The following is a 111,710-nucleotide window of genomic DNA, read 5'->3' on the forward strand; positions in this document are numbered from 1 at the left end:
TGTAATCCCAGCTACTCGGGAGGCTGAGGCATGAGAATCACTTAAGCTTGGGAGGCAGAGGTTGCAGTGAGCCAAGATCACACCACTGCACTTCAGCCTGGGCAACAGAGCGAGACTCTGTCTCAAAAACAAACAAACAAACAAACAAAAAAAACAGCACTAGACACTTGACTGCTAGATTGCACATGAGCAAATGGATCTGAGGCTAGAGATTGTGAAAGAAGCCTAAGCCACCTTCCAAGATATGAAGAATTGGGCTGCACGCAGGGAAAGTCCAGAGAGGCAGGGCAAAATGTCAGAACAAGTGACTTCGACTCCTCTTTTTGTTGAAGCCTCTCTGTGACACACAGTTATCCAGCTTGGAACATCTCTGGGTACAGTTTGACTCCTTATCTGTGGCCTCTTCGAAAAGTGTCAATCATGAGGGTTGAAACACTCGCCTGCATACACACACACTTAGTGAATGAATTGACACAAGCCTCCAAATTCTTTTTTGAGAGTAGAATAGCACTCACTGTCCAAAAGAAATATGATGCAGGTCCCAAAGCTGAGCCATATATGCAATTTAAAGTTTTTAGCAGCTGCTTTTATTTATTTTTATTTTTTTATTTATTATTTATTTATTTATTTATTTTGAGATGGAGTTTTGCTCTGTCGCCCAAGCTGGCGTGCAGTGGCATGACCTCAGCCGATCTCAGCTCACTGCAACCTCTGCCTCTCGTGCCCAAGCGAGTCTCCTGCCTGAACCTCCCAAGTAGCTGGAACAACAAGTGCGCACCGCCACACCCCACTAATTTTTGTATTTTTAGTAGAGACAGGGTGTTGCCAGTTTGGCCAGGCTGGTCTCGAACTCCTGAGCTCAGGTGATCACCCCGCCTTGGCTCCCAAAGTGCTGGGATTACAGGCATGAGCCACTGCATCCGGCCATTAGCAGCCTCATTTAAAAAGGTAAAAAGAGATATGACAATGATTGTAATAATGTAATCAATATTAAAAACGATTGTTGGGGGCCAGGCGCGGTGGCTCACGCATGGAATCCCAGCACTTTGGGAGGCTGAGGCGGACAGATACTGAGGTCGGGAGTTCGAGACCAGCCCAACCAACATGGAGAAACCCCCATCTCTACTGAAAATGCAAAATTAGCCGGGGCCATGGTGGTGCATGCCTGTAATCCCAGCTACTCTGGAGGCTGAGGCAGGAGAATCGCTTGAACCTGGGAGACGGAGGTTGCGGTGAGCCGAGATTGTACCATTGCACTCCAGCCTGGGCAACAAGAGCGGAAGTCCATTTCAAAAAAAAAAAAAGATTGTTTAAGTATTTTACATTCTTTTGCTCCTACTAAGTCTTCAAAACCCAGTGTGCCTTTTACACTAAGGGTGCGTCTCCGTTCCAACTAGCCACAGCTGAAGTGGTCAGCAGCCACATGGGACTGACGGCCTGCAGGCTGGACAGCACCAGTCCAGGTGTATCCAGCGAGTTGCTGAGGATGGCAGGATGGAAAGGAGGAGTATGAAATCGTGCGGGAATGTCCAAGCGGATTTAATCTTATTGATTAAAGATGTCCACTAGGTGGCGATATATGCAAGGAATGAAAATTTTCTATGTGGCTGGCATTGTTAATATATGCAATTATTTGTAGATAAAATTCAGTATTTCCATCATCCCTGCAAGATGAGTAAGAGGATGTTCATTTTGCAGATGATGAAAATGAACCTGAAGCAACCTAGGCGTCTGGTGAAAGGGTTTCCAGCCGGCAACCAGAGGAGGAGGTGGGAATCAAGCCCAGGTGTGTCTGGTGCCGGAGCCCAGAGGCTTCCCATATCCGCACACTTCATGCTCACCCATCTGCCAGCCACACAGAGGTCCTGGATGTCTGGTGGGCAATGAGCAAGTGACAGAGAGTCCGTGTGATGAGGTTGCTCAGGCTGATGTGACAGCAGTGAGAAGAGGCATCTCATCTCATCCCTAACCAGATGGGGTTAGGGACGGTGTCCTGGAGCAGCCAACCAGAGAGAGTGACATCACTGATAAGGAGGCAGATTCACACGCCCTCATCTTTATCAGTGCACGAAATGGCACCCTACGGCCTGCTGGTGACCCGACTGCAGAAAGCTCTGGGTGTGCGGCCTCAGTCCTGTGCCAACGGGCCAAGATGGCGACGAGCTACTTTGAGGCCAATGAGTACATCCACTATGACCTGCTAGAGAAGAACATTAACATTGTTCGCAAATGACTGAACCGGCCTCTGATCCTCTTGGAGAAGATCGTGTATGGACACCTGGATGACCCGGCCAGCCAGGAAACCGAGCAGGGCAAGACATACCTGTGGCTACGCTGGACCGCGTGGCCATGCTGCAGTTCATCAGCAGTGGGCTGCCCAAGGTGGCCGTGCCGTCCACCATCCAGTGACCATCTGATAGACACCCAGCTTGGGGACGAGAAAGACCTGCGCCGGGCCAAGGACATCACCAGGAAGTTTATAATTTCCTGGCAACTGCCTGTGTCAAATATGGTGTGGACTTCTAGAGCCTTGGATCTGGAATCATTCACTAGATTATTCTGGAAAACTATGCATATCTTAGGGTTCTTCTGATTGGCACTGACTCTCACATCCCCAGTGGTGGCAGCCTAGGGGGCATCTGCATTGGAGTTGGGGGTGCCGACGCTGTGGAGATCATGGCTGGGATCCCCTGGGAGCTGAAGTGCCCCAAGGTGATTGGCATGAAGCTGAAGGGCTCCCTCTCCAGTTGGACCTCACCCAAAGATGTGATCCTGAAGGTGGCAGGCATCCTCATGGTGAAAGGTGGCACAGGTGCAATCATGGAATACCACAGGCCTGGCGTAGACTCCGTCTCCTGTGCTGGCATGGTGACAATCTGCAACATAGGTGCAGAAATTGGGGCCACCACTTCCGTGTTCCCTTACAACCACAGGATGAAGAAGTACCTAAGCAAGACCAGCCGGGCAGACATTGCCAATCTAGCTGATGACTCCAAGGATCACTGGGCGCCTGACCCTGGCTGCCATTATGACCAACTAATTGAAATTAACCTCAGTGAGCTGAAGCCGCACATCCATGGGCCTTTCACCCCTGACCAGGCTCGCCCTGTGGCTGAAGTGGGCAAGGTGGCAGAGAAGGAAGAATGGCCTCTGGACCTCCAAGTGGGTCTGATTGGTAGCTGCAACAATTCAAGCTATGAAGATCTGGAGCGCTCAGCAGCTGTGGCCAAGCAGGCACTGGCGCATGACCTCAAGTGCAAGTCCCAGTTCACTGTCGTCCCGGCCAATGCTTGTGGCCCCTGCATTGGCCACTCGGACAGGAAGGACGTCCAGAAGGGGAAGAAGAACACAATCGTCACCTCCTACAACAGGAACTTCACGGGCCACAGTGACGCGAACCCCGAGACCCATGCCTTCGTCACGTCCCCAGAGATTGTCACAGTCCTGGCCATTGCGGGAACCCTCAAGTTCAACCCAGAGACTGACTACCTGCTGGGCAAGGATGGGAAGAAGTTCAAGCTGGAGGCTCCGGATGCAGATGAGCTTCCCCAAGCGGAGTTTGACCCCGGGCAGGACACCTACCAGCACCCCCACAAGGACAGCAGTGGATAGCACGTGGATGTGAGCCCCACCAGCCAGCGCCTGCAGCTTCTGGAGCCTTTTGACAGGTGGGATGGCAAGGACCTGGAGGACCTGCAGATCCTCATCAAGGTCAAAGGGAAGTGTACTACTGACCACATGTCGCCTGCTGGCCCCTGGCTCAAGTTTTGTGGGCACTTGGACAACATCTCCAACAACCTGTTCATTGGTGCCGTCAACACTGAAAACAGCCAGGCCAACTCCATGTGCAGTGCCGTCACCCAGGAGTTTGGTCCCATCCCTGACACTGCCCGCTACTGCAAGAAACATGGCATCGGGTGAGTGGTGATCAGGGACAAGAACTATGGCGAGGGCTCGAACCGGGAGCATGCATGCAGCGCTAGAGCTTCACCACCTCTGGGGCCGGGCCATCATCACCAAGAGCTTTGCCAGGATCCACGAGAACAACCTGAAGAAGCAGGGACAGCTGCCCCCGACCTTCGCTGACCCAGCCGACTAAACAAGGTTCACCCTGTGGACAAGCTGACCATTCAGGGCCTGAAGGACTTCGCCCCTGGCAAGCCCCTGAAGTGCGTTATCAAGCACCCTGATTGGACCCAGGAGACCATCCACCTGAACCACACCTTCGACGAGATGCAGATCAAGTGGTTCCACGCCCGCAGTGCCCTCAACAGAATGAAGGAGCTGCAGCAGTGAGGGCGGTGCCTCCCACCACACCCCAGCCCCACCCCCCAGCGCTGGCGTCATGTTCAAGTTCAGCTCCACACACGCCATCAGCCGATCCAATCCATCCAGCCATGGGCTCTGATTCCAAGGCGGTGTGACCAGACATGCTTCCTGCTCCCCTGCTCAGCCTGCAGAGTGACTGTGGTTGGGGGGTTCTTAAAATAACTTTTTAGCCCCTGTCTTTCTATTTTTAGTGTTTGGTTCAGATCTTAAGCAGCTCCATGCAACTGTTTATTTTTATTGACAAGACTCCCATCTAAAGTTTTTCTCCTGCCTGATCATTTCATTGGTGGCTGAAGGATTCGAGAGAACCTTTTGTTCTTGCAAGGAAAACAAGAATCCAAAAAAAAAAAAAAAAAGGCAGATTCAGCAAGCTGCTGTGGGGAGGTGTCGAGGGCAGCTCTTTGGGGGATCACACATAACACCCTGTGGCTAGAATAGGGTCCAGGGTATGCTGTGAGGTGAACATGTGGGGTGAGAGCAGTAGAGATGTCAGCAGTGGGCACGGCACCGTGGGTATTCTACCTCCAGAGCAGCGGGATTTAAGCAGGCAATTGATATGAAGGGTTTTACTACCTAGAGGGCTCCACACCCCAGATGCAGAGCGTTGAGCAAATGAGGCAGCCGGTCCAGGGATCATCCCACCTGCACACTGCCTTTGCAAATTTGAATGACAAGTTTAACCACACGCAGTTATCCTGCAGCGTAGGACCTGGCCTAGCCAACAGAACAGAGCAAGAGTTCTGGAAGGTGCTTGATGTTTGCACCATATGCTGTGGTGTCCCACACATCTAAACTCGAGCTCTGGCTTTGCCATTCACTGGTATCATAACTTCTGGCGACCCTTAATTTCTGTATCATACAGTAGGAATAATGCTGGGGTCAGTGGGTTAAGTTATGAGGATTAAATGAAGCATTGCTTGCAAAGTCGTGTTACCAAAGCAGTCCCATAGTGGAGTGTTCAGGACCACGAGTGGATGGAGGCACCAGACTCTGAAATTCTCATCCGGTCCCCTCCTGTGTCGCCCGCATGTTAGCACGTGGCCGGGCGGGGATACCTGCCCCAAGAGCCACGTGTTCATTCAGGAACTATTCCGACCTTACACACCAGGCCCTGGGGAGGGTAAGATGCTGCCTTCATGGAGCTGATAGCCTGGTCGGGGAGATAGATGGTAGTTAAATGACACATGAATATATAAATACAACCATGACAAGCATTTCGGAGGGGAACCCCAGGTTCTAATTGGGGAGGTGGAGAAAGCCTTGCTTTGTGTGTTAGTTCCCCAGCACTGTCATGACAAAGTACCACAAACTGAGGGGCTTGAAACAACAGGATTTTATTCTCACAGTTCTGGAGGCTAGAAGATCGAGATTGAGGTTAGGCAGGGCCGTGCACCCTCTGGAGGCTCTGGGGGAGGCTCTTCCTGGCCCTCTCCCAGCATCTGACATTGCTGGCAGACCTTGGGATTCCTTGGTGGTAGATGCATCACTCCAGTCTCTGCCTTTGCTGTCACATGAACTTCTCCCCTCTGTCTCTGTGTCCAGACATCTCTTTCCTTTATAAGAACTCCAGTCATTGGATGTAGGGTTCCTACTCCAACATGACCTCATCTTAACTAGATTATATCTGCAGAGACCCCATTTCCAAATAAGGTCAGTTTCACAGCTATGGTGGGGGCGGGGGTTGGGACTTCAGTATATTTTTGGGGGAACACAAAAGATATATTGATATATATATTCCTCCACATCGTTTGGGGAAGTGATATTTGAGCCAAGATCTGTAACTTGAGAAAGACATATCCAGTCAAAGAGGTCAGGAAGTAGGTTCTGGGTAGGACGTGGCCTGTGCAAAGGCCCTGGGGCAGGAGGGAGCACAGCACCTACAAGGGACTGAAGGAGGGCAGAGAAAGGATGGGCTTTGGGCACTGATTATCTGTGGGAGTGAAAGAGGTGCTAGGTGTCATTATTGTTGTTTCTATAGAAACGATCACACAGGACAGGTCTTGATGCCCCGTCCTGATAGAATTGTGCCATCCAAGCTGCGCAATCTGCTTTCCTGCTGTATGCCTTACAGCCAGTTCTTTCCACATCACGTGTCATTCAGAGCAACGTGAAACCACAGATGTTTCTAAACGGGACAACTTCAGCGGATGGCGTGGCATGCCTTCAGCTCAGTGCACAGACTCTGCCCCAGACAACCCACCTGTGTGTCCACATTCCCCACTGAGCTGAGCACCTCCTGAGGGTGGGGGGCGTATCGCGTTAATATTTGTACATCCACCATTTCATGAAACGTTAGGCACATCAGAGGAATTTGATAAGGGTTTGCTAAATGTCACTGACTTAGATAATTTCAGGGTGCGGCCAATTCCATCCGAAGGGCGTTACTTCTCTCGTCGCTAACCGTATCCTAGAGAAGTTATTAAGCATCCGTCTAATTCAAAGGAAAATGGGTAGGTGGGGGGAGGGTTAGAGAGTGGACGCCATGTTGGAAGGCAGGGGTAGGGGAAAACCAGCTTGCTAATCAGAATGTCAGTGAAGGCTGGGAGCTGGGGCTCACACCTGTCATCCCAGCACTTTGGGAGGCTGAGGCAGGAGGATCACTTGAAGCCAGGACTAGCCTGGGGGAACACAAGGAGACCATGTCTCTAGACACACACACACACACACACACACACACACACACACACACAATTTAAATATATTAACCAGGTGCGGTGGTGTGTGGGGAAAAGAAAGAGAGATCAGCCTGTTACTGTGTCTATATAGAAAGAAGTAGACATAAGAGACTCCATTTTGTTCTGTATTTGAGATGCTGTTAATCTGTGACCCTACTCCCAACCTTGTCCTTGCAAGAGACATGTGCTGCGGTGACTCAAGGTTTAATAGATTTTGGGCTGTGCAGAATGTGTCTTTGTTAAACAAGTGCCTGAAGGCAGCTTGCTGGTTAAAAGTCATCACCATTCTCTTAATTTCAACTACCCAGGGACACGTACACGGGCCAAAGGTCGCAGGGACCTCTGCCTAGGAAAGCTAGGTATTATCCAAGGTTTCTCCCCATGTGATAGGCTGAAATAATGCTAAAAGGTTTATGGAGATGTTTGCATATGCATCTCAAGGCACAGCATTTTCCTTTAAACTTATTCATGTCACAGAGGTTTTTGTTCATATGTCTTACTGCCGATTTCCTCCCTGCAATGATCCTATTGTCCTGCCACTCCCTTATCTTTAAGATGGTAAAGATAATTATCAATAAATACTAAAGGAACTCAGAGACCGGTGCCGGCGTGGGTCCTCTGTAAGCTGAGCGCCGGTCCCCTGGGCCCACTTTCTCTTTCTCTATACTTTGTCTCTGTGTCTCATTTCTTTTCTCAAGTCTCTCGTTCCACCTAACGAGAAACACCCACAGGTGTGGAGGGGCAGGCCACCCCTTCAGTGGTGCACGCCTGTAATTCCAGCACTTTGGGAAGCTAAGGTGGGCAGATTGCTTGAGCCCAGGAGTTCGAGACCAATCTGGACAATATGGTAAAACCTCATCTCTACAAAAAATACAAAAATTAGCCAGGTATGATGGTGCACGCCTGCAGCCCAAGTTACTCAGGAAGGTGAGGTGGGAAGATCACCTGAGCCCAGGGAGGTCGAGGCTACAGTGAGCCGTGATGGTGCCAGTGCACTCCATTCTGGGTGTCAAAGTAAGGTCATGTTCTATAGAATTGTATTGATTAAAGAAAATGTTCAGAATAGATTTATAAGTAAAAAATTAACAAGGTATATATACATAGGCCGGGCGTGGTGGCTCACGCCTGTAATCCCGGCACTTTGGGAGGCCAAGGCGGGTGGATCACCTGAGATCGGGAGTTTAAGACCAGTTTAACCAACATATTGAAACCCCGTCTCTACTGAAAATACAAAAATTAGCCGGGCATGGTGGCGGGTACCTGTAATCCCAGCTACTCAGGAGGCTGAGGCAGGAGAATCACTTGAACCTGGGAGACGGAGGTTGTGGTGAGCCGAGATCACGCCATTGCACTCCAGCCTGGGTAACAAGAGCGAAACTCCCTCTCAGGGAAAAAAAAAAAAAAAGGCATATATATGTGCGTTGATTTGTGTATAGAATAAGACATACTTTTTTTTTTTTTTTTTTTTTTTTTTTAAACAGACCCAAATGCTAACAGTTATCTGGGTAGTGGGATTGCAAGTGGGTTTTTTCTTTCTTTTTCTTTCTTTCTTTCTTTTTTTTTTTTTTTTTTTTGGAGACAGAGTTTCACTCTTGTTGCCCAGGCTAGAGTGCAATGGCGTGATCTTGGTTCACCACAACCACCGCCTCTTGGGTTCAAGTGATTCTCCTGCCTCGGCCTCCCAAGTAGCTAGGATTACAGGCATGTGCCACAACGCCCGGTTAATTTTTGTATTTTTAGTAGAGATGGGTTTCGCCATGTTGGCCCGGCCAACAATGATAATTTTTAATTTTATTCCATGGTTTTCTACATTTTCCAAATTCTCCTCAATAAAATAAAAATGATTTCATATTGTATTAATTACTACAATGCAAAATCGTAAGGTCAGAGGGACACTAATGGTGGTCTACCTCGTGATCCTCCAGGACGCCGTATTTCACTGAGGGTTTTCGCATACAGTTTCTCATTTGCTACTCAGAGGACCCTGTGCCTAGGTGAGGATGGCGGTGCTGCTTCTGAGAAGTCGCTGCCTCCCCTTCTCCCTTTAGCCTCCCCCTCAAAAGAAGACACTTGATTGCTGGGCCACAGTCAGTTCTGACTCCCATATCTTACAACACTTGTCAGGGACCAGCCTGGACTTGTTACCTGAGTGGGGTGTGGCCTCCTTTCCTCTGAGCTTTCTCGACACCTCAAACTCCTATCATTCAGCCCCTTATCTCTCCAAGCTTTCAGCACAAGCCTCTCCTCCTCAGCCTTCTAAATAAATCAACAACACCTACACAGAACACTGCCATTTTCTGTAAGCTTTTCTCCCCCTTTAAAAATTGCAGCAAAATATACATAGGACAAAATGTATCACTTAAATCTTTTTAAGTATACAATTCAGTGCTGTGATATATGTAAGACAAAATGTATCATTTAAATCCTTTTAAGTATACAATTCAGTGCCTGTGATATACATAAGACAAAATGTATCATTTAAATCATTTTAAGTATACAATTCAGTGCCTTTAAGTCCATTCATGATGTTGCAGTTGTCACCACCATCCAGCTCCGGAACTTCTTAATCATCCATGCTTTTGAATCCACAGTCTCATAACACTTTATTGCCATCCTCATTGTCAGGTGAGGAAGCTGAGGCTTTCTTCCTAACCTTGCTTTTGTGTTTTCTCTTTAACACTTGCAGTCTGGCTTTTGCCCGTGGCTGTCCCGGAACTGACCCCCTTCAGGCTGTCAGAGACCTCCCGGGGGCTGAATTTCATGGGCTGCTTCCTGGTCTGGTCTTGTTTCTGGTCTCCAGCATTTGACAATCTTGCTTTCCAATCTCTCTCAGAAATTATCTCCTCCCCAGGTTTCCATAACACTCTCTCTCGAGTTTCCTACTACTAATTCTTGGGTGTTTTCTTGTTCTTTTCTTTTCATGTTTTTCTGTTTATTTGATTGTTTTGTTTCTTTCTGTTTTTTTGAGCTGGAGTCTCGCTCCGTTTCCTAGGCTGGAGTGCGATGGTGCGATCTCGGCTCACTGCAACCTCCACCTCCCTGGTTCAAGTGATTCTCCCGCTTCAGTCTCCCGAGTAGCTGGGATTACAAGTGCCCACCAACCTGCCAGGTTAACTTTTTTGTATTTTTAGTAAGAGATGGGTTTTCGTCATGTTGGCCAGGCTGGCCTCGAACTCCTGACCTCAGGTGATCTGCGGGCCTCGGCCTCCCAAAGTGTTGGGATTACAGGTGTAAGCCACTGTCCCTGGCCTCTTCATGTTTTTAAATTAGTCTTCCCTTTTTATTTTATTTTATTAATAGAGACAGGGTCTCACTATGTTGCCCAGGCTGGTCTCAAACCCCTGGACTCAAGCAGGATCTTTTCTTCTGGCTTCTTCTTCTCCTGGCTCAGGAACTCATCCTCATTCCCTGTAACGTTTCAATAACCACTCGCCTGGTTTCCCTGCCTCTGGCCTTGCTGATGAGACAACTAAGATCTTTCTGCCAGGGAAAGAAATGTGATGCTGCCCTCAAGTCTACAAGGGCAGCCTGAGCTGACAGGATAACATCTAACCTCCTTAGTTAGATATAGGATGTCCCTTGTCATCCGGCCCCCGGTGACCTCTAACATTATCCCCACCCCACCCCACCCCACCCCTTTACAGTCTGCAGTAGAATCGTCTGCAGTCCTAGTGCTGGAAGCCCAGGCTGCCTCCTGCCTCCCTGTCTCTGCATATGTGGTCGCTTTATCCTAGAACTTAGGATGTAGTTGCCTGTGTGCCCGTCTGTCTCCACAACAGGGCAAGGTCCTGGGAGCGGGGGTGAGGGGCGTGGGGGAGGTCTTGCTTGTCCTCTTTACGTCTCAGTGCTTAGTGTACCTTATATTTGGACAATGAATAAATGTGTGCTGCTCTGGAAAAGAGATCAATGTCTCAATGGAGTGGAAATCACTAAGGGACAGAGCAAGGACTGGAAGTCAGGTCTTGGAAAGTTCTGACCCTTCCCACTATGTAAACATCCTTTCTACTGAGGGACCTCCCGGGGTGACAAAGCCTTGGAGGAAATGCATGCAGTCTCTGCATGGTCCTAAGAAAATAAAGGAAATAAAGTAAGTGTTGTAATCCTGGGCTGGAGTAGAGAGACTTCTTACCGGGAGGCATTTTAAGGAGGGTGGAGAGGGGGATGCTCTCCCTGCCTCCCGGTCACAGTCTACAGGAGCTTGCTGCTTCAGATGCACTCACACGGGACCGAGAGGCAGGCAGGCGGAGTGGTGCGGCTGAAAGACATCTCTGCATCAGAAAACTTGAGTCCCGGTTTTTTCTAGATCTGCCACTGACTGGCCAATCTCAGACGGCCCAGCAGCCTTCATGTGTAAAACAAACGGGGTCGTTTCCATCTCTTTCAACCTGAAAATCCAGAAAGTGGGGACATCTGTGTTTAAAGATTGTTCAACATTTTTCAGATTAAACTGATCCACATTTTCCAAGGTATCAAAGTGGTGGCTGCGTCCTCTCATGGTGCTGGGAATCACAGACTTCTCCCCTCACCCTTGACCGTGACCTGATTGTAGAGGATTGTTGCTGATAGAAATGTCCAAGATAGGCCGGGCGCGATGGCTCACGCCTGTAATCCCAGCACTTTGGGAGGCCGAGGTGGGCGGATCACGAGGTCAGGAGATCGAGACCATCCTGGCTAACACGGTGAAACCCCGTCTCTACTAAAAATACCAAAAATTAGCCAGGCATGGTGGCAGGCACCTGTAGTCCCAGCTACTCGGAAGGCTGAGGCAGGAGAATGGCATGAACTCGGGAGGCGGAGCTTGCAGTGAGCCGAGATCGCGCCACTGCACTCCAGCCTGGGCGACAGAGTGACTCAAAAAAAAAAAAAAAAAAAAAGAAATGTCCAAGATATTCAAGGGGCTTCTCTAGAGGAAACAACTTCAGTTTCACTCTTGATTCTCTAGGGGAAATATAACTTCCGTTTCACTCTTGATTTTAACTATTTTCACGTTATGAGTTGAGATAAACGGCCTTAGAGTTGATTCATCAAGGAGAGAGCGATGCTGCCTAGCGTTCTGTGAAAGCTGGCTGTACTGAGCGAAATGCTAGGTCACTGCAGGGAAGGAAAGGGAAGAGAAGTGGGGAGGGAGAGGGGCAGGGAGAGGGACAGGGAGATTGGTTTCCTTTTACAAACCCAGCTGGTTTCCTCAGTAGTTGTGTGTGGTTTCCACCAAACCCACCTATCACTTAGTTAGGACTGCTAATTAGCGGGCAGAGATGAGGACTGCTGTCTGTAGCCCTAAGGATGGTTATTAACCAGGAGGCTGAGCTGGTGGTTGCAGCTGACACTGGAAATTCACCCGGCTCCGCCCCCCAGGAGATGTCCACCCCCATATCCTAGGCGGCTGTGGGCCATAGGCATTTCGTTCTCCAAAATCCTACATTCATCTGACTTCATTTAATATTTGCAGCCACATAAGAAGTAGAAACATAACTTAATTTCCAGATTCGAAGACTGAAGTTTGGACAGAAAAAATAACTTGCCCCGTGTCACCCAGCTGGCACACGGAGGAGCTGGGATTCAACATCAATGACTCCAGGACCACGGTCTGTCTCCATAAGACAAGTATGCCCACCTCGATTCTCCGCCTGTCAGGCCTTCTCCATTTTCCCACCTGCTAAATAAATCACACCTGGTTCCATCTCTCCTTCTTTCCTCCCCTAACTCATGATTCTTTGTTGTTGTTGTTGTTGTTGTTGTTGTTGTTTTGGAAACAGAGTTTTGCTGTTGTCGCCCAGGCTGGAGTACAGTGGCGCCATCTCGGCTCACTGCTACCTCTGCCTCCCAGGTTCAAGCGATTCTCCTGCCTCAGCCTCCCAAGTAGCTGGGATTACAGGCACGTGCCACCAAGCCCGGCTAATTTTTGTATTATTAGTAGAGATGGGGTTTCACCATGTTGGCCAGGGTGGTCTTCAACTCCTGACCTCAGGTGATCCACCCGCCTCGGTCTCCCAAAATGCTGGGATGACAGGTGTGAGCCACCGCGCCCAGCCATATCCCGTGACTCCGTAAAGCACTCTGTGGTTGTTTCTGGGTTATTTTCACTTCTTCAACTAGGAGGTAAGTTTTTTGGGGTCAAACAGCATGTTTTCTACTTTGTTTTCATCCTATCCCAAATTGCCTGGTACCAATCTGGGCACATAAGACATGTTTGGTAGTTGATGAGCCAACAGGGAACCCACAAATGGCATTGTATTAGAAAACCACAGGCTTTGGGCCCGAGGAATGACCCTTCTCTTATACAGTCCTATCCACGCCTCAACAGCCCTCTCGTAGCTCGATGGATCCCAGCTGAACCGTCGCTGAGCCAGAGCTTTCCCCGACCACCCAAGCCCAAGTGCTGTCCCTGGCTGTTCCTCCTCGGAGCATCTCTTTTTCCTCCTTCATCGGACTTACTACAACATGTACTCATAGACTCATTTGAGTATCTTCCTTATTTTCTCCACTAAAATGTGAACCCAGCTACTGGGGAAGCTGAGGCACGAGAATCGCTTGAACCCAGGAGGCGGAGGTTGCAGTGAGCCAAGATAGTGCCACTGCACTCCAGCCTAGGCAACAGAGCAAGACTCCATCTCAGAAAATAAAATAAAATAAAACTCTGGAATGCTATAAAAGAAACCAATAGTAATGGTTAAGGGTGGGACCTGGGCAGGTGGGGACAGAGGAGCAAGGGAACATTGCAAACTTTCCAACTGTCTTGCTCCATGCCTAACACCAAGTAAATCTTTAGTAAATTCAGTAAATTAAGTACATCTGTTGATGAATTTGATTAACCAATGATCTTGAAACCAACACATTGGACAAGCAACAGGTTGCAAATGTGCATTGAAGACGGATGAAAGCACACACTGAACAGGGCCTGCTCCAGTGAACCGTCATCTGCCTGTATCTTTCCTGTTCCAGTTCAAGACCAGTCCGGATACTTGGGCCTTGTTTGGTTTTGCTCCTCTTGGGAAATGTCAGTTCATTGGTCATTACAAGGATAATAGGAGTTACTTCCCGACTGCATGAAAAGTACGTAGAAAAAGCCTGGCACAGAGAGAGAAGCCAATGAGCAGCAGGAATGATAATCACAGGCAATCTTCCCTTCCGCCACCACTCACCTCAGACGACCTGGTGAGCCTTGTATCACAGGCTGGGTATTTCCCCCGGAATTCATATGTTGAAGCTCTAACCCGCAGTACACAGAACGTGACTGTATTTGGAGAGTGGGCCTTCTCTCCAAATAGAAGGAGGTAATTAAGGTAAAAGGAGGCCATCAGTGTGGGTTCTAATGCGATATGACTGGTCCTGATGAGAAGTGGAGATTAGGATACTGAAACACACAGAAGGAAGCCCGTGTGAGGACACAGAGGAGGGAGGCTGTCTGCAGCCAAGGAGAGTGGCATCAGGAGAAACCAGCCCTGCCAACACCTTGGCCTCCAACTTTCAGCTTCCAGAACTGGAGATCTGCGTTGTTCAAGCCTGCCAGTCAGTGGCACTTTGTCATGGCAGCCCAAGTCGACTAGCACACCTTGCCTAGCCCTGCATTTCTCAAATATATGCAACTACAGAAGTTGTCTTGATTGTTTAGAGCAAAGCCCTGTGCTGCTACAAGGGCATAGGCTGAACCAACCACCTGTCAAGGAGTTTCCATGCAGAAGCAGATGAAGGAGACTTCACCCTAGGGCGAGACCCTTGACCCTGTCCCCAGGAATTCTCCAGCTACGCCTGGGGATGGAAGCTGCCTCCCTGACTACTCTTTTGTTGTTGTGAAGTGCTGGGGTCTCACTCTGTCACTCAGGTTGGAGTGCAGTGGTACCATTACAGCTCACTGCAGCCTCGAATTCCTGAGCTCAAGTGATCCTCCTGCCTAAGCCTCCTGATTAACTAGGACTGGAAGTGCACACTACCACACGGGCTAATTTCTTTGCTCTTTTGCAGAGATGAAGGTCTTGTTATGTTACCCAGGCTGGTATCAGATTCCTGACCTCAAGCGATCCTCCCACCTCAGCCTCCCAAAGTGCCGGGATTACAGGTGTGAGCCACAGACCCGCTCCCCTGGCAGAGCTTTGAAAACGCATGCAGAGCTGTAGCAGCCGCGGCCCTGCCAGAGAGAGAAGCCCCCATTTTGGGGTTGTTGGGGAGCAGGCATCTGCCAGAGATTCCACCTGGTTCTGGCACGTCTCAGGCCAGCCTGGGCTTCGATTCCTTGGCTAACCCTGCTTCCTTTCTTGCTGAAGTAAATGAGATGTGGTTTATGACGTTTGCAGCTCAGACGGTCTTGACTAATATAGTCTCTATGGAGTCAGATCCTGATGTTCAGCTACTCTTGGTCAGTGGTTGCTGCCGGGGCTCTGGCCTGCCTCTCACTCCTGTAGTAGTGCAGGGCACTGCAGGGTCACTCTGGGCCTCTGGGACAAGCCTCTAAGCAGAGTGGGTGGCTCTGCTGAGCAGCGTCTGCTGACACCAACCAGACCACTTCTTCCGATGGTGGTGACAGCTGCTCAGTTCTCACCAAGAGCCTGGGGCTCCCTCCCATGGGCTTTCCTGGCACCGTTTGCCGATGGTTATTTAAGCACATATCACAAGGGTGGGTGTGTATCTGTCTTAGGTTATGATCTGAGAGGCCAAAATAGACATCCCTGGCCTGGTGCGATGGCTCACGCCTGTAATCCCAGCATTTTGGGAAGCCAAGGTGAGAGGATACCTTGAGCCTAGGAATTCAAGACCAGCCTGGGCAACATAGGGAGACCACACACACACATACACACACACACACACACACACACATACCCACATACATACACACACATACACACACACACAAGCCAGGTGTGATGGTGCACGCCTGTAGTCCCAGCTACTTGGGAGGCTGATGTAGGAGGATCACTTGAACCCAGGAGGTCAAGGCTGCAGTGAGCCATGATCACACCACTACAGTCCAGCATGGGTGACAGAGCAAGACCCTATCTCGAAAACAAAACAAAACAAAACACCAAAATAGACACTCCTTTATCAACTAAGACAGACCCTAAGGTTAAGGAGCCAAAACTTACCGACAGGGGGACTCAAAGTTTGGCAGCCATGGCAACTTCTTAAATTCCTACAGGAAAAACCACACTGTTGCTAAACTCCCTAACAATAGGAGCTAACCAGCAAATTATCCTAACTCAGATTTCCAACCCAGACCACCAAAACTTCGACTGGACAGAGGACCATCTTACACATGCTCTTTCCTGACAAGCAACTGCACACCTCCAGCCAGTTGCAGTCAGATCTAGAGACTGCACACAAACTGTCTGTGTCTTCTAGGTTACCTTTGACATAAAGAGCCCAATTCCACCTCATTTTAATCTAGGCCTCCCACAAAGTGAACATGGGATGTATGTTACATATGTGTTTACCTATTGCACACACACTGAGCTCCCCTCATAAATATGTATCGATTTTGCCCCAGACTTGCTGAATATGCATGACTCTATTGTGTAACACAGACCCTGTGAAGCGTAACACCCATCCTGCCCTTTCCCTCTTTGAAGAGAGAGCACCTTCAGTCCCAGCTGGAGACCATCGCTTCCTGGTTTGCAAATTAATGTCAACCAACAAAGCTCTCCCCCTTTTTTTTTTTTTTTTTTTGAGATGGAGTCTTGCTCTTGTCGCCCAGGCTGGAGTGTAGTGGTTCGGTATTGGCTTGCTGAAACCTCCACCTCCTAAGTTCAAGCAATTCTCCTGCCTCAGCCTCCCAAGTAGCTGGGAATACAGGCGCCTGCCACCATGCCTGGCTAATTTTTGTATTTTTAGGAGAGACGGGGTTTCGTCATGTTGGCTAGGCTAGTCTCGAATTCCTGACCTCAGGTGATCTGCGGGCCTTGGCCGCCCAAAGGGCTGGGATTACAGGTGTGAGCCACTGTGCCTGGCCAGCATTGACTCTTCTACAGCTTGCTATTGCAGAGTCAAAAAGGATCCAGACCAAGATCCAACCTCCACAGCAGCTCAGAGTTAAAATGCTATTACTCGAGCAGCACTTACTGGAGCGGAACAGAACTGGCTGCTCACTGGCCCTTGGCCTCGCTGCCCTTGCTGGGGGGGACCAGAGTCCAGAGCCTGGCTGCATATTGAAGGACGCCAGCCAGACAGGGCAGCAGGGGAATTGCAGTTCATAAGGTCATCAGCTCCAGGGGCCACTATGATAGCCATGGAATTGGCTGTGATCTCATCCCAGGTTGGCGGAAGCGGTGGGTCCTCACTGGGCTTTTTGGGCCACGTTGCCCGGTGGCTCAGAGCTAGACACGAGGCTTTCTGGGCCAGCTCTGACCTCAGTTAGCTGTGTGCCTTTAGGGAAGGTCCCTAACCCTGAGCTTCGCTTAATCGTCTGTTAGGGAGAACAATAATTATACATTAATAAAGACATGTTCAGGGATGAACAAAATTCTGTGTGTTAAAATGTTTAATTCTAACACCTTAAAAATGGTTGTTTTTGGTTCATTTGCTCATTTGGTTGGCTTAACTCCAATCTGTGGTCCTCCTCCCCTTCTACCTCTTATGGTCTGACCTCCTTAGGTTTTTCCAAAACCTGCTCGCTCTCATTCCTCGCAGCTCACACAGGCTATGCTATCTGAACCCCTACTTTTCTGTGTTCATTCTTTTTCTTTTACATTCCTAGTTCCTCCTGGTCCCTTGAGGCCTCCCTAATTGTATACTTCCTTCTTTCCATCTTAATCGTGTGATTCTCAGTCCCAGAGCTGGGAAATTGTGCACCTGGTAAGTGACTGCTCATTTCAGGGCCATGCATGGCTGAGTCACTTGTGTTTTTGTTTGTTTGTTTGTTTGTGTTTTTGATACAGAGTCTCACTCTGCTGCCCAGGCTGCAGTGCAGTGGCATGATCTCGGCTCACTGCAACCTCTGCCTCCCGGGTTCAAGGGATTTTCCTGCCTCAGCCTCCTAAGTAGATGGGATTACAGGCACACACCACCATGCCTGGCTAATTTTTGTATTTTTAGTAGAGACGGGGTTCCACCATGTTGGCCAGGACGGTCTCGAACTACTGACCTCAAGTGATCAACCACCTCGGCCTCCCAAAGCGCTGGGATTACAGGCATGAGCCACTACGCCCGGCCTAATTTTTGTATTTTTAGTAGAGATAGGGTTCGCTATGTTGGCCAGGCTGGTCTCGAACCCCTGACCTCAGGTGATCTGCCCACTTGGCCTCCCAAAGTGCTGGCATTACAGGCCTGAGCCACCGCGCCCAGCCCCAAGTCAGTTGTTGGTCGCCCAGCCCCAAGTCAAAGGGGAGAGACATAAAGAGCGAGACAGACCAGCATCTACCTGTCACCGTTAATGTAAGAACAGCTCAAGGTCTTCCATCACCACCGTTAAACTGTCAGGATCAGCACCATTCATGGCTCCCAATTGGTGGGCTCTCATGTTCCAGAGGTAGGGCTAGGCACTTACATGCATTATTTTAATATTTCATTTTCACAGTAGCTCTGTGAGGTTGATGGCCTAGTCTGGACAGGAAGAGCTGTGGGTATCGACAAGGCTGTGCTTACAGTACCTCAGTGAAGCGCAGCACTTGTGCATCCCAGCAAAACTCAGAGCGACCCATTTCTCACCTCAGTAGCTGGCATCTGTGTGCCAGCGGCCTGCCTCCTTCTCTGGGGCCCCAGTTTGCTCCCGAAACTCACCCAGCTTGCTGACAGGGGACTGTGCAGGCTGCTGCTGTAATCTGGTGCTGGGCTCTCATCAGACTGCCATAGATGATCGCCCTGAGGCTTGGATGTGAAGGTTGTCCAAGCAGAAGGCTGGCAATATTCCCACAGCCCAGACGTGCTGAGGCAGCATACATGAGTCAGGCCGTGGCTGCTGCAGCCACGTTGTGGCTTTGTGCTGTGGTCGTGTGCGGAGCAGAGCAGCCACTCACCCATCCACTGACTCTCCAAATTGCTTCTTAGCACCTATAATTCCAGTTCTCCTGGGAAAAGCCCTGCAAGACCCAGGCTTTCCCCTACCCTGTTCTGCTGATTCCTTTTGGTCGATTTCCCAGTATGAGATCCAGTATTATTCCTTTTGAAATTGCATTCCCTGCTGTTTTCCCACATTGAGAGGGCAACTAAGAGGCACTTTGTTAAGAATCTGCTTCTAGGTGCTCTTGGACCAAGTTTAAGTTCTCTGTCCACTCTAGCAGGGCCCGTCTACTCCCAGGGCATCTGTCTGAAGCGGGGCCTCCTGGCCAAATCCTACCAGCCAAGACCTGGATCTCCCAGAGCTCAGAAAGCTCCCACTTGCAGGACCCCTTGGCTTGCCTTCCTGCCTCCTTTCTCTCCCTTTGTCCCCTAGTCTCCAGATGAGAAGACACAGGATGACTCTTGTCCCAAGAAGGCCTTTACTTGCGCTGTGGGCACAGAGGTCTTTCTTCCCTCTCTAAACACAAAGCAGTCACTGTGCTCTGCCTTGCAGAGGAAAAATGCAAATGGTGCTCTGGGTGTGGCCAAGTTCCTTGGGCCTCAAGTGCTGGCCTGCATTCTTTATGGGGTAGCCTTTGTTTTCCCTTCCTGCAGGCTGGGCCTGAACTCTGAAGATTACTTAAAACTCATACTATGCCAGGACATGGACATCACAATAAACTAGGTAAAGAGTGTCAACTCAAAGACTATTTAAGATTAATTGCTACACAAGAAAACTTGAAATGCTCTGAAAGCTTTTGAACCATAAATGAAAGAAAAGTTCATCACCATGTCCTGAAGCTTGAAAACAACCCTAAGAATCTACAAGACTAACAACGAGTTGCAAAGCTGAAACAAACTCTCCTGATCTTTAATAACAAAAACAAGGCGTGATCAATTGTGCGAGAGGAAAGAATTATCTCTCTATTCCCTCTACAGAAATATATTATTGCAGAATTATTCTTTTTGTTGTCATTTGTTTCATTTTTCATTTTTATTTTTAGAGACAGGGTCTCATTTGTTTGTCCAGGCTGGAGTGCCGTGGCATGATTATTGCTCACTACAGCCTCGAACTCAGGGGCTGGAGTGATCCTCCAACCTCAGCCTCCCAAGTAGCTAGGACTATAGGTGTGCAGAATCATTCTTATATGAAGAGGGGTATACAGCCAAAAAATGCAGAGGTACTTCGGGCAATTACTAAGCAAAAACATTGCATTATTCTTCTGAGTTTTGTGATATTTGTAGTATTGGTCTTCTAAAACTTTGTAATTTGTTCCAAATAAATTTCTTGTTCTAAATAAATATTCACTTTAGTATTAAATTTTGTATATGTAACTTTATTTTTTCTTTCTTTTTTTTTAAAAAAAAATTCTTTTTTATTATTATACTTTAAGTTCTAGGGTACATGTGCACAACGTGCAGGTTTGTTACATATGTATACATGTGCCATGTTGGTGTGCTGCACCCATTAACTCGTCATTTACATTAGGTATATCTCCTAATGCTATCCCTCCCCACTCCCCCACCTCATGACAGGCCCTGGTGTATGATGTTCCCTTTCCTGGGTCCAAGTGATCTCATTGTGCAATTCCCACCTGTGAGTGAGAACATGCAGTATTTGGTTTTCTGTTCTTGCGATAGTTTGCTGAGAATGATGGTTTCCAGCTGCATCCATGGCCCTACAAAGGACACGAACTTATCCTTTTTTATGGCTGCATAGTATTCCATGGTGCATATGTACCACACTTTCTTAATCCAGTCTATCATTGATGGACATTTGGGTTGGTTCCAAGTCTTTGCTTTCTGAATAGTTCCGTGATAAACATATGTGTGCATGTGTCTTTATAGCAGCATGATTTACAATCCTTTGGGTATATACCCAGTGATGGGATGGCTGGGTCAAATGGTATTTCTAGTTCTAGATCCTTGAGGAATCGCCACCCTGTCTTCCACAATGGTTGAACTAGTTTACAGTCCCACCAACAGTGTAAAAGAGTTCCTATTTCTCCACATCCTCTCCAGCACCTGTTGTTTCCTGACTTTTTAATGATCGCCATTCTAACTGGCGTGAGATGGTATCTCATTGCGGTTTTGATTTGCATTTCTCTGATGGCGAGTGATGATGAACATTTTTCATGTGTCTGTTGGCTGCATAAATGTCTTCTTTTGAGAAGTGTCTGTTCATATCCTTTTTAATGGGGTTGTTTGTTTTTTTCTTGTAAATTTGTTTGAGTTCTTTGTAGGTTCTGGATATTAGCCCTTTGTCAGATGTGTAGGTAGATTGCAAAAATTTTCTCCCATTCTGTAGGTTGCTTGTTCACTCTGATGGTAGTTTCTTTTGCTGTGCAGAAGCTCTTTAGTTTAATTAGATCCCATTTGTCAATTTTGACTTTTGTTGCCATTGTTTTTGGTGTTTTAGACATGAAGATCTTGCGCATGCCTATGTCCTGAATGGTATTGCCTAGGTTTTCTTCTAGGGTTTTTATGGTTTTAGGTCTAACATTTAAGTCTCTAATCCATCTTGAATTAATTTTTGTGTAAGGTGTAAGAAAGGGATCCAGTTTCAGCTTTCTACATATGGTTAGCCAGTTTTCCCAGCACCATTTATTAAATAGGGAATCCTTTCCCCATTTCTTGTTTTTGTCAGGATTGTCAAAGATCAGACAGTTGTAGATGTGTGGTATTATTTCTGAGGGCTCTGTTCTGTTCCATTGGTCTATATCTCTGTTTTAGTACCAGTACCATGCTGTTTTGGTTACTGTAGCCTTGTAGTATAGTTTGAAGTCAGGTAGCATGATGCCTCCAGCTTTGTTCTTTTGGCTTAGAATTGTCTTGGCAATGAGGGCTCTTTTTTGGTTCCATATGAAGTTTAAAGTAGTTTTTTCCAACTCTGTGAAAAAAAGTCATTGGTAGCTTGATGGGGATGGCATCGAATCTATAAATTACCTTAGGCAGCATGGCCATTTTCACGATATTGATTCTTCCTATCCATGAGCATGGAATGTTCTGCCATTTGTTTCTTTCCTTAAAGAGGATCTCCAGTATTGAATAAGGTTGCAGGTCCCACAGAAACTGGATCTGGCCCGGTCTCTGGAACTGCTTTCTCAGCACTACTTTCAACGTATCCCTCACCTTCATTCCTTTTACCCTGCCCTGGGGCCATAGGTAAAGCCTTTCTTGCATAGTTCACCAAAGCCTGGAGATTTCAACCACTATCAATGGCTATACATGTTGTGTGCCCAGGGACACCCATGGTGCAATCATAATAGCTAATTTTCCCTGCAGTGCATGAATCTTATACTACTGAAAGCAAGATCTGGTCAGTTCTCAGTCCCTTCGATGTGATGAAATTGTGTGGGTGCAACTAGCCACGTCTTCTTGCATGAGCTCCTTGAAACACTGCCTTTTCTGGAGATGAAAATAGGAACCTATTAGGAAGAACATTGAACATTATCAGACAGCTTAAATGCCTTTGCAAGAACTCCTGGAAAGAACTGGATCTAATTTTCCCCTCTGAAACTTGAGAAAACCACTCACTGTGACTTCCTGGAGAAGGGAATGATGTTGTTTTTTTGGGGTGAGGGGAACAGAGTCTTGCTATATCACCCAGGCTGGAGTGCAATGGCTTGATCTCAGCTCACTGCAATATCTGCCTCCCGAGTTCAAGTGATTCTTCTGCCTCAGTCTCCTGAGTAGGTGGGATTACAGGTGCACACCACCACACCTAGCTCATTTTTTTACTTTTAGTAGAGAGGGTGTTCCACCATTTTGGCCAGGTTGGTCTCAAACTCATGACCTCGTGATCTACCCACCTCGGCCTCCCAAAGTGCTGGGATTACAGGTGTGAGCCACCACGCCCAGCTGAGGGTATGATGTTAACATGCTTCTTAAGATTCATTTATAGCAACAATTTCATTCTGTTTCCAGGCGAATAGGAAATAGTCTATGTTCTTGACCTTGTAGACTAAATTTCCTTTTTTACCGCAGATCCACTTAATACCAAAGTTTTAATGAAATTATTGAATCATTAAGAGAACATTTCTGAGCAGCTCTAGGAAGGTTATACTACCTGCCTGTTTGCTTAGGTACTAGTTAGGGATTGTCCTAGATTTGGAGTTTATTATGAAGAATCCCACTGGAACTACTTGCTTGAATTAAAATTTGATTTTTATCTTATGACTGGAGGGATGTAAACAGTCTAAGACAGATTTATGGTGATAGTTGCACAACTTGATGAAGTTACTGAAAATCACTGACTTATACACTTTGAAATGAGTGAACTTTTATTCGATAATGTTTTTTAAAAATCTGATATGCTTAATGCTCTTTCAATTTAGGAATTACAAACATGAGAGCAAAAAATAGGCATAAAATTCATGTATATCTTACAAAAAGTACAATTTGTTAGTTAAAATAGGAACTTTTAAAACACTCCTGGCTTTTACACAAGAATAATCTTAGCTTGTAAAACCCTACTTATCACTTATGCTATCTTACCTACTCCTTGAATCTCAGCACTCCTAAAACCTTTGAAACTCTTAGCATTCAAATTTTTAAGATTGTGACTTAAACCAAAAAGCTCACAAAAAATGTAGACTTTGTCCTGAGTGGCTAAGAACAAACACTCCAGCCAGTGAATCAGTCGTTCATTCAATAATGAATCCAACACCTAATACGTGCTGATCTTGAAAGTGAAGAGGTAACTGTGTGTTTCTAACACTTTAGGTTTGGTGGAGCAGGACTTGTCATTGCCTAGAGCAAACAAAAAGTCTTTTATGGGCAGAATTCAGAGACTGAGAGCCACATGACACTAAGTTTTCAAAGCTTGAATTTTTAGAATTCTACTGTAACTGCTGAGGTGGTTTCCTCTAACAATGTACAACTATGAATGTAAATAAGTCCAGCCTGGTGATGGGATTCTCTGCTGTTAGGTCAAGGTTTCCGTTTTTTAAGGGGCCTGCCCTCCTTAGTTGACTGACATTCCTTCTGGCTAGTGTGTTTTTTCTGGGGGCCTCTATTAATATTCTAGATTGAGCAGGCTATGGCTGGTTATATGGTTCCTAATGATAATTTATTTCTATAGCTGGAATCAGCAGAACCAAACAGTACAAAGTGTTCCTTCCCAGGGAAATACTAGCATGGATTTGGTTGTTGAAACGAGCTACTTGCCACCTTGGAAATTTGAGTCCTCTGAAGCGGAACACAGACAGACAGGTTTTATTGGGCAGGAAGTATGGGAGGGGTCTGTTCGCTCATTTCAAGTACACAAGTCATTGATTTTTAGTAAATTCACCAAGTCCTGCAACTATCACCATAAATCTGTGTTAAATCGTTTTCATCCTTCCAGTCATACATTACAAATCAGATCTTAATTCAAGCAGGTAGCCCCAGTGGGATTTTCTCTAATAAACTCTGGGAGGGGTATCCCGCATGCTGCTGTCAGTGGAACTGGAGGAGCTTCACACTGGGGGTTCCTGGAGTCCTGAGCAGTATAGAGGCAGGGTAGGAGGTTTGGAACTGCAAGAGATGCCTGTTGGTAGCCTGATCTCAGAGACCAGCCAAGTTGCAAAACAGGAATTCCATCTTTAGCTTGCCTTCTTTTCACTCCCTAAATATTTAAAAGGAAGTAGGAAAGAATTCCTGAGGACAGATAATAAAAAAGATAATCACATGCAAATGTGATATACATTTTCCAAAACGTGAATTTTCCATTTATTTTTATTTATTTATTTTTTGAGATAGAATCTCGCTCAGTCACCCAGGCTGAAGTGCAGTGGTGCGATCTCGGCTCATTGCAACCTCCACCACCAGGGTTCTAGCAATTCTCCTGCCTCAGCCTCCCAAGTAGCTAGGATGACAGGCACCCGCCATCATGCCCAGCTAATTTTTGTATTTTTGTAAAGACAAGGTTTCACCATTTTGGCCAGACTGGTCTCGAACTCCGGACCTCTGGTGATTCACCCGCCTTGGCCTCCCAAAGTGCTGGGATTACAGGTGTAAGCCACCATGCCAGAACAATTTTCAACTTTTAACAACACGCATAACATAATCTAGGAAGATCTGTAACAGTAGGGAAAGGTATTTGTCCCCATCTGGACTTCCAGCCTGGGCACTCCCTTTCTCCACCTGGGAAATTCCCTACTTGAAGGGAATGAAGTGGAAGCTTCCATAGAAGCGGCAGATGCCAGGGAGTCATGCTCCCAGCCACTCTTGCTGCTAAGATGAGAGCATGTGGTCTAGGCTCTGCTAATCAAATGCCCCTGCTCCAGACTTTGAATTGGAAGCCTGTGACTTAAGGGAGCATGGACTGCATAGTCTATGCTACAGAGGGATTCACTTATCCAAAACCCTTTGTAACCTCTTCCCTTTGACTGTCCCTACTATAGAGGCTGGACGTGCCAACTGAGTGCTTCCCTTAGAGCTCTAGATGGCTTATGGCACACTTCTGGCCAGAAAGATATAGGTGGAGGCCTGACTTGGGTTTCTTTGGTAAAACCTTGTCCTCTTGATATAGGAGTCACTCCTGTCTTCTTCCAATTTCTGCCTTGAATGCAAATGTAATGGCTGAAACTAGAGCAGCCATCTTGCAACCATGAGAGCACAACTCTGAAGATTAAAGCCAATATGCTAAGGGATGATAGAGAAGAAAGATAGATAGAGCCAGGATCCCTGACAGATTTTTAAATGGTTGAATCAATGCTTGCAACAACTGACATCTAGATATGTAAGAAAGACAAACATTTACTATTAATCTATTATTAGCCAGATTTTCTGATACTTGCAAACTTTCTTCTTGCCGGAGACAAGCAATTTCCAGTGTCCAGCATTTGTATTTTCTGTGGGGCAAACTACTAGTATCAGAGCCAGTGGTAGGGGTAGTGATGTTATTCTAGAACCAGTCCTGCAGCCTTGCTTTGGGTATCATTCCTTCTTCTTAATCTCCAAGCTCCTCCAGCAATCTTGAAGATTTTGTGAACTATATAATGTGCCTTTCAATGAATTCTTTTACTGCTTAAATTAACCAAATCTTACTTCTGTTGCTTGCAACCAATAACTCTGGGAAACATAAAAATAGACACCAGGAGTATTGGCAGCCACATACTCTCAGAGAATGGTGAGAATTTGAGCTTGGTTATTATGTCTGGTTGAGCTGGAGGAAAATGAAAATTCAGATAGTGTTAAGACGGTTCATGGTGTAAATTGTCATTTGTTGTCAGCAGCGGTAAAGGTAACCCAGTGCAATGAGATCCCATTGACATTAAAGTTTTCAGAAACAGAGTGATGCTGCCAGACAACAGTATGAGGGACACGAAGAATTTAAGAGCTGTGGGCAAAAGTGGTAGATTCTAATGGCTGGATAGCTTGAGAAGCGAATAGCAAGGGCTGAAATTCTAGTTCAAGGCACACAGTCTGAAAACCAAGGACTTTTGATGACTTTCAATGATGATGCCAAAAAAATATTTTATCTTTTGCAACCCATGGCCAAAAGGCAGAGCCTATGTGTTTCTGGTTTTCTTCCTTTCTTTCTTCCTTTTTTTTTTTTTGAGACAGAGTCTCACTCTGTTGCCCAGGCTGGAGTGCAGTGGCATGATCTCAGCTCACTGCAAACTTCGCCTCCCAGCTCAAGTGATTCTCCTGCCTCAGCCTCCCAAGTAGCTGGGATTACAGGCACACACAGCCACACCCAGATAGTTTTTGTATTTTCAGTAGAGACAGGGTTTCACCATGTTGGCCAGGCTGGTCTCGAACTCCTGACCTCAGTGATCCTCCCGCCTCAGCCTCCCGAAGTGTTGGAATTATAGACATGAGCCACCGCGCTGAGACAGGTTTCTGATTTTCAACATCTGTTAAATGCACAGCCTCCTCTGGTCTCTTATGTGATAGTTTGGGGACTGATTGGAAAGAGTTGGAATCAGGGGATGGAGAATGGGGACAGATGGGACTGAGGACTGAATGCACAAAGCTCCCCTTATCACAGAAAGCAGCCCTTTCTTCCTGTGTGAGGAGGCTGTTCCTGCCTTGCTGGAAGAACTATCAGGTTCTTGCCTGAGGAAGTCAAGTTGCCTTGTATCTCCCACTTCTCATTGTTTTCAAAGACAGAACTACATACCAATATATCCCTCATTTGAAAAACCAACCCTGGATGGAGAATTACACAGCAGAGTAACTACAAGACTTTGCTCTTTATACCGGAAAAAAGTCTTTGGAATACACGTGGGAATGGATTTTGAGGGTGCTAAACCAGACTAGGAGGCAAAGAACATTTGTTTACCAAGAGATTCTAGTTTAATATGCTTCCTGGAGCAGAGAGAGGGGTCTGTTTGTCTGGTTCATTGGTTGAATGAAACCTAGAATTAATGGCAGCCCACATCATTCAAGAGAAGCCGAGAGGCCTGAAATTATCCAGCATAATGTAGAAGCAGGAATCCAAGGAAATAGGACTGTTGCTGTGGATTTATTGTGTAAATCTCACTCACCAATCCCCTAACTGGTCCCTGGAGAGGGACCAGAAGACACTCCCTTTGTCAAGGCACCGAGAGAGACCCTGGTGAGAAAAGTATATCTCAAAAATACTGTCATGGCTATACTCTGTACATCAGGGATGCTATTGAGAGCTGCTGGAGAGGAGTGGACTCCCTCATGTTTGCCAGGATCCTGGGTGCCAGAGGTCAATGGCAGCACAACCACCACTAAGGGAGAGGTTATCCCAATAGAAGGCATGATGATCATGACCAGTCTGAGAATGGCCAGTCCGACAGTCAGAATTGCCTGCACATCAAAGATCTTTGGCAGAAACTAATTGGATATAAGCTTTTAGGACAAATGAGATGGGCGGTCCTCTATGGGCCTGCTTAATATAGTTGACAAAAACAAAATAAAAACTCCCTAGATCTGATTTACAACATCCCAACAGAGAGTGTTGTACCCACATCCAATTCTCAGACCCAAACTTGGATGCCAAAGAAGCACTAAATTCCTTATCCCGGCTACTTGGGAGGCTGAGGCAGGAGAATTGCTTGAACCTGGGAGGTGAAAGTTGCAGTGAGCCGAGATCATGCCACTGCACTCCAGCCTGAGCAACAGAGCAAGACTCCATCTTTAAAAAAAAAAAAAAAAATGGCCAGGCGCAGTGGCTCATGCCTGTAATCCCAGCACTTTGGGAGGCTGAGGCAGGCGGATCACCTGAGGTCAGGAGTTCAAGACCAGCCTGGCCAACATGGTGAAACCCCGTTTCTACTAAAAATACAAAAAAATTAGCCAGGCGTGGTAGTGGGCACCTGTAGTTCCAGCTACTCAGGAGGCTGAGGTAGGAGAACTGCTTGAACCCGGAAGGCAGCGGTTGCAATGAGCCGAGATCATACCATTGCACTCTAGCGTGGGCAACAGAGTGAGACTCCATCTCAAAAAAAAAAAAAAAGAAGAAGTGGTAAATTCCCATCACTTTTTCATCTAACTGCTCAGTTGGTACACAGATGGAGGGGTCTTGGAAAATAAAACAGGTAATCATAAGCTTCATATGGTGGTGACTTCATTACAGCAAGCCCACACAGCCCCTGGAGGAACATGTTTTTTTTCTCATTCCCAATAAGTGAAGAACTCCAAAAGCCACTTTGTCTCATCTAGTAAGGATGCTTTCCCATCTCCTTCAGGGTTAGGTCAACTCTGGTCCACGCCACAATTTGGTCTTCAGAAATCTTAATCATTTTAATGTTCTTCGGGACATCACAGTGATACTACATTAATGACATCATGCTATAAAGACCTACAAGGCAGGGATGGCAGTTATTCCAGGCATGTAAGAGACATGTAAATTTCATGAGTCTACAGGGGCCTGTGACCTCACGGAAGCATTTCAGGGAGTCTAGGTTGAGATAGCTCCTCCAAAATGAAGGCTGAGATATTACACCTTACACCGGAAATAGGAAACAGAAGCATAATGCTTTGAGGTCCTATTTACGGAAGTAACATTTGTCACATTAGTGTGCTTCCCTGACCCACTTATGGGGTGTCTCAAAAGGGAGCTAATTTTGAGAAGGGGCCCAGGGCAGACGAGAGGCTCCATTTGGTTCAGGCTGCAATGCCATCTGTTTTGTCATCCATGACTCAGTGGATCTAACGGTGCTTAAAATATCAATGGCAGATTGGAGAGGGGTACGTTACCTGCGACAAGCCCTGTTAGGAGAATCACAGTGTCAATTATAAGGGTTTTGGAACACATACATGCCTTATTCGTCAAATAACTATTTTTCTTTTGAGAAAAAGAGTTGGCTTGCTCCTGGGCTGTGGAAGAGACTGAATGTCTTATCAAGAAGTCAGATTACCATGCAGTCTGAGCCGCCCATCTCAAGCAGCATGTTATTTTGATCCATCAAGCCACCAAGTCTGGTTCCCCAAAACACCCAGCTCTACCGGAGACTCTCAGCATTCAGGTGGACACGTTGACCTGTCCTGGGTATGGAAGACGTCTTCTGTCCCCAGTTAGCCCACTGCTTATTCAATGGGCTAATGGACACAGTGACCATGCAGGCAGGGACTGATTGATCCATTTTGTAACAATCTGGACTTCCCCACCAAGGCTGACTTGGCTTTTCATGAGCATCGCCAGCCAACTCCGAGTCTTCCAAGAGGTACGAAACTCAGGAGAAGTCCTAGACAGCCACCTGAAAGCAGATTACATAGACCTTTAATCACGTAGGACATCAGCAATTTGTGCTCGATGTAATAGACAATGCTTCTGAACTTGGACTGACTTTCTTTGCCCCCTGGGCCTGCATTATTGTCTCGGGACTTTCTGAATGCATTGCTCATCATCATGGTATCCTATACAATATTGCTCTGAACAAGGACCTCACTTTATACTAAAAGAAGAAATTGGTGGGCTAATTTCTGTCCCTCAAGTAGCAGCTGGCCTTATCCAGTGGTGGAATAACCGACTGTAGACTTAGTTATTGTGCCTGCAAGACAACAGTGCACAGAAAGGTAGTATTGGTATCCTATAATACATAGAATTTCTTCGGAACCCAAAGCTGACATATAGTGCTATTTGTCCTGGCAGTCAGGATACATGGCTACAGGAACCAAGAGAATGGTGCCTTTCGCTAACATGCAATGACTTACTTGCAAATTTTTGTGTTTCCTGTACCTTCGCCTCTACGCTTGGCTAGTTTGAAGGTCTTAGTAACCAAGGAGGAACTCTTCTACCCCAGGAGATTCAAGTGTGGTTTAATTGAAATAAAAGTTGAGACCCTGGCTACTTCAGACTCCTCATGCTAGTGGATGTGTTGCAAAAAATAGTATGATGGTGTTGGCTGTGATGATAGTAACTATTAAGGGGAAGCAGAGTTGCTGTTACATGATGAGCATAAAAAAGTGAATAGACAGAATTCAGTCATGGTAGTGCCTCTTGCTACTGGCATGTCCAGTGGCAAACATTAACAAGATTAGATTCCTCAGAAATCAGGGCTACCCCTGACTAGCTGAGATTCCTGATGAAGGGAAGGGGAGATTTGTAATGTCCATTAAGGAGAGCAGTCATAAATACCAATTACAGCTTTAGGACCAGTCAGAAAAACAAGAACTCTAACTTATATTTTTTTCTTGCTGTATCATATATATGTATTTCATAAACTGACGCAAAAGTAATTGTGGTTTTTGTTATTACTTTGAATGGCAAAAAGCCACAATTACTTTGGCGCCAACCTAATAATGAATTCTCCTTTCCTTTACATTTTTTTCCTGTACACTTTTATATAGGACAAACTAGTGATGGATAACTTAATAATTTAGTCCGTAAGATACAGAATGTCGAGAGGAGATAGTGATAGAATTAGAGGAATGGCTGTCACCCAGAGTTCCTGGGCTTGGAGCTGGACACGGAAAATGATGATCCTTTTGCAGGGAAAGAGGGAATGTGTTTTTCTGTTTCCTTCCCTCCCTCCCTCCCTCCCTCCCTCTTTCTTTCTTTCTCTCTCTCTTTCTTTCTTTCTTTTCTTTCTTTCTTTCCTTCTTCTTTTTTTGAGATGGAGTCTCACTCTGTGGCCTTTTGATCCATGCTGGAGTGCAGTGGTGCAATCTCAGCTCCCTGCAACCTCCACCTTCCGGGTTCAAGTGATTCTCGTGCCTCAGCCTCCTGAGTAGCTGGGATTACAGGCATGCGCCACCACACCTGGCTAATTTTTGTATTTTTAGTAGAAACAGGGTTTCACCTGGTTGGCCGGGCTGGTCTCGAACTCTTGACTTCAGGTGATCCACCTGCCTTGGCCTCCCAAAGTGCTGGGATTACAGGCCTGAGCACCTGGTTTGGAATGTTTTCCAGTTGTACAAGGGATATAAAGTGGGAGCATCTTTATTGTATATCATCCTTATTTTCAGAATTGAAAAGATGATAAGAAACACATTTGATACTAGGTAGTCAAAAAGGGGAACCGTTGTAGCCATCTGGCATTCTTTTTTTCTGCTTTGAAGGCATGATAAAGATGGCTAGTTTTTCCTAAATCCATTCACCCTTTCATCCATAATTACAGAACCATGACTTTCAGCTGTGTACAATGCCGTGGAGACTAAAACTACATTTCCCAATCTCTTGTAGCCAGCTTACTAGAGTAATTAAGTCCTACCAATGAGCTAAAAGTGGATGCATTGTGTGGTCTTTCTGGGAAGGCTCCAGAAACAGGAGAAACAAGGGCTCTTTAGTCTCCCGTGTTCCTCCTAACGCTGGCCTGGGATGTGGACTCCATGTCTAGAGAGCCAGTAGCCCTCTTGGATCATGAGGTAGAATCCATGCACACTGGAGGGAGAAATATCAGAGTTTGGACCTCTGTTGACAAACAACATTTCTTCAGTATAATAAAACAGTGTAATAAAATGTATGCGGATGTTTTTCCAATGTGCCAGGGGAGATACTGGTAAACAAGACACAGTTTCTATCATAAGGACACATAAATGTGTTGGGTGGGGGCGGGGGGACTAACAATTAGGCAAGGAGATTGGGGAAGCACACAGGTGAAACCCTAGCCTAATCCTGAGAGTATGGTGGGTGGACAGTTCTGGAAAGGCTCTCTGCAGGAAGTAACACCCTCACGGATAGACAGGAAGGACCAGCTGTTAGAAGAAAGGGTAGAGTTTTCTTAGTCTAGGGGAGTCAGGAGGTGTTAACACTGCTTAACACCTTGGAAGAGATAAGGCAGGGAGGTAAGCTAGGGTAGGAGATTAGACTCTATCCCCAGAACTCTGAGCAGCAAGGGAAGGGCATTTAAGCCCGGGAGTAAAGTGGCCAGGTGTTCTTTAGAACGATCATTCCATCACTCCACTTGCGGTGTTCAGAACGGGGATTGAGGGGAACGAGGCCAGAGGCGTGGAGACCAATTCCATATTTCCTCTTGAAATCGCGATAGGGAGAGGGAAAAGATAGAAAAACTAGAAAAGGAGCTCCACGCCAAAGGCACACTTGGCTCCAATGAACCACCTGGAATACGCTGGGTGCGCTGTAGCCACTAAGCAATTCTGAGCAAAAGCCAGGGTGGATTCTGAATATGCCAGGCCCTCTTTTGGAAAAAGAACACACAATTAGGCACGAGGTGGAGTAAGAAAAAAATCACAACTACTGGAGCCTTGGAAATCCGGGTTTCTTTCTTCTGTTTACCAGAAGCGCTTGCCCAGCAATGTTTCCAGAGGGCAGCCCGGCTTTCCCTCTTTTCCCAGAGCACTCCCCAGCTCTCCCAAGACAAGGGTGGCGTGGTGCCCCGGGGCAAAAACTAAGTCCATGTACACCCTCGAGGAGCGAGCTGCTCAGCAAAAGCAAAAGAGAAGGGCTCTCGGGCGGCGGGGACAGACCCTCCTTCGGAATGGGTTGGATCGGACAAGGGAGGCTGTGTGCCGTCAGCTGCCCCACTTCTCTCTGAAGCCCAGTGGGCTCCATCCACTGCCCCGCGGCCCGCGCGCCTCCCGGCACCAGCTGCGTTGCTGGGAGGTGAGGCGCTGGGAGCGCGTGAGGCTCTCCGGGAGAAAACAGCCCAGCTTGCATCCGAGAGGAGGCAGCAGCCGTAGGCACCGTCTGTTTCCTTACTCTGAGTATACAAATTTGACCTCAAAAACACAAACCCTGTCTTTGGCATTTCTGCATTTAGAAATAAACATCATTCCAGACGCCGGCCAGTTCATAGCCACAGAGTCGTAAAGTTTTATTTTTAAAGAGGGGGACGGAAAGGACTTGTAAAGTTTTAAAAAAAAAAAAATTTTGTTTTTAAATAAAGGAATTAACTTCTGCAAAACAAGCAATCAGCAGCAGAATGCGTGAGGCCAGGAGCGAGATCCCCCGAGGCGCGGGGCGTGCCTGGGAAGTTTTGGGGGCGCGCGGGGCGCGGCTGGGAAGTTTTGGGGGCGCGCGGGGCGGTGCCGGGGCCGGGAAAGAGGCGCGCGGTTCTGGGGGCGCGCAGTGCGGGAGCGCGCGGCCCCTGGGACGGGGAGGGGGCCGGAGGCGGGGAGGAGGCGCGCGGCTCTGGGGGCGCGCAGTGTGGGAGCGCGCGGCCCCCGGGATGGGGAAGGGGCCGGGAGGAGGCGCGCGGCTCTGGGGGCGCGCACTGTAGGAGCGCGCAGTGGCGAGGATAGGGCGGGCCAAGGTTCGCGGGGCTAAGGCGCGCGGTGCCCGGGAGAGGGCGGGCCGGGGCGCGCGGGGCCGGTCGGCGCGCGGGGGCGGCGGGCGCGGCGCTGCCAATCGCAGACAAAGGCCGCCCCAGTGAATCATGTGGTGCCGGGGGAGGAAGTGCGGCTTGTTTTCTTTCCTCCAGTCTCGGGGCTGCAGGCGGAGCGCGATGCGCGGAGACCCCCGCGGGGGCGGCGGCGGCGGCGGCCCCGAGCCCCGATGAGGCCGGAGCGTCCCCGGCCGCGCGGCAGCGCCCCCGGCCCGATGGAGACCCCGCCGTGGGACCCGGCCCGCAATGACTCGCTGCCGCCCACGCTGACCCCGGCCGTGCCCCCCTACGTGAAGCTCGGCCTCACCGTGGTCTACACCGTGTTCTACGCGCTGCTCTTCGTGTTCATCTACGTGCAGCTCTGGCTGGTGCTGCGCTACCGTCACAAGCGGCTCAGCTACCAGAGCGTCTTCCTCTTCCTCTGCCTCTTCTGGGCCTCCCTGCGGACCGTCCTCTTCTCCTTCTACTTCAAAGACTTCGTGGCGGCCAATTCGCTCAGCCCCTTCGTCTTCTGGCTGCTCTACTGCTTCCCCGTGTGCCTGCAGTTCTTCACCCTCACGCTGATGAACTTGTACTTCACGCAGGTGAGTCTCAGAGAGGCTCCGCTCACCTGCCGGAGTGGTCCCCGCGGGGCGCCGGAGGCTGGGGCGATGGCAGCCGCGGGGGCGGGTCCGGCCCTAGGGCTGAGAATGTAGGGAGAAGGCGCCGGCTCTGGGGTAGTCCGAACCCTGTCCTGCTTGCCGGCATTTCTCATAGGAAACTCCCTGCCATTCCCAAAAGGGGTGAGAAGGAAGGGGAGGGCTGGGGGCCGCCAGTCACTCGCTGCCCCTGGCTCCGCATCGTTTGGTGGGTTCGGGGCGCTTCTGCGTGCAAAGCGCTAAGCAGCAGCGCCTGCACACGCCAGTTAGTACGGATGGAAGGTGTGCCCCTAAGGGAGGCCTGAACTCTAGAATTTGCCCTCCCTCCCAAGGCACCTAACTACCGTCCTGGAAAGGTCCTCGGCAAGTTAACTTCCAGATTTGGGCCCGACACTGCTGTTTTGAGCGCTGGCAGGGTGGGACCGTGCTGGTTTTGATGAGATGTTTTGAACCTCCGGCTTAGGAGCTCTACTGAACTGCGGCTTACTAACTCATTCCACCAGATTGCTAAACAGCAGGCTGGGGTAACACCCAGCTTCCGAGCTGCTGCCGCTCATCAGACTTGCTGTCTGAGCTCATCTGAGAGGCCCCAAGAAAAGGCCATAAAAGTTGACTGGGGATCTTTTACAGCCACACAAAAATCATTTTATGGGGCATATTATTCAATAAGCTAATCGGAGAGTACGTGAATTAACGTGGCTGCTGCTTTACTGGTGATGATTGACTTAATTGAGAGTGCAGTAATTGTTGAGCACTTTGCAAATACTTTGTAAAGCATTGCACAAAGGTTTAATAACGCGGTGCGCAGTCATCATGGGCATCATCATTTCTGATTCCCATTGGTTTTCCAAGTACTAAGGTGTCCAGTTTCACTAGGACTCTGCCGAAGGGGAAGGCGCCCACGGTGTCACCTGGCGAGGGTAATTTAAGAACTGTCGGATGGGCAGAGACCCTGTGCAAGCGGGCATCTCATTCCTTTTAAGTGTCTTTTTTTTTTCTTTTTTGAGAAAAAGTCACTTATTTTTAAAAAAGAGGCCATATGTGGTGGCTCACGCCTGTAATCCCAGCATTGTGGAGGCGGAGGCAGGAGGATCGCTTGTGCCCCTGAGTTGAAGACCAGCCTGGGCAACATGGCGAAACTTCCTCTCTACAAAATGTACGAAAATTAGCTGGGTGTGGTAGTGCCTGCCTGTAGTTCCAGCTACTCAGGAGGCTGAGGTGGGAGGCCGAGCCCAGGAGGCGGAGGTTGCAGTGAGCGGAGACTGAACCACTGCACTCCAGCCTGGGTGACAGAGCCAGACCCTGTCTCAAAAAAAAAAAAAAAAATAGGAAAAGGATTGCTCTGGTACCCTGGAAGCCACTGACTGAAAATTTCAAAGAAATACTTTTGGTTAAAAAATAGCATATGTGATATTTAGTAGATATTATAATCTTTTAAAAATGGGTCTACGCTGAGAGACTTCTTATAAGTCCAGCGTATCAGCATATTTTCCAGTCGGAGAGTAATGTGTATTGTCTGTCCAAGTACTACCTTTAAACCAGCAAACCAGTTCAGGCAGTCAGCTGCATTGCACAGACACTTGGGCTTTGTAATTGAAATGGGGTGGTTCCAGCAAGATGCAAAAGACAGGTGAGGTGATGTTACCTCAAGAGCTGTGGCAATGGTGGTATTGCACATTGAGCTCTTTATATTTGTCCCCTTTTGGGGGGCAGTGGGGGAAGAGGAAAATGCAGGGAACTGCCACAGCTCTCTGGTAATCACATGCAAATTCTGAACTTAGAGCCGGATTAGGGGCCGGGCTGCACATTTTCTGCACTGTCTGCTGGTTGGTGAGTAAATGCTGAGCAAGGGAAAAAGTGACCAGGCAGACAGAGCCACTCCGGCCCGGGGGCCCAAAGTGATGGCCCTGTCTTCTTTGTATCTCCCAGGTCTGCGGGCACCACAGCAAAGAGCATTTCCCCTGAGGGCACAGGGTGGCTGGCTGGAGAAGGTGGCACGTCTCCCGTCTCTGAGTGCTGGCATTTCAGAGCCTGGCAGAACAAAGCTATTTCTGGCTTACTGACAAAACTGTGATACTTCTGGGGAGTTATAAAGTGGTCCGCCTTTTGTCGCCAACCCAGCTCTGCCTCCCATCTCCTCCTCTCCCCCTCACCCCCTCTTTCTCTTACACAAACCATTGGAATTACCTAAAGTGGGGAGCTTTAAGAATGACTGTTGCTTGGGCCTCCATCTCAGACCAAGTAAATGCGATTTTGGAGAAGGGGCTAACAGCTAACAATTCAGAAGTAAGTTTAAGAAAGCATAATTTTGATCTCGGCTCACTGCAACCTCTGTCTCCTAGGTTCAAGTGATTCTCCTACCTCAGCCTCCCAAGTAGCTGGGACTACAGGTGTGCACCACCATGCCCAGCTAATTTTTGTATTTTTAGTAGAGACAGGGTTTCACCGTGTTGGGCAGGATGGTCTCGATCTCTTGACCTCGTGACCTCATCTGTCCACCTCAGACTGCCAAAATGCTGGGATTACAGGTATGAGCCACCGCACCTGGCAAAGAAAGCACACTTCTAAGCAATTGGTCATATTTATTTATTTATTTATTTATTTATTTTTTTGAGACGGAGTCTCGCGCTGTGTCACCCAGGCTGGAGTGCAGTGGCGCGATCTTGGCTCACTGCAAGCTCCGCCTCCCAGGTTCAGGCCATTCTCCTGCCTCAGCCTCCGAGTAGCTGGGACTACAGGTGCCCGCCACCATGCCCGGCTAGTTTTTTGTATTTTTAGTAGAGACGGGGTTTCACCATGTTAGCCAGGATGGTCTCGATCTCCTGACCTCGTGATCCGCCCGCCTCGGCCTCCCAAAGTGCTGGGATTACAGGCGTGAGCCGCCGCGCCCGGCCGTGTGCAATTGGTCATATTTATTTTTACCAGAACTCTCTGAAGAAAGTACTGATATTGTCCCCATTTTCCAGAGGAGGAAACTGAGGCTGAGAGGTTATAGATGAGTTGCTGAAGGTCACACTGTCAGTGCATGGTGGAGCTGGGATTCAGTGCACATCTGTGCTGTCTGAGTGTGAGGCTTGTCTTTTTTTTTTTTTTTTTTTTGAGACGGAGTCTCGCTCTGTTGCCCAGGCTGGAGTGCAGTGGCGCGATCTCAGCTCACTGCAAGCTCTGCCTCCCGGGTTCACGCCATTCTCCTGCCTCAGCCTCCCGAGTAGCTGGGACTACAGGCGCCCGCCACCGCGCCCGGCTAATTTTTTGTATTTTTTTGGTAGAGACGGGGTTTTATCGTGTTAGCCAGGATGGTCTCAATCTCCTGACCTCGTGATCCGCCCGTCTCGGCCTCCCAAAGTGCTGGGATTACAGGCTTGAGCGCCTGGCCGAGGCTTGTCTTTTATGTACAGTATGTGAAACCTCTTTTTATTTTTTTTGAAGAGAGCCTTGCTTTGTTGTGATCTGGATTCACTGCAACCTCCGCCTCTTGGATTCAAGCGATTCTCCTGCCTCAGCCTCCCAGGTATCTGGGATTACAGGCACCTGCCACTGCACCTGGCTAATTTTTGTATTTTTAGTAGAGATGGAGTTTTGCCAGATTGGCCAGGCTGGTCTCAAACTCCTGACCTCGAGTGATCTGCCCGCCTCGGCCTCCCAAAGTGTCGTGATTATAGGCGTGAGCCACCATGCCCGGCCATGAAACCTTTTAACAATGGGAAAACATACCCACCTCTAAATGCAACCTCGTGTTCTCCAGGAGCACAAAATCGGGTTGCAGAGAATCAAAGTATACGTACAGCACAGTTAAGGCACAATTCGGGGCACTGAAGGGAATGGATATTGAAGCATCAGGAGACTTGAATGAGACAGGAATCCTCTGAGAAGAAGCAGGTGTCTCGAGGCTGAAGCTGGGTGGGGAGGAGAGGATGGTGGGAAGGAAGCTGTGGGAAAGTTTGGGAATTGGGAATGAATTAGAAGGGGAGGTCCGAGATGGGGAGGAAGCTTTTTCCTGTTGTTAGTGCTTTGTCCTTTTGCGGGGTCCCTGTACCTGGGCCTTACTCATGTCACCCTCCCTGGTGACCCAGAGGGCACTGTTACCCCCCAGCTGAGGCTCAGAGAGGTGAGAACGCTTGCCCACGCTACCCGCTCTGAGCCTCCATGCAATGCACACGATGCTGCAGAACGCAGCCCCAGCTGCCCTTGGGTACACATCTGAGCGTAATGCGATCATGAGAAGACTCAATTTGATTTACTTCCCCCTAAATCACTGCTTTTAAATTCTGCCAGGTTAAGTCTTTTTCCACCCCTAATGACCTCTTGGGCAGATCCTATGGCTTTCTAGTCATACTCGGTCATTATTATTACTATTATTCTTTTGGAGTCTGGCTCTGTCACCCAGGCTGCAGTAGTGTGATTTTGGCTCACTGCAACCTCCGCCTCCCGGATTCAAGCAATTCTCCTGCCTCAGCCTCCTGAGTAGCTGAGATTACAGGTGTGTGCCACCACACCTGGCTAATTTCTGTATTTTTTTTTTTTTTGAGGCGGAGTTTCACTCTTATTGCCCAGGCTGGAGTGCAATGGCACGATCTCGGCTCACCGCAACCTCCGCCTCCCAGGTTCAAGCAATTCTCCTGCCTCAGCCTCCCTAGTAGCTGGGATTATAGGCATGTGCCACCAGGCCCAGCTAATTTTTGTATTTTTAGTAGAGATGGGGTTTCTCCATGTTGGTCAGGCTGGTCTCGAACTCCCGACCTCAGGTGATCCACCCGCCTCGGCCTCCCAAAGTGCTGGGATTACAGGCATGAGCCACTGCACCCGGCCTAATTTCTGTATTTTTAGTAGAGACAGGGTTTCACCATGTTGGCCGGGCTTGTTTTGAGCTCCTGACCTCAGATGATGTGCCCGCCTCAGCTTCCCAAAGTGCTGGAATTGCAGGCATGAGCCACCGTGCCTGGCCCATACTCCTTTATTAAATCTGTACATCTAATTTAAAGCTTCTCCCACCCTGTCCAAGGCCAGCCAGGCTTCGGGCCGCAGGGCTTGGCGCAGAGGGTGTGCCCCATGCTCTCAGCCTCTCCCCTTCCATCTTCCCAGGCTGCCCAGGGGAGGGGCACACTGTCTCATGACTGCTAGCCTGTCGGCCTCTGGTCTTGCTCTGGTGCTGCCTCTGTGGGTAGCTCTGCCACGTGGCCATGTTGACATGATGGACTTCAGCTTCTTCCTAGCCCCAACTTTGGTCTCCTTTCCATCCTAATTCCTGCTTCAGGGGGCAGCCCCGTGGCTTTAGGCCCCTTTTCGAAAAGCCGTTTTAGGGCTTTTTCTTAGAAAGCCATGGGACCACTGAGGCCCCTCCACTCCCCCTTGGCCACATAGATGACAGGCTGGATGCCTAACTAGTGTCTTCAGGACCCTGCACCTGGCTGCTTTTCACTCCTTGCCTGCCTGGGGGTCCTCCTACCTGTAAAAATCCCAGGTGGGGCCGGGTGCGGTGGCTCAAGCCTGTAATCCCAGCACTTTGGGAGGCCGAGAAGGGCGGATCGTGAGGTCAGGAGATCGAGACCATCCTGGTTAACACGGTGAAACCCCGTCTCTACTAAAAAAATACAAAAAATTAGCCGGGCGAGGTGGCGGGCGCCTGTAGTCCCAGCTACTCAGGAGGCTGAGGCAGGAAAATGGCCTGAACCCGGGAGGCGGAGCTTGCAGTGAGCCGAGCTCGTGCCACTGTACTCCAGCCTGGGTGACAGAGCAAGACTCTGTCTCAAAAAAAAAAAAAAAAAAAAAATCCCAGGTGGAAGCAAGCATCACCCTCCAAGTGCCTAGCGCCTCCAGATCACCAGGGCACAGGTCAGGCTCCACCGGGACTCCATCTGCAAACAGTCCCAGCTCAGCAAGCGTCTGCCCGGGCCCCCTTCCTGCCCAGTCCCTGAGAGCAGTGCCCGTGTGTCTTTCTCCTTTCTGACCTGGGGTGAGGTGCCCTGCTGGTAGCAGGCTGTTAACTCTTTTTCTCCATCTCCACCTTCCAGTTCAGTCTGGGAACATGGGGAGGCAGCTGTGGTAGGACTGGTTCTTCTAACTCTCTCGTCTGTGTGCAGTGTCTGTCTGGCCCCGAATGTTTGGAACATGCCGTGCTGAGTGCTTGTTGTTTCCAGCTGTGGCTCCTGTGCCAGCTTTGGGGAACAGCTGAACTTCTGCTCCCGGCTGCATGAGGAAGCGGTGGGACCAAGGCTTTGCACCAAGGCCTTAGACTCAGAGCCTGTTCTAAGCGCTGTGTCAAATCGCCATTTTAATGGGGACTTTATTTATTTATTTTTTTGTTTTTTGAGACAGAGTCTCGCTCTGTCGCCCAGGCTGGAGTGCAGTGCCGCGATCTTGGCTCACTGCAAGCTCTGCCTCCCAGGTTCACGCCATTCTCCTGCCTCAGCCTCCCGAGTAGCTGGGATTACAGGTGCCCACCACCACACCCGGCTAATTTTTTTGTATTTTTAGTAGAGACAGGGTTTCACCATGTTAGCCAGGATGGTCTTGATCTCCTGACCTCGTGATCCGCCTGTCTCGGCCTCCCAAAGTGCTGGGATTACAGGCGTGAGCCACCGCGCCCGGCCCTTATGGGGACTTTAGAGAGGGGCAGGACTCTGGAACCTGAGGCAGGCAGGGGTCTCTGCTCATGAGGAATTGTGGTGCCGTCCACCTCCAGGTTTTAGGGTAGAGGCTCAGAAGCAAAGGTGGTAGCTTCTGTGCCCAGGCAGCTCCTGGGCAGGCAGGTCTGTGCCCTGCAGGGGCAGAAGTTGGTGTGACGGTGGGCTCGGTGACACCTCAGCAGCCATGTATCCCAGCCCTTCTTCCTCGGAATTCCCAGCCTGGAACTCAGACTCTCCAGGTTCCTGAGTTTGGCAGAATGGAACAAGCTGGTTCAGCTCTGTCTTGGGCCCCATGACAAACTCCTGCCATTGCAGTCACATGGTTTGCGGAAGGAAATGGAGAAGCGAGTTCTCTCCGTGGGGAGAGGTGCTGTGATGAATGGACACTGATGTGGGAACTGAGACCTGAGACCTCACCACGCCCTGGAGGGCAGATGGGAAGCTGACATTTATCGGGGTCTGTTCTGTTCTGAAACTCTGCTAGGGACTTCCACACCCTCCACTCAGCTGCAGCAGGGATGGTTCGTGAGTCATGCGGTCCTGTGGGATGGTGCCAGTGGCTCGTGGTGAGGGCCCGCGGCTCATGGTAGGGGCAAACGGTTGGTGCTGGGAACTCATGATGGGCACTAGGCCAGCAAAGCCTTATGAATCAGGAGGCAACCCTGGTAGTGAAGGAGCAGGGTCCCTGGGTGCAGATCTGGGTTCCAATATGGGCTTGGCTTCCAGTGTGGGTCCCATGGCCAGTTACCACCTCTCCGAGGCTGCTGCTTCACCAGGGAGGCAGAAACCGTAATACTCATCCCACGGGTTGGTGTGGGTTAAAGGAGATGCCGCGTGTCCTGAATCCCTTTGCTCCTCTCCTCCCTTGGCTGAGATTCTCACTGTATGTTGCCTACAGCTCTGAACCCGGGCTCCTGCTTTGACACCCAGCCACTGTCCTGAAGGTCAGGTCTGCGGGCTGACCCTGCCCTTTTCCAGCCCACTGTGCTATCAAAATTACTTTTCCACCAAACAGCAACTTTTCTGTTTGTAAAACGGTGGTGACTCTTGGCACACCCGTAGGGAGCATGTGGCAAGCCTAATCGCAGTGCCTGACATGAGAGCGGAAGGCACTGGGGGTCCAGCAGCCCAGTCCCCCCTTTGCAGATGAGCCGACCAGTGGAGGAAATGGTCCCAGGCAGCCCAGCCAGGCGTGCAGAGGCAGGACAAGTCCCGTGTTTCAGGCTGACCGATCCTGTGCTTGCTGCACACGCCACACTGACTTGAAGTGGGTCATAGTCCTCATTCTTGCTGGTAGGGAACTAAGAGGCCCCTGAAAATCAAATCCAGGACCTCGTCCTCCATGCTCAGAAAGGGACGTGGGTGATTGCAGGAGAAAGGGGCTTCGGCTGTGGCTCTTGACAGTCAGTTTAGTCAAGACGTGTTTGTCAAATACCTGTCGTGTGCCAGGCCCTAGTCTAGGAGTTGTGAAGAGGGAAGCTTCTAGGCCTGTTGGTGATTGTGAAGAAGTAAGAGGCTTAGGAAACAGACAAGGCGGACCAAGGGGAAGGACTGTGCTCAGCCTGACCTCTGAGCCCCGCACCCATGGCCTCAGCCCCTGGCACCGGCTCCCTGCGGAGACAGCTCAGTGGGTTGATGGCCAGCCAGAGCCGTGTGTGCGCCTAGGTGTTTACCTTTGTATGTGTGTGTACGTGCATGTGTGCCTGTGTGCACCTGTGTGTGTATGCGCATGTGTGCCTGTGCATGTGTGGCTGCGTGCACCTGTGTGTGTATGTGCATATGCGTATGTGCCTGTGTGCACCTGTGTGTGTGGGGGGTCTGTGTATGTGTGCCTGTGTGTATACCTGTGTGTGTGTGCCTGCCTCTGTGTGCCTGTGTCTGTGTGAGTCTCTGAGTGTCTGTGCATGTGTGTGCCCGTGTGTGTGTCTGTGCCTGTGTGTGTCTGTGCCTTTGTGTGCCTGTGTATGTCTGTGCCTGTGTGTGCCTGTTTGTGTCTGTGCATGTGTGTGCCGGTTTGTGTTTGTGTGTGTCTGTATGTACCTGTGTGTGCCTGTGTATGTCTTTGCCTGTGCCTGTGTTTGTGTGTGTCTGTGCCTGTGTGTGTGTTTGCCTGTGTTTGTGTGTATGTATGTGCCTGTGCGTGTGGAAAGGTTTCCTTATTCTCATTTGGTCTGCCGTTCACCCCCAGCACCTCCCTGTAGGCCACTTTCTAAATGTACAGCCCAGTTTCCCGAGCCCTCTCCTCGAGCCATGGCAGCGTGCTCTTCTCTCTGCAGCTGAGGTTGTGGCCTCATCAGTGCCTCAGTGATGCCCTGCCAACCGGGGGGGAACCAAATCCTGTTAATGCCCTCAACACTCGGGAAACAATTAGGCCCCTCAGCACATTCAGCATCCAACCCCAGTGACCACCAGGAAGCCTGGACTTCCCCACGGCAGAGGCTGGGCTGAGGCTGCCGCCGCAGTCTCCATCAGGAGTGCCCCACTGTCGGCTCCGAACACTGTGGTACTTGCAGGCTTTGCTAGAGCTTCTTGCTTACCTGCCTTTCCGTAGTCAGACAGGCAGGAACTGGTAGTGACCAGCAGGGAAGCAGGGCCGGAGCGCTGTCCTGAGGCTAGTGCAGGTTCTCAGGGGAGTTCCAGGGCCCAGCCATGGCTGTCCCGCTGCTGCTGTGCCCACCGTCTTAGCCCCAGGCTAGCTGCTCGGCATGGAGTGATGGGGAGTGGAGGGTAGGGGTCATGACAGTGAGGGGAGAGCTGCCCAGAGAGGAGTATTTGCAAGATCCAAGGCCCCTCAACAAAATCTCACTGCAAGCATCTTAGGGTTTTTGCAAACAACAACGTCATGTGATCCCAAGGGCCGCTTTTGTCAGGCTGTTCCTGTTGGCCTTGCTTTTCCAGTGACAAGAGGAAAGCCGGTTCCTGGTTGGAAGGTCTGTCTGGGTCCTGACATTTTGGCTGGCCAGTTCTCTCAGTACAGAAATAGCCCCAGCAGACTGTTTAGACAGTACCTGGGACAGCAGGATTCCCCGAAGGCTGCAGAGGCTCGTAAATATTTCACTTTTTATGTTTCCTGCGGCTGAAGTTTAGAGTCCATTAACCTATGAGGACAGATGAAGCCCAAATGGTTTTACTCTGCAAGTGGGTTGATTACCTCAAGCTTGTGTGGGTCAGGATTTTAGGCCTGTGAGCCACATATGGTCTCTGTTGCATATTCCTATTTTGAGACGGAGTCTTGCTCTGTTGCCAAGCTGGGGTGTAGTGGCACGATCTCAGCTCACTGCAACCTCCGCCTGCCGGGTTCAAGTGATTCTCCTGCCTGAGCCTCCCAAGTAGCTGGGACCACAGGCATGCGCCACCATGCCTGGCCAATTTTTGTATTTTTAGTAGAGACGGGATTGCACCATGTTTGCCAGGATGGTCTCGATCTCTCGACCTTGTGATCCACCCGCCTCGGCCTCCCAAAGTGCTGGGATTACAGGCATGAGCCACCGTGCCCAGCCGCATATTTTTTTTTTTTTTTAAACAACAACAGCAGCAAATGCAATGCATTAAAATGGTAAAAACCGTTCTTAGCTCACAGGCTTTACTGAAACAGCTTGTGGGATGGACTTAGCCTGCAGGCTTTAGTTTGCTGACCCCTGGGTTAGGACAGAGTCACTATTTGTCACCAAGATCCCCCTCCACCATCATCACCTTTACCATTTTTGCTAAGGCAAGTCAGAAACAGGCTTCAGTTTCTCTCATGGTTTAGGGAGTTTCATGCATTCAGTGAACAAGCTGTAGTGATCCCTACACACAGGTGTCAGGGATCAGGGGTAGGAAGCTGGGATTTCTTCCCTGAAGGGCCACGGTCAATTGGGAAGGACAGGCACAGGTAGAAAGGAGAGGGCTGGGAGCCACCTGTACCTCTGGCACATAGGAGGGACCCTCACCATGGCTCTCTGGGCTGGGGAGGCAGTCTTGACATCATGTGATATTATCAGCTCACTCTTTCCCTCGATTTTTTTCTTTTTTTTTTTTGAGACGGAGTTTCCTTCTGTTGCCCAGTCCAGAATACAGTGGCGCAATCTCAGCTCACTGCAACCTCTGCCTCCCGGGTTCAAGTGATTCTCCTGCCACAGCCTCCTGGGTAGCTGGGACTACAGGCACCTGCCACCATGTCCAGCTAATTTTTGTATTTTTAATAGAGACGGGGTTTCACCATGTAGGCCAGGATGATCTCGATCTCTTGACCTTGTGATCTGCCTGCCTCGGCCTCCCAAAGTGCTGGGATTACAGACGTGAGCCATTGTACCTGGCCTCCGTCCTCGATTTTTAAATGGCATACACACGTGTGAGGCTGAGCTACACAGTCTGCAAAACACAGGGTGAGAAAAAACCACACACACAGTGGAGTCCGCTCCGTGGGCCGTTCCCACCCCATAGGCTACTCTCCCTGGTGCCTTGGACTCTACTGCCACAGCTTCCTCGTAGCTGTCAGAGGTCATGTTGTCCCATCAGGCTGTGTGACAGTCCGTTTGTAGTGCATGAGTCGTGGCAGATAAGGAGAGAAATGGGCAGGAGTGAGTGAGCCGTGCCGTGAGCCAGGCCCCATCAGGACCACACTCATTTTCTGGGAAGACAGCACACATCTGTCTCTGCGAGAGGGCTGCGTCCTCCCAGCTTTCACAAAGCAGCATAAAGTGCAGCTGGAACATGGAGATTCATTTCATTTATTCAACAGGTGTTTTTCTTTTTTTAATTAAAAAAATTGTATTGGCTGGGTGTGGTGATTTATGCCTGTAATCCCAACACTTTGGGAGGCCGAGGCAGGAGGATCGCTTGAGCCCAGGAGTTCAAGACTATCCTGGGCAATATAGTGAGATCTCATCTCTACAAAAAATTAAAAAATTAGCCAAGCATAGTACCTGTACCTGTACCAAGCATAGTACACGCACCTGTAATCCCAGCTACTCCAGAGGCTGAGGTAGGAGGATTGCTTGAACTTGGGAGGTCAAGGCTGCAGTGAGCCGAGATCGCACCACTGCATTCCAGCCAGCCTGGGTGATAGAGTGAGACCTGTCTCAAAAAAATGTATTGGGGCCAGGCACAGTGGTTCGTGCCTGTAATCCCAGTACTTTGGGAGGCAGAGGCGAGTGGATCACCTGAGGTCAGTAGTTCCAGGCCGCCCTGGCCAACACGGTGAAACCCCATCTCTACCAAAAATACAAAAAACTAGCCCGGCAAGGTGGCGGGCACCTGTAGTCCCAGCTGCTCAGGAGGCTGAGGCAGGAGAATGGCGTAAACCGGAGAGGCGGAGCTTGCAGTGAGCTGAGATCCGGCCACTGCACTGCAGCCTGGGCAACAGAGCGAGACTCCATCTCAAAAAAAGAACAAGAAACAAAAATTAGCTAGGCGTGGTGGGCACCTGTAATCGCAGCTGTTCGGGAGGCTGAGACAGGAGAATTGCTTGAACCCGGGAGGCAGAGCTTGCAGTGAGCCAAGATGGCGCCATTGCACTGTAACCTGGGTGACAAGAGTGAAACTCTGTCTCAAAAAGAAAAAAAAATGTATTGGGCTAGGTGTGGTGGCTCACATCTATAATCCCAGCACTTTGGGAGGCTGAGGTGGGTGGATCATGAGGTCAGGCGTTCGAGACCAGCCTGGCCAACATGGTGAAACCCCATCTCTACTAAAAATACAAAAATTAGCTGGGTGCTGTGGCAGGCACCTGTAATCCCAGCTGCTTGGGAGGCTGAGGTAGAATTGCTCGAATCTGGGAGGCGGAGGATGCAGTGAGCCGAGATCACACCACTGCACTCCAGCCTGGGTGACAGAGCAGGACTCCATCTCAAAAGCAAAACAAAACAAAACAAATAAAAGAAAGATGTATTGAAGCAAAATTGATGCAATATGAAATTAACCATTGAATGCTTGCAGCTGAGTGATGTTCAGTGCATTCACAGTGTTGCGCAGCTGTCACCCCTATCTAGTTCAGAACATTTTTATCACCCCCAGAGGAAACTTTATGCCCATTAAGCAATCACTCCCCAGTTCCCGTCGCCCCAGCCCCTGGCAGCCACCCATCTGCTTTCTATCTCTGTGGATTTACCTATCCTGAATATTTCATATCAAAGGAATCATACACTCTGTCTTCTTGTACGTCTTCCCCTTTCACCTAGCATAGTGTTTTGAGGTTCGTCATATTGTAGCGTTTATCAGAACTTCGTTCCTTTATGAGCTTAAATAATATTGCCCTGCATGAATAGAGACATTTTATTTATCCATTCATCCGCTGGTGGACATTTAGGTTGTTTCATCAGGCGTGTTTGGGTGCTTGTTGTGCGCCAGACACTGTGCAGACTGTTTGAGGTCAGACTTAGATTCTCCCTCCGTGGAACTCAGCCTTGAGCAGGGAAAACAGACTTCATGTCAATGATTTCTCCATTGTGTGATTGACTGGCTGATGTGACTTAGTGGCTGTCCTTACAGTAGAGATACGAAGTGTGAGATGTTTTCAGGGGAAAAAAGAAGACTTAATTCATTCCTTCACCTCTGTGAGTCCCCCCTCTAGGATACGTGTTTTAAAAAGAACCAGTGGTTTTTGCTGCTATTTAAATGAAAGTCAAATCCAATTAAAAAATCTCATTGTAATGAAATAAAAGTATTTCCCAAACACAGATACTCACTATGAAGCAGTGCCAGCATGACTGTGGAGGAACTTCTTGGTGGAAGCCGCCACCTGTGATTTGGGCTGTCGGGTTTCCACCCACCATTGTCCTGGTCCTGCTCCTAGGGCCCCTTCCTTGGGTGCCACCAGGAGGCGAAGGCCTAGGTTTAGGTTGACATAGCAGCTGTATTCTCACCAGAATCAGATTCTGGGGCAACCAAGTGGGCTCCTGGCTAGTCTTGGGTTTTGTGTGTGGAAGCCCCCAACCTCCATGTCCTCCTGGGCCCTGCTCCAGGTTAAGCTGGAATTTCTGGTCTGCCTGGTTTGTTCTCAGCGAATCATGGGGTCCAGACCAACATGAAGATGGAAGGGTGGTGCTGGGTAACCCCCACTCCTGCGCCGTGGGGCCGTGCGCAGCACGCGTCACCCCTCCTCCCAGGACACATGGCCTGTCACGGCTTTGACAGCATATATAGTGTCTCTCCCAAGTTCTCTCTGCTTGGGGTCAGCTAGTCCCAGTTTTTTTCATTATTCCTGGAGGAATGTGGGTGTGTCTCCTGCCATCCTGGTTGCTGTTCCCGAAGGCCCCAGTGAGCTGGGACAGTGTCAGGAGCAGACCAAGGCCCTACCCCTAGTGAGGAGCTTCCCCCATTACCCACATGGCTTCTCCTCAAGGAGGCCGGATGGTCATTCTCTCGGTGGCAGGACACAGGGAGCATCATCTAATACCAGACATGTCCAGCAAGGGCAGGAGTTCCCAGGGCAGCCTAAAACCTCAGAACTCTCCTCACTTCTGAAGCAGAAAGTTATTTTGTGAGGAGGGGAAAAAAACAAACTGGAGTATTTTCCCTGTGAATTTATTTTGTAGCTTTTGCTTAATTAGCCAGCAAGAATCAGGGCACAATGGTACGATACCACACACTGCCGTACGCAGCCCGGGACCCTCCTTCACAGGGCCACGGGGCCCGGCGGGCCAGCGCTTACCCACCGGGAGAAATGTGTCCTCTGTGCTTCTAAGGTGTCACCTTCCTTAAGTACATTTAGAACAATTAGGGGCAGGGCCCTGGCTGGTAAACTGTGAACTGCAATTTGTGGCTGAGCAGTTAAGAGACATAACAATGACGGTAGGGCCTTGTGTGGCCACAGCCCTTGTCATTCCCAAGGCCAAAGAGAGAGAATCCTGTCAGGGAGGCAGGTCGGAATTATTTGCCTCCACCTCTGTGTGGAACTGATGCCGAGACGGACTCCACCCAGGCAGTGGGCAGGCGGGCAGGCCGGTGCGCTTCTGTGGCTGAAGCGGCCGGGCCACAGCCGTTCCTGCAGGGCTTCCAGGGCGGGGGACACGGGCTGCCCTGGAAAGGAACTTCAAGTCGTGGAGCTGTCAGAGTAGAATCAGCTTAATGAATATTTGTCCTAATGCGTTCATCTCGTGGATAGACACTGAGGCCTAGAAAGGTCAATGGAGCTAACCAGGAACCGGCAACGTAGGTTCCTGGGGGTTGACCAGCCTTGCCCCTGAATCCAGGTGCTCAGGGGACAAGAGACAAGTCAGAAAAGCAGGGAGACTGAAGGACGGCCTTTGGTGTGGCTTTAGGTTGACTTTGAGAGCCACAAAGGGTATGGGTGGGAGGTGTGCTCTCTACAGAGTCCAGCCTCCTTGCGAGCTGCCTGCTGGGCTGACTTATCAATGTGGGGGCTCAGGGCCACCCCGAGTTCTGCCTTCTGGGGGGCCAGCCTGCATTGGCGCCGTTGGATGGAGTGAAGCTGTTTATGAGGACAGGGAGGCTCTCGTGAGCCGGTGGAGGGGTGGAGGAGGCGAGAGGTGCTTGCTGCCTGGGGAGCTGGGCTGCTGGGAACAGGAAGAAGAGGAGCCGTTGGGAAGGAGGGCAGCCAGTGGAGGTGCCCTTTATCTGTAAAGGTGAAGACCATTATCCATTATCTTTTATGAAATGAGGAATGCCTTGTGAGGACTGACAGTAGGGAGATTTTGGGTGGGAGCTGAACTCCTGTGTCATGGGGTGCACATACACAAACACATGCACACATACACATGCACACACATACACACAAACACACACGTACACACCTGAGGAAGGATCGTAGGTGCCAGGTGAGCTGAACAGGACCATGCAGCGGAGCTCTCAGAAGGGCCAGAGAAGGGCGCAAACACATCCAGGGGGCTCTGAGGTCTACAGAAATCCAGAGAGGCAATCATGGTTGGCCTCTGATCACATGGGAAGAAGCTTACTGAAGTCTGGGGGCCCCCATTCCAAGGGCCAGCACGAGGCTGGGAGCAGGCAGGACCAGTTTCTTGGGCCACTGCTTGCCATGGTCAAAGGTGGGAGGTGATGCTGTGAACACCCTACCCTGTATTCCAGTGACCCCTCTCACGCCTGGCCAGCCTGGGACACAGACCAGGCACACCTTGGCTTCAGGCCGCCGCCTCCCAGAACTTTATGGCATGGACAGCGTGCTTGCTTGCCTTTTCTGGCCAGTTACCTTCACTGCCACGGACATAGGACTATGAGTGGGGCTGTGGTGGTGGTTATCCAGGTCCTGAGTCCCTGGACCTACAGCCCACAGCTGACATTTGGAAGAAAAGAACATCCTAACGCAGGCGTAGAGGCGCTGCCCTTGCTCGCACTGTCTTGGAGACTCAGCCTCAAATGCAGATCCCCTCCCCGCCGCAGAGCCGCCTCGTGTATCTTCCGGAAACCCTGCAGAAAGGAGGACTCCGGTGTCTGGATTTCGGGGACTCTGACTGTCTTGTCGCCCTGCTCTGGTGAGTGAAGATGCTCAGCATATGGGAACAGACTGAAGCAGCTGACTAATGACTGTTGCCTGGGGAGACCAGGGCCTTGGGGTTTGCATAATTTCCCCAATATATCAGGAAGTGGGTAGCGCAGAGGGACCAGGAGAACAAATATCGAATGCGTCAGTGGTTCTTAACCTTTTTGAGTATGAAAGTTCCTTTTATGGTTAAGAAAGCATCTGTGGTCACAGTTGGTAGTCGTTGTGCATTTAGAATCATGGTTTGGGAACATATATAAGGACTAATAATACCAACAGCAGGGGTTGCAGCCACCCACGTGGTACTTATCAGGTGGCAGGCGTTTGTCTAAGTGCTCTGCATGTCTGTTAATTCACCAAATGCTTATGAAAACCGGGTGGATGGTGTTATTAGTCTCATTTTACAGATGAGGTATTTGAGGCACAGAGAGGTCAGGTGACTTTTCAAGGCCACACAGCCAACAATTGGTGGAGCCAGGATTCAAGCCCTGGTAAGCCAGCTCCAGATTCCACACTCTTAACCATCCTTCTGTGTCCCTCTGCCAGAGAGGGCTACACAGCTATGGCCTGTTATATAGGAGTAGCGTTGTCTGTCAGTATACGTGGGGGACTGGTTCTAGGACCCCCAAGTATGCCCAGACCCCCACATACTCACATCACTGCAGAACCGGCATATACAAAGAGTTGGTCCTCCTTATACTCAGGTTTTACATCCTGAGAACATCATAGTTTTGATTCCCATTCAGTTGAAAAAAATCCATGTATAGGTACACCCATGCGGTTTAAACCCATGCTGCCCGGGGGTCAACCGTGCTGTGCCTTAGTGAAGATGCATGAACTAGACCTGTGTGTATCAACATAGATATATTCCAAACATCTAATCATGGGGAATAAACAAACTGCAGAAGGCTATGGAAGGTATTAATGCATTCATATAAAGTGCAAAACCATGCCGGACAGTACACTGTATCGTTCATGAATACAGGTGTACCTAGTGAAAGCCTGCCTGGGCTTAAAAACACCAAATTCGGGATAGTGATTACTTTCCTGGGAGCCAGCGGCACCAGGAGGGGCAGGCTGGGAGCTCCAGCTGTGTCATTTTTATTTATTAAACCACAGCTGGGGCCAGACATGGTGGCTCATGCTTGTAATCCCAACACTTTGGGAAGCTGAGGTGTGCGGATCACGTGAGGTCAGGAGTTTGAGACCAGCCTGGCCAACATGGTGAAACCCTGTCTCTACTAAAAATACAAAAATTAGCTGAGTGTGGTGGTTGGGAGGCATGAGAATCGCTTGAACCCAGGAGGCAGAGGTTGCAGTGAACCGAGATGCTGCCACTGTGCTCCAGCCTGGGCGACAAAAGTGAAATTCTGTCTCAGAAACAAACAAACAAAACATAGCTGGAGCAAACGTGGCAAAGTGTTAAGGATGGAGTGTTGGGTGCATGAGTATTTGCTGTTATTTCTTTGTATATACATAAACAATTTTATAATATAAAATTTCAACTTGCCATTTGTAACATTTTCAGATGAATTTGCATACATACGTTTTGAACCAGCGTGTGTGATAGAGACTGGTTTCTTTAGTCTGGAGTCTGTGCTTGGTGCATTGAGAGTTTCAGACCCTCTCAGTTACTGCGAGGGTCTCCTCAGGGGTCTCAGCCCACAGGCAGGTAGGATCAGGATGCACCCCTTTTGAGGATAGGGGGATTATGAAGTGTCCAGAGAGTGGTGGCACAGAAGTGGAGACACTAGGGTGTCCAAATGTGGCTCCTGGCTTAGGGGAGATGATTTGTAAAGTAAAATGGCTGCAGAGATTCTGAATCAAGCACGGTTTAGAAGCATCGTGCTTCGTTGGCTCATCACAGACACTGCCGCCAGGGACATTGGAGGTGACTTCTGTTGAGTTTTGCTGACTGCACAGGAGACACTGTCATACCCACAGAGAACAGCAGGGGACATTTCTGCCAGAAACATCACTATGACATAGTAAAAATGATTGTAACCCAGCAACTCAGGAGGCCGAAATGGGAGGATCACTTGAGTCTAGGAGTTCAAGACCAGCCTGGGCAATGTAGGGAGACATCATCTCTGAAAAATAAAATAAATTAGCCAGGCATTTGGGCTGCACCTGTGTATAGTCTCAGCTACTCAGGAGGTTAAGGCAGGAAGATCCCTGGAGCCCAGGAGGATGGAGGCTGCAGTGAGCTATGATGGTACCACCGCACTCCAAGCTGGGTGACAGAGGAAGACCCTGTTTCTTAAAAACAAACAAACAAACAAAAAGATTGTAAGACAGCAAATGTCAACTTGAATTAGTAGCTGAAAAAAATAGGCTGGGCGGGGTGGCTCATGCCTATAATCCCAGCACTTTGGGAGGCCGAGGCAGGCAGATCACAAGGTCAGGAGTTCAAGACCAGCCTGACCAACATGGTGAAACCCCGTCTCTTTTCGTATTTGTAAAAATACAAAAATGAACCAGGCATGGTGGTGGGTGCTTGTAATCCCAGCTACTCGGGAGGCTGAGGCAGGAGAATCGCCTGAACATGGGAGGCGGAGGTTTCAGTGAGCCAAGGTCGTACCCACTGTACTCCAGCCTGGGCAACAAGAGCAAAAAAAAAACTCCAAAAAAAAAAAAAAAAAAAAAAAAAAAAGGCGAGCAGGAGTTCAAAGGGTGGGAACAAATCAGTGACGCGTGAACAGACTGATTTATGAGGGCAGGGGGCAGAGTCCAGCAGCTGCTCAAAGGCCTTTCTGCTTCTGTCGAAACAAGTACGTCACATGCAGAGTTCTAGGCCCTCCTGTGTCGTCCGAAGGATGGGGTGAAGGCCTGGGTTACCGAGGGGTCACGAGGCACCCACAGGTCGGGGATGAGGAGGCCTTGGCCCATTGTGGGAGCGGGTGGTGCGGAAAGCCCATGAGGGCTCTTGAACATTCCCCAGCACCTGACAGCGGCCAGCTGGGGACATCTTCCAGTTGCAGCTCAGCCTTCAAAGTCAAAAGCCAGCATCACCCACAGCACCATCCCCAGATCCATTCTAGGTTCTGCTGAGGTTTTAGGTGGGACTTTCAAAAGCAGAAGAAACGATGCTAAAACCGAAAGGAATTTGCCACTAGGGAGAAATGCTTTCTTTTCACCAGATGACAGACTTCAGGGTTTCTGATGAAAGTCACCGCAATTTCTTCTTTCTCCTTCAGGCCTGATTCTGCTCCCCTCCCCTGTCCTCCCATCCTTTTTTGCCACAACGGGGGAAGCCCTGAAAAACCCTGGTGTTTTCAGAGGCTGTGTGGAGCCCAAGGAAGGGGAGGGAAAGGAAGTGGGGCTGTCATTTACTGACCATTCAGTTCCTGATCGGGTTCCCCAAGAAGCAGCTGGGACTCTCCAACCCGAGCTCACTTCCCCTGGGGTCTCTGTCGTTAGGCAGATGGCACCCCCATGGCTGTCCCTGCCATGCTCCCTCAGACCCCTCCCTGCTGCCTCAGTTTCTCGGCCTCCACCCTTCCCTGCCTCCTGCCTCTCCCTGCCTACCCTTCTCTGGACCCAGGCTCCTTCTGTCTGCCTACAAGCATGCTCAGGTCTCCCCATCTTAAAAACCAGGTCTGAACCCCCTGAAAACCTCTCTCTTGGATTTCACAAACATGCGCTTGTGGAAAGCAGTTTATGCTCTTGAACTGACTCACTGCTCCCACTTCCTCCTGCTGCCATCCAGGGCCTGCCCGTTCCCCCTCCAGCCTCCCTGTCAGCTGAGCCCGCCCTTGGCCAGGCCCTATGGCAGCTCAAGGTGAAGCGGTCCAGTCTCTCAGTCGCACTGGACACCCTGACTGTCCCCTGCCCCGGGCCTCTCTCCCCTGTAGTCTTTGAGGCCTTTACCACTGAGGGGACTGCTCCTTGACCTCCTCCCTACTCTTAATTTTTTTTTTTTTTAATAACAGCTTTATTGAGATACAATTCACATTTTCTGTGCTGTCCCTATCTCAAAGCGTACCATATTCAGAGTTGCGCAGTGATCCCACAGTCCACTGTAGACCTTTTCCACCCCAGAAGGAACCCCGTGCTTCTTAGTGGTCACCCTCTATTTCCCCGCCATGCCCTCCAGGCCCAGGCATCATGAATCTGCGTTGGGCCTCTGATTTGTCTTCATTTTCACCTTCTCTGTCAACCCGTGGTCTGCAGCCTTTGTTTTGCTCTGTACCCCAGGGACCCCTCTCACAGCACAGGTCTGCATTCCAACTGTGCCAATGCTCCCCCGAAGCCCTCCACACCCTTACCCTGGACGGCAGCCTCTTCCTGACTGGTTCGCGCCCCAGCCCGGCCTTCTGCTGCCCTCCCCAGCTCCAGGCTCCTGCAGCACCTTCTCTCCTCATCCCCTCCCTCACCGCTCCTAAGTCCACATGCAGGTTCACACCTCCTCATGCTTCCCACACCTCCTCACACCTCCCACAGCTCCACACACACTTCACACCTCCTCATGCCTCCCACTCACACCTCCCACTCACACCTCTTCATACCTGCCACACCTCCACATGCTTTTCACACCTCCTGTTATGGCTTGGCTGTGTCACCATCCAAATCTCAGCTTGAATTTTATCTCCCAGAATTCCCATGTGTTGTGGGAGGGACCCACAGGGAGGTAATTGAATCATGGGGGCAGCTCTTTCCCATGCTATTCTTGTGATGGTGAATAAGTCTCACAAGATCTGATGGGTTTATCAGGGGTTTCTGCTTTTGCTTCCTCATTTTTTCTCTCTTGTCGCCACCATGTAAGAAGTGCCTGTTGCCTCCTGCCATGATTCTGAGGCCTCCCCAGCCATGTGGAATTGTAAGTCCAATTAAACCTCTCTTTCTTCTCAGTCTTGGGTATGTCTTTACCAGCAGTGTGAAAACGGACTAATATGGTAAATTGGTACCAGGAATGGGGTGTTGCTGAAAAGATACCCAAAAATGTGAAGTAACTTTGGAACTGAGTAACAGACAGAGATTGCAACAGTTAGAGGACTCAGAAGAAGACAGGAAAGTGTGGGAAAGTTTGGAACTTCCTAGAGAATTGTTGAATGGCTTTGCCCAAAATGCTGATAGTGATATGGTCAATAAAATCCAGGCTGAGGTAGTCTCAGATAGAGATGAGGAACTTGTTGGGAACTGGAGCAAAGGTGACTCTTGTTATATTTTAGCAAAGAGATTGGTGGCATTTTACCCTTGCCCTAGAGATTTGTGGAACTTTGAACTTCAGAGAGGTGATTTAGGGTATCTGGCAGAAGAAATTTCTAAGCAACAAAACATTTAAGAGGTGACTTTAGTACTCTTAAAGGCATTCAGTTTTAAAAGGGAAACAGAGCATAAAAATTCATAAAATTTGCAGCCTGACTATACAATAGAAAGGACAAACCCATTTTCTGAGAAGAAATTCAAGCAGGCTACAGAAATGTATATAAATAGCAAAGAGCCTAATATTAATCCTCAAGACCATGGGGAAAATATCCCTAGGCTATGTCAGAGACCTTCACGGCAGCCCCTCCCATCATAGGCCCTGAGTCCCAGGAGAAAAAAGGGGTTTTGTGGGCCGGGCCCAGGGTCCCCATGCTGTGTGCAGCCTAGGGACTTCGTGCCCTGTGTCCCAGCTGCTCCAGCCATGGCTGAAAGGGGCCAATGTAGCGCTTGGGCTGTGGCTTCAGAGGGTGGAAGCCCCAAACCTTGGCAGCTTCCATGTGGTATTGAGCCTGCAGGTGCACAGAAGTCAAGAATTGGGGTTTGGGAACCTCCGCCTAGATTTCAGAAGATGTATGGAAATGCCTGGATGCCCAGGCAAAAGTTTGCTGTGGGGGTGGTGCCCTCATGGAGAACCTCTGCTAGGGCAGTGCAGAAGGGAAATGTGGGGTCAGAGCCCCCACACAGAGTCCCTATTGGGGCACCACCTAGTGGAGCTGTGAGAAGAGGGTCACTGTCCTCCAGACCCCAGAATGGTAGATCCACCGACAGCTTGCACTGTGCACCTGGAAAAGTCACAGACACTCAACACCAGCCCGTGAAAGCAGCCGGGAGGGAGGCTGTACCCTGCAAAGTCACAGGGGTGGAGCTGCCCAAGACCATGGGAACCTACCTACCTCTTGCATCACCATGACCTGGATATGAGATTTGGAGTCAAAGGAGATCATTTTGGAGCTTTAAAATTTGACTGACTTGCTGGATTTCAGACTTGCATGGGCCCTGTAACCACTTTGTTATGGCCAATTTCTCCCACTTGGAATGGCTGTATTTACCCAATGCCTGTACCTCCATTGTATCTAGGAAGTAACTATCTTGCTTTTGATTTTACAGGCTCATAGGCAGAAGGGACTTGCCTTATCTCAGATGAAACTTTGGACTGTGGACTTCTAGGTTAATGCTGAAATGAGTTAAGACTTTGGGGGACTGTTGGGAAGGCACGATTGGTTTTGAAATGTGAGGACATGAGATGTGGAGGGGCCAGGGATGGAATGATATGATTTGACTGTGTCCCCATCTAAATCTCAACTTGAATTGTATCTCCCAGAATTCCCATGTGTTGTGGGAGGGACCTGGGGGGAGGTAATTGAATCATGGGGGCCAGTCTTTCCTGCGCTGTTCTCGTGATAGTGAGTAAGTCTCAGGAGATCTGATGGGATTATCAGGGGTTTCCGCTTTTGCTTCCTTCTCATTTTTTTCTCTTGCCACTGCCGTGTAAGAAGTGCCTTTTGCCACCACCCGTGATTTTGAGGCTTCCCTAGCCATGTGGAATTGTAAGTCCAATTAAACCTCTTTTTCTTCCAAGTCTCGCATATGCCTTCATCAGCAGCATGAAAACAGACTAATACACCTCCTCATACCTCCCATGCCTCCACACTTTTCACACCTCCTCACACCTCCACACACCTCCCATACTGCCTCACACTTCCTACACCTCCCATATCTCCACACACTTTTCACACCTCTTCCCATCTCCTCCCACCTCCCGCACCTCCCCATGCATTCCCACGCCTCTCATACCTCCTCACACCTCCCATGCCTCCTCACACTTTTCAATACCTCCTCACACCTCCCATGCCTCTCCACACCTCCCCATGCCTCCCCACGCCTCTCACACTTCCCACACCTCCTCACACCACTGGTACTTATTACTGACATGTCTGTCTGCCTGTGTATTTCTCTGGGACAGGCCCAGCTTCTCCTTCTTTTTACAATTCTTGGGTCCAACCCAGTGTCTGGTGCTGAGTGTCAGTTGACCTGACTTGAACACCAGCAGTCGGAAAGCCAGGATGATGTAAATTTTCATGTGGCCTCATTTGTTCCTTAGCCTCTCATAGGGGTCACATCTCCCTCTTTTTCATTCTCGTACATCTGGGGACACTGAGCAGGGAGTGCCCACTCTGTCAAAGCACCAGAGAGTATGACAACAGAATTAATGTCTGCTTCCCCACAGGAGCCGTCGCCCCTCCCAGCCAAGTTCCTGCCAAGGTCAGTGGGAGCCAGTGCAGACTGGCGGAGATGGGCAGCCGGATATGAGAGCCCGGCCAGTCAGAGAGCCAGGGTGAGCCAGGAGGTTTAGCTCAAGTTCCGGACACCCATCAATCTTTAGTACAGTCTCTCAGAACACACAGGGGAGTGGGTGGGAGAGTTTAGATTTTTGTTTTTGAAAACTTGGTTTATGCCCTTTAATTAACGAGGGCAAAAGTTGTACTGAAATTATATGTGTGTGTGCTGATATTATCTATATAATAAGTTATATAGATAATGTAAGTGCATATGTATATTATTTCAGTTTCACATGCCAGGAGTTAAAACACAACTTTAAGGAACTTAAGTTTAGGGATTAACTTGAAGGATTAAGGAAGTTTCTAAGCACAGCTTGAATAGTGCCCAGATGAATTCGAGAGAGAGAGAGAGAGAAAGAGATAGATACATAGATGGATGGATGCATGGAGTTTCGCTCTTGTTGCCCAGGCTAGAGTGATGGTGTGATTGTGCAACAGTTCAGCTCACTGCAACCTCTGCCTCCCGGGTTCAGGCAATTCTCCTGCTTCAGCCTCCCAAGTAGCTGGGATTCCAGGCATCTGCCACCACACCTGGCTAATTTTTATAGTTTTAGTGGAGACAGGGTTTCACCATGTTGGCCAGGTTGGTCTTGAACTCTGGTGATCCACTTGCCTCAGTCTTCCAAAGTGCTGGGATTACAGGTGTGAGCCACTGCGCCCAGCCCAAATTCAAGATATATTGCCACAAATTATAAGAAGTGGATAGAGTTTTTCAAAATCATGGTCAAGGCTTTTATTTTGATGTTGTTAGCACTGTGGCTTTGAGCTTGGGAGGATCAAAATGACTGATTTAACATCAGATTGTGCCTTGATGGCCGGGCGCGGTGGCTCACGCCTGTAATCCCAGCACTTTGGGAGGCCGAGGTGGGCGGATCACGAGGTCAGGAGATCGAGACCACAGTGAAACCCCGTCTCTACTAAAAATACAAAAAATTAGCCGGGCGCGGTGGGGGGCGCCTGTAGTCCCAGCTACTCGGGAGGCTGAGGCAGGAGAATGGCGTGAACCCGGGAGGCGGTGCTTGCAGTGAGCCGAGATCGCGCCACTGCACTCCAGCCTGGGCGACAGAGCGAGACTCCGTCTCAAAAAAAAGAAAAAAAAAAAAAAAAAGATTGTGCCTTGATATGCTGATGACTTTTTCCCTTCAGGCAGGCAGGTGGATCTAGTGATGAAATGAGTGAGGGTTTGTGAATTATCTGCTTCTTGGCTGGCGTAAGTCATCCTTTCCTTTCAGGGCTAGAATGGTGAACTCCAGGGCCCTCTTGTACTCAGTGCATTGCTTGATCTGTGTTCATGTTCGTGGGGTAAAGGCTGGGGAGCATCTTAAAGTTGCTGCTGCTTCTCCTTTGTTGTTGTTATTGTTATCATCACTCTTATTAAGGCTGCCGTGAACCTTCTGTTCATGCTTGGTTCCATAGCACAGTGCTTTGCAAACTCTATTCCTGGGAACACGCATTAGGAAGACTGTAACTGGTCAAATAAATTTGGAAAACCACTGTCTACCGTATGTTTCTCTTGAAGATTGATGATGTATCTGCCTTTGAAAGGCTCTGAGAATTCCTGCAGGGGGAGACAGTTTTCCTAGCAGTTTCTGAACTTGTTTGATCACATGACATTTATTTTCAGTAATATTTCTTACTAATTTCCAGTTCTGCTGGGACAGCTTGAGGAGGCCTGCCTCAGAATAAATTCTTACAAGTGGAATTGTTGGGGCAAAGCGTATGAACATTTATATATGGTGGCCCGGAGCACTGCAATATAGCCGCTTTATGTGTTGGATAAGAGTAATCCAGGAGCGTTGAACTGAGTTCCCTACCACTCAGTAAACCCCACTAAGTAGGCAAAATACCAAAACAGATTTTTATATTGAACGGGTCAAACACTTTTAAAAAAATTCTGTAGTTTCTTCTTCTCACTTTGGCATTTGTGAAGAAGCCTCAGTTATTAAAAGCAAGATCCCTCAGGACTGTTTAACAGAAGGGCATTGTTCTACATTGCATGAAATCGGTAGCATATTTTGTAATGGAACTTTGGAGTCATGTATTAATCTGTTTCTTGTTTCTAAGAGAGGTTGTTTGGTAACGTGTCCTTTTATGGGTATCAGAGAAATACCAAAGGTGATGTGTCTTGACTAAAATCCCGTGGGGGGTTGTCAGATAAAGCGGAACCAGGACTTCTTTAAAGGAGGGTTGCTGTACTGAGCCATCTGTTGCACCATTACCAGAGAAAAATATTTTAATGTATACATGGTGTAAACCCCTACCTCTTACCTATTTCCAAAAAGGATTTATGACAAAGAGAAAACTCACAGCAGAACCGAATAATTCTTCTAGAAGGTTGGAAGGCTCACCTGTGAAGCTCGGAGGAGGTTATAAAAGGGAAGAAGTGCTTACTTAAAAGTCTTTAGGAATGGCCGGGCACAGTGGCTCACGCATGTAATCCCAGCACTTTGGGAGGCCAAGGTGAGTGGAGCACTTGAGGTCAGGTGTGAGCCACCGTGCCTGGCCATCATAAGATCATTATCTTATGGTTTTTTTTTTAAGAGCTGAGGCCTCACACTATGTTGGCGAGGGTGGTCCCGAACTCCTGGGCACAAGCGATCCTCCCACTTCAGCCATCTCCCTGAGAAGCAGCGGAGAGTGGATGTGACCGGGGGATTCATGAGGGAGAGGAGGACCAGGCGGGTATGCATGTTGAGCACCGGGGTTCAGGAGCTTCAGGGGACTGTGGGAGGAAAGGCTCCGAGGCCGAGGGTGGGTTTAGGAACTCCATGGAGAGCAGTTTGCTTGCAAGTGGGGAATCTGAGTCTTCTTTCCCCACCCCAGCTTCATTGAGGTATAATTGACAAAGATGGAATATATTCAAAGTGTGCACTGTGATGTTTTGATAATACATATACATGAGGAATGATTCCCACAGTCAAGCTAGTTAATAACATATCCATCACCTTACATAGTTGCCCACCCTTGTTTTGTGGTGAGAACACTTAAGATCTCTCTTAGCAAATTTCAAGTATACAATACATTGTTACAGACTGTAGTCACCACGCTGTGGAACTCGCCAGGACTTACTCAACATGGCTGGAGGACACTACGCTAAGTGAAAGAAGCCAGGCATAGAAAGACAAATAGATCCCGCTTATATGTGGAATCTAAACAGGTTAGAACTTGTAGAAATAGAGAGTACAGTGGTGGTTGCCAGGAGCTGGGGGATGAAGGGGCTGTGGGGGGAGAATGGAGAGATGTTGGTCAAAGAGTCCAGACTTGCTGGAATGGGGGTCTTCAGCTACTCGACAGATTGTTTCTGAAAAGCTATCCTGTCTCCTCCAGTCTTCCACACCCTTTCTGTCTTCTCCCAGTACTGTACTGCAACCCTATTAAACCCCAGGGATCCGTGTGCTCATGTATAACTGCTCCACGGGCTACCCCAGTCCCCAGAGACCCCCCCGCCCACTGAGATCCCCATGAGCCTGGGCCCCTGCTTGAATCTCCAGCACATGCTGTAGCAGTAGCAGCCTCCCTGTCTGGGGAGTGGAAGCGTGCGTGGACGTCTACTTTCTGCCTCCTCTTCACCTTCTCGAAGGCTCTGCCAGGCTCTCTGCCATCCAGTGTGTGTGGGCAATTCAGCAATTGTGAAGACTTAGAAAAGAGCTTGAGAAATGCCAGTCTGCAATATTTCTCTTTTAGAAAACAGTCCGCCGGGCGCGGTGGCTCAAGCCTGTAATCCCAGCACTTTGGGAGGCCGAGGCGGGTGGATCACGAGGTCAGGAGATCGAGACCATCCTGGCTAACACGGTGAAACCCCGTCTCTACTAAAAAATACAAAAAACTAGCCGGGCGAGGTGGCGGGCGCCTGTAGTCCCAGCTACTCGGGAGGCTGAGGCAGGAGAATGGCGTAAACCCAGGAGGCGGAGCTTGCAGTGAGCTGAGATCTGGCCACTGCACTCCAGCCTGGGCGACAGAGCGAGACTCCGCCTCAAAAAAAAAAAAAAAAAACAGTCCAGTGTAATACTTCCATAGTCCAGAGACGTTTTGTTATTTTCAATGTACCGCAGTGTTTGAGGCCTGGGTAGGCAGACACTTACTAATTTGGTGCCAGCAAAAATGCTAATAAAGAGAGTGGACTGCTTATCTTAAATAAGAATCTTAAGGCCGGGTGTGGTGGCTCACGCCTGTAAGCCCAGCACTTTGGGAGGCTGAGGCTGGTGGATCACCTGAGGTCAGGAGGTCGATACCAGCCTGGCTAACATGGTGAAATCCCATCTCTACTAAAAATACAAAAATTAACTGGGTGTGGTGACACCTGTAATCCCAGCTACTCGGGAGGCTGAGGCAGGAGAATCACTTGAACCCAGGAGGCAGAGGTTGCAGTGAGCCGAAATGGCGCCATTGCACTCCAGCTTGGGCAACGAGAGTGAAATTCCATCTCAAAAAAAAAAAAAAAAAAAATCTTAAGAGAAATACTTGGCCATGGTAGACTAGTAATACATTTACTTTTGTTTTCTTTTTTTTAACCATCCTTTACTGTTAAAACTGTATGTGCAACATAAGAAATATTTGGCATAACAAATGTGGATGTTTCAATTACAAAATATGTGCCCCAGCACAGGGGGCTGCAGGGGCAGAGGAATTCCCAGTGATGGTATCAGTCTGGTTCTGTCAACCTGCCATGTTTTTCTGTCGTTGCAGGTGATTTTCAAAGCCAAGTCAAAATATTCTCCAGAATTACTCAAATACCGGTAAGTACCGCGGGGCATCTCTTTCTGTGGTAGAAGGGGAAAGTGCTGACATGTGAGTCTCATCTCTCCGTCAGGGTTTGCACACATCGCTGCTCTGTGAGCCGCCAGAAGCAGTCCTGCCTGCTGGCTGGCTGCCCACAAGCATCGTGTGCATTGCCGGTGACAGTCAGGTCATCGAATCATGACTTCATGAATCATGGGGGCTTGCATCATACTTACCCAGTTCGGAAACAAGAGCCTGGTGCCTTTCCTAACAGGAGGAAACAGATGGGAATAAAATAGGTGTATGTTGCCTCTAAACCTTTCTGAGAAGTAAGAGCCTCAGCAGAAGGAAACAGGGTTCCTTGAAGATGCGGTGCTTTGCCAGGTGCTCCCCGTTCCCCATCCTGCCCCTCCCATGCTCCCAGTGCAGGTGCAGTTGCAGGTGTAGGTGCAGGTGCAGCTGCAGCTGTGGAAGGGCCTTGCCCCTGCAGCCTACCACCTGGTGGCCTTACGTGCCTTGTCTCAGCTGCTGGTAGGCTCCGGCTCCTTGTTTTCCGGAACTTCAGAGCCCATTGAACCCTAAGTTGCTACACAGCTACTTGAAAGGTATCCATCCACATCCAGAAATACCGTTCTGACCATTCAGTGCTCAGTTAGGCACCACGAGGAAGAATGTATTATAGTTGAGAAGTGGACACTATATTTGTAAAGATGGCTTAACACAAAGGCTTGCAGAATCAGGCAAAGCAGGATATGTAACATGCCAAAAGCATGGACACCGGGAGGCATGGACATTTTGTGGAAGAAGAGAGGCTTGTGCTGGAGTGTAATCTGGAAGGGAACCTCTTAAGTTATGTGAAGAGGGGGATCTGCATTTTCTTTTTCTTTTTTTTTTTTTGAGACGGAGTCTCGCTCTGTCCCCCTGGCTGGAGTGCAATGGTGCGATCTCGGCTCACTGCAAGCTCCGCCTCCCGGGATCACGCCATTCTCCTGCCTCAGCCTCCTGAGTAGCTGGGACTACAGGCGCCCACCACCTCGCCCGGCTAATTTTTTTTTTTTGTATTTTTAGTAGAGACGGGGTTTCCTGACCTTGTGATCCACCCGCCTCGGCCTCCCAAAGTGCTGGGATTACAGGTGTGAGCCACCGCGCCCGGCCTGCATTTTCCTATGTAGGGGTTCATAGCTCTCCCCAGATTTTCAAAGAGGCCTATGACTTTCCTAAGGCCAAGAACCAGTGGCTTAAAGAATAGTCAGGTTTGGCCGGGCATGGAGGCTCACGCCTGTAATCCCAGCACTTTGGGAGGCCAAGGTGGGCTGATCACTTGAGGTCAGGAGTTCGAGACCAGCCTGGCCAACACAGTGAAACCCTGTCTCTACTAAAAATACAAAAACTATCTGGGCGAGCTGGCGCACATCTGTTGTCTCAGCTACTTAGGAGGCTGAAGTGGGAGAATCACTTGAGCTCAGGAGGCAGAGGTTTCAGTGAGCCAAGATTGTACCACTGTGCTCCAGCCTGGGCAAGAGAGTGAGAATCCATCTCAAAAAAAAAAAAGAATGGTCAGGTTTGACTGGGGTTGGGGGAGGAGAACAGGCCTCTGGAAGAGGCGAGGGGGTGCAGCGTGAGTCCAGGGGTTCTGGCGTCTCTGCCCAGGAGAACTCCACTGCCTCCGGCAAACATTTCTGAAAAGGTGACTGGCCATCACCTCCTTGGGTCAAAATGAAAAATTATTTTGTCATTTTAAAAAATATGTTAAATCGTATACATATTTTATTTAAATATATATCATCTAAAAATACATAAAGACTTTTTACTTAAAATTCTGAAGGTGTAATAGTTTAATCCTGAGTTTATATCCAAGGAAACCAGTTCAGAAAGTTTCTCTGAAGTTCAGAAAGTTCTGTGAAGGTGCCTGGGCCAAGATACAAGTCCCAAGACTCACCATCCCGGGCTCTGTTTTGTTTGTCACCTGATCTTGCTGTCTCCCTTCACTGCTTTGCACGTGGCTCAGTTCACGTCTCTGCCAGACTCAGGTGGAGCCTCAGCATCCGCTATGAAATGATGTTGGTCCCAAGGAGAGCAATTTAAAGTGCAGGTTGAGTGTCCCTAATTTGAAATGCTTGGGACCAAAAGTATTTCAGATTTCAGATTGGATTTTGAAATATCTGCATATACAGGCTGGGCACAGTGGCTCACTTCTGTAATCCTAGCACTTTGGGAGGCTGAAGAGGGTGGATCATTTGAGGTCAGAAGTTTGAGACCAGTCTGACCAACATGGTGAAACCCCATTTCTACTAAAAATACAAAAATTAGCTGAGTGTGGTGGCACATGCCTGTAATCCCAGCTACCCAGGAGGCTGAGATGGGAGAACTGCGTAAGCCTAAGGGGTGGAGGTTGCAGTGTGTGGAGATCACGCCACTGCACTCCAGCCTGGGCAACAGAGCGGACTCTGTCTCAAAAAAAAAAAAAAAAAAAAAAAAAGGAAAAAGAAATATTTGTGTATACATAATGAGAGATGAGGGGATTGGATGGGACACAAGTCTAACATGAAATGTATTTATGTTTCAGATAAACCTTATACACATCTCCTGAAGGCAGTTTTGTACAGTATTTTTAATAATTCAGCATAAAACAGTTTTAACTGTTTTGACTGCAATCCATCACATAAAGTCCGGTGTGGAATTCTCCAATTGTAGCATCATGTTGATAGATGCTCAAAAAGTTTCAGATTTTGGAGCATTTCAGATTTTGAATTTTCAGGTTAGGGATGTTCAACCCGTATAAAGTACAAGTAGACAGTTCCCTCTCTTCTCCAGTAACAAAATAGTAGCCTCGCCTCTGCATCTATAGTCTTTGCCCTGCATGCCCCCACCAGAAATGTACGTCAAAGCGTGAGTGAAGATGGGTGTGGAGAACATTCTGTCTGATTAGATCATGGAACTGATTTTATCTTGGAAGCAGTTGAGGCTAGGGTAATTAAATGTCTTCTAAAGGTGGAATATGAAAGCACTGGTCAGAAGGGAAATTGTTTAAAAAGCTTTCAACCTCTGAGCACAAGGACTGGGGTCTTCAGGTGAGAAGATATGTGCGTGGGGCAGTCCTCGCTTGATCCTTGAGCCAAAGTGTACCTCAAAGACAGGCTGTGCTGACAGTTATGGCTGCATTTTATTGGGAAGGGATTTGCAGAAATGAAGGGAGAAGATGGGGAGAAATATAGTTGGATCCAGATGTTAAAAATGAGATGTTTGGGACCCGGCACGGTGGCTCATGCCTGTAATCCCAGCACTTTGGGAGGCCGAGGTGGGCAGATCACCTGAGGTCAGGAGTTCAAGACCTTCCTGGCCAACATGGTGAAATCCCGTCCCTACTAAAAATAGAAAAATTAGCCGGGCGTGGTGGTGCACACCTGTAATCCCAGCTACTTGGGAGACTGAGGCAGGAGAATCACTTGAACCCAGGAGGTCGAGGTTGCAGTGAGCTGAGATTGCGCCATTGCATACCAGCCTGGGCAACAAGAACAAAAACGCCATCTCAAAAAAAGAGAAAAAAAAAAGTGAGATGTTTGGGCCAGTGAAGTTGGAGAGTTCCTTGAAACAGGAGGGTGAGGTTTCAATGGGAGATGCCTGTTAACCCAGTCCTAGTGATTTTGTTGCCAAATGTAAAGAAATACTAGGAGTTATTCCTGTGTAGGCACATCTTTAGTCTCATCTATAGAATTCCTCAGTTCTCTTAAACCAGACGCCACTAGAGACATTCAGGCCACAGTCTGTCCCTTGAGATGATTTGGTATGTTGGCTTCTAAATAGATTGGCTTCTCTAATTTAATCATGACTCCCTTGAAATAAAACATGAGCCATTAGTCTAGAACTAGTTGAAACTTTCCACTCCAATCTATTCCTGTGGTAATTCACTGGTTTTGAAGATAATTTATATTCAGCTCAGCCAAGAACCACTTTATTTTTCACTTAAAGCCTCCTCTGCCCGCTCACATCTGCTAGCTCAGAGTTTTGCTGGAGTGGAAGGCAGTTTGATTCAGGCTTTCTCTTTCTCAGTCCGTGTATTTTAATTTATTTGGTTTAAGAAGTGTGAACATTGGGCATGGGAGTGCTCAAGAACACGTTGATTTTAGGCCGGGCGAGGTGGCTCAAGCCTGTAATCCCAGCACTTTGGGAGGCCGAGACGGGTGGATCACGAGGTCAGGAGATCGAGACCATCCTGGCTAACACGGTGAAACCCCGTCTCTACTAAGAAATACAAAAAACTAGCCGGGCGAGGTGGCGGGCGCCTGTAGTCCCAGCTACTCGGGAGGCTGAGGCCGGAGAATGGCGTGAACCCGGGAGGCGGAGCTTGCAGTGAGCTGAGATCCGGCCACTGCACTCTAGCCTGGGCTACAGAGCGAGACTCCGTCTCAAAAAAAAAAAAAAAAAAAAAAAAGAACACGTTGATTTTAAACATTTTCAACTGTTTGCCCTCTAGCTTTGTGATTTTTTAAATAAGTAAAAAATATAGTGAGCCAGGTTTTCTTTTTTTTTTTTTTTTTTTTTTAAAGAGACAAGGTCTCAACCAGGCTGGAGTGCAGTGGCGGTGGTGCAGTCATAGCTCACTACAGCCTTAATCTCCTGGGCTCAAGCGATCCTCCTGCCTCAGCTTCCAAAGTAGCTGGGAATACATGTGTACGTCGCTACATCCAGCTACCAAAAAAAAAATTTTTTTTGTAGAGACAGTGTCTTGCTATGTTGCCCAGGCTGGCCTTGAACTCCTGGACTCAAGCAACTCTCCCTCCTTGGCTTCACAGAGTGCTAGGATTATAGGTACACGCCACCACGCCTGGCCTGCTTTTCCGTTTCTTTAAGTGAAAAAGCAGTGGCTTATGTTTGTAATCCTAGCGCTTTGGGAGGCTGAGGTGGGAGCATCACTTGAACCCTGGAATTCAAGACCAGCTGTGACAACAGAGCAAGATCCCATTGCTACAAAAAAAAAAAAAAATTCAGCTGGGCGTGGTGGTGCGCGCCTGTATTCCCAGCTACTCAGAATGCCGAGGTGAGAGACTTGCTTGAGCCTAGGAGATTGAAGCTGCAGTGAGCTGTGATTGCACTACTGCTCTCTACCCCGGTGACAGAGCAAGACCTGACCCAAAAAAAAAAAAAAAAGGCAAGAAAGGGAGGGAACAAAAGAGAAAGGAAGAAAGGAAGGGAAGGAAAGAGAGAGAAAGGAAGGGAGGGAGGGGAACAGAAAGAGGAAGGAAGGAGGGAGGGAGGGAAGAATGAAGGAAGGAAGCGATGGTATTGAGAGAGACATTTAAAGCATGCTTTACAGCCCCTTGCTTCTGTCGCCTCCCAGTGGGAGGTGGTCAGGTGCTGCTGTGTTGGCTGCCTTGAAGACTCGCCTCACGCCTGCATCTGCTGACCAGCAGCACTGATCCTTCTGGTCCTATAAGCAAAGTGGTCTTCCCAGATGCGGGGTCACACTGATTGTTTTATTTCTTTGGGTCATTTCTGTCATCATGCCAAGATGAGCTATTTATCCTGGCCCTATGGTTTAGGTTAAAAAGAAGTAGTTTTGGGGGCAATGTACAAAACTCTGTTTCTGTGAAAACATACTTTTTTGATACAGTTATTCTGGCCCCCTTTTAAAACTCTCTCACTACACCTCCAGGTCACTCCCTTTCTACCACAGCTGCAGGCATAGAGGGAAAAAAACTTGTTTTGCAAGATGGTTTTGCATTATAAAAGTGATAACAAGCATATTAGGAAAAAAATTATAAAATAGAAAAAGATAGACATTTTGTGAATGTAGACATGTGGAAAGAAAAAAAGCAAGTCCACTGAACCTTCCTTCCTCCCAACATAAATCCCCCTCCAGCCCTAAGGAAATACAATGATGTCTGTATTGCATTTCCAATTTTGCATCCTGACTTTTTAACTTGATGTTAGATCACACATATTTTTTCCATATCGTTTCAAATCTCCCAACACAGCCTCCTTTCTTAAGATAATAACAGGCTTTTGTTTAGTAGACTAAACAAAGCCTCCTAAAGGCTCAGAGAATAGGATTTGATACATAAAAATCAAGGGGGAGGAAGGTTCCAGGCAGAAAAATCAGCTTGCAGAAAGACGGGAGGTGGAGACACCCGGACATGTTTAAAACATGGAGTTGACTGGGTGCGGTGGCTCACGCCTATAATCCCAGCATTTGGGAGGCCGAGGCGGATGGGTCACGAGGTCAGAAGATCGAGACCATCCTGACTAACACGGTGAAACCCCATCTCTACTAAAAATACAAAAAATTAGCCGGGCATGGTGGCGGGCGCCTGTAGTCCCAGCTACTCGGGAGGCTGAGGCAGGAGAATGGCGTGAACCCGGGAGGCGGAGCTCGCAGTGAGCCGAGATCACACCACTGCACTCCAGCCTGGGCAACAGAGCCAGACTCCGTCTCAAAAAAAACAAAAAAACAAAAAAACAAAACAAAACATGGAGTTGACCAGCTTGATTAGCATGTAGCCTGTCCATGGATTGAGCTGCCTCTTGAGTGCTTGGGTCTGGAAGATGCAGGGTGGGGCTTTAGGGCAAAGGTGAATTAGGAAACTACATTAGTTCTGGTCAGAGGCATGAGACAGTGTGTGGGGCTGTCACAGGAGGCATGGATAGAGTGGGAATGAAGAATCTACTGACCTTGACAATGGATTACATAGCGGGTGGATGGAATCAAAGCAGCACATTACAGTTAAAGAGTCTATGAAAAGCTATGGCACCTTTAACAGAAATAGGAATACTTAGAGGCGTGTTAGAAGAGGGACACAGGCTGGGTGTGGTGGCACGCGCTTGTAGTCCTGGCTACTCAGGAAGCTTAAGTGGGAGAATCGCTTGAGCCTGGGAGTTCAGGGCTGCAGTGAGCTAGGATTGCATCACTGCACTCCAGCCTGGGTGACAGAGCAAGACCCCAACTCAAAAAAAAAGGACATTTGGAATTGAGTTTGGGACATGCTGGCTTGAGGGGGCAGGGCCTCCGAATGGCAGGCTGTTAGGGACATGAGTCTGGACTCAGATCAGAGGCGTGGCTTGAGACAAAAGATGTTCGAAGTCAGTCGTACAAAAGTCATGATTGAAGCTACAGAAAAAAGCATATTTTCTGAGGAAGAGTGAAGGCCAGGTGCAGTGGCTCACAGCTATAATCCCAGCACTTTGGGAGGCCGAGACGGGAGGATCACTTGAGGCCAGGAGTTCGAGGCTGCAGTGAGCCATGCTTGTGTCACTGCATTCCAGCCTCGGTGACACAGATGCTGTCTCTTAAAAAATACAGAAAATCCTAAGAGAAAACAAATTTTCTACTCATTAAGTGGAAGCGAATGATCATCAAGGCCTTCATCCTCATTGTGTTTATGCTGAGTAAGTGGAGGAGGAGGAGGGAGAGGAAGGCCTTGCTGTGTCAAGGGTGGCAGTGGAGGAAAATCCATACATAAGTGGCCCTGCACAGTTCAAACCTGTATTGCTCAAGGGTCAGCTGTATTTCAAACAGCACCCACAAGGAATCATCTGGAAAACGTAAGTGGCTGCTTATGTGGAATGTGTGTACACACCAGCAAGGGTCCAGAAACAATAGGGCCATGGCCAGCCGGTTCTAGATGTTTCTATCTAGTGCACTTCACAGAAGCACAGCAGATAAAACAATAAAAGCAGGGCTTTTGAGAATCTGGAATACAGATTTTTGGTAACTCCCAAGTGGCCCTGCCTTTGTTTCTCTCCACAGCTCCTTTGGCTCATACCCCCCTCCCCTGATTCCCCCATCACTGCGAGAACATGGGGCAGAGCACATGAAAACCTGTAAAACCCTCAAAGCTCCACAGGCATGATTTCCCTGGCCCACTCCATGGCCCCAAGAGACTGACACGGAACACCTCCAGCTCTAGAGAGGAGAAAGCAGCGGGGCTTGCTTGGTTAGGCGACTGGCTCAAGGTCTCATGCAAATTTCAGTTTCCTGATTCTGACCTCCTACACCCAGGGCTTTACAGCAGGTTCCAGGAGGAGAAGAAGCACTGCCACGTTGAATGCAGTGTTCCACAGTGCCAGGTGATCCTGACCGTGGAAACATGAGAACATGAAGCAAAGAGTGTGTCATAGAATTGAAAGATAGGGCACTTAGTGGGAGCCCAGCATGGCATTTTGAGGCTGGGGATGTGGGAGGGTGGGGCTGCCCCTCTCATGCCCACAGTCTGGTGGGGAAGAGGTTGGAGGTGCGGAGGGAACAGCAGGGCCTGTGACATGAATGGAGGGGACTTGCTCAGTGATCAGGGCCTAGAAAAGAATCTGTCCATGACAAATCATTAATGTCTGTTTGAAAAGCTCTGAGCGCATCATGACACGTGAGGTCAAATCCCCAAGACTTCACAGTGCTCCCCATCATCACACAGCTCTTGGGGGGTGGGGGACGCTGTTCCCATCCCACTGCAGCCATGCTGGGGTGGCGGCTCCCCTCCTGCATGTCCGACTTGCTCATCTGTCTGATGCAAGTATTGTATCGCTCCTCCAGGGCACACACGTTCCTTAATGTGGCACCTTCCTGCCCCCCTGAGCTGCTTGGAGGCCCCGGGCCGCCTGGTCTTCATCCCACTCTCTCAGAACGGGCCTGATGAACAGCCAGCCCCAGGGCTGTGCAGCGAGAAGCCTGCAGTCTTTTTCGCCTCCCCAGAAAGTTGTTTAATTCCCCTGTGACGGCTCGTTTCCCCACTAGCCAGGGGAAGACCTAGCAGCTGCTGTGCTAGAGCATTCATAGGAAATAAAAGGGCAGCTCTTGAGAGCTGATGTCATGCTTTTTGGACTGACTCCTTCTTCCCTCCCTCTTAAACCTTCTTCATGGAGACCCTGCCACCTACAGCGTGGATGGAGAGAGTGGAAATGGGGAGTCTCATTTTCCACGGGACTTTCTGTCTAGGGAGACGCAGGCATTGATCAGATGGTCGCCCGTCTGTTTTGTTATAAACTGTGATGAGTCTGTGAAGTTAAAATACAGGGGACCAGGAGAGCAGATGTCACAGAAACCTGACTGCCTGTGTACCCGTGGTGTGTGTGCATGTGTGGAGGTGCAGGGAGAGTCGAGGGGTGTGTCTGCTGCAGTGCTGTTTGAGCTAAGATCTAGAGGATGAGCGGGAGCCGGGTAGACAAAGTTCTTTGGTAGAACTGGGTTCTGAAAGTTATGTGAGAGGTTTTCCCAGTGGGTAGTACATTATTAATTACAAGACATAAAATGCCATTCAGATTAGCCTGAGTAAGTGGGGGTTGCTATGTCACGATGGAATCTGAAGGCAGGAAATAAAACTGCAGCTGGGCATGGACCTGGGTGGGCTGAACCAAGGTCTCTTTGGCCCATACTGCTCCTCTCTGTCTCTTTTTCTCTGTCTACCTCTTTCTCTTCTACCCCCTGTCTCTCCCTACCCACTCCCTCATCATCAGTGGCATGTCTAGATCTGGGACTAGAATCCCAGTTTCCATGTCTGGGTTTTCTCATAGATTTTATACAGGTCACTTAGGAAGTGTGTAGCTCTGAGAAACTACAGGTTAAAAATGGCCAATGAAGTAGAGTTTTGCATCTATTGATACTTGGGGAGTTTCTGTGGCATGTTTTTTTTTTTTTTTTTTTTTTTTTTTGAGACTGAGTCTCACTGTGTCACTCAGGCTAGAGTGCAATGGCGCGATCTCGGCTCACTACAAGCTCCACCTCCCGGTTCAAGTGATTCTCCTGCCTCAGCCTCCCGAGTAGCTGGGATTACAAGTGCGTGCCTTAACCTCCTGAGCAGCTGGGATTACAAGGGCGTGCCACCACGCCCAGCTAATTTTTGCATTTTTAGTAGAGATGGGTTTTCACCATGTTGGCCAGGCTGGTCTTGAACTCCTGACCTCAAGCAATCCACCCACCTCGGCCTCCCAAAGTACTGGGATTACAGGCGTGAGCCACTGCACCTGGCCTGTGGCAGATTTTTAATCACATTAGTGAGTGCTCTCTGGACTCCATGTCAATAATGACTTTTGGGGGTAAAATGTGTTATACAAATTCATTATCTCATCTAATCCCCACAAAAGACCTATAAATAAGGTAGGTATTATGTAGTCTTATTTTCAAGTGATGGAACCAAGGCTCAGAGAGGTTGCATTTGGCCTAAGTTAATTCTGACAATGTGGAGTTCAGAATGCCTGTAAAACCCCGTCCCCAGCCGTGCTCTCCTCTCTTTGATGTGAGTAGGGAGTGCTCAGTGAGTGTCCACACCAGCCAACGTGTGTGAGCTCTCAGTCCTCACAACATCCCACAGATAGGGAAAGTGGGGTTCAGAGAGGTAAAGGACCATCCAGAGCCACAATTTGGGGTCAGTTTGTAATTTGAATCTGGGAACGTCTACTGCCAAAGTCCAAGCTCTTTTTTTTTTTTTTTTTTTTTTTTTTTGAGAGGGAGTCTTATTCTGTTCCCCAGGCTGGAGTGCAGTGGCGCGATCTTGGCTCACTGCAAGCTCTGCCTACCGGGTTCACGCCATTCTCCTGCCTCAGCCTCCCGAGTAGCTGGGACTACAGGCACGTGCCACCACGCCTGGCTAATTTTTTGTATTTTTAGTAGAGACGGAGTTTCACCGTGTTAGCCAGGATGGTCTTGATCTCCTGACCTCGTGATCCGCCCGCCTCGGCCTCCCAAAGTGCTGGGATTACAGGCGGGAGCCACCACACCCGGCCATCCAAGCTCTTAAATGTAACCTTTGGTGTGTCTGCTTCTAGCAGTTCACCAAAACACATCACAGTTTCCTTCTAGGTCGACCTGGGATGGGCAGTTGACAAGTTTCTCTCATGCTTTCCAGGTTGCCCCTCTACCTGGCCTCCCTCTTCATCAGCCTTGTTTTCCTGTTGGTGAATTTAACCTGTGCTGTGCTGGTAAAGACGGGAAATTGGGAGAGGAAGGTTATCGTCTCCGTGCGAGTGGCCATTAATGACACACTCTTCGTGCTGTGTGCCGTCTCTCTCTCCATCTGTCTCTACAAAATCTCTAAGATGTCCTTAGCCAACATTTACTTGGAGTCGAAGGTAGGTAGAAATGTGGTCAAGATCCCTCCCATGAAACGTGTTCTAAAAATAGTTTCCTGGTTTGCAAAAGTGCATTTTGATGAATTTTAGACTTGATTTTGCCTTGACTTTCTCTGTTTTATTGTGTCCCACACAGGGGCTACTCACTTTTTTTTTTTTTTTTTTTGACACGGAGTCTCACTCTGTCGCCCAGGCTGGAGTGCCGTGGCGCGGTCTCGGCTCACTGCAAGCTCCACCTCCCGGGTTCATGCCTTTCTCCTGCCTCAGCCTCCCGAGTAGCTGGGACTACAGGCACCTGCCACCACGCCTGGCTAATTTTTTGTATTTTTAGTAGAGACGGGGTTTCACCTGTTAGCCTGGATGGTCTTGATCTCCTGACCTCATGAGCTCACCCCTGTGGCACACAAGCTAACAAAGCACTACTGGCAAAAGAAAATAGTATCTCAGGTTTAGTTAATGACTGACTGTCTAATAACAGTACTCAAAAGTCAGTTTTAGTTTTTTGGTCATGTTAACTATCCATTTTGAGCCAGGGGTCTTTTAACTGTCTTTGGAAATTGATAGCTTCATAACGTGGGGCACAAATCACTGATGTCCACATAATTCCAAGCCCAAAGTCACATGAGGGCTCCTGTATTCCCAGCCTCAAAGACTCTGGACAGAGCTGTCCTGAGCTCTGCCCCAGCCAGTGTCCCTCTGAGATTGTTTACTTGCCTCATTGAGCCAGAGGCCCTGGCCCGGGCTCACCTGCTGTGTGTAGAAGCCAAGAAGATCCTCTTGGAGCTGAGCAGCGGCCATTAGAGGTTTAGCAAATGAGCCATCTGACTTTCTTGCTTGTACACTCCAGGCCTCGGGAAAATGGTGCGTATTTTAACCCCGCTAAAGGCATCTCCAAACCAAGTCCCAGGGTCCTTATGAAGATACTTGAAATTGTAGGAAGGAGGAGTGTGAAAAGGACTCTGATGGAAGACCCAGCGAGACCACAGTGCCCCGAGATCCCAAAGGGCTTTACCAGACTGATACCAGGCAGGGGCTGGGGAAGGGACTGGTGTCTTGGACCTGGAGTGGCCCACACCTCCTGCTCCCTCTTTTCCAGGGCTCCTCCGTGTGTCAAGTGACTGCCATCGGTGTCACCGTAATACTGCTTTATACCTCTCGGGCCTGCTACAACCTGTTCATCCTGTCATTTTCTCAGAACAAGAGTGTCCATTCCTTCGATTACGACTGGTACAATGTATCAGACCAGGTCAGTGGGGGTTCTGAGGAGGTGTCACCTGACCAGGGACCACAGTTGACCCTTGGTATCCTCGAGGCACTGGTTCCAGGACCCCAGACAATACCAAAATCTCGATGCTCAAGTCCCTGATATAAAATGGTGTAGTATCTGCATGCAGCCTACACACATCCTTCTGTATGCTTTCAATTAATCTCTAGATGACTTACAATACCAGATACAACACAAATGCCATGTAAACAGTTGTTATACTACATTGTTTGAAAATGTCTATTTTTAATTGTTACTAGTATTTGTTATTTTCAAATATTTTTGATCCACGGTTGGTTGAGTCCGCGGATGTGGAACCTGCCGATATGGAGGGCCGACTGTATTTGCATTTCAGTGGTTCACATGGCAGAGAAGTACAGGCTCCTTGTTTCTCCCGGTGAATGACTGAGTGACCTTGAGAGGTCACTTCCCTGTGTGACATCTGAACTCATCTGTCAGATGGGATCACAGCACCTGCCTCATTCCCTTTCACATGTCTTTTGAGAAAACCAGGAGATTACATATGTGTGTGTATGTATCCACACACATGTGCACACACATACTTTTCACTCCATTCTCCCTCTTAGGGCTCATGTTAAGCAGTACTTAATTTTGTTTTTTGTTGTTGTTGTTTTGTTTTTTTTGAGATGGAGTTTTGCTCTTGTTGTCCAGGCTGGAGTGCAATGGTGCGACCTCAGCTCACTGCAACCTCTGCCTCCCAGGTTCAAGCGATTCTCCTGCCTCAGCCTCCAGAGTAGCTGGGATTACAGGCACCTGCTACCATACCTGGCTAATTTGTTGTAGTTTTAGTAGAGATGGGGTTTCACCGTGTTGGCCAGGCTGGTCTTGAACTCCTGACCTCAGGTGATCCACCCGCCTCGGTCTCCCAAAGTGCTGGGATTACAGGCGTAAGCCACTGCGCCAGCCAGTACTTAATTTTTCTTTTTTTAACATGCTTCCATATAAATGTAAGATGGTATTATTAAAGGGTGACATTTGCAAAGATTAAGCAAATTGTATTCAGATTTCAGAAAATACATAGGACTATGAAGTTACGAGAATGTTTTTTTTTTGTCATCATCCTCAGGGAGAGAATGATTTTTTTTTTTTTTTTGAGACAGAGTCTCGCGCTGTGTCACCCAGGCTGGAGTGCAGTGGCGCGATCTCGGCTCACTGCAAGCTCCGCCTCTCAGGTTCACGCCATTCTCCTGCCTCAGCCTCCGAGTAGCTGGGACTACAGGCGCCCGCCACCACGCCCGGCTAGTTTTTTGTATTTTTAGTAGAGACGGGGTTTCACCATGTTAGCCAGGATGGTCTCGATCTCCTGACCTCGTGATCCACCCGCCTCGGCCTCCCAAAGTGCTGGGATTACAGGCTTGAGCCACCGCGCCCGGCCGAGAATGATTTTTAATAGAGTATGTACACGGCATTTGAGAAAATCTAGACAAAAGTGACCGAGGATATTAAAGTTTTAAAAAGCTCATGGCACTAGTTGTTGCAGTATGATACTCCTTCTAAAAATTCGTTCTATACATGTATAAGTTACGAGTCATAAAGCAAATGAACAAAGGTAGTGAAATGTCATCTGCCATCCACACTCACAAAAAACTCAAAACAACAATGAGAATGAACCAACATTCACTCATTTGACAAACAGCATTTTTTTTTTCCTTATCTTGGGCACTGAGAAAAATGCCAGGGATACAAAACCAAACAGACTCATTCCCTGCCCTTTGGGAGCTTTGTGGTCCACTAAGGAAAAGAGACACACAGATTAGCTATTAACAGTAAAGAAATGTAACTTCCCTATTATAAATGTATTCGATTGATTTGCAAAGGTTCCTTAGCTTTTCCTGGAAAAGTATTGAATACCTAACCATCTATAAATGTGCTTCTAACATCTCAACAGTGCTCAAACCCTCAGCTGCATTTAGATAGTGGAAGAAAGAATAAAATGATCATGATAAGCTAAACCTGTGAGGACAAGGTAAAATTGTATTATAATTAGAAAGGATTAAAACCACATCTCTGAACCCAAACCGATACGACAAACACAGGATGGCAGAAAGCGGGGCAAGGCACTGCTAAGGGTGTGCACTATTTTGAGGAAATCAAGTATATGAAAATCTAAACTTTAAACAATGATTAATTAGAGACAAGCATAATACACAAAGGATTTGATTTTATATTGTAGTAAAATATACATAACATTTTAATATTTGCTATTTTAACCTTTTTTTTTTTTTTGGAGACGGAGTCTCTCTCTGTCACCAGGCTGGAGTGCAGCGGCACAATCTCAGCTCACTGCAACCTCCACTTCCCGGGTTCAAACGATTCTTCTGCCTCAGCCTCCTGAGTAGCTGGGAATACAGGCGAGTGCCACCACACCCGGCTAGTTTTTTTGTATTTTTAGCGGAGATGGTCTTTCACCATATTGGCCAGGCTGGTCTTGAACTCCTGACCTCGTGATCCGCCCACCTCGGCCTCCCAAAGTGCTGGGATTACAGGCATGAGCCACCATTGCCTGGCCCGATTTTAACCATTTTTAAGTGTACAGTTCACTGGCATTAAGTACATTCAGTGTTGTGCAGCCATCAACACCATCCATCTCTAGAATTTTCTCATCTTCCTAAAGTGAAACTCTGTATCCATTAAACAACAAAGATTTGGTTTTAACAAAATTACTTCAGTTTTTCTTTCAATTAAGAATGCATGGGTGCTCTGCCTATAAATTCTGTATATAGAGGAATAGCCATTCTTTATTTCTGTACTTTCCTAATCTTGCTTTCACAAGCAAGCAACAAAAAAATTTATGGGTGGGTGCAGTGGTCTGTAATCCTGGCATTTGGGAGGATCACTTGAGGCCAGAAGTTTGAGACCTCATCTCTACAAAAAATAAAAAATTAAAATTAAAAAATTAGCCAGGCATGTTGGTGCACACCTGTAGTCCTAGCTGCTTGGGAGGATCACTTGAGCCCAGGAGCTGAAGGCTGAGGTGAGCTGTGATCACACCACTGCACTCTAGTCTGGGTGATGGAGCAAGACCCTGTCTCAAAACAAACAAACAAACAAACAAAATATATATATATATATATAAATTTATAATTGCAATAGATTTAAAATATGACAATCTTTAAAATTCTTCTATTTTTATGGGATATTTACGGTTATCTAGTTGTGTGTTGCCACCAAAATAATCTAGGAGCAAGCAAACAAATGACCACAGTTGTATACCTTATTTGTGCAGAATCAAAAAAGAACACATGATTGAGATGTGATGTAGAGGAAGTAGGAGGGTGATTTTTCTGAAAGTAGCCTGAGTAGTTTTGGTCACCATGCTTTAAGGATGATGTTACAGAGAAGGCAAAACAGTTAAGTGTAGGTGTTTTGGCCCTTTTCAGGTACATTCTTTCTTTGAAACAATGGCCTTTCTGATATGGTTGCCCAAACCCAACCATGCAGTTTCCTCACGAACCTTCTGTCTGTTCTGAAGAGAGAACACTGCTCCACCAAGCTCTCTGGCCATCTCACTGAGCCGCATACCTTAGGCTCTGATGATTGTTTTTCTAGACAAGCTAGCCTACAGTAGGTTTTAAAGGGTAAACAACAGGATATGGTTTATGTGAAGAAAAGTTTGAGAGTTGACCTCTTTATCCTAGGGATGGACTAAGGGATAATAGTTATATGCTGCTCTCAAGAATGTAAGAGGAGGCAGCATAACCTTCTCACTATTCAATTGTTGAAGAAAATCAGCTTAGATTTCAGTGAGAGTGTGAATTTGGACTTAAGAGTTTTGGGGGCATGAAGTATTAAAACATCCTAGGTTAGAAGTTTCTGTCTGAATATTTTGAAGAAGATAATCATTTATCCCATATGGTTTAAATAATCCCTGTCTGAGATCTAGACCATTACTATTATCTGGTTTCAATGTGCATATTTTAGGAGAATGTACTATACTATATTTTAATACTTTAAATAGAAATATTAACATAGTATATTTTATAGTACATTCTAAAATATAGGGGGATGAATTGTACTATAGTATTAGAATTATTCTCTGTTCATGTTAGAAGGAATCAAATTGATTTCCTCTTGCCTTGGTCTAATGACTCTCCCTCTCTCTTTCTAACAGGCAGATTTGAAGAATCAGCTGGGAGATGCTGGATACGTATTATTTGGAGTGGTGCTATTTGTTTGGGAACTCTTACCTACCACCTTAGTAGTTTATTTCTTCCGAGTTAGAAATCCTACAAAGGACCTTGTAAGTAAGCCATTTTGTATTTGTAAGAAAATATCTCCTGACTGTGATCATGAAACTTGCAATTAGAACTTTTTCTTCACTTTTCACTAGAGAAGAGGGCCTCTTCCATTCTGTGGTGGTATGAAAAGTTTCCTTGAGTATTTTATTGAGACATTCATTTCCCTTATTTTTTGAGGGAAAATGTTTTTTCAGCTTAGTTTTATTTTACAAAAGAAATGAAAGTATTGTAAGTTGCATCTTAAGGCCTGGGGAAAGTGATTAACTATTTTTTTTTTTTTTTTTTTTTGAGACGGAGTCTCACTGTGTCGCCCAGGCTGGAGTGCAGTGACCGGATCTCAGCTCACTGCAAGCTCCGCCTCCCGGGTTCACGCCATTCTCCTGCCTCAGCCTCCCGAGTAGCTGGGACTACAGGCGCCCGCCACCTCGCCTGGCTAATTTTTTGTATTTTTTAGTAGAGACGGGGTTTCACCATGTTAGCCAGGATGGTCTCTATCTCCTGACCTCGTGATCCGCCTGTCTTGGCCTCCCAAAGTGCTGGGATTACAGGCTTGAGCCACCCCGCACCCGGCCTATTTTTTTAATGCAACATTGCCTCACTAGTATTTGAGAGTTGGACTTGCTACACACCAAATATAGAAGCTTTTCTAATAGCAAAGGAAACTAGAGAATAGAGAAATAGAAATAGGAAATAGAAAATACTCATAAGAAATAGTATGCTGGATGGTGACTAGGGAATGGGAGGATAGGGCAATAAGAAACATTATTGCAAGGAACGCTAAAGCTGCTCCCCTAGTTTGGTCACATTTCTGTTCAACCAACTTTATATAAATGTCTTTATGGGGACAGGACAGAAAATGCAAAACCAAGTAGCGTGAGAAACCACCTGGGAGCCTTGTTCTGTAAATTATTCCAACCACACAAACTAGTGGTAGCTTTTTGACTTACTGATCTATGAAACCCTAGAAAAAATACAGTGAGTGGATTTGGGGCAATGTGAGCAAAGAGCAGGTGGTGAGGAAGGCATAGATGAGTAACGTCCTCCAATAATTCACAATTCTTATTTCATACCCAGATGACTGACCTGTGTTTTATCTTGTTTTTGGAAGCCAGAGACATAGCCAGGCTTCAAATCAAGCAGTCTGGTTCCAGAGTCAATGGTGGTGGTTTTGTTTTGTTTTGTTTTGTTTTGTTTGTGTGTGTGTTTTTTTTTGAGATGAAGTCTCGCTCTGTTGCCCAAGCTGGAGTGTAGTGGCAAGATCTCGCCTCACTGCAACCTCCGCCTCCTGGGTTCAAGCAGTTCTCCTGCCTCAGCTTCCCAAGTAGCTGGGACTACAGATGCTCACCACGATACCCAGCTAATTTTTGTATTTTTAGTAGAGACAGGGTTTTACTAGTTGGCCATGCTGGTCTCGAACTCCTGACCTCAGGTGATCCACCTGCCTCGGCCTCCCAAAGTGCTGGGATTACAGGCGTAGGCCACCGTGCCCATGTGAGTCCATGGTTTTAATCCCTGTGCTACGCTGTAGCCTTCTCTGGCATCATAAGGTTTTGAGAAGAAATTATATTCTTAATATATATGACCTAATAGTCCTATCTATGACTTCTGTAATTACATAGGAAAAAAGTCTAATATTCTTTTGTGATGAAATCTATAACTTAACTCATACCCATCAACTTTAAAGGAATACACTGCAAGTGGGGCATTTTTAAAAAATGTCATCTAACATTTTTATCCATAATTCATTTGGTGCAAACAGGTCTCTAAACTTGGCATCATTAGAGCCAAACTTCAGGGTCTAGGTAAGGAGATAGTTAAAGTGTGGCTCTTTACCATCCGTCTCAGAATCCCTCAGGGCGCTTGGTGTAAACATTCTTAGGTCGTGTTGGAGACCCGGACCAGAATCTCTGCGTAGGTTCTGGGAATGTACATTTTTAATAAGCACTCCAAGTGGTCTGAATGAACTGTAAAGTTTGAGAATCTCTGTCCTTGTCCTTTTCTTTTTGGAGACAGGGGTCCTGCTCTGTCACCTAGGCTGGAGTGCAGTGGCACAGTCACAGCTCACCTCAGCCTTGACCTCCTGGGCTTGAGCGATTCTCTCGCTTCAGTCTCTCATGTAGCTGGGATTACTTTCATGAGCCGTGTTGCCCAGGCTGGTCTCAAACTCCTGGCTGTTTTTTTTTTTCTTTTAAAGACAGCTTTATTGAGATGTAACTCACTCACCCATTTCATGTGTATAATTCAGTGGTTTGCGGGATATTCACATATGTGCAGACATCACCACAGCCAATTTTAGAATACTTTCATCATCTCGGAAGGAAACCCCATGCTATCATCTGTCATTCCCCATTTCCTTTCTGTCCCTGACCTACCCCTGGGCATAAGCCACTATAATCTCTTGTGTCTACAGATTTCCCTAGTCTCGACTTTCGTATGAATGGAATCATATAGCATGTGGGTTTTTGTGACTGGCTTCTTTCACTTAGCAGAATGCTTTTCAGGATTCATCTACGTTGTAACATATATTTGTACTTAATTCCTTTTTATTGCCAAATAAATATTTCATTGTATGGATAGACCACATTGTGCTTACTCATTCGTCCATTGATGGACATCACTGGGTTTTCTTTTTTTTTATAGTTTAAGTTCCGGGGTACATGTGCAGAATGTGTAGTTTTGTTACATGTGCTGTGGTGGTTTGCTGCACCCATCAACCCGTCACCTACATTAGGTATTTCTCTTATTGCTCTCCCTCCCCTAGCTCCCCACCCCACGACAGGTCCTGGTGTGTGATGTTCCCCTCCCTGTGTCCATGTGTTCTCATCGTTCAATTCCCACTTATTAGTGAGAACATGCAGTGTTTGGTTTTCTGTTCTTGTGTTAACTTGCTGAGAATGATGGTTTCCAGCTTCATCCATGTCCCTGCAAAGGACATGAACTTATCCCTTTTTATGCTTGCATAGTACTCCGTGGTGTATATGTGCCACCTGTTCTTTATCCAGTCTATTATTGATGGACATTTGGGTTGGTTCCAAGTCTTTGCTATTGTGAACAGTGCTGCAATAAACATGCACGTGCATGTGTCTTTATAGTAGAATGATTTAGATTCCTTTGTGTATATACCCAGTAATGGGATTGCTGGGTCAAATGGTATTTCTAGTTCTAGATCCTTGAGGAATCACCACATTGTCTTCCACAATGGTTGAACTAATTTACAGTCCCACCAACAGTGTAAAAGCGTTCCTGTTTCTCCATGTCCTCTCCAGTATCTGTTGGATCGCCATTCTAACTGGTGTGATGGTATCTCATTGTGGTTTTGATTTGCATTTCTCTAATGACCAGTGATGAGCATTTTTTCATATGTTTGTTGGCTGCATAAATGTCTTCTTTTGAGAAGTGTCTGTTCATATCCTTTGCCCACTTTTTGATGGGGTTGTTTTTTTCTTGTAAATTTAAGTTCTTTGTAGATTCTGGATATTAGCCCTTTGTCAGGTGGATAGATTGCAAAAATTTTCTCCCATTCTGTAGGCTGCCTGTTCACTCTAATAATAGTTTCTTTTGCTGTGCAGAAACTCTTTAATTTAATTAGATCCCATTTGTCAATTTTGGCTTTTGTTGCCATTGCTTTTGGTGTTTTAGAATGAAGTCTTTACCCATGCCTATGTCCTGAATAGTATTGCCTAGGTTTTCTTCTAGGATTTTTATGGTTTTAGGTCTTACGTTTAACTCTTTAAACCATCCTGAGTTAATTTTTGTATAAGGTGTAAGGAAGGGGTTCAGTTTCAGTTTTTTGCATATGGCTACCCAGTTTTCCCAACACCATTTATTAAATAGGGAATCCTTTCCCCATTGCTTGTTTGTGTCAGGTTTGTCAAAGATCAGATGGTTGTAGATGTGTGGTGTTATTTCTGAGGCTTCTGTTCTGTTCCATTGGTCTATATATCTGTTTTGGTACCAGTACCATGCTATTTTGGTTACTGTAGCCTTGTAGTATAGTTTGAAATCAGGTAGTGTGATGCCTCCAGCTTTGTTCTTTTTGCTTAGTATTGTCTTGGCTATGTGGGCTCTTTTTTGCTTCCATATGAAGTTCAAAGTAGTTTTTTCCAATTCTGTTAAAGTCAATGGTAGCTTGATGGGAATAGCATTGAATCTATAAATTACTTTGGGCAGTATGGCCATTTTCACGACATTGATTCTTCCTATCCAGGAGCATGGAACATTTTTCCATTTGTTTGTGTCCTCCAATTTCCTTGAGCAGTGGTTTGTAGTTCTCCTTGAAGAGGTCCTTCACATCCCTTGTAAGTTGTATTTCTAGGTATTTTATTATTTTAGTAGCAATTGTGAATGGGAGTTCACTCATGATTTGGCTGTTTGTCTGTTATTGGTATGTAGGAATGCTTGTGATTTTTGCACATTGATTTTGTATCCTGAGACTTTGCTGAAGTTGCTTATCAGCTTAAGGAGATTTTGGGCTGAGACACTGGGGTTTTCTAAATATATGATCATGTCATCTGCAAACAAAGACAATTTGACTTCCTCTTTTCCTATTTGAATACCCTTTATTTCTTTCTCTTGCCTGATTGCCCTGGCCAGAACTTCTAATACTATGTTGAATAGGAGTGGTAAGAGGAGGGCATCCTTGTGCCAGTTTTCAAAGGGAATGCTTACAGTTTTTGCCCATTCAGTATGATATTGGCTGTGGGTCTGTCATAAATAGATATTATTTTAAGATACGTTCCATCAATACCTAGTTTATGGAGTTTTTAGCATGAAGGGGTGTTGAATTTTGCTGAAGGTCTGCATTTATTGAGTTAATCATGTGGCTTTTGTCATTGGTTCTGTTTATGTGATGGATTATGTTTGTTGATTTGTGTATGTTGAACCAACCTTGCATCCAAGATATGAAGCTGACTTGATCGTGGTGGATAAGCTTTTTGATGTGCTGCTAGATTATGTTTGCCAGTATTTTATTGAGGATTTTCGCATCGATGTTCATCAGGGATATTGGTCTGAAATTTTCTTTTTTTGTGTGTGTGTCTTTGCTAGGTTTTGGTATCAGGGTGATGCTGGCCTCATTAAAATGAGGTAGGGAGGATTCCTTCTTTTTCTGTTATTTAGAATGATTTCAGAAGGAATGGTACCAACTCCTTTTTGTATTTCTGGTAGAATTCGGCTGTGAATCTTTCTGGTCCTGGACTTTTTTTGGTTGGTAGGTTATTAATTACTGCCTGAATTTCAGAACTTGTTATTGGTCTATTCAGGGATTCGACTTCTTCCTGGTTTAGACTTGGGAGGGTATATGTGTCCAGGAATTTATCCATTTCTTCTCGATTTTCTAGTTTATTTGCGTAGATGTGTTTATAGTATTCTTTGATGGTAGTTTGTATTTCTGTGGGATCAGTAGTGATATATCAGTAGTGCTATCCCCTATATCATTTTTTATTGTGTCTATTTGATTCTTCTTTCTTTTCTTCTTTATTAGTCTGGCTAGTGGTCTATCTATTTTGTTGATCTTTTCAAAAAACCAGCTCCTGGAAGGGTTTTTCATGTCTCAATCTCCTTCAGCTCTGCTCTGATCTTAGTTATTTCTTCTGCTAGCTTTTGAATGTGTTTGCTCTTGCTTCTCTAGTTCTTTTAATTGTGATGTTAGGGTGTCAATTTTAGATCTTTCCTGCTTTCTTTTGTGAGCATTTTGTGCTATAAATTTCCCTCTACACACTGCTTTAGGTGTGTCCCAGAGATTCTGGTACATTGTGTCTTTTTCTCACTGGTTTCAAAGAAGATCTTTATTTCTGCCTTAATTTTCTTATTTACCCAGTAGTCATTCAGGAGCAGGTTGTTCAGTTTCCATGTAGTTGTGCGGTTTTGAGTGAGTTTCTTAATCCTGAGTTCTAATTTGATTGCACTGTGGTCTGAAAGACTGTTATGATTTCCGTTCTTTTGCATTTGCTGAGGAGTGTTTTACTTCCAATTGTGTGGTCAATTTTAGAATAAATGAGATGAGGTGCTGAGAAGAATGTATATTCTGTTAATTTGGGGTAGAGAGTTCTGTAGATGTCTATTAGGTCCACTTGGTCTAGAGTTGAGTTCAAGTCCTGAATATCCTTAATTTTCTGTCTCGTTGATCTGTCTAATATTGACAGTGGGGTGTTTAAAGTCTCCTACTGTTGTTGTGTGGGAGTCTAAGTGTCTTTGTAGGTCTCTAAGAACTTGCTTTATGAATCTGGGTGCTCCTGTATTGGGTGCATATATATTTAGGATAGTTAGCTCTTCTTGTTGCATTGATCCCTTTACCATTATGTAACAGCCTTCTTTGTCTCTTTTGATCTTTGTTGGTTTAAAGTCTATTTTATCAGAGATTAGGATTGAAATTCCTGCTTGCTTTTTTTTTTCTTTCCATTTGCTTGGTAAGTATTCCTCCATCCCTTTAGTTTGAGCCTATGTGTGTCTTTTCACGTGAGATGGGTCTCCTGAATACAGCATACTGATGGGTCTTAACTCTTTATCCAGTGTGCCAGTTTGTGTCTTTTAATTGGGGCGTTTAGTCCATTTACGTTTAAGGTTAATATTGTTATGTGTGAATTTGATCCTGACATTATGATGCTAGCTGGTTATTTTGCCCGTTAGTTGATGCAGTTTCTTCATAGTGTCAATGGTCTTTACAATTTGGTATGTTTTTGCAGTGGTTGGTACCGGTTGTTCCTTTCCATATTTAGTGCTTCCTTCAGGAGCTCTTGTAAGGCAGGCCTGGTGGTGACAAAATCTCTCAGCATTTGCTTGTCTGTAATGGATTTTATTTCTCCTTTACTTATGAAGCTTAGTTTGGCTGGATATGAAATTCTGAGTTGAAAATTCTTTTCTTTAAGAATGTTGAATATTGGCCCCCACTCTCTTCTGGCTTGTAGGGTTTCTGCAGAGAGATCTGCTATTAGTCTGATAGGCTTCCCTTTGTGGGTAACCCAACCTTTCTCTCTGGCTGCCCTTAACATTTTTTCCTTTGTTTAAACCTTGGTGAATCTGATGATTATGTATCTTGGGGTTGCTCTTCTCGAGGAGTATCTTTGAGGTGTTCTCTGTATATCCTGAATTTAAATGTTGGCCTGTCTTGCTAGGTTGGAGAAGTTCTCCTGGATAATATCCTGAAGAGTGTTTTCCAACTTGGTTCCATTCTCCACATCATGTTCAGGTACATCAATCAAATGTAGATTTGGTCTTTTCACATAGTTCCATATTTCTTAGAGACTTTGTTCATTCCTTTTTATTCTTTTTTCTCTAATCTTGTCTTCTCACTTTATTTCATTAAGTTGATCTTCAGTCTCATATCCTTTCTTCCACTTGATCAGTTCAGCTCTTGATACTTGTGTATGGTTCATGAAGTTCTTGTGCTGTGTTTTTCAGCTCCATCAGGTTATTTATATTCTTCTCTAAACTCGTTATTGTAGTTAGCAGTTCATCTAACCTTTTTTCAAGGTTCTTAGCGTCCTTGCATTGGGTTAGAATATGCTTCTTTAGCTCGGAGGAGTTTGTTATTACCCACCTTCTGAAGCCTACTTCTGTCAGTTCATCAAATTCATTCTCCGTCCAGTTTTGCTCCCTTGTTGGTGAGTTGGGATCCTTTGGAGGAGAAGCAGCATTCTGGTTTTTGGAATTTTCAGCCTTTTTGCACTGATTTCTCCCCATCTTTGTGGATTTATCTACCTTTGGTCTTTGATGTTGGTGACCTTCGGATGGGGTCTCTGAGTGGACATGATCTTCCTTTCTGATGTTAGTTTTCCTTCTAACGGTCAGGTCCCTCTGCTGCAAGTCTGCTGGAGGTCCACTCCAGACCCTGTTTGCCTGGGTATCACCAGCAGAGGCTGCAGAACAGCAAAGATTGCTGCCTGTTCTTTCCTCTGAGAAGCTTTGTCCCAGGGGGGCACCTGCCAGATGCCAGCCAGAGCTCTCCTGTATGAGGTGTCTGTCAGCCCCTACTGGGAGGTATCTCCCAGTCAGGATACACAGTGGTCATCAACCCACTTAAGGAGGCAGTCTTACCCTTAGCAGAGCTTGAACGCAGTGCTGGGAGATCTCCTTCTCTCTTCAGAGCCATCAGGCAGGGACATTTAAGTCTGCTGACGCTGCGCCCACACCTGCCCCTTCCCCAAGGTGTTCTGTCCCAGGGAGATGGGGGTTTTATCTATAAGTCCCTGACTGGGGCTGCTGCCTTTTTTTCAGAGATGCCCTGCCCAGAGAGGAGAAATCTAGCAGTCTGGCCAGAGTGGCCTTGCTGAGCTGCTGTGGGCTCTGCCCAGTTCGAACTTTCCAGAGGCTTTGTTTATACTGTGAGGGTAAAACCGCCTACTCAAGCCTCAGTAATGGCCGACACCCCTCCCCATACCAAGCTTGAGCGTCCCAGGTCAACCTCAGACTGCTGCTGTGCTGGCAGTGAGAATTTCAAACCAGTGGATCTTAGTTTGCTGGGCTCCATGGACGTGGGACCTGCCGAGCGAGACTACCTGGCTCCCTGGCTCCAGCCCCCTTTCCAGGGGAGAGAACGGTTCTGTCTCGCTGGTGTTCCAGATGCCACTGGGGTATGGAGGAAAAAACAAAAGCAAAACAAAAAAAAACCTCCTGCAACTAGTTCAGTGTCTGCCTAAACGGCTGCCCAGTTTTGTGCTTGAAACCCAGGGCCCTGGTGGGGTAGGCACCGGAGGGCATCTCCTGGTCTGCAGGTTGTGAAGACCGTGGGAAAAGCGCAGTATCTGGGCTGCAGTGTGCACGGTTTCTCAGGCGCAGTCCCTCACGGCTTCCCTTGGGTAGGGGGGAAAATACCCCGACCTCTTGCGCTTCCCGGTTGAGGCAACACCCTACCCTGCTTTGGCTTGCCATTTGTGAGCTGCACCCACCGTCCAACCAGTCCCAGTGAGAAGAACCAGGTACCTCAGTTGGAGATGCAGAAATCACCCGCCTTCTGCGTCGATCTTGCTGGGAGCTGCAGACTGGAGCTGTTTCTATTCGGCCATCTAATAGGTGATATGTTTTTATTCCTGTATGACATCACTGGTTTTAAGGAATTTTAAGTTCTCCTTCTTTTTATCATTTCATTTCAAGTTTTTCTTTTTTTGGATACAGAGTCTGGCTCTGTCACCCAGGCTGGAGTAGAGTGGGGTGATCTCGGCTCACTGCAACCTCTGCCTCCCAGGCAGAGGTTCAAGTGATTCTTCTGCCTCAGACTCCCAAATAGCTGGGATTACAGGCACCCGCCACCACGCCTGGCTAATTTTTGTATTTTTTAGTAGAGATGGGGTTTCATTATGTTGGCCAGGCTGGTCTTGAACTCCTAAACTCAGGCGATCCACCTGCCTTGGCCTTCCAAAGTGCTGGGATTACAGGTGTGAGCCACTGTGCTTGGACTATAATTTCAAGCTTCTTGACGACCCACATCAAGAAGCTTGAAATGACAAAAAGGACACATTTAAGGAAACCACTTGTGGATATGAGTGGACATTTGGGTCATTTCCACCATTTGGCTATGATGAATAAGGCTGTTGTAAACATTTGTGTACAAGTTTCTGTGTGAACATACGTTTTCATTTCTCTTGGGTATATTCTTAGGAGTGGAATTGCTGGGTCATTTGGTATTTCTGAGTGTCACTTTCTGAAAAACTGCCAGACTATTTTCCACAAAGGCAGCACCATTTTACATTCTCACCAGCAGTGTATGAAGGTTCTGATTCCTCCACGCTCCTAGCACTTGTTATCTGACTTTTTGATTCTAGATATCCTAATGGGTATTAAATGATATCTCCTTTTGGCTTCTGATGTGTATTATTTCTCTGTTGACTAAGTCAAGGATCTTTTTGTGTGCTTAGTGGTCATTTGTTTATCTTCTTTGGAGAAATGTCTATTCACATCCTTTGTCCATTTTTAAACTGGGTTGTCTTTTTATTATTGAGTTGTAAGAGTTCTTTATATGTTTTAAATATACTCTTAAGTCCCTTGTCAGGTATATGATTTGCACATATTTTCTCTCATTCTGTAGCTGTCTTTTCACTTTCTTGATTGGTATTCTTTGAAGCACAAAAGCTTTTAATTTTGTCCACTATATTTATCTTTTGTTGCTTGTGTTCTGGTGTCATACCCAAGAACCCTTTGCCACATCCTATACCGATGGTCCCTGATTTACAACAGTTCAACTTACAATTTTTCAGCTTTACAGATGGTGTGAAAGCAGGACATATTCAGTAGAAACTATATTTGAAATTTTGAATATTTAAATATTTTCCTGGGCTAACAATATGGGTTATGATAATCTCTCAAGATGTATAGGGCAGTGAGGCACAGCTCTCAGTCAGCCATACGATCATAGGGGTCAAAAACCAATACTCTATGGTGTGTATTTTTTATTTATTTTCAACTTACGATGAGTTTATCAGAATGTAACCTCATCACAATTTGAGAAGCATCTGTATTTGCCCCTGAAAACTTGCCCCTATATTTTCTTCTAAGAGTTTTGTAGTTTTTGTTCTTACATTTGGTCTCTAATCCATTTTGAGTTATTTTTTGTATATGGTGTGAGATAAGGATCCAACTTCATTCTTTTGCACGTGGCTCATAGGTATTCTTAAACTATTAAAAATAGTAAATTTTAAGGCAATCCACCTTGTGTTAGTTCCACTTTGCTCCTTATGTTTGGCTACATTAATCTTAGCAAAGCAGGAATTCACATTTAGATAGCCATCCTGTGGCCACCTCTGTTCATGTTCTATTAACTTTTAAATAGATCACGGATGATAAGTACAAGGATGTCAAAACATATGCCTGATTTGGTGTGCCATATAATCTAGTTCTGATCTTGTTTATTTAAAATCTTTCATGACAAAGACAACTTTACCTTTTAGAAGCTGCCGGCAGAAAAGGCTTTTCAAACCCCAACAGTCATCCTAGGGCAGCTGTGATCTTGAAAACTGGCAGTGACCTCTAGGGTGTACCTGAGACCAGTCATTGGAAATTTTTTGAGAAGTAAACTCAGTTTGGGGGCAGAAACAGGATGAAATGATTATAGAGGCAGGAAATGGAAATGGGATGAGAAATCCCCCCCAAATGATTTCGCCATTGTCATGAATGCCTTCATGATTTATATCCAAATTGAACTATCTACTTTATTGGCTAACTTGGGCATCACCTAGCTTTTAAAAAAATTTTGTGGGTAGATAATAGGTGTGTGTGTATATTTATGGAGTACATGAAATGTTTTGATACAGGCATGCAATGTGAAATAATCACATCATGGAGACTGGTGTCTCCATCCCAAGCATTTATCCTTTGTGTTACAAATAATCCAATCATACTATTTTAAAATGTACAGTTATTATCAACTATAGTCACTCTGTTGTTAGTGCTATCAAACAGTAAGTCCTATTCATTCATTCAAATTTTTTTTTAATCCATTAACCATCCTCTCTACCCCATGCCGCTACCCTTCCCAGCCTCTGGCAACCATCCTTCTCCTCTCTGTGTCCATGAGTTCAGTTGTTTGAGTTTAGATCCCACGAATAAGTGAGAACATATGATGTTTGTCTTTCTGTGTCTGGCTTATTTCACTTAACATAATCATCTCCAGTTCATCCATGTTGTTCCAAATTACTGGATTTCATTCTTTTTTATGGCTGAATAGTACTCCATTCTGTGTATATTCCACATTTTCTTTATCCATTCATCTGTTGATGAATACTTAGGTTGCTTCCGAAGCTTAGCTATTGTGAACAGTGCTGCAGCAAACATGGGAGCGCAGATATCGCTTCAATATACTGATTTCCCTTCTTTTGGGTAGACACCAGCAGTGGGATTGCTGGATCATGTGGTAGCTCAATGTTTAGTTTTTTTGAGGAACTGCCAAACTGTTCTCCATAGTGGTTGTACTAATATACATTCCTGCCAACAGTGTTCAAGGGTTCCCTTTTCTCCACATCCTTGCCAGCATTTGTTACTGCCTTTTAGACATAAGCCATTTTAACTGCGGTGTGGTAATATCTCACTGTAGTTTTGATTTGCATTTCTCTGATGATCAGTGATACTAGTTTTTCATATGCCTGTTTTTTGCCGTTTGTATGTCATCTTTTGAGAAACGTCTGTTCAAATCTTTTGCCCATTTTTTATTTTGATTACTACACCTTTTCCTATATATTCTGGTTATTAATCCCTTGTCAGATGGGTAGTTTGCAAATATTTTCTCCCATTCTGTAGGTTGTCTCGACTTTGTTGTTTCTTTTACTGTGCAAAAGCTTTTAACTTGATGTGATCCTATTTTTCCATTTTGCTTTGGTTGCCTGTGCTTGTAGGGTATTGCTCATGAATTCATTTATTTTTATTTTTATTTTTGAGATGGAGTTTTGCTTTGTTGCCCAGGCTGGAGTACAGTAGTGTGATCTTGGCTCATTGCAATCTCCACTTTCTGGGTTCAAGTGATTCTCCTGTGTCAGCCTCCCGAGTAGCTGGGACTATAGGCATGAGCTACCACACCCAGATAATTTTTGTATTTTTAGTAGAGATGGGGTTTCACCGTGTTGGCCAGGCTGGTCTCGAACTCCTGACCTCAAGTCATCCACCTGCCTCAGCCTCCCAGAGTGCTGGGATTACAGGCATGAGCCACTGTGCCTGGCCAAGAATTATTTTTTTTAATTTTAATCTTAATTTCAAAAGTTTTTGGGGAATAGGTGGTGTTTGGTCACATGGAAAAGTTGTTTAGTGGTGACTACTGAGATTTGGTGCACCCAGCACCTTAGCATTGTACACTGTACCCAATGCGTAGTCTTTTATCCCTCGCCCCCTTCCACCCTTTCCCCAGGTCCCCAAGTCCATTATATCACTCTTAGCCCTTTGTGTCCTCATAGCTCAGCTCCTGCTTATAAGTGAGAACATATGATGTTTGGTTTTCCATTCCTGAGAATTATTTCACTTAGAATAATGGTCTCCAACTCCATCCAGGTTGCTGTGGATGCTATTTCATTCCTTTTTATGGCTGAGTAGTATTCCATGGTGTACACACACACACACACACACACACACACACACACACACACACACCATTTTTCTTTATCCACTAGTTGGTTGATGGGCATTTAGGCTGGTTCCATATTTTTGTATTTTTGGAATTGTGGATTGTGCGGCTATAAACATGCCTGCGCAAGTGTCTTTTTCATATAATGATTCCTTTACCTCTGGGTAGATACCCAGTAAGTGGGATTGCTGGATTAAATGGTAGTTCCACTTTTAGTTCTTTAAGGAATCTCCATACTGTTTTCCAGTTTACATTCCCACCAGCAGTATAAAAGTGTTCTTTTTTACTACATCCATGCCCGCATCTGTTATTTTTTGATTTTTGAATTATGGTCATTCTTGCAGGAGTAAGGTGGCATCTCATTGTGGTTTTGGTTTGCATCCCCCTGATAATTAGTGATGTTGAGGATTTTTTCATGTTTCTTGGCCATTTGGATATTTTTTTTTTTTTTTGAGACGGAGTCTTGCTCTGTCGCCCAGGCTAGAGTGCAGTGGCCGGATCTCAGCTCACTGCAAGCTCCGCCTCCCGGGTTTACGCCATTCTCCTGCCTCAGCCTCCTGAGTAGCTGGGACTCAGCCAAAAACGAGCCACCTCGCCTGGCTAGTTTTTTGTATTTTTTTTAGTAGTGACGGGGTTTCACCGTGTTAGCCAGGATGGTCTCGATCTCCTGACCTCGTGATCCGCCCTTCTCGGCCTCCCAAAGTGCTGGGATTACAGGCTTGAGCCACTGCGCCCGGCCTGGATATCTTCTTTTGAGAATTGTCTATTCATGTCCTTAGCCCACTTTTGGATGGGATTAGTTTTTTTTTTTTTTCTTGCTGATATGTTTGAGTTCCTTGAAGATTTTGGATATTAGTCCTTTGTTGGATGCATAGTCTGAGAATATTTTCTCCTACTCTATGACTTGTCTGTTTACTATGCTGATTATTTCCTTTGCTGTACAGAAGACTTTTTGTTTAATTAGGTTCCATGTATTTATTTATCTTTGTTTTTGTTGTATTTGCTTTTGGATTCTTGGTCATGATCTCTTTGCCTAAGACAATGTCTAGAAGAGTTTTTCTCATGCTATCTTCTAGAATTTTTATGGTTTCAGGCTTTAGATTTAAGTCTTTGATCCATCTTGAGTTGATTTTTGTATACAGTTAGAGATGAGGATCCAGCTTCATTGTTCTACATGTGGCTTGCCAATTATCCCAGCACCATTTGTTGAACAGGGTATCCTTTCCCCACTTTATGTTTTTATTTTTGTTGTTGAAGATCAGTTGTCTGTAAATATTTGGCTTTATTTCTGGGTTCTCTATTCGTTTCCATCGGTCTGCCTGCCTCACTCTGTCACCTAGGCTGGAGTGCCGTGGCGTAATCCTGGCTCATTGCAACCTCCACCTCCCAGGTTCAAGTGATTCTCCTGCCTCAGCCTCCTGAGTAGCTGGGATTACAGGCACCCGCCACCATGCCCAGCTAATTTTTGTATTTTTAGTCGAGATGAGGTTTCACCATGTTGACCAGGCTGATCTTAAACTCCTGACCTCAAGTGATCCACCCGCCTCAGCCTCCCAAAGTGCTGGGATTACAGGCATGAGCCACTGAGCCTGGCCCTGCCTTCCTATTCTTATACCAGTACCATGCTGTTTTGGTAACTATTGCCTTGTAGTATAGTTGGAAGCTGGGTAATGTGATACCTCTGGATTTGTTCTTTTTGCTTAGTCTTGCTTTGGCTATGCAGGGTCTTTTTTGGTTCCATATGAATTTTAGAATTTTTTTCTATTTCTGTGAAGAATGATGACCTTTTTGTTTTTTTGAGACAGAGTCTTGCTCTGTCACCCAGGCTGGAGAGCAGTGGTGTGATATTGGCTCACTGCAATCTCTGCCTCCCGGGTTCAAGTAATTCTTATGCCTCAGCCTCCAAAGTAGCTGTGATTACAGGTATGCACTACCACGCCTGACTAACTTTTGTATTTTTTAGTAGAGACAGGGTTTTGCCATGTTGTCCAGGCTGGTCTTGAACTAGTGACCTCAAGTGATCTACCTGCCTGGCCTCCCAAAGTGTTGGGATTACAGGTGTGAGCCACTGCATCCAGCCTGATGATGGGAATTGCATTGAATTTGTAGATTGCATTTGAATTTGTAGATTGTAGATTGCATTCAGTGTAATTGCATTGAATTTGTAGATTGCTTTTGGCGGTATGGTCCCTTTCACAATATTGATTCTGCCCATTTATGAGCATGGAGGATGTGTTTCCATTTGTTTGTGTCATCTATGATTTATTTTAGCAGTGTTTTGTAGTGTTCCTTGTAGAGAGCTTTCACCTCCTTGGTTAGGTATATTCCTAAGTATTTTGTTGTTGCAGCTGTTGTGAAAGGGGTTGAGTTCCTTATTTGATTCTCACCTTGGTCATTGGTGATCGTTTTAGGAGCTTTTAGGATAAGTCTTTAGGATTTTCTAGGTATACGATCATATCATTGGTGAACAGTGACAGTTTGACTTACTTTTTACTGGTTTGGATGCCCTTTCTTTCTGTTGTCTAATTGCTCTGGCTAAGGACTTCCAGTACTATGTTGAATAGAAGTGGTGAAAGAGGGCATTCTTGTCTTGTTCCATTTCTCAGGTGGAATGCTTTCAACTTTTCCTGATTCAGAATAATGTTGGCTGTGGGTTTGTCATAGATGGCTTTTATTACCTTGATGTATGTCCCTTCTATGCCAGTTTTGCTGAGGGCTTTAGTCCTAAAGAGATGCTGGATTTCTTCAAATGCTTTTTCTGCATCCATTAAGGTAATCATTTGATTTTTGTTTTAATTCTGTTTATGTGATATAGCCCATTTATTGACTCACATAGGTTAAACCATCCCTGCATCCCTGGTATGAAACCCACTTGATCATGGTGGATTATCTTTTTGATATGCTGTTGGATTCAGTTAGCTATTAGCATTTTGTTGAGGATTTTTACATCTGTGTTCATCAGGGATATTGGTCTGTAGTTTTGTTATGTCCTTTTCTGGTTTTGTTATTAGGATGATACTGGTTTCATAGAATGATTTAGGGAGGATTCCCTCTTTCAGTGTCTTTTGGAACAGTTTCAGTAAGATTGGTACCAATTCTTCTTTGAATATCTGATAGAAATTAGCTGTGAATCCACCTGGTCTTGGACTTTTTTTGTTGTTGGAAATGTTTTTATTGCTGTTTTGATCTTGCTAGTTGTTGCTGGTCTGTTCAGTTTCTGTTTCTTCCTGATTTATCTAGGAGGGTTGTATATTTTGATTTTCTAGTTTGTGTAAAGGTGTTCTTAGTAATCTTGAATGATCTTTTGTATGTCTGTGGTATTGGTTGTAATATCTCCCATTTTGTTTCTAATTGAGCTTATTTGGATCTTCTCTCTTGGTTAATCTCACTGATGGTCTATTGATTTTGTTTATCTTTTCAAAGAATCAGCTTTTTGTTTCATTTATCTTTTGTATTGCCTTTTTGTTTCCATTTCATTTAGTTCTTCTCTGATCTTTGTTATTTCTTTTCTTCTGCTGGGTTTGGGTTTGTTTGTTCTTGTTTCTCTAATTCCTTGAGGTGTGACCTTAGATTTTCTATTTGTGCTCTTCCAGATTTTTTTGATGTAGGCATTTAATGCTGTGAACTTTCCTCTCAGCCCCACTTTTGCTGTGCCTCAGAGGTTTTGGTAAGTTGTGTCATTATTATCATTCAGTTCTAAGAATTTAATTTCCATCTTGATTTCATTGTTGACCCCAAGATCATTCAGGAGAAGATTATTTAATTTCCATGCATTTATATAGTTTTGAGGGTTCCTTTTGGAGTTAATCTCCAATTTTATTCCACTGTGGTCTGAGAGAGTATTTGATATAATCTCAATTTTCTTAAATGTATTTAGATTCATTTCATGGCCTATCATATGGTCTGTCTTGGACAGTGTTCTATGTGCCAATGAAAAGAATGTATATTCTGCAGTTGTTGGGTAGAATGTTCTGTAAGTATCTGTTAAGTCCATTTGTTCTAGGGTATAATTTAAGTCCATTGTTTCTTTGTTGACTTTCTGTCTTGATGGCTTGTCTAGTGCTGTCAGTGGAGTACTGAAGTACCCCACTATTGTGTTGCAATCTATCTCATTTCTTAATGTCTAATAATTGTTTTATAAATTTGGGGGCTCCCATATTAGGTGCATATATATTTAGGATTGTGATATTTTCCTGTTGGACTGATCCTTTTATTAATATATAATGTCTCTCTTTGTCTTAACTGTTGATGCTTTAAAGTCTATTTTGTCTGATAAAAGAATAGCTACTCCTGCTTGTTTTCATTTGCATGGAATATCTTTTTCCACCCCTTTACCTTAAGTTTATGTGAGTCCTTATGCATCAGTTGAGTCTCTTGAAGACCGCAGATACTTGATTGGTGGATTTTTATCTATTCTCCCATTTTGTATCTTTTAAGTGGAGCATTGAGGCCATTTACACTCAGCATTAGTATTGAGATGTGAGACTGTTTTATTCATCATGCCACTTGTTGCCCGATACTTTTTTTCTTTTTCATTGTTTTATAGGCCTGGTGAGATTTATGCTTAAGGAGGTTCTATTTTGGTGTATTTTGAGGTTTTGTTTCAAGAATTAGAACTACTTTTAGCATTTCTTGTAGTGCTGGCTTGGTAGTGGCAAATTCTCAGCATTTTGTTGTCTAAAGACTTTGTATCTTTTCCTTCATTTACGAAGCTTAGTTTTGCTGGATACAAAATTCTTGGCTGACAACTATTTTGTTTGAAGAGGCTAAAGATAGGACCCCAATCCCTTCTGGCTTGTGGGGTTTCTGCTGAGAAATCTGCTGTTAAACAGCTCTTAAGATTCTTTCCTTTGCCTTTAGATAACCTGATGACTGTGCCTGATTATCTTTTTGAAATTATTTTCCCAGGTGTTCTTTGAGCTTCTTATATTTGGATGGCTAGATCTCTAGTGAGGCCAGGGAAGTTTTCCTTGATTATTCCCTCAAATATGTTTCCTGAACTTTTAGATTTCTCTTCATCCTCAGGAACACCAATTATTGTTATGTTTGGCCATTTAACATAATCACAAACTTCTTGGGAGGCTCTGTTCATTTTGTAAATTCTTTGTCTTTGTCGATTGGGTAAATTCAAAAGCCTTGTCTTCAAGTTCTGAAGTCCTTTCTTTTCTACTTGATTCTGTTGTTGAAACTTTCCAGTGAATTTTATATCCTCCAAGTGTGTCTTTCATTTCCAGAAGTTGTGATTGTTTTTTATTATATCTATTTCTCTGGAGACATTTTCATCCATATCTGTATTAAAAAATTGATTTAAGTTGGTTTTTACCTTTCTCTGGTATCTTCTTGAGTAGGTTAGTAATCAACCCTCTGCATTATTTATCTGGCAATTCAGATATTTCTTCTTGGTTTGGATCCATTGCTGGAGAGCTAGAGTGGGCCTTGGGGGGTGTTATAGAACCTTGTTTGGTCATATTACCAGAACTGCTTTTCTGATTCCTTCTCATTTGGGTAGACTGTTTCACTGGAAAAATCTAGAACTCAAAGCTGCTGGTCAGATCCTTTTGTCCCACAGGGTGGTCCCTTGATGTGGGGTGCTTCCCCTTCTCCTAGTGATGGGGCTTCCTGTGAGTCAGACTGCAGTGATTGTTATTGCTCTTCTTGGTCTAGTCACCCAGCAGGGCTACCAGGCTTTGGACTGGTGCTGGGGAATGTCTGCAAAGAGTCCTGTGATGCAATTCATCTTCAGGTCTCCCAGCTGTAGATACCAGCACCTGCTCTGCTGGAGGTGGCAGGGGATTGAAGTAGACTTGTGAGAGTCCTGGTTGTAAGTATGTTTAGTGTGCTGGCTTTCTTAAATGCTTTATGCTAGCAATGAAGTTGCCACCATGGACAGACTCAGGACTACTGTTTAGCCAAGATGCTGGAGGCAGTAGAATTAGCTGTTGTTTTTTCCTTCCTTGGAGCAGGGGATCTGTCATGAGTTGTAATGTCCTGAGTTGGTTGGCCTCCAGCCAGGAGGTGGCGCTTTCAAGAGAGCACCAGAGTTTTTCACCTGTCTCTCAGAATTTGCAGTGACCTGCTGCTTCTTTCCAAGTGTCTGTGAATTCTTTCACTTTTCCTGGTATGCTCCTGTGGTGGTTCCTGGAGCAAAAGTCCATGGTGTGACTCTCCATACGCTGTTCTGTCTGTCCAGGTGGGAGCTGCATGTAAGCCCTGTCTCCTATCCACCATCTTCCCTTCAAAGTATTTATATGTAAATATAATAGATGAACAGAATCTAGATCCAGATGCAAATCTGGGATCCATTCCCTCCCTGTTGCACTTCCACTTCTTCAGGAAACAAATTCTCTGCTCTTTAGCCCCAAACCTCTGCCATCATGGCAGTGCCCATAGGGATACTCTCAAGAAATTTTTGCCCAGACCCATGTCTTGGCGATTTTCCCCAATGTTTTCTTGTAGTAGTTTCATAGTTTGAGGTCTTAATTTTAAGTCTTTAATCCATTTTATTTGATTTTTTTATCTGGTGAGAGATAGGGGTCTAGTTTCATTCTTCTGCATATGGATATCTAGTTTTCCCAGCACCATTTATTGAAGACACTGTCTTTTCCCCAATGTATGTTCTTGGCAGTTTGTTGAAAAATGAGTTCACTGTAGGTGTGTGGATTTGTTTCTGGGTTCTCTATTCTGTTCCATTGGTCTATGTGTTTTTGTTTTTTTTTTTTTTGAAACAGAGTCTTGCTGTGTCACCCAGGCTGGAGTGCAATGGCGCAATCTCGGCTCACTGCAAGCTCTGCCTCCTGGGTTCACACCATTCTCCTGCCTCAGCCTCCTGAGTAGCTGGGACTACAGGCACCCACCACCTTGCCTGGATAATTTTTTGTATTTTTAGTAGAGATGGGGTTTCACCATGTTAGCCAGGATGGTCTCGATCTCCTGACCTCGTGACCTGCCTGCCTCAGCCTCCCAAAAGGTTGGGATTACAGGCGTGAGCCACTGTGCCTGGCCCTATGTGTCTGTTTCTATACCAGTACCATGCTGTTTTAGTTACTATAACTCTGCAGTGTAATTTGAAGTCAGGTCATGTTCTTTTGTTCTTTCTGCTTAAAATAGCTTTGGCTGTTCTGGGTCTTTTGTGGTTCTGTATAAATTTTAGGATTGTTTTTTCTATTTCTGTGAAGAATATAATTGGTATTTTGATAGGGATTGCATTGAATCTGTAGATTGCTTTGGGTAGTATGGCCATTTTAACAATATTGATTCTTCCAATCCATGAACAGAAAATATTTTTCCATTTTTTTGGTGTCCTCTTCAGTTTCTTTCAGTGTTTTATAGTTTTCATTATAGAGATCTTTCACTTCTTTGGTTAATTCCTAGGTATTTATATTTGTGGCTATAAGTGGGATTACTTGTTAATTTTTCAGATTGTTCACTGTTGGCATATAGTTTCACTGTCGGCATATAGTTTCACTGTTGGCATATAGAAATGCTACTAATTTTTCGTGCAACTTTACTGCATTTATTAGTTCTCACACTTTTTTGTGGAGTCATTAGGTTTTCCAAATATATCATCTGTAAACAAGGATAATTTGACTTTTAATATTCCAATTTGAATGCCCTTTCTTTTGTCTGATTGCTCTAGCTGGGACTTCCAGTACTATGTTGGGTAACAGTGGTGACTCTGTGTTCCAGATCTTAGAGGAAAGGCTTTCAGTTTTCCCCTATTCAGTATGATACTAGCTATGGGTCTGTCATATATGGCTTTTATTATGTTGAGGTATGTTTCTTCTATCCCCGGTTTGAGGGTTTTTATCATGAAAGAACATTGAATTTTATCGAGTGCTATTTTTGCATCAATTGAAATGATCATATGGTTTTTATCTTTCATTCTGTTATGTTGAGCCATCCTTGCATCACATGGATAAATCCCACTTGGTCATGATGAATAATCTTCCTAATGTATTGTTGAATTTGGTTTACTAGTATTTTGTTGAGGATTTTTGCATCAATATTTATCAGAGATATTGGCCTATAGTTTTCTTTTCTTTTTTAAATGTGTCTTTGGTTTTAGTATCAGGGTAATACTGGCCTCCTCCATGAGTGTAGAAGTACTCCCTCTTCCTCTATTTTTTTGGAATAGTTTGAGTAGGACTGATACTAGTTCTTTAAATGTTTGGTAGAATTCTGCAGTGAAGCCATCGGGTCCCAGGCTTTTCTTTACTGGGAGACTTCTTATAGCTTTGATCTCTTGCCTTTTTACTACTCCTTGTTACTAACAGTGAAAGTCTTTAGAAACCTTAAGAGAGCTCTGTTTTAGGGACAGAAGAACTGAAGAAAAGCTGGGAGAAAACATTGCTTTCTCAGTGGATCAGGGAGCAGAGAAATTCTAGTCAGGTAGAATAAAAGACTTGCTATTGGTCTGTTCAGCTTTTAGAGTTCTTTCTGGTTTAGTCTTGGTAGGCTGTATGTGTCTTGGAATTTGCCCATTTCTTCTAGATTTTACAGTTTATTGGCATATAGTTACTCATCATCTAGCTTTTCAATAAGGGATTAAAACAATGATGACTCATTGTTGCAAGCAAGACTCTGATAGATTTTGCCCATACTGATAAAAGGCAAGGCTAATCCCTCTCAAACGTAAGAGTAATTGAAATGAATATTCCAGCTGAGCAGATACAGCCTACATGCAAATGAATAGAACATCTTTAGTCTCCTACAAGAAAGAGATCTTATTTTTGTCTAGTGCAAGGACGATGTCTGTAAGTATGCTGAATGATTACCTGTCTTTCTAGACCAATCCTGGAATGGTCCCCAGCCATGGATTCAGTCCCAGATCTTATTTCTTTGACAACCCTCGAAGATATGACAGTGATGATGACCTTGCCTGGAACATTGCCCCTCAGGGACTTCAGGGAGGGTAAGACCCTACTTCATGTTAGACAAGCCTTATTAGGAGGGAAAGGTTACACCAATGAAACAGATTCAAGCTAAAAGAAAATTCCTACATTAAAACTGTGCAGCCTTAGGTGGTATAAGACTGGATTATCAGTAGATCATTTTACTTATGGGAAACATTCAGGAATGAGAAAGGACATCAGATTTTTTTAAAGCCCCACAGCATTATTGTGTACAGTAGTGTTTCCTAAACAATATTCCATGAAGCACTATTGTCTTAATAGCTATGCTGTGCAAAAGGAATGATGATTTAAAAAGAAAATCACCTTTTTTATTTTTTGGAGACCAGGTCTCGCTCTGTTGCCCAGGCTGGAGTGCAGAGTGGTGCGATCTCGGCTCACTGCAACCTCCCCCTCCCAGGTTCAAGGAATTCTCGTGCCTCAGACTCTTTAGTTGGGATTACAGGTGTGCACCACCACGCCCAGCTAATTTTTGTATTTTTAGTAGAGACGGGGTTTCACCATGTTGGCCAAGCTGGATTGCACTCTTGGCCTCAAGTGATCTGCCCACCTTGGCCTCCCAAAGTGCTGGGATTACAGGCGTGAGCCACTGCGCCTGGCCAGAAAATAAACTTTTTAGAAAATGCCGAGAGAGCCCGTAATATGCTAATGTGTGCTCTGAATCTCCAAGAGGGAAATATAGCACTTGTCTATGGAATCACTCAATGGAACATGGTATCTTTAATCACATATTCTAAAGCTAGAGAGTAAATGCAGTAGTATTTATTTATTAGAATAAATTATATATTATAAAGGACCAAGTTTTCAAATTTGAACGATGTCAGTTCTTAATTTAAAATTTCAGGCCGGGCGCGGTGGCTCAAGCCTATAATCCCAGCACTTTGGGAGGCCGAGATGGGCGGATCACGAGGTCAGGAGATCGAGACCATCCTGGCTAACACGGTGAAACCCCGTCTCTACAAAAAATTACAAAAAACTAGCCGGGCGAGATGGCAGGCGCCTGTAGTCCCAGCTACTCGGGAGGCTGAGGCAGGAGAATGACGTAAACCCGGGAGGCGGAGCTTGCAGTGAGCTGAGATCCGGCCACTGCACCCCAGCCTGGGCGGCAGAGCGAGACTCCGTCTCAAAAAAAAAAATAAATAAATAAATAAAAAAAAAATAAAATTTCATTTACATGAAGGGTATTTACTTTAGTCTTAATTTTCATGAATACTTATTCAATAAGTACTTCTATAGCATCTACTCTGTATCAGACACTGTTCTAAGAGATTCACAAATATCAACTCATTTAGTCTTAACAGTCCTGAGAGGTCAGTACTATTATTAGCCTCATAATACAGATGAAACTGAGGTATCCAGAGGGTAGGTGACTTGTCCAAGGTCACAGCTAGCAAGTGGTTAGGCTAGAATTCTAACTCAGGCAGTCTTGTTCAAACCTGTTTTCTGAATCACTATACTATGTAAACAGTTTGTATATAAGTACCCTGTCGCTTGGTCTCACCTATGCTTATGTTATACTTTCATATGAGTTTTAATAGGAAGAGTCTCCTTGCTTGAATTCACATGCAGATCTGGCCCAGGAAATTTGGAGAGGGCAGTTAAATACTAAGAGTTCAAAGCAGCATACATAGAGGGTGTAAGACAATACGTGAACCATACCAGTCTGCTGCCATTGCCTAATTTTCAGTGAATTAGGAAGGCAAATAAAAAGAGGGAAGCACCTGAAATTGCAACCATAGCAGAGACCCACCCCAGGAGTCCAAGTTTTGCCTACCTCAGCATGGGCATGGTCTGCAAACAGGAAGGGTAGTAGCTATTGGGATTCCCTTCCCTTTTCCTCAGCCTGCTGTGCTCAGCCATTCTCCACTACCCGACAACTATCGTGTTTCCCTTTCAGCCTGTGGCTGTGAGACAGTGAGGCCAGCAAGGCCAGCAGGGGTGAGAGGAGCCAAAAGGGCTGCAATAGTGCTTGCCGAGCCTGTCTTCTCTCTGCTTGTCCTGCCAGGACCCCCATCCTGTTCTTGGGAAAGGGGAGCTTCTTAGAAGTGAAAGCTTATCTTTTGTAATCTTTTGTGAGATTAAAGACTTAGCATTAACAACTTTACAACTTTTTCCCTCTGGGATGAAATGATAAAAAAGATATGCTTGCCTTTTTACGCCTTGTTAGTAACAGTGAAAGTCTTTAGAAAACTTTAAGGGAGCTCTGAAAAGAGCCCTTGTTTTAGGGACAGAAGTACTAAAGAAAAGCTGGGAGAATACATGCTTTCTCAGTGATCAGGCAGCAGAGAAATCCTGGTCAGATAGGATAAAAGATGGTGGCTGAGAAAGTAGAAGAAAGCTGCCCAATCCGCTGAGCCAGCAGATGTAAAAATGTAAGCTACAAGCAAGCCAGCAAACAAGGAGGACTTCTTGAAGTCAAAAGCTGACCTTTGGGTCACTCCACCTCTTCCCTAAAACTGTTCTTTTCCAGTTACCCCACTGCACTTCCTATTAGTTTTTTCGCCCCTTTAAACCCATATTCTCCTGGAGCTGTCCTGCCCTCTCACCTGCCAGAAATGACTTAGAGCTGAGGGAGTCCTCACTACCTATATCGGTGAAGAAAAGACCCCCTTTCTACTACATAGAGGAACATAATTATAACGAAAATGACTTACATGTATTGAGAATTAACTATATATTAGGTACTGTTCTAAACACTTTACAGGTGTTAACTCAGTCCCCACAATAGGCCCACGATGTAGTTACTAATAGTACTCCCATTCTAAGTGGAGGAAATTGAGGCACAGAAGTTATTTGTCCAAAGACACCACAGGTTGTGATCTGTACTCCTTGTTAGGATTCAGATACAGTTTGTTGCTAAAAACATTTCCTATACATAATAACTGGCTGGGTTCTCTAGTAATGCTATATACTTCTGTGCTCTAAAGAGTTCAGTAGAGTTGTGGGTGGGCATTTAGTCCTGTGTGTAGCATTGTTTTGTAGGAAAATGGACTTTAAGAGCCATTTTAAAGAACTTTAGAGTTATCTACAGTTTGTGTAAAATCTCAGCTCTGTCTACCTAAACTAGACATGTCGTACATACTGTAATGTTTCAAGTCACTGAAATATTTTTTTCTTTTTAAGTTTTGCTCCAGATTACTATGATTGGGGACAACAAACTAACAGCTTCCTGGCACAAGCAGGAACGTTGCAAGACTCAACTTTGGATCCTGACAAACCAAGCGTTGGGTAGCATCAGTTAACAGTTTTATGGACGATTGCTCAGATGAAGAGCTTCAGAAAAGTGTAGTGACCGCTGAATTTTTAGGGCACTTTTCCTTAAGAAATAGAACTTGATTTTTATTTGTTACAGGTTTCCAGATGGCTCCAGAGGACTAAGCAATAATGTAGATTGATAAACCCTTATTTTAGTACTAAAGAGGGAGCCTTGCTATTTCAGTGGGTATAATTTAAACTTTTTAAAGAAAATCTGTACTTTTATAAAGATGTATTTTATATAACTTAAATAATAATGCTAAAGCATACTAGGGTTTTTTTTTTCTTGAGAATGTTACTGCAATTATGTTGTAGTTTGCACAGATTTTTATGCATAATTCACTTTAAAAATATAGAATATATGGTCTAATAGTTTTTTAAAGCTTTTGGACTAAAGTATTCCTCAAATCTTACCTCTTCAGGTCACTGATGGTCACTCCGATTCTGAGTGCCGCCTTGGTAGACTCCTAAAATACAATTGACAACTTAGCCAATTGCAACTCCAGTGTTGATAGTTAAAATGAAATAGAATAGCAGCAGACTGTAAGGTCTTTAGAGATTTTTTTTTAAGGTTCAGGCAATAGGTCCCTCAGAGAATCTCTTAAGGTTTGCCCAAAGATTGGTACTTCCTTTCAGTAGGGCGCTAATGTATACACATTAATGATAACAAGTTGATAACATTAAAAATGTAGCTGACTTATCCTATTAAACCTCCTCTGCTATATTCACAGATTCTGCATAGTTTTTCTTTCAGCCTAATGAAAGTGCATTACCTCAGGGCTACATCAAGAGTATACCCTTTTCCCAACTCACTGAATGTTGATTACATTCAAGGAGAAAATAAGAGGTTCCATAAAGGGCATTAATAACAAATACCCCAAGCCCCTAAGCTAAGACTATGTGGAATCCTTAGTTTTTTCTGTACTCTCCAACTATATTTAAAATAATGCCCTTACTTCTAAATAGCTCTGTAAAGAGCCTGTTGGAAGCTGCACATTTAAAAATGGCAATAGTACTGCAATATGCTGGAGCATGATGCCTGTCAGCCATGTAAAGGGTATGTTCCAGACAAGTCCTTAAGTCATCTTTCATTTAAGTAAAAAACATGTTATGAAATACTGCCTCCCACACCAGAAGTGCCATTCTAAAAACTCCACTGTATATATACTGGAGCCATAAAACTACCTATTGGGAGGCTAAGTGCTCTGCTTTTCTATAAAACAGAGATAAGGTTCTAGAGGAAGTACTGTTACCAGAAACAAGGTACCTTTCTGCTATGCCTAGGAATGTTCATCTGGGGACAGAGGGAAGGTCCAATGAAAAGGAACTTACATTAACAAATCCTACTACATGATGCAACCCATTTCAAATGACTCTTCTCATTTTGATCTTCAGGAATAACTGATCCCTGGGCACTGATTTCACAGAGATGAAGTCTACTATTGTTTTGGTAGTATTTAAAATTGGGATCTCAAGTTTCAAATCGATCATCATTGGGCTTTTCATTTGTATAGAACACCTCTACTCTGTGTAATCCTACATAACATTCTTGTCTTTCAGTACATGAAAAAACTGGGGTTACAGCATTTAAAATAGTTGTCAGGAAAAATTCTACACTGAAGTGAACCCTACACTGTTATTCAAGTTGCCTTAACACATTATAAGCTATTATTCCAAATAGCTTTACCAGGTTATTGTGGTCACACTGTATTACTAATACTTGGGAGAATTTAAAGGCAGACTCAGCATGTTTTAAACTCCTTTAAGTCACATCTTCAGAAAGTCCTGGAGTCCTTCAGTATTAGGTCAGCTAAGGGAAGATATATTTTTTAAAATAGTGATAAGAAGTATCACTAATACCATACTCATCCTATAATAAGTAAACATAATTCTGTTGTTGCTGGCAGAAAAACTGGAATACTCAGCATTAACTGATAAAAGTCAATCTACTTTTATGATGAAGCTACTGGGATTTATTTGAACTATTATTTTCGTTGGATAGTATAACAATGTTCTAAGTGCCCATTTTTCTCATTCCCTCCCTTTTTTTTTTTTTTTGAGACGGAGTCTCGCTCTGTCGCCCAGGCTGGAGTGCAGTGGCCGGATCTCAGCTTACTGCAAGCTGCGCCTCCCGGGTTTATGCCGTTCTCCTGCCTCAGCCTCCCAAGTAGCTGGGACTACAGGCGCCCACCACCTCGCCCGGCTAGTTTTTTGTACTTTTTAGTAGAGACGGGGTTTCACCGTGTTAGCCAGGATGATCTCGATCTCTTGACCTCGTGATCCGCCTGTCTCGGCTTCCCAAAGTGCTGGGATTACAGGCTTGAGCCACCGCGCCCGGCCTCATTCCCCTTTTAAAAATGTAATGCTAAAATTTCTAGAAGTGTTATAAACACAGAATACAAAAAAAAAACTATGATTGGTTACATCAAACTCTACTTCCCTCTTAGTAAGTAAGGAAAATTAAAATTCCCTTTGGCTTTCTAATTTACTTGTTCTGCTAGTTACACTAACAAAACTACTACTTATGGCTGGGCGCAGTGGCTCACGCCTGTAATCCCAACACTTTGGAAGGCCAAGGAGGATCATGAGGTCAGGATATCGAGACCATCCTGGCTAACACACTGAAACCCCATCTATACTAAAAATACAAAATATAGCCGGGCGTGGTGGCGGGCGCCTGTAGTCCCAGCTACTCAGGAGGCTGAGGTAGGAGAATGGCGTGAACCAGGGAGGCGGGGCTTGCAGTGAGTGGAGATTGTGTCACTGCACTCCAGCCTGGGTGACAGAGCAAGACTCCGTCTCAAAAAACAAAAAAAAAACTACTTATGTGGAATATTGAATGCTAAGAGGAAAAGAATGGTGATTACTGGTTGCAGAATACCCAAATGTTCATTTGTTTTAAAGCAACACGATGAAATTAAAGCCCTGATAATTTGAAAGTTAAAGTGTATGGGGAAGAGGGAATCACTAAAAATGTTGTACCATCATTTAGCTAAGTCTGATGCAACACTGAAAAGTTTCATGGGAATGTTTCTGGGTAACTGTTGGAAATAGTTTCTCTGACTATTGGAATAGGTGTCTACCTCTGCAGTTAATTGTTTAAGAATATTGTATAGATATTTTTCATTGGCTCTTTATCCTTTTTACAATGAACTCAGTTGAGCTGCTGATGAAAACATCTAGAGTATGTTACACAGAGCTGTGACTGTAAGAAGGTTTGACTATTACAATATACACATCAATCGTATTTATGCCAATTCTCTCTTGAATGTATCAGGCAAATTAAAAGCTTTGCTGGTTAAATTTAGCTGCTTAGATCAGGCACACTCACTAATGCCTCCTCAAATTTCCTTTCACCAAAATCCAAGTTAACTGCTCTTTGTTGACCTCAGTGCTGGGCCAACACGTAGTTGAACACTTAAACCTTATTAAGAAGAAAGGAATACATAATAGTAAACCCTAGAACTTGAGAAGCGCTGTTAGAAAAAGGTTCTCATTTTTATGTATCTCATTATATAGTGTATATTACTTGCTTTTAACAGTAAAGGTAAACTTATATTAGAACTAAATGGGTCTAAATATTTGAAACTTTTATCGAGATTTCCAACTAGACAAACTTTATCTAAAAAATACCACTCTTTCACTTTAGATCGTTGCATGACGAAGAATAGACTAGCATAGATCTGATCAGAGACACATCTAATATGCATTCCCAGTTTTCATCTTATGTGAGAATTGTATTAAAGGACATTTCTAACTGTATATCATGCTACTTCAGACATGGGTCCAGATGGAGGAGCTGCTGAAAAGGATCAGGCTAAAATTGTGGAATTCTTCTCATCAAAAAGATTCAATTAACAAACTGATTAAAGTGAGGAAACACTGAACAAGGAACAGTGAGGGTAAGAGAGTGGGATTCAATCTCTATTGAGTACCTATTATATGTGAGACGCTGGGCTAGGCACTCGTCACGTTTCTGTGGATCCTAGTCTATACTCAGGAACACCCACATACTAACGTTACTCTAGGCCCTTAGCAAGGATACATGAAGAACTCTTGCACCAAGGGTCAAAATAAGTTGAAGTCTTCTGAGGATGTCCTTGTGCCCATAACCTAGATCTGTGTCAGAGTCCCTGTACCTGCTGCCCGGTTCCTATGGGCCAGGGCACTGATACTACATTCATTCCGTGTGGAGTTCTGAGATTGGCTGCCCAGGTCATTAATTATGGGTTCAGGGTCAGGGTCGTAAGATCTAAATCCAGTGACTCAGCAACTCCTAATGACAGGTTCCTCCAAGTCTGGATTCTCTACCTCTAGTCCTTGAGCTATGGCTGGGCCCCGTCTTCTGTTTTCTCAAACTGATTAACATCTTGCTAATACTAATTCTCTAGCTCCAAACTTGGTCTGCCCTTTTGGACCTTGGATGCCCTACCATTCAAAATATTAGACTTTCTATGTCCAGAACAGATTTTCTGCCCCTGAACTTAAGTGGAGATCAGATGCCTATAAGATTCTCAAAATTGCCCCCTTTTTCTATTGATTCCTGTTACTATGACCTTTTTCCCCATCTCTCACTAACCTACAACAGTCCCTCCAGTCTCTTGGCAGGCCCAAGTTACAGTGCTCCTTGAAGGGATTAAATGAAGTATATAAAACATGCATTTATCCTAAACAAATAGTGCTTTACCAGAGCCATTAAATATGTGTAACTTAGTATCCTTTGAGCGCTATCTCCTTGGTGAATTCACTAGCCAAGAGTCTGGGCTCTAGGTTTGCAGGTTTAAAGCTCATCAAAGGGAACAGAACACTCACGCATTTGGAGGTATATTCTATGAAGGGAAGCCATAGTGGAAGTTAAATGATACCAGAGTGTTGCTTGGAATGTTAACTCCGCTCTGACCAGTGTTAGGAGAATGACTTTAATTGATTAATAGCATCAATCTATGACAATCTGATGGCACTGTCAAGACAGCATTAAGATTCATTCACATTGAGGACACCTTCTGCACTAGATAGGTGTCTAGTTGGCCATTCCCTTTTGGTTGATGTATTTTTTTCTTTTGGTGCATTCTCACTATAATCTAGTTAGGTTATAATGTCTAAGTTATATGATGGTAGGAATGTTTGTCTGTTTTGTTCACTGCTGTAGTCCCAGCTCCTATAACAGTGAATGAATAGTCAAATCCTGGTTTTTGGTAGATGTCTTTTTTTTTTCCCCCACAGTAACTTCTTGCACTTGCACTTTTATCCACATATTGATTTTACAAGTTTAGTGCTCTTTTAAGGGTTCCTCCCTCTTGTCTTATGAATCTTTGACAGATACCCAACTTTTGGGCAAATAATTCATAATGGAATAAAAAATGAAATAGGGATTTTACATGAAAACAGTCCTTAAATCATTCCTAGAGACTATCTTAAAATAGAAGCACTGAGATGACATTCTGTCCACACAGGCATTGCCTCCTGCCTCTATCTGCCATCATCCGTTTGGGCACTGCCAAATAGAACACTGTAATAATTTAAAAGTAATAAAAAGTATATCTTTATCAGGTAAAGTATCATAAGAACAGTGACAAAATAAGTGGTTAAAAGTGCAACCCTTGGGAGAGAACTTGAGTTGGACAGTTTTAATATGCTCTATATGTTAAGAATTTTTTAAAGCTCATACGGAAAAATAAACAAGAACAGTTAGAAAAACTGTATTAAAAAAAAGGTGGTGGGGAAGAATGAGGGAGAACCAGTGCACTAGATTAAAATTAAAGCCTGGGTAATTAAAACAATGTGGTACTAGTGCATGACTAAACAGACCAGTGAAATAGAAACAGAATGCAGATACAGAGCTAAATATATATGAGGATTCTACGATAAGATCCATGTAGCCTCTCAAATTCATCAGGAAAAAACAAACAGTTCAATAAATAATAGTGGAACAACTGGGTTAATCACCTGTGGAAAAAATTAGGTTAGATCCAGAATGTACTTCAACGGTTCAAAATTTAGATGTAGAATTTAGGTGAATTATTCTATTGCTCTGGATTGAGAAAAACATTCTAATTATGACTCAAAATCCAGGAACCACTAAAAAATTGGTAATTCAGACTACATAAAAAATTTTTAAAACTCATGACAAAACCATTATAAGCAAAAGACAGATGACAAATTGGAAAGAAAATATTTGCAACTCATTACTGGCAAAGGGTTCATATCCCTAACAAATAAACAAATAACATATCAACAATATAGTAGAAAAATGGATAGGAACAAAATAATATGGGAACACAAAAGGAAATACAAATGGCTCCTAAACATATTAAAAGGTGATCAACCTTAGGCATCATAAAAATGTACATACTGAGCAGTCAGGTGTGTGCTGTGCACCTATAATCCAGGCTATTCAGGAGGTTAAGGCTGGAAGATCACTTGAGCCCACGAGTTTGAGGCTACGGTGAGCTATGATCATACCACTGCACTCCAGCCTGGGTGATAAGGTGGGACCCTGTCTCTTTTTTAAGGAAAAAAAAAAGGAAAATAAAAGAATGTACACATTGATATATATTTTCATCTATCAGAATGGCCAGAATCCAACATTTTAATAACACATCTATTGGTAAAGCTGCAGGTTAGCAAGTGCTATCATACATTTTAGATGGTATGTGAATTGATGACTACCCCTATGAAAGACAATATGCCAGTATCTTTCAAAATTATAAATGCACACAGTCTTTGCCCCCAAAATTCTTATCTTTGGGAATGTATTCTGCAGGTACAATATTTATATAAATGTGAAATGACGTATGTACAAGGTCTGGAAACAACTGAACTGCCCATTAATAGAGGACTGGTTAATTCAACGCTGGCACATTCACATAATAGACTACCAAGCATCTACTTAAAAATGAGAAAACTAGTCATATGTGAAGACTGCCAAGAAATACTAGGTGAAAAAAATGAAATATTATGTATATGATGTCAATTTTTGAGTAAAAATGAGAGAAAAACATAAGACTTTCCATTTGTTTATGTTTGTACATGTCTAAAACAGTGTGAATGGAAACCTAAGAAACCAAGAACACAGATTATTAATGGTAGGAGATGTGTGTGCAGTGTAGGAAGCTGGGCCAAGGATAGAAGGAAGACATTCACTGAGTAACTTTTTCTATTGTTTGTTTCTTTTAACCGTGTGAATGTATTACCTATTCAAAAAAATTAAATAAAATAAGCATATTTTATAAGCTTTATGATTCAATACAAATCAAACAATGCTTTTAATAGTTCCCACTTTGTAGCTGAATGGTAAAAGGC

General features: G+C 45.9%; 1 protein-coding gene and 1 pseudogene across 2 annotated transcripts; both read left to right on the top strand.

Moving 5' to 3' along the window:
• Window positions 1–2,072: 2,072 nt before the first annotated feature.
• LOC112629854 lies at window positions 2,073–4,296 on the top strand (annotated as a pseudogene). Its single transcript, XR_003120760.1, has one exon. The product of XR_003120760.1 is annotated as an aconitate hydratase, mitochondrial pseudogene (transcript).
• Window positions 4,297–33,630: 29,334 nt separating this feature from the next.
• GPR137B (G protein-coupled receptor 137B) lies at window positions 33,631–105,140 on the top strand. The gene is made up of 7 exons (XM_025385389.1): window positions 33,631–34,242; window positions 62,595–62,644; window positions 73,460–73,682; window positions 74,779–74,928; window positions 79,079–79,207; window positions 101,031–101,155; window positions 104,277–105,140. The coding sequence occupies exons 1-7, from the start codon at window positions 33,829–33,831 to the stop codon at window positions 104,383–104,385; spliced, it is 1,200 nt and encodes a 399-aa protein (XP_025241174.1). The 5' UTR covers window positions 33,631–33,828; the 3' UTR covers window positions 104,386–105,140.
• The last annotated feature ends 6,570 nt before the right edge of the window (window positions 105,141–111,710 follow it).

The sequence above is a fragment of the Theropithecus gelada genome, chromosome 1, assembly GCF_003255815.1.
Source record: "Theropithecus gelada isolate Dixy chromosome 1, Tgel_1.0, whole genome shotgun sequence".
Taxonomy (NCBI): domain Eukaryota; kingdom Metazoa; phylum Chordata; class Mammalia; order Primates; family Cercopithecidae; genus Theropithecus; species Theropithecus gelada.

Excerpts from the sequence above, each read along its gene's own strand:
- GPR137B (XM_025385389.1), top strand. The coding sequence starts at position 33,829 with ATGAGGCCGGAGCGTCCCCGGCCGCGCGGCAGCGCCCCCGGCCCGATG. Across the intron at positions 79,208-101,030 it reads GAAATCCTACAAAGGACCTT|ACCAATCCTGGAATGGTCCC; the intron begins GTAAGTAAGCCA and ends CTGTCTTTCTAG. Across the intron at positions 101,156-104,276 it reads CCTCAGGGACTTCAGGGAGG|TTTTGCTCCAGATTACTATG; the intron begins GTAAGACCCTAC and ends TTTCTTTTTAAG.